The sequence below is a fragment of the Lepidochelys kempii genome, chromosome 2, assembly GCF_965140265.1.
Source record: "Lepidochelys kempii isolate rLepKem1 chromosome 2, rLepKem1.hap2, whole genome shotgun sequence".
NCBI lineage: Eukaryota > Metazoa > Chordata > Testudines > Cheloniidae > Lepidochelys > Lepidochelys kempii.
In genome coordinates this window covers 38,194,961-38,339,139 of record NC_133257.1, presented here as the reverse complement: position 1 = coordinate 38,339,139, position 144,179 = coordinate 38,194,961, and the positions used below count along the sequence as shown (strand labels likewise).

Genomic DNA, 144,179 nt, shown 5'->3' with positions numbered 1-144,179 from the left:
ACAAAATGAGTCTGGGAGCTTAAATTCATAACTTTGATAGACATTGAAAATCATGGACTTAATAAGGACACTGACTTTATGGCTTATTACAACAACTTGTAACCCACTAACCCCCCTTTTTCCCCTATGAGTACAGAGGTGTTAACGGTCCACTCTCCCCTGAATGTTCTCTTACAGTATTTATTAACTACTTATGCTACACAATCTGTTCTACTTGTATTGTGCTGTGACACTCTGGCCATGTCTACACTACCACGTATGTTGGCAAAACTTATGGTGCTGAGGGCTGTGAAAAAACACCCCCTGAGCAACATAAATTTTGCTGGCATAAGTGGTAGTGTGTACAGCGCTGTGCCGTCAACATAACTACTGCTGCTCATTGGGAGTGGTTTAATTATGTCAACAGAAGAGCTCTCTCCCATTGGCATAGAGCGGCTACACAAGAGATCTTACAGTGGCACAGCTGCTTTGTTACCACTGTGCTGCTGTAAAGTCTCTAGTGTAGACATAGCCTCCGAGTACCCTTCCAGATCTGAAGAGCTCTGTGCAGCTCAAAAGCTTGTCTCTTTTACCAAAAGAAGATGGTCCAGTAAAAGATATTACCTCACCCACCTTGTCTCTCTAATATCCTGGAACAACTCTGCAAACAAAGTGTTAATCAGAGCTTTTGCCACCTGGTAATGGCGTGTACCAGGCACTTGCAGCCCCCTGCCAGAGAACCTGCTGCCATGGTGCACCCCACTGTAAGAAGCAGTCCCTTAAAAAGAGAAGGGCAGCGAGTTTGGATCTCCAGGGGTTACCTAGAACCCCAGGGTTCTCAGGGTCAGCTGCTGGTAGAACTGGTGAGACTTGATCCACCAGCTGCTAGAAGGGCTGAGAGCTAACAGAGCCAGTCAGGGCCCAGCAGGCCAGATAAAAAGGGCTGGCTGCTTCTGTCAAATGGCAGTTCTGGGTGAAGCCAGGAGAGGGAAGGATGTATCCTCCCTCTGCCTTAGCCCAAGAAGCCATGCTTGGCCAGAGCCTACTCCTGACTGCACTTTGTGTTTAGGTCAGTGAGAGACTTTTGATTTAATTTGTGAAGTGTCAGGCCCAGGCAGGCAATCCTGAGTTAGATATTAATTGGACACTGAGAAGTAGGCAAGTGCACTTCACAATACACCCACACGCTCAGGTGAGCCAGTGATACACCCTTTTACCTTGAGCTATTTAGTCATCTCAGAGGGCTGCGCTAATAAAATCTGCTGCCAGAAGCCCTGGCTGCTCTTCCTTGCCTTTCTAGTGGGAAGAAGCATGTTCTAGCTATTATTCTAACCCTGATGTTCTAACTTCCTGGTGTTCCCCTAGAAGTGGATGCATGATTTATAACTTCAGTTTCATTTAAAATCTATTTAGAGTTACTTTTTTTTAAAAATAGTAAATGTACATCATCACAGTTAAGTGTATATGAATGAATGTGTTTAGAATACATAGCGTCCAAGGCTGACTCCAGTGACAGCAGAACTCGGCCCAGAGTCAAGCATCATATTGTAATGAACAAATTCATTTGTGTTTCTAGCACTACCTTTTGCAGGATGGAATGAGAGCTGCTCAACTGTGTCTCATAGACCCTAAACTACCAACAGCTAATGGAGAGTGCAAAGTGCAAGGCCTGAACTTTTGTAGCAGTAGGATCTGAGTTCTATATCCACTCATGTGGCACAGTTCTCTGCCACTGTAGTGCGCAGCACAATGACTATTTGAAGGCCTAGGTGCCAAAAATTTGTTGCAGTAAATATAGAGCAGAATGAAAAGGATACATTTTGGATCTCCTGAGCTACTTCGATTTACACTAGCTGTGAATCTAACTTGACAGATCTAACAGACTGCTGTATGAAAAATATTCAGTCACTGGATTCCAGGTATAAGGCCAGATCTACACTACTGACCTGTATAACTACATTGCTATGGGGTTTGAAAAATCACTCCCTGAGCAAAGTAGTTACACTGACCTAACCCCCTGTGTAAACAGCAGTATGTCAGTAGGAGAGCTTCTCCTGTCGACATCACTACCGCCTTTTGGGGAGGCGGATTAATTACGTTGACGGGAGAAGCTCATCTTCACTAAAGCGCTACTGTCAAGGTTCCTTCCCCACTCTGAACTCTAGGGTACAGATGTGGGGACCTGCATGAAAACCTCCTAGGCTTACTTTTACCAGCTTAGGTTAAAACTTCCCCAAGGTACAAAATTATTTTACCCTTGGATTTCCACTGCCACCACCAAACTTTATCTGGGTTTACTGGGAAACGTGGTTTGGACAAGTCTTTCCCCCCAAAATCCTCCCAACCCTTGCACCCCACTTCCTGGGGAAGGTTTGGTAACAATCCTCACCAATTTGCATAGGTGACCACAGACCCAAACCCTTGGATCTTAGAACAATGAAAAAGCATTCAGTTTTCTTACAAGAAGACTTTTAATAGAAGTAAAGGAATCACCTCTGTAAAATCAGGATGGTAGATACCTTACAGGGTAATTAGATTCAAAACATAGGTTTCAGAGTAACAGCCGTGTTAGTCTGTATTCTCAAAAAGAAAAGGTGTACTTGTGGCACCTTAGAGACTAACCAATTTATTTGAGCATGAGCTTTCGTGAGCTACAGCTCACTTCATCGGATCACTTCATCGGACATTTGTAAATTAATTATAACCAATCTGAAAATATTTTTGAACTTCTAGCACTTGAAGGAAGTTTTTTTAATTGGAAATTACTCTGAGTGCCGTAAAACCACCCTTTAAATAATGAAGTGTTCTTCTCTTCTTGTGGAATGAAAAAAAAAATCTGATTCACATCCTACCAGCTGTAAAAGTATTCTGGCATTGGATCCCTCTCCATTTGGTTTCAGCCAATAGCTGGACAGTTCCCTGGGGTAGAGAGGTGAACTTGCTCTTAAACTTCCTTCTTGCTTCATTCAGCTTTAAAAAGAGTGCACTTGTAAGGGAACATGAGCCTCAAGAGGGTGTCTTAGCAGGACATTTTGAATGTTTGAGGTTCAAGTGGGTTAGTAAGTTGTGCAGTCATTGGTCCTAAGATTTGATTTTTATAAGTATCAGGGGGTAGCCATGTTAGTCTGTATTCACAAAAACAACAAGGAGTCCAGTGGCACCTTAAAGACTAACAGATTTATTTGAGCATCAACTTTCGTGGGTAAAAACTTCACTTCTTCAGATTTTTATAAGAACATTCAGAAGAAAAAGGGCTCTGGGTGGATGAGGAAATTGGTAGTAAGAAATGGAGACTTTAATCTCCACGTCACCAGTTTGAAATTAGCTTGAGTCAACAGAGATCAAACCAGATAATCATGTATTTACTGTTTTGTGGTCTATGGGTTATAAGTTGATGGTCTCTGCCAAGTTCCTAGTAGATTGGTGTCCACATGACAAGAATTGCCATGGCAAATGGCAATCTCAGCAGAGAGGCCAACGGGTGAATGGGTAAGGAGAATGAGTCTAGAGGTGGTCCACACAGAACAAGACTGTGACGAAATTTACACTGAGTTTGGGTCTATGCAAGTCTAAATAGAAGACTTCAGTCCCTCTTCATTTAAATAGAAGACTTCAGTCTCCGGTGTGGTCAGTCTGCTGTAGAATCATTCTCCAATATTAAATATGCAGAAAAAATACATTCTGAAGGAATTCACTCTCATTTAAAGCAGTACAAATAGTGAGTTCAAGGCAAGATTAATACAAATCAAAGACCAGATGGAATGTGGGGCCTTAAATACCAAAACTGGGGTTGAAAACTGCCCTCCCAAGAACAACCCAGGCACCCTCAGGGCCACAGTTCTCTTGTAGTCTATTGCGCTTTTGGAGGAAGATTGTATGTTAACTTTCCTCCTGGACTTGTCACAGCCATTGTGGAATATGTGCTGTAGCATGTCAAGTGATTCCTCAGGCTGCCTATGAGTCTTCTATCCTGTATCCTTAGCATAAGAATAACTATGAGATCACTGGCTATTAAATACTTGACATGATGTCCCAAGGGATCCCCATTATACCATAAGTACTGTGGTAATATTGTCAGTTCCCTTGGTAAGGCCGACAAAAGAGTTGAAATATTCTTTGAAGCATTTAGGTGTGGGGGGAGGTTTCACTTTGTTCATGTCTGTGGAGAAGTGCTCCAAAACTCAACCCTCCTTCTTAAACAGTTCCTTTCATAAAAACAATGTTTAATGCTTAGGTAGATCCTACATTTTCCCCAGAAGCCATCCAACAGGCTAGCTCCCTCTCCTGGGTACAGAAAGCTGGATGCTGTGCGTTCTGACACTCTGTGGATGGGATGGGGAAGGGAGGGAGGGAGGGAGGTCTAGAATAGAGAATATGTGCAGAGCAGAGGGAGGAAGTTATTAGAGGACTTGAAGAGGATAAGTTGGCCTTTGCATTTTGATGTTCTAGAATGTGTGGTATAAACTTGTGATGATTCTCATAATTTGATTTTAGATCTTCATTTTTTAAGGGTTTAGACCAGGGAGCTCAAACTCAAATCGCCACAAGGGCCACATGCGGACTAGTGCGTTGGCCCGAGGGCCACATCACTGAAACCTTTTCATACAACGATACAAAAGTATAGTCAAAATGAAAAAAATGAAGAGTAATACAGTATGCTATTAAAAGTCAATGTATTAACTTTTTAAAAACTGTAATGCGAACAGGGGGTTTAATAAAATATAAACACTCAGTAATGCACCTCACTCAAATGACAAAACATGCATTTACTTTTAGAATTACTTCAGTTAAAGCCTCCCCCACCCCCCCCGGCCCTACCCCCGTCCCCACTACACCCGCTCTCTACACAAACATCCCACACACAGATGGAATACAAGCTGTCAGGAACAGTATCCCTGGTGATGCCACAGCACAACTGGTTGCTGAGCTCTGTGACTTTATCCTCACGCACAATTATTTCAAATTTAGTGACAATATATACCTCCAGACCAGTGGCACTGCTATGGGCACCCGCATGGCCCCACAATATGCCAACATTTTTATGGCTGACCTGGAACAACGCTTCCTCAGCTCGCGTCCACTCACGCCCCTTCTCTACCTACGTTACATTTATGACATCTTCATCATCTGGACCCATGGGAAGGAAACCCTGGAAGAATTCCACCACAATTTCAATAGCTTCCACCCCACCATCATCCTCAGCCTGGACCAATCTACATGGGAGGTTCACTTCCTAGACACCATGGTGCACATAAGTGACGGTCACGTTAACACCACCCTATGCTGAAAACCCACCGACCGCTATGCCTTCCTTCATGCCTCCAGCTTCCATCCAGGACACACCACACGATCCATTGTCTACAGCCAAGCGCTGAGGTACAACCGCATTTGCTCAAACCCCTCAGACAGAGACCAAAACCTACAAGATCTTCACCAAGCATTCTCAAAACTACGATACCCACACGAGGAAATAAGGAAACAGATCAACAGAGCCAGAGGTGTACCCAGAAGCCTCCTGCTGAAAGACAAGCCCAAGAAAGAAACCAGCAGAACTCCACTGCCATCACATACTCAGCTAAAACCTCTCCAACACATCATCAGTGATCTACAACCCATCTTGGACAATGATCCCTCACTTTCACAGGCCTTGGGAGGCAGGCCAGTCCTTGCCCACAGACAACCCACCAACCTGAAGCATATTCTCACCAGCAACTACACACCGCACCATAGTAACTCTAACTCAGGAACCAATCCATGCAACAAACCTCGATGCCAGCTCTGCCCACATATCTACACCAGCAACACCAGCACAGGACCTAACCAGATCAGCCACACCATCACCGGTTCATTCACCTGCACGTCCACCAATGTAGTATACACCATCATGTGCCAGCAATGCCCCTCTGCTATGTACATCGGCCAAACTGGACAGTCCCTACGTAAAAGGATAAATGGGCACAAATCAGATATTAGGAATGGCAATATACAAACACCTGTAGGAGAACACTTCAACCTGCCTGGACACACACACGCAGATTTAAAGGTAGCCATCCTGCAGCAAAAAAACTTCAGGACCAGACTTCAAAGAGAAACTGCTGAGCTTCAGTTCATTTGCAAATTAGAAACCATCAGCTCAAGATTAAACAAAGACTGTGACTGGCTAGCCAGCTACAAAAGCAGTTTCTCCTCCCTTGGTGTTCACACCTCAACTGCTAGAAGAGGGCCTCATCCTCCCTAATTGAACTAACCTCGTTATCCCTAGCCTGATTCTTGCTTGCATATTTATACCTGCCTCTGGAAATTTCCACGACATGCATCCGACGAAGTGAGTATTCACCCACGGAAGCTTACGCTCCAATATGTCTGTTAGTCTATAAGGTGCCACAGGACTCTTTGCCACTATTACTCCCATTGATTCAGGAGGTATGAAAGTCTGAGAGTGCCAAAGAAATGGGGAGAGGGGAGCAAATCCTTCAGTGGAAACCCCTGGGACTAGCCGTTTTAAGAGGGAGCTCAGACCATGTTTGCACTGGCGTAGTTTGAAATATGTTTCTGCTCCAGGGCTTTGTTTGAATTAAGTAATTGAGGAAGTTGAATAAAAGCAGCCACTAGGACAAGAGTTGGGTTGTATAAGCACCTAGCTGGTGTGTGCTGTGTTTGTTTTGCTGTGTGGACTCCTGCATACTCACAGTTCCAATCTATTCCAAGGAGACTGTGCTGGACAAATTCTAAATACATGTTATAATCAAACAAGTTCTCCATAACCTAAGTTTCCTCCATTGCAAAACATTTCTTAGGAAGAGGTTATTACTTTATATAGATTGTCTCTCAACCTGAGAGAGCAGCTATTCAATTGCAGTGATTCTTCAGTGCATGCTTTAAATTAAAGGCCAGAGACAGAGAAAAATATGTTCAGATCGAAAAGCCAAGGTCTACCGTTCACAGACAACTTGTCATTGATAACTGAGTTGTAGTCTAAGAGCAAACCATTTGCCTTGTTCCAGTCAGTCTTGGTTTGAGCCAAGAAGTACTGCATGCCAGTACCTAATCACTGACAGTAACTTACCATTTTTCTTCTTCAGAACAGACAACATTATTGTACTTTAAACTACCTGGCAAAGGGCTTCCTCTTTGTTCTGCTAGGCTGCTACTAATATACAATTAGGTCTGTGTGCAAACCACCTTATTTTTTGGATTTAAATATCTGACAGCTGCAGAAGTTTCAGTAGATTTATACAGTATTACATACACATTATTACATTGAAATAACATTGTTAAGGTTGCAAAGTTAAGTACTCAAAAGTTAGGAAACTGCAGAATTAAAGTTAGCTATTCCCAGGAAATAATAATCCACACAACAGCAACTTTTTGGAACTCTTGAGTTACTAGCTCATTATGACAGCATAGGGGTTGCAAGACAGTGGTGCATTTAACATTTAAGAAAGGTTTCTTGAATTCATAAACTTTGGAAAACTGGAGAACAGATAGCCAAAATGCAAATTGCCGGCATGAAATGACATAACATTCCCCTTGATGACTGTAAAGGTCAAGGATTTGATAATGGATCTCATATCTCAGGAAAATTAAAAGGCTTTCAGGCCTGCATTATGTCCAAAAATCATCTTGCTGTGTAGTCTCTGTTCGCTTCCCATTCATTTAATCTTATATGAGTTGTTGCTGCTGCTGCATGTATGGAAACAGTAACATTTTTTGTCTCCGTGTAGGTATTTTTCATGTTTTTCAGGGCCAGTCTTGTTTGGTGGAAGATTGTATCAACTAAGCTACACTGGTCCCTCCATTCTCAATCAGACACATGATGGAGTGCATGTGCTGACGCTGTTCATCCAATGGCAAAGCATCTCCCAGGTATTCTGGAGACGCTGGAATGTGCTCCTCAATTAAATTTGACACACAAAGCTAGATTAGAAGTGGAAACACTGAAACAGACTTCAGCTCATTTTCATGCCTTTTGTTGGCTGGCTTCTGGTATAAAGTTCTTTGAAGTATTGATGAGATAAACAAGATTTTACAAGCCTGAGGAATCTCTCTTGATTCAGTCAGCTCTTCATCGCAGTTATTATTGAAGAATTAAAGCAACTTTGAGATCAGTGGCCCAAAGTTCTATTGGAAACACGCCTTGTGGCAGAAGCTATGGGAATTTTCTCACAGTTACTGCAGAAAAGAGGTTGGAAATGGAAAAGATTTCATCAGACACCTGAATAATCATGTTCTATCACTCTGAAGATGAAACAGTCTCTTTATTCAGAAGAAATGTGTTCTATGCAACTTTGGACAATGTTATCTATGAGTTGGAGCACTAATTCTGAACACCCAATGAGATTAGTTTTACATTCCAGTCAGTCCTAAAATCTCACATTGGAGCCTAAGGAACTGGAAGAGGAATCCAAATGTCTCGTTCTCAAGTATCCTATGGATCTTTTGGAAATCTTACATCTGAAAAAATATTTCAAGTCTGCTTTTGGAAAAGAACTTGAACTCCCACCACTTACCTAACTTAATGAGATTTACAACAAATAACTACAGCTAATTTTTAGTTAAGTGTGCATAGTCCTATGGGAAAAAAATTGTTTTTTTGCACATTGCCTGTGACTGTGGCAGAAGTTGAAAAAAATTGCAATGAGCTGGCACTCATCAAAAACTGCAGGTGATCTCTTATCATGCAGGAACACTTAGGTCATCTTGCTATTGTTTTGTCTATTGAATGTGAACTCACAAGAAAAATTTACTTTAGTGAGGTCATTCATGATTTTGCAACGAAAAAGCTCAGGCCTTATCACTTTACAACTTTATTTTTCTATCTATGCCATTTCAGAAACAACATATACATTTTTCTTTGATTAATTAGTGTGTCTCTGTGGGATGGGATGGGGGCCCATGTTATGAGATTGCCCCAGGCCCAGTGAAATGTTGATTGGGGTCTGGGCTAGTGCACGCTTAGTGTGAATGAAATCTTTGTGGAATTTAGCTGCTAAAATCTAAGAATTCTTTACTGAGCATGTGCAAACTGTGATGTTTCAAAGGCTTATAACTTAGTCAAATTTGGGCAGATTTTTACAGGGATGGCTAAAAACACATCCCTGACACCAAGGCCATGCTGTGCTAAATTTCAGTTCTCTATCTCGAAGCATAAGAGTGCTAGTCCTGTTCTAAAAAGGTCAGAATTTTTTCACATGAACAAAAACATGTATTTTCCCCTAGCCTCATTCTCAGAAATGGTTGAACTATTTAGGCTGAAATATTCCAGAATAATTCAGCTTGAGGCAGACACTCGGCGTGGAAATTTCAGTCCAAACAGTTACAATTTGGCAAAGTTAAAAGTAACTGAAATCCACATCTTATAATGGGAAATGTTGAGCAATTTAAGGATGTCTCTTTCCCCTGTATCTGCTCCTTCTCTCTAAGAGGAGCAAGTTCCCTAGTTTAAACTAATCCCTGTGCATTGAATTCTGAAGGTTTGGCATGCTGGCTTTTTCCCTCCAGCCTTTCAAATTCTTCTTGATTTCGCACATCTTGACTCCTCTCTTGAAATGTTTAGAAACTCTGTTAGACAGTTACGGCTTAGATGCTGTTAAGGTGTGAAGCAGCATCAGTGTTGGTGAGCAAATCAGATTGAAGGATTAAATTCCTTAATGTTCATGTTCACAAAAAAGTGTTTAAGAAAATTAATGAACATGCAAAGCTCTATCACAGGGACACTGCTGGTGTTTTCTGTAACACCTTTAACACCAGCTTCACTTCTCTTCAGAAGGTAATGAGTCTGCTCTCCCTAATAGTGTGAAAATTGTACATCTACCCTGGAATAAAAGACCCACTGGCTCAGATGACTTGGGTTCATGGGGCTTAGGATTTAGGGTTAAAAATTGCGGTGTAGATGTTTGGGCTCAGTTCATGGGGGTCCCAGAGCTCAGGCTCCAGCCTAAGCCTGAATATCTATGCAGCAATTTTACATCCTGGGCCCTGCGAGCCCGAGTCAGCTGACCCGGGTCTGCTGTGGGTGTTTAAGTGTTGTGTAGATGTACCCTTAAAGAGCATATTATTCAATGCTAAGCAAGGTCCAAATTCTCCACTCAGATCTCCATCCACATTAATGGTAGATGATCACATGGTCTCCGATCCAACTCTCCGTGAAGTCTGTGGGTCTCTTTCCACTAACTTTAATGGGAGGTGGATCAGACTCATGTAAAGAGAGAAAAACACCTAAGCTAAGTACTGCTGTGCAGAGGGGACAGGAGAATTTTGCTCTTGGTTTTGGTGCTATGCATTTCTGCTTCTGGAGACATTTCTTTACTCAATAAATCAGTGGGGTGTTTTGGTTCCCCCCCGCCCTTTAAGTGAAAAAGGTTGCACTGGATGTAACGAAGAGAAGAATTTGGCCCTATAGGTGGACCAATCACAATATTCCTTTTTCCATACAGGCGCTTAACACAAACTGTTATTTCTTTTAAACAACAGCACATCAACAATTATTCCTTTTCCCAACCTATCCCAACCACTCATTCCTTCTCTGACCATTATTATTATTAAATGTTTATATTGTGGTAGCGCTCAGAGGCCCCAAACAGAACTGGGGTTCCATACATGTTCCACAAGTACAGAATGAGAGAGCCCCTCCCCAAAAGAGCTAGCTATGCCCTGAATATCTCCGTAGTGTAATAGTCAAGAAAAAGATGGCAGCGCAGCACTTCCAAACATTTATTTTTATGTTGTGGTTTGTTCCAGGATGTAACAGGAATGCTCTCTCTTACTTTGTCCTATACTTACAATAAACAGTTCTTGAGAATGATTAAACACCTCCTCTTCACTTCAGCTGTTAATCATTCTCACCAGACATGTATTGCTTCAAATGCAATAGAGATTATCCCTTGATTAAGATATTAAACTGCAGTGTACCATCAACTTTTAAAGGCTGGGAGCATTGCTGGCTCCTACAAGGACAAGGCAAATGCTTTCATGTTGTACCTGATTATGTGGATTTTTTCTTCAAACAATGACAGACAACTAGTATGCTACAGAGATCCTTTGTGGTAGAGAGTGATGTTAGTTGATAAAAATATTATTTATATTCAAAATAAGAAAGTCTGGTATTAAATGACTGGGTGAAATAAGCCTTATCTCCATGGAGTTGGATCATGGATGAATTTGGCCCATCACATATGGATAATACAAGAATAATTAGCATGTTTCATCCATGTCTCCCAGGGCTTTACAAAGATGGGAATCACTCTCTGTGCTTTACTGATGGGAAAATGGAGACCTGAAGAGGTGAAGTGACCTGCCCAAGGTAATTCTACAACAGTTCAGTTGTCAAGAATGAAACAGGAAAATCTAAACACCCAAACACAAGTGCCTTTTCCCAAATGTAAAAATCTTCTTTGAAAAACCATAAAACTTGCTGCTCATGGAACTGCAGGTAGCATTCAGATGGTAGCATGGTGCTGTACAGAGTATGGAAATATCAAATGTCTTCAAAACATATGTACAATTATTAATTATCTACATAGTTGATAAGAAACCAGTTTTGTCAGACCCTCTCACTGGAACAAAAGGGTGTGGGATATTGAAGCTGGGGATTCTGAAGGTCTGTTTGGTAGAAGACTATCGTTAGGCGTTGACAGTAGTGCTATTTACCATTGACAAGGTGATTTTCCTTTCAAGTCAGGTTCCTCTTTCAAAACATGTTGTTTGGTGCCATGTGTGCCACTGGTGAGCAAATTCTAAAGAAAATTCTTAAGCTCCATTCTTCGAGCAGTCAGCTCAGCCGACGGACAGCCAGTAAGTGCTGCTATTAGACAGACAAGGAGGAAACGGGCACAACTCCACTCAGACAATCTCTACACTGAGATTCCCCACCACTTTTGCCATCTTTTTCTAGCACCCCGACATTTTATGTGTATCTAATTTACCATTTGTTAGGCTCTCTGATCAATAATCAAACATTCTTGTCACCTGACAAATGGAAAGGGGAAGAAAAAGGGCCAAATGCTCCTTGCAGTCTTTTCCTTGGCTTGTCTTCTCTGATACTATTTATTTTGCTTCTTCGCCTTGCAAATAGCTAAAGTCTTCAAGCCAGGGCTAAGCCCAGTCCTTTTGTGCCCTGCAGTCATTGCTGTATCTTTAAGAGAAAACTGATTCTCTGGAATGCTGTGCGTGCACATACCTATCTGAGCTCTACAGCCCACACCTGCCTAACAGGTAAACCAGATCCTCCGTGCTGGGCCTCAGCAGCAACATTCCAACTAGGCAAGCTATTACTCTCTAATTGTTACCTGTCAAACAGGTAAACTAAGCTCTTGGGCCAGGTCCAAACAAGCATATATTCCCACGAAATCCTAAACCTGCAAACCTTTGACCTTTTCACAGTCCCGCAGATGATTTTAACCAGGACTGACTTAAAATACGATTATATCTTTGTCTGGCAGCAAGAGAGTAGCATTTGCAGTCATTTTTACTGTGACAAAGCTTTCCTGTACATGTTAATACCTGCACTAGTGCCCAGGATTACCACAACATGGCAGAGGAACAATCAGCCCAATAAACACAATAATAACCAATGGCTCTGAAACCACCAGCAATAAGATGTTGATACCAAAACTGGTTCGATGACTTTTTGGTACTAATATATAAAGTTTCCTGAGCCTGAAACAAGTTAGTATTCAAAGCAGCCCAGAGCCATTTTGAAGGGCTGGAACTGGCACTTCCTGATCATTTGTTCCAGTTCAGACTTGCTCTGCAGAGCGTAACAGGATCATCTTGCTTGCAACGAGAGGGTCTCCAAACACAGACTACTGCAATACCCGGTTTCAGAGTAACAGCCGTGTTAGTCTGTATTCGCAAAAAGAAAAGGAGTACTTGTGGCACCTTAGAGACTAACCAATTTATTAGAGCATAAGCTTTCGTGAGCTACAGCTCACTTCCTCAGATGCATATCGTGGAAACTGCAGCAGGCTTTTGTTGTCCAGCTTGTCCATATCAGTTATCACCATTGCTCCCCTCTACGTTTTATGAAAAGGCAAGAAAGTGCCAGCTAGGGGAAATGGCTCAGGCCCAATTACATCAGCAAACAAGGCTGAGTTTTTTTGTGTAATTACACTAGAAAGCCATTTTAATTGGCTCTTCTGTAAATGTACATGCAAAGGAAGTCTGCTGCCACTGTAACATCCTTAAAATCTCACAGGCTTCCACAGTGAAAGATGCTATCACAAGGGGAAAAAATAGCTGTTACTTTATTGAGATTTTATAAATTGTACCAAATATTTAACACACAAAACAGAAATGACAAGTACCAGCAAAATAACAAGGAGGAGTGTGACTATTTGGAGAGACTCTTGCCTTTTTAAGGGTGTATCTTCCTCACAACCTGGACCTTGATGGCAGAGGAGCTGTTGTAAGGGCTCTGTAGGATGCAGCAAAGGGCAAGAATTTAGACTCATGGTAGTAAATAACTTTATGAGACTGTGGCCTCTTCTTAAGGGAAGCTGTTAATCCAGCGGGCCCAGGCTGGCTGTTGGGAGTTCAGGACCAGTCCAGTCCTGGCTACACCAGAGGATGTGCAAACAAGTCTAAGTTTTAGCCTTAGAAACCAACAACGAACATCTGAGTAATTCTTGAAAACACGTCTTTTAAAACCAAGGCTTGGTCTACACTACCAACTTATATTGCAGCTTTCAGAGTAGCAGCATGTTAGTCTGTATCTGCAAAAAGAACAGGAGTACTTGTGGCACCTTAGAGACTAACCAATTTATTTGAGCATAAGCTTTCGTGAGCTAAAGCCCAACTACATCGTTATACTGACCTAACCTCCAGCGTAGACAGCTCTGTGTCGATGGGAGAGCTTCTCCCATCCACATAACTATCGCTTCTCATGAAGGTGGATTAACTACCAACAGGAAAAACTCTTCTGTTGGTGTAGGGAGGGGTCTCAAACTCCCGGCCCATGGGCCATCTGCGGCCCGAGAACCTCCCCACTGAGGCCCGCAGAGGAGAGATGGGAGGAGAGACGCAGGCAGACCCGCTGCAGCAATGTCCGCTGTAGGCACAGCCTCCCGTAGCTCCCATTGGCTAGGGGTGAGGGACAGAGATATCATCAGTTTCAGAGTAGCAGCTGTGTTAGTCTGTGTCCGCAAAAAGAACAAGAGTATCTGTGGCACCTTAGAGACTAACAAATTTATTTAAGCATAAGCTTTCGTGGGCTACAGCTCACTTCATCGGATGTATAGAATGGAACGTATATTAAGAAGATATATATACATACAGAGAAGGTGGAAGTTGCCATACAAACTGTACGAGGCTAATTAATTAAGATGAGCTATTATCAGCAACTTCCACCTTCTCCCTATGTGTATATATAATCTTCTTACTATACGTTCCATTCTCTGCATCCAATATAGTGAGCGGTAGCCCACGAAAGCTTATGCGCTAAGAAATGTGTTAGTCTCTAAGGTGCCACAAGTCCTCCTGTTCTTTTTTACAGATATCATCATTGGTTGCCAGGCAGAGGCAGCCATAGAGGCAGCATCACTTTTTCCCCCACAATGAATACAAGTCAAAATACCGAACACAACTATCTGATGCCCACCTTGCTGCAATCCTGCAGGTTTCCACTGCTCAGTCACACAGTCCAAACATCAACAAACTGACAGAACTGAAGCGTTGCCAGGTGGCTGGCCAACACTAAAAACTCTCTGGCAGGCGAAGAATTGTATAAAGTTGTATGACAGTTTTATTATTTCTAAGAAATTCAAATAAAAAAAACAATATAAATGTTTTTCTTTTCTCAACACCATCTTCAGTGACATTATTGGCCTGCTGGGAGGATTTGAGGACTGGCACTGGCCCTAAGGTAAATTGAGTTTGAGATCCTGGTGTAGGGAGTGAGTGTTTTCACTTCGCATGACAGTGGCACAGCTGCACCCCTGCAGCACTATAAGGGTAGACAAACTTTAAGGAAACATGCAGGTAAAAATCTTTTAAGATGGACTGAAGGCTGTTAATGTCTCAACTAGCTGGGGTCACACACTTTGATTCATTTATAGGCTGGGCTCATTGAATGCACTGCGGGCACCTTGCATTTTCCCCCACGACCTCTCTCCCTGAGTGCCATCCCCTCTATTTCAGGGGCTCTGTGGGTTCTCCTTCCCCCCACCATTCTCATTTCTTTTCTGTTTTGGAGGGAGAAGTATTTCAGGGTGTCAGGATTTTAACCAACATTGGGAGGCACAGCAGAGCCATGATGGGGGGGGGGGGCGGGGAGGGTGTGGTATTGTTATGCTGAAAGGTGCTAATGGCTGCCATCAGCAGTTCTTTGATCTATAGACAATTACCAAGGTGCTTGAGGCTGATGGCTGTGCTAAGCAGATGCCCGGGGCTCTCTGTGTCAGTTTCCCTCTTGTGTTTTTTTTCCACTTGTCACCATAATCAATACAGTTCTGCAAAAAGAACAGGAGTACTTGTGGCACCTTAGAGACTAACACATTTATTTGAGCATATGCTTTCGTGGGCTACAGCCCACTTCATCGCATGCATAGAATGGAACATAGAGTAAGAAGATGTATATATACATACAGAGAACATGAAAAGGTGGAGGAATTAATTAGCATCTTACTCCACCTTTTCATGTTCTCTGTATATATATATATATCTTCTTACTATATGTTCCACTCTATGCATCTGATGAAGTGGGCTGTAGCCCATGAAAGCTTATGCTCAAATAAATTTGTTAGTCTCTAAGGTGCCACAAGTACTCCTGTTCTTTTTGAGGATACAGACTAACACAGCTGCTACTCTGAAATACAGTTCTGGACACCCATGCCTACATAGAACATTCTCTGAAATCTTGGAATTGATCAGATGAAATGTTCAGAAGTTATCGTATTGCAGACAGACAAATGCCATTGAGTTGAGTGTCAGACCTCATTTTTGCTTGGCTAGTTACTAAAGAAAGGTAACCCTAAAAGAACATTGTAGTTTAAATAAATAAAATACTGGCAAGGAAATGGATGCAAAGTTAAGGTTAGAATTCCTAAAAATGTAGGAAAGTATGGAAACAGTGTGTAAGTACCCAAATAACATTCACTCTGACGCCAGGCCCTCCTGCCCAAGAGCATGAGGTAGCTAGAGCTGGCTCCAATTTTCTGAATTTTGATTGTGTGTGTGGTTGGCATGTGTGTGGCTGTTTTGGAGATTTTTGCTCCATACCAGAAACTGATCTGCAGAGCCCCAAACCCTGCCTCTGCTTGGCAAAGGGGCAGCAGAACCCTTTCTCAGCACATAAAGTTCATAGCTCTTATAAAATTCCATACAAAAGCTATTCAAACACAGGGAGGTACCTTAACAAGCTCCATTCAACTGAATGTTCCTTTTTGCCTTTCCCACTTCGTAATCCGCATACTTGGTCATTAAATAGGTGTCTTAGTATCTGCCTCCAGTTCTCTGTCAGGCTCCTAATCCCACAGTTCGCAGTGTTTCATCCCAATTCACCAGGGAAGACATTGTTGTCAAGACTTGGTCAATTTAGTTATTATCTGTTTATTCAGATTCCTTTACTGATGTCCAATAACACAGTGTCTGAGCAACTTTGTTGTATCTAAGGCCAATAGCAATATTTCAGATCAATATTTCTATTTAGCATAAAATGCAAGACATTTCCAAAAGGAGTTTAATGCAGAACATGCAAAAGATGCCAATTTCAAACAACCATTCTATGAAAATTGACACATTCATTATTAGTACATGCCTCATTTACTGCATAATGGTCATTTTTAAAGTATTCTCAACAATAGCTTTAAACATCTTTTTTGGTCAATCTAATACTGAAAAGCTGAGGAATAAAAGACTATACTATATCAGACCTCACAAAAGCAATCTAATGGTAGAGAATGAAAGATGCTCGTTGAATCAAATACTGTGAGACAATATCTCTTCCGTAACACTATTTTTCATCTTATATAGGGTCCTGGCTATTGTCAGATTATCCACTGTTTTTTTGTTTGGTTGCACACACCGAGGGCTCCTTGCGTTGTTGGCTTTTTAAGCATGAGCACTCTAACATTTTAGTCCTGCTGTGCTGATGTAGCACTTTTTTACCAATAGAGATTTAGTCACATAAATCTTGCACAGGGCTAGAGACCTTTAAGTATGGTTTATTTTTTTGTACTAGCAAACTTTGGTATGCTGTCTTGATGTGCAAAGATGTGAGAACACAGGGTTCTGTGCATTGAAATGTATATATATGTATGTATATAAATATACATACACACACACACACAGAGACAGGACACCAAGCTGTGAGTTTCTCTGGCGGTGAGCAACCTCAATTTATAGAGCTTCTGACAGCAGCTCTACAGGATCAGGTTGCTCTTCCTTGCACAGTGATTAAAGAGGAGTTTTATGTGGGCAGTTGGGAGCACACACCTATTGCTTTCCCAAATTTATGTTCCCAGCATAATGGTTCCTAAGGGTGATCGAAAAATCTTGATTCAACAGATCTAGCTAATGGTAGATGTTTTCATTACATAAATGAACTGAAACCTGTTTCTTAAAAATTTACAGGTGCTATGAGAATTAAATTACTGATGCAATTTCTCAAATAAGAGAAATAATCTTAAAACCAAACAAACCTTTAGTTCTTAATTGCTACTGGGTTAGAAAAATAAATACACTAGTACGGCCACATCCCTGCATTGAAGGGCATTACTCATGTTTATGAAAGTAATGTGGTTTAACTTGAACTTCAGAAAACGACCTAAATCAACCAGCTGATGATTTGGACAAATGAAACCCAGTCAAAATTTCATCTGACGGCTGTTGCTTAATAATTATGTGTCATAATAATCATGAAATCACTTAAGCATAGAGGCAGATACAGGCTTAAAAGGGAGTTCAGTACTTCTAATACAACATTGAAAGGTTTTCAACCAAATTCAGCCCCTCTGTAAGGAGGCATAACTGTTGACTTCAGCAGAGTTGTGGCAAGACTATATCTTCCCTCTCTCCATTTGTTTATGTATTTATCTTTCAATCAATGATTAATACTAAAAAGATGCTTTTGGCAGTGGGTTAGCGTCTCCCCATGTGACTGCTGCTGCCTCAGTCTCCTTCATCAGTATGTTAATATAGCCCTCTAACTGAGCCCAGAAGGGGTAGGGTTTTCGTTTAACAGTTCTGAAACAACCTGGAAGTTTCTAGGCCAGCCCGTGTTTTAGATGTGGTGTAGCAAATACGGAAAACTTCTCAAAGTGCCAACTCTTGACTTTTTAAAACCAGACCTTTTCCAACTACTCTCTCTCTCTCTGAATGTGTATATGTACATATACACATTCAGAGAGAGAGAGAGAGACTACAACAGAGACTACATATATATATATACTACTATATATAATTGTTACTATAAGTTGCATGTACATAGTCTCTGTTGTCACGGCACCATACCAGCCACTTCAGGCAGCTTGGTTTAAGGTATTGTTTTTAACCTAAGAAATCCCATGCAATATTTCCGCAGTAAAGATTAATGGAGGCCCTTGAGCTGGAGCCCCATTATCTTAACCTGGAGAGGGCTGATGTTCTCCAGGAAGGAGCTTTGACTTTGTATCTAGCTTTGCTTTTTGTCTGTAAGCTTGGATTTGTTTGATGGGCCTTTTGGAAAGCCCACCATTTTCCTCAGGCATCCAAGGAGGATTTGGGTCAATGGGCAAGAACTATGGAGGAAGCAGGTTGATCTAATGGTTGCATTATTTTGATCATTGGGAAGGCTGACTCTATTACTGCAGGACTCACAGGCCTCCCTTGCTGATTGTGAATTTTGCACTGAATATTGTGCTTACTTGTGTGATGTGCCTAGAGCATTAGGGCTTGTCTACACAGCACGGCAAAGCACTCTAAAGCAGTGTGATTTGTAGAGCACTAATGCATAGCATCCTAACTGCTCTGCATAGACACTGCTGGCATGCGCTAAAGGTACCTAGTTCACATTCATGTTCAGCACTACATTAACATGAACTAGGAATCTTTTAGAGCACACCAGAAGGGTCTAATTAATTCTGTGTCCCCCGACATCAATTCTGCCCTGCCTGTCCCCTTAACCCCTGCATCTGCTCCTCCTGCAGCTCCTGGGAGTCTTCACCCACACCCAGGCCTAGATGAGCAGCTGCAGTGGGGTCCTCATATCCAGCTTCCCATCTAAGTTCTTTCTGCTCCCTCCTCTGAAAACAGTGAGAGCTGTTCCTTCTCCCCCTCCCCTACCCAAAAAGTTCTCTCTGCTCCTGTCAGTGATTGAGTCTTAGGTGGCCTGACCTAGTGGTTGGAGAAAGAGTGCAACCTCCCACTTAAAGCTGGATTCAGGTGGGGCAGATCCAGGAGCGAAGCCAAGGATCAATGCCGTGTCAGAAACCAACGCCTAAGCCGAGGGGTTAATCAGAGCTGCAGACAGAAGGTGTAACTAGCAGAGGGTCGAAGCTGGGAGTCAGGAAGAAGCTGGGGGCTGGAGCAAGGCTAGAGATAGCAGAGGCAGGGACAGGATCAAGTGCAATTGTGCTCTAAGAATCCATTGAACAGCTACTAGACTGCTGCTGCTACTGAGCTTAAGTATCAGTTGGCTAACTCCTTCAACCAATCAGGAGGCACCGTCAATCAGAGAGCTGGTATTAGGGCTCATTAGGTTTCCAGGAGACTGGCTGTGCTGCAGGCTGGCCCCTCGCAGCTCCTGAGTGGGGGAAGGAGAACTCTGTCTGCCTCCTGCAGCAATCCTGATTGGCTGTTCTTTCCAAGGAGGCAGGCAAGTAAGGAAGGCAGCCAACCAAAGGGGGCATTCCTCCCAGGCAGGGTTGAAATTTGCAAGAGGGCTGGAGCTTCTTGGGTTGTGATCGGACTGACTCCAGTCCCAGACAAAACTGTGTTACTCACAAAAAATTTGCAAGAGTTGACAACACTGAGAAATTGATGTTTCACTTCCAAATATTTAGAATGCAGGGGATTTCCTCCCTGTGAATTAAAAAACTTCCAACATTAGTCAAATCAGGTGATTAAAATCCTTGCTGGTTTCATTTTAATGTAGTGGTTTTACATTTTTTATTTTTATTTTTTTATTTTTTTTTGGTCTTAACAAGGCAAAGGGATGGGGGAAAATTTGCAGTTATTCAGATTTAAAGAACAATCTTCCTGCACTGAAATAATAAAGCAAAAGGATTTTGCAAATGTTATCCAGAGTATTTCAGAAAAATAGCTTAGTGCCCAATGATGCACGGACTTACTACCTCAAGCAGTGACACTGGAGACCTAGTCAACTCCTGCAATGTTATCACAGGTTTCACAATAATTGGTGCTTTTCTTAAAGCCCAAGCTACTGGATTCATGTGACTTTTGAGAATCTCAGCCTTTTTTTTTTTTTTTCATTTTTGAAGTGTGATGAGCCATACAAGCCCCACGCTGGCAAGGAGGGGGTTAATGAGGGCCTGTGCAGTGCACCCAATCGGCCCTGCCCCGCTACACCTGTAGATGTCAGATGTGGAGAGAGGAGTTAAAAGGAGGAGACCAAGCTCAGTCTGGGGGCTGACCAGAAAGAAGAACAGAGCTCTTCAGCCAAGAGTCTAAGACAGCTGGCTGCGTGGATGAATTCGTGGATGGGATGACTCAGCCCAGAAAGGATGGCTAAATGAACAGGCTGCATGAAGGCAAGCCCTGAGTAGAAGGGTGCGGTTCTGCTGAAAGATGATTCTGGTTTTGAATTTGCAGCATCCCTTTATCTTCTGAGTTTGATACCTTGGAAGGGACGGATCTCAAGCATGCCTTAGCTGGAGGGCTGTAGCACCACTGTATTGGTCCCATGAGAAGGAGCAACCACTGTTGGAGACCCCATGTGCCTTCCTGGGCTGAGTGTCTTGTTGGGCCACAAGGGAGCACCATGGAGGCAGACCCTGTCACAGTAAATTTCTATATATAAGTGATTTTCTAGGGCAGCTTTAAAATGACACCTAAAGGCTCTGATACCAGAAGCCAAATAACTTTCCAATCATTTTTTTTTCAAATCTCATGATTTTGGGGGGAGGGCACGGCACTTGTTCATAATTTAACGTTTGAGTCTGGCGATATTTGGGCTGCTCACAGTAGCATGCCCATGTTCAGTAATGTTTGCAGGACTGGCTGTCATGCTTGTGTCACTCGGGTAGTACTCAGTGTTTTCTGTGCCCTGCACTCTTGAATCTAGCATATGTTTTGAGGCGCTTCCTGTCCATATTTTGCATGTGTTCTTCCTGTGCTATGAACTTGGTGCAGAAAAAATGGAAACAGGAATAACAAGACTTGTGCATTTGCAGAAAGACAGCTTACACTCGCTAATGTGACTTAGGACTCGACAAGCTGTTCATACTGGAGGGCCTTTAACGTGGTGTCTAATTATACTGCTTATTGTTCTGGGAGTTTGGTTCTGTAATGCTGTTTAAATAGTCACATACCCACTCTCGCTTTCTGTTGCCAAATATAATTATTGAATTGCTCCAAGCAATGGTAACAGTTGATCACATGGGACTGCTCTGATTATTTTCAGTTTGCCATAGGTGGGGATTGGGAGGAGTGCACTTCAACTGTCAGTCACTAATTAGCTACTAATCCCGTAGAGTGAAATTCCCACACATGGCAAAGGCATCATTTGGTGACTCTCCCAATTAGCATTATAATACTCCAAGCTTTTGAACAGTTTGTATATATTTATCTTTAAATTGCATAGGCTGCCATAGATTAAACCAATTTAATACTATACACAAGCCTATTGTCTGGCAGCTGTTAGCCTAAATCACCCTAGCCCTCCTCCTAGCTAATGGTTAGAAGCAAACTTATATTAAAGGGGTATAATTTGTGTTCTTGGTTTGAATTTGCTTATAATCTAGTGGTATTGCTATGAAACTGGAATTAAATTTACCATCAAAAGGGACAGTTTTTGCCCTTCCTCTCTAGGCATGCAGGACCTAATGGGCAGTGGAGTCAGTGAGGGTTCTGCTGTGAGGGTGAGCGTGCAACAGGAGGAAGGGAGGAAAGGAGAACCTGTGAGGAGTCCAGTCTCCATAGGAGCTGAATACATGGCAGAGGGGGTTGAGGCAGGGGCGAGAACGTGACCACTGGATAAGAGCCTACATGAATCTATGGGGCTGAAGTACCCTTCTGAAAAGGGTAGCTGGGAAGCCTTCCGCAGCCCTGAACATTCAGTTACCTTCCAGTGAGGCCAGATCTCACCTGCAGACTGACCTATGCACAGGGCCAGGTGTTTGACTCTATGGGTCTTGATCCATAGCCCATGGAAGTAAATGGAAAAATTCTCATTGACTACCATAGGCTTTGGATCAGGCCCTAAGAGCAAGTAGTTTAAAGAGAAGTAATCGCAAGCTCTTCAGAGGGCTGGGATAGTCTTTGTGTTTGTACAGCACCTGGCACAACAGAATGCTGACCTTGATTGGGGCACAACCACAGTACAAATGTTCAGTCTTCACGTCTCTAATTCCTAGGAAGACTGCAGGTAGTGGTTATGTCACTGTATCTAGTCTTTAGACAGTAAAAAGCATTTACTTATGTGTTCAGCAATGTGTAGGAGAGAGCAAAGGGAAATAGTCTGAAAGTGCCTCAAAGAATTCCCCCTGGTCTTGCTAGTTATGAGGCAGAACAAAGTAATGCATTGAATAAAAGAAGGCTACACCAGATTCATACATGGAAATTCCAAGAACTAGCCCCAACTGTGGTCTAAATCATGAATAGCTAGGTACAATGACGTTACTTATTTCAAACGTTCTCCCCTGAGCTAAAGGAGGTTGCAGATCCATCATGTGATATAGCCAATGAAGTAGAGGCCAACGTTTCAGAGGTGTCCAGATCTTTACCTATGAATCCCAGATTCACAAAGCAACCTTCCACTGTCCATCCCACACTGCTACCAGCATTAGCAATGCCGCCAGGCCAGAAGCCATGCTACCATTGGCTAATGACCCATGACTGATGGCACTTAACTGCTGTACCATCTATCCCTGTCTAAATTCATTTCCAATCTACACAACTCCTACAGAGCTTTGCCATTTTTGTTGCCAGCAAACTACAGTCAACAGAGGCCAACAGCTGCTAACTTCTGAACTCTGTAGCATCCTGTTAAAGGGAATCTTTGCTGCAATTTTGAGCAAAGGCTGCTCAAGCACTTTAAAGTATTGTCTTAAAGATCAGTTATCTCCATCATGCTTTAATTGCTTGTTTACAATTAAGTAATCTAAATGTGTGACATCCCAGCAGAGCAGCCTCTTCAGTTGGTCTTGTATACAATGAGAATTTTCAGAAATTCTCCTACCTTTGGTGTAGGACCCACGCTTGCTAAAGCTGGGAAGTTTTAGAACCTGAAGAAAATAACGTAGAGCAAGTCTAAGTATTTCTACCATCTAGCAGGGCTAGATGTTACAGTGGAATAACACCTGCATCCCCCTGACATGCTTTCACCAATGCTAGACCTTTAGGTGCTACCGCAGTATAAAAATAACTGTGGGATAACTTCTAACTTCATCAATGAAGATGCAATCCTACAGCGACCTAAAATGCCATGCTCTTCGATTGTCCTGAATATAATCTTCTAGACGTTGTGCTTTCTGCATGTATGTTCCTTACAGGTCAGTGAGAGTGGCCATACTTACCTGCTACTTAATTAATATTGAATTTTAGTCAAGTCTTGCCCTTGGATATACATGCTGACTTTAGCGGGTCCATCTGCACGAGAGAATTGCACTGAGCATGTGCACTTAGAACAGTGTTGGCAACGTTTGTGCTCTGTTACAACTTGTGTGAGTGGAACATGAAATGTCCAATAAGCAGGGGCTTTCAAAGGCTCTAGCAATGCCGAATTTCCCTTAAATAGATTGACTTGAAGTGAGCAGCGTGTCTCCAAGTGAAGAATTTGGCCCTATAAATCCTGTAATTAATTTGCTTTGTTGTACAACCTAGAAGACTTTTTTTCTGAACAAAAGACATCTTAGTTGTATTGTCAGATCTAGTTAGTGCTTGATGTTTGCCCTAGTTCAAGTCATCATGTTAAAGTTACAGGCACAGCACATCTGCATTATACATACCCTTAACAAAACTGGTTTAAAGTATGCACTGCAAATATCCGAAGGGACCTTATTTTGATTTCAGCTTAAAATGCTGAGTTTCAAGTGTAGTCACAAGTAATGGAATCGCATTCATATTGCAAGAATTCTTTGTTCTTCCGCAACCACTTCCACCATCATAGTCTAAGCAGCAAGGCCAAGCACGGGTTGAGAATGGTGCCTGAACTACTCTTCCACCCCTAGAGCGGGTCTCTCCAGGGCAAGGTTGAGGGCTGTTGCTGACCATGCTGCATCTGTATGCAATATCCAGCAAAACGTTTAAGAATGTGCACATGGGTAGAGTCAGTTACTCCAGTGGGACTACCTCAATGCTCTGCTGAAGTGGGGCAAGAGTGCTCAGCACCTTGCTGCATCAGGCACTATAAGAGGAAGATCTTGCCTATTGGGTCCATAAGCTTTTCATGGCGGCAACAGTCTGTTACTATGAGTGTGTACAGGGCCTGTGGGGTCTTGATAACACAAAATGTTTCTGGGTTGTGGTTAGAAGACCTGTCTGTCGATCTAACGTCCTTCATGAGCAGAGTTCATTACAAGAAATTATGTATCCATGTACACTAGTTCACAGGGGAACGGCACTGACAAAGCACTTGTTTTCACTGTCACACCCAAACTGCTCTTAACTACCTTTTAAAGACTTTAGCTCATATCTGCTTCCTTCCCCAGACCTGAAGAAGAGCTCTATGTAGCTTGAAAGCTTGCACTTTCCACCTACAGAAGTTGGTCCAATAAAATGTATTACCTCATCCATCTTGTCTCTCTCAGATACTGGAATCAACACGGCTACAACAACATTGCAACACCAAAAACAACTTAACTATGTTTTCAGTTTACAGGGCAGTGATTTGTCCCCAGAATGACAGCAGTGCTGGATTTGCATCCCCCTGTGGAGTGTTAGTATTAGTACGCCAAGTTAGTTTGTGGTAAAATAGAAACACACTCATTCCGTGCACCCTCAAGGCTATTGCTGAAGTGTGGGAGCAAGAGAAAGAAGTGGCAAAGAAACTGAAATGTAAATCTTACTGCTTTACACCTCACAACCATATGCATTACATAAACAAACAGCCATCTCCATCTACTTTGTTTTTCTAGCTGAACAAAGGCAGGCAAATCCTTAGAATATTTGTATATCTTGGAGCCATGTGAAACTAACTTTCTTCAGTAAAATGTACTTTCAACTCACTTGGTGAAAAGAAAATGCTTCCATGTAGGTGGAAAAGAGAAAAACAAACCAAGAAAAAGTAGAATGAAGCAGAAAGAAAAAATACAGGCAGAGTATATAAACTTGTTTATTCTGCGATGTTTGCTTTCCACTGGAATAAAGGAAGCAAAATCTCCAATACAATCCTCATTTGTTTACAAAGTGTGTTGAGGCATTACACAGTATGAAGAGTTTGCAGAGCTCAAACTGCTGAAAGCCTTGAGAAAACATAGATACCACATCTATCTCTTAAACACTGGAACCAAGGAAACAGATATAATGTCATTACACAGTGTATTCCATAGCTTCAAAGCAGGTAACAAAGGCTCTGGTACCCACTATTTACAAACTTTGTTAAAGAACAGTTAATAAACTTGTGCCAGTTCATGCAGCATAGGAACATAAAAAGCACAAGCTTCATGGGATGAAGTGAGCTGTAGCTCACGAAAGCTTATGCTCCAATAAATTTGTTAGTCTATAAGATGCCACAAGTCCTCCTGTTCTTTTTGCAGATACAGACTAACACGGCTGCTACTCTGAAACCTATAGGAACACAGGGGTTCAGCTAGATAAGCATCTGGTCTTACAAAAGGATAAATAAGGCACAAAGCTACTCCATGCTGCCTGTCCCGGTAGCAGCCTACTTTCAACACAACAGGCCTGATTCTTGGATCCGGACATGCTGTGATCATTGCAGGACCTAGGAGCTGGAGGAAGGTGGCAAAGTGGCTGTTAGGGAGCCATTTGGGAATCTAGTAGATTCTTCACTGCAAGCCAAGGGATAACTAAAATTACTTCCAGTGGGGGTCTAAATATGAGAAATAAAATCTCCTTGGGTGTGCTCTGTGTGTGTATCATATACACACCCACTATCACCTAGATTGTGAGGACAGTCGATTGAGCCTGTCGCTGCAGGGGATCCCGAGCTGGGGTCTTCCTGAATCACTGGGACTGAGTGCTCTTAAAGCTAATGAACATTTTAAAAAAAACAAACCTGGAACCAATAAGCAGCCCTGAGGAAGGCTGAAGGTTGTCTCAGCAAGCTCTGATGGTTCAGTGTACTTAGTCTGGCTTGTTGAGTAGATTTATTTCACTTTTAACCCAGGAAAAGTTGTTTATATGCTCTCTTCTTAGAAACTCCATTGTTTATTTCTATTCATTCAGACAGGGAAAGTGTAATATTATGCACATGTCAAACTGACATAAAAAAAAAATCTTACATAGAAACTCAGATGTGGGCTATTGACCTTGCTATAGGAGTAGGAGCCAGGGCCTCCAGAGTTCTCCTCTGGCTCTAACTCCCCTTAACAGTCAACAAGTCACTTAACTCTCCTGCCTCAGTTTCCCTGTAAGTAAAATAACAGTTACCTTCTTCACACAGCTGTTGTGAGGATTTACCAAGTAACATTGTAAAGTCCTCTGAAGATTATAAATGCACAGTCGGTATTATCCTGACATTCCTTGAAAGTTGCTTTTCTATTTATAAAAATGCCATTTCCTAATATTTCTTCTGTATTAACACTGAAATAGTCCCTGCCATCATCTAGATTAAAATATCATTGACAATTTTCAAGCATCATTTTCTATAATTTTCATAGTATTGATTTACATTGATAGTTGGGGCCAATTCCAGTGCAATTAAAGCTTTATTTGCTGATTTCAACTGTACTGAATGAAAAGCTTTTTTTCCTGAGACTCTTTGGATTGAGTGAAGTATGGTTCCTGAAGTGTGGAGAAGGTAAACGAGCTTTGTTTAGAATCCATCCTTTCTGTTAATCTACTGAATGAAAGATTGCAGAGTGCTGGGAAGTATTCTGAATAAAACACCTTGAACAGATATATCTATTACTTTTAGGACAATAAAGTAGTGCAAAAAGAGATCCTGAGAAAACACACAGAACAGTTTTTGAGTCATTTATAATTTCTAATGGATATTTTATATCTGTATTTTCTAAAACTCACAGCAGCTTTACAATTTTTGTAAACTGGCTGTGTTGGACCATATTAAAGAAGTTCTGTATTAAAATCACAAATGAGTTTGATTCCCCATAGTTTAAATTCCAGGGTATTACTAATTAAGAGATCTCTTGGTTTTTGGTACTGTTTCTCTGCCTCTATGTGTGAAACTTGCAAGCTGCTAATTGCGTTAGTACATTCTAAGACAGAGTCTGTTCTCAAAGCAATTCACACAGAGAGAGACTCCAAGCAATACTCTGTAACAATAGAAACAGCACCCAGAGACTCCCCGCCCCTTTGTTGTATTCATCTCGCTTTAACAATTGTGATTAAAATAGAGATAGAGGATGTATGTGGATGGATGCTTGGTGTGGATAATAACTGAATGATCAGGGAGGTGCCAGCCTAAGAATCCAGTGTCCATCGGCTGAAGAAGGCGTCAAATGGAAATAACCAGAGGACCCCCGAAGGGCAGACTGGAATCCACCCAACAGCCTCAAGAATGGGAGAACCAAAGAACAAGATAACATCTGGCAGCACAGAACCGTCAGGAATATGACATCTGCTGATTGATTCAGCAACAGCATGCAATTCCCATAGACTGGCATAGGAAGAAATTCCTATAAAAATGGACTCTGGAAAGTGAGAATTTTGGGGTCTGATTCTGCAAACCAACTTCCCGGAGCATCAGATGTGCCTCTGACAAGGACCTGCTCCCTCCTCATGTCCAGGCCACCTGGCCAGTGGATTGGCATGAGCAACTCTAAGGCTGGTAACTATAACAACCTTGCAGAACCTGTGTGTGTGTGTGTGTTTGTATGAATGAATGTGTGAATAAATATGAGATTGAATGGAATGTTATAGCTATAACTAACTGCTTCCTATGATTCTTTCTGTATTCACGATAAATGTGGTATTTTGCCTTTTCCTCTTTAATAAGATCCTGCTGGTTTTTATTTTATTAGTATAACAGCTGGAAATTCAGTCAGAGGTCCAATCCTGCACTGAGTGGTGTGCAAGCTCTGTGACAGTCCAGGGGTCCACCTGCACAGAGCTCACTTCAGGATTAGGGCATTAGGGTGCACGGTGACCTGGATTATGTTGAGTGTAGATCCAGGAAAAAACACTGCTTTCAATTGTACAACTGAAGGAATTCTTTGGCATAAAACAATAATTTTAATTTGGAAATTTTGGAAAAGGAGACTGAGGTTAAACTAATAATGGCAAATAAAAAAAAAACCTATGAATTTTTCCTGCCATTAACAAAAAACTGAGGTCCAAATTTTAGTGTCGCCTCCTTCTGAGGTTCGACAAAGGCTTGTCACACACTAGTTCAAATAATAGCATTTTATGTGTCTCCCCAAGACAGCAAAACATTAGATCTCAGAGGAAGTTACTCCACGAACTTGACGATTCTCCCCATAATGATTTAGAAAGATTCCCATGGATTTATATGGGAGCTGGATCAAGCCCTAAAACTGATGCCTTGATAGCATTTTCTCATTCACCTCCCACTCTTGCCCATTTATTCTTCAGATTGCACTCCCAACTGCTATATTTACTATACATTCCTGGAAACTAGGGACTAAATTGTTGGAAGTCAATTCCCAAGATTCCTTCCCCCCCCTGCCCCCCCCCCAAAAAAAACACCCAAAAGGACCCAAGAAGTAAATGATGTGTTGGGGAGGAGAGGGGGAAAAGAAAGTGCTATGTGTCTTGTTAAAAGAAAATCACCTGAGCTTGCTGGAACTCTCAGGGGGCAAACTGTGGGCCAGATCTTCAGCTAGTATAAACTGGCAGAGCTCCACTGAAGTCAGCTGGGGATCAGGTCCTACATATATTTAGAATAATATAAAGAAATTGAGCGAAACAATCAAATAACATTTCAGCAGGAAGATGATACATAAGATGACTACAAAGGAGAGCCTGTAGAAGGGATTAATATTAAGTGCTACATGTCACAAAATTAGTAGGTAAGCAACTTCTTGTGAGTGCACGCAGTCTGGATCAACAACTGACAATGATATACCAGTACACAAGTGAAAATAGAGGGCAATTCTTTCAAACTAAGGGCATGTCTACACATGTAGAGCACTGGGAGTTAAACCAACCCTTGAAGACCGCAGCAGGGAAAGCACTGCCGTGTGTTCACACCATCAGCTGCAAGCACAGTGATGTGGCCACATTTGTGGCACTTGCAGCAGCACTGGGAGCAGTGCATTATGGGCAGCTATCCCACAAAGCACCTCTTCCCATTCTGGTGCTGTGGCTTGTGGGAAGGAGGACTGGGGGCGTGGGGCATCCTGGGTTCTGTCCCAATGCCCTGTGATGCATCGCTTCGCATCCCAGCAATCCCTGTGCTTCCGTCCAAATTTGGTGCCATCTTTGAGCGTTTTTTTTATTGCACACTCTGTCATCCCTTTCGGTCTGCGGAAATGGATCTTGTGAGGAATATGCTGATGGGTCTTGCCAGCACGTCACAAATTGTAGTTGAGTTCCTCCTTAAGCTACAAAGTGACAGTGAAGAGTCCGACGATGATGTCGACTCACATAACGCATACGACATGAGATTGCTTGTGGCATTCACGGACATGCTGACCACAGTGGAACACTGCTTTTGGGCTCGGGAAACAAGCACTGAGTGGTGGGATCACATCCTCATGAAAGTCTGGGATGACGTGCAGTGGCTGCAGAACTTTTGGATGAGGAAAGCCACTTTTATGGGACTGTGTGCTGAACTCACCCCCACCTTGCGGCGCAAGGACATGAGATTGAGAGCTGCCCTGCCGGTGGAGAAGTGTTTGGCTATTGCAATCTGAAAGCTGGCAACTCCAGACAGCTACCAATCGGTCGCTAACCAGTTTGGAGTGGGAAAGTCAACCGCTGGAATCATGTTGATGCAAGTTTGCAGGGCCATTAATCACATCCTGCTCAGAAGAAACCGTAACTCTGGGTAATGTGCATGACATTGTGGCTGGCTTTGCACAAATGGGTTTCCCTAACTGCGGAGGGGTGATAGATGGGATGCATATTCCAATTCTGGCACCAGCCCACCTAGCCTCCGAGTACATAAATTGGAAGGAGTATTTCTCTATGGTTCTCCAGGTGCTTGTGGATCACCATAGGCATTTAGTGGACATTAACGCAGGCTGGTCTGGAAAGGTGCGTGACGCACGCATCTTTCAGAACACAGGCCCATTCAGGAAGCTGCAAGCTGGGACTTTCTTCCCAGACCAGAAGATCACTGGAGGGGAAGTCGAAATGCCCATTGTGATCCTTGGAGACCCCACCTATCCTTTAATGCCATGGCTCATGAAACCATACATAGGGAGCGTGGACAGTAGTTAAGGAGTGGTTCAACAACAGGCTGAGTCGGTGCAGAATGATTGTTGAGTGTGCTTTTGGCTGTTTAAAAGGCCGCTGGTGCTATCTGTATGGGAAGCTGGACCTGGCCGATGACAACGTCCCTACGGTTACAGCTGCGTGCTGTATCCTTCATAACATTTGTGAAGGGAAGGGTGAAAACTTCACTCAGGCATGGACCACGGTGGTTCAACACCTGGAGGCTGAATTTGAACAGCCAGAGACCAGGGCTATTAGAGGGGCCCAGCGTGGGGCTGTAAGGATTAGGGATGCCTTGAGGGAGCAATTCGATGCTGAAAGCCACAAGTAATGTTTGGTGCCCTGCACAGGAGTGAAGTGCAGTGGTTCCAATGCTAGAAGGCATCTGTGTTTGCTACGTATGATGCGCTGACTTGCAGTGCCTGTTGCTTTCCTGGGCTATGCTATCTTTTACTTAATGCAATAAAGAATGTTTGCAAAGCCAAAAAATTCATTTCTTGAAAAGAAACACAACTGCTGGGAAACAGAAAGGGCATGACACATCTGTGCTGTGTGGGAGGAGGGAAGGGGGAGGGGTGGGGAACGGGACAATCACAGATTTGCATATGTCCTGTCCTTCCTGTTTGGAGTGCCGTGCAATAAGTGCTGCACTTAAGGCTGGCTAAAGCGCATGGGTGATGGGGGCTGAGTGCAGTGTATAAGGATTGTAGTTTGCGGGGCTAGGTGGTGAAGCTACAGGTGTTGGAGGCAGCTGGTGGCGATAAGAAACCAGATGCTGGGGAAAGTGGGTTGGCAGTGACATGGGGGCACAAGGGAAAGAGTTTTGGGACAAGGGCTGCAGGGGTGGGTGGGCGTGGATCTGCTCCGTATGCAGTGCTATGAGCGCCTGCATTGAGTCTTGGCGCTCCATAATGCTTAGGAGCCACTCCGAGGTTTGTTGCCAGCGATCCACATTCTCCTGGCGGAGCCTCCTTTCAGTCTCCCGCCACTCCTGTCCTTTTGATTTTCAGTAAGAGACTGCTGTATGACTTCATGCAGAAGGTCCTCCTTGTTTCTTCATGGCCGCTTCCTGATTTTTGCAGCCTTTCGGCCGGTGATAACAAGGACAGCTGGGCTCTCAAGGTTGCATCTGTAAAGCCAAAATGCAACATTTAACAGAGGCAGCATTGTTAACATTAGACAGAGCAATGATTCGGCCGAACTTAAAGACAAGCACAGTGCAAATGATAGCAGAAAGTGCCTGTCCCAAAGCGCACATAACCCACAAGAGCACCAAAATGGTGAGTAACCACAGGGGCAAGGGGGACTGATTGTTGCAGGGCCGTACTGGGGTTCTGTGCTTTGGGGAGAGCCAACAGCTGCAGGGGGCCCCTATACTGAACACTCTCCCCACATTTTCCACAGGATGAGTTCGTGCTGGAAGATATCTCGCTGCTGAGGTGACATGGAAAGCAAGGGAGGGTTTTCTGCTACAATGCCCTGGCCTATATGCAGCTTGCCTATGTGGAGCAATGATCCCCCCACCCCTCATGGCACAGTGGCATGGACATGTTAGCCTTACTGGGCCAAGGAGCACAGTAGCACTGCCAAGGAACCTGAGCAAGCAGATTGCCCAGCTTCTGCATGAGACCTTTGATGAGATCACTGAGGCCAATTACTGTGATGTGAGAGAGCACATCAATGCCCTATTCCGCATCTAGGCATGCATGCAGCCCTGACCCTTCTTTCTGCAACCCTCCTCGCCCCAACAGCCAGCACTGAACATCTCCCTTCCCAAAATAAAAGCCGCATACTGGGCACCTCCTCTGCTGTTTGTTCTTCCACAAGCACCATCTGCTGCAACTGGCTACCTTCCTCCTGGCTTGAAAACAGCTCCTGGCTGCATCCATCTATGGATGTTGGGCCGTCTTCTGGCTCTGGGCGCCCCTCCTCCTCAGCACCCTCGTTTCTGCTTTGCTCCTCCTGCCTTGTTGCACTCTGGGCTGCCACGGCCTCTGAAGTTTCCACGGTGCTCTTTGGAGTGGAGGTGGGGTCGCCCCCAAGTATCTCGTCCAGCTCTTCGTAGAAACAGCAGGTCGTGGGCGCAGCACTGGAGCGGCGGTTTGCCTCCCGTGCCTTGTGGTAAGCGTTCCGCAGCTCCTTCACTTTAACCCTGCACTGCACTGCATCCTGGTTATGGCCCCTTTCCATCATGTCCCTTGATATCTGCCTGTAGGTATCGTAATTCCTACAGCTGGAATGCAACTTGGACTGGACAGCTTCCTTCCCCCAAACACTGATGAGGTCCAGCACCTTGCCATTGCTCCATACTGGGGGTCGCCTGGTGCGTGGAGGCATGGTCACCTGGAAAGATGCGCTAAGAGCACTCCACACCTTGTTGAGCAAACAGGAAGGGGAATTTCAAAATTCCCAGAGAATTTTAAGGGCGGATCTGACGGTTGGTCACCTGAGGACAGGGCAGCAGAGTTCAAAGTTATGACCAGAGTGGCTAGGACAGGCATTGTGGGACACTTCATGGAGGCCGATCAGAGCGCATTAACCGACCAGGGCGTCCACACAGGCACCGCAGCGCTCCAGCCAGGGCACGGCACACTCTATGCTTCTCGTGGAGGTGGATTACCAGGGGCGCTCCAGCCGCGGAGTCCAGGCGCTCTACGTGCCTTGCCAGTGTGGACACCTCAGGAGTTAGGGCACTCAGGGCTGATTTAACGCGCTCCAACTCACAAGTATAGCCAAGGCCAAAGAGAAGGGGTTGTCAATCATTTGCTGTCTCACTGAACTTCTTCATACCATTGTTTTGATATAAATATAAACCTTTAACACCCTTTATCTCACAGACTTCTTTTAGTAGTTTTCAAAAAACCATTTTAGGTACTTACCCCAATTAGTAACCCTAGTTAAACCTTATTTTCATTTCCTATATTCTCTGCCCAGTACTGGCAAGTCCAAACAATGCTAATATTAGCTGTAACAGAGAAAATAATGCAAACATGAGGTAAGGTCTCAGTTGAATTCTATGCTGGTTCTTTATAGGATAATGCCATAGTAAAACTAGTGGCTGCTGTGCAAACAAGCAAGCCACAGCAAAGTATGAAAAACAGTGGTTGACTGGAACAGTAAATAAAACTGTCGTTTTAATTGTTCTTGTAAGCTCCAAAGACAAGCCATAGATTTTAAAATGTATGCCACACGGCCATTGCATTTTAGCTCACTCACTGTTCATACCACAAGAGAGGAAGATTGCTCTGGTCAGAAGATACTGTTAGCTGATTTTGCAACGGACTCCATGACACATAAACAAATACAGGTTACGGAGGTTTTGTAGATCACGGCGAATGAGCAGCAGGTTAGACCAGACAGGACTTGTTTGACTTGCTCAACTAGAGCTTGACTCCAACACTTTAAGATTTATTTCAGTCTGCTAGATGTAGCAGAAAAACTCCATCCAAACAAAGAAATCCCCACCAAATATAGTCAGATGATTTCCAGGATCTATTTTCCTTCTCCCACACCTCCAGGCTGGGGAATAAGGATATCACTAGACATCTCCATTATCCACAAAACAAAAAGGGACACTGTCCTATAATGTTCTATTCTTGTCCCTAGTTTTGACGTTGGACCACTTTCTTTGAGATTGAAAGCTTATTCAGTCTCCAGGTTAGCTCATTCCAAGGGAATCTCCTGAGATCAGACTGCCAAAAACAGTTTTGTGTTGTGATCTGTGTTAGGACAACAAACTTCAGTTCAGATTACGAATTGGGTTTGACCCAGAATTGCGGATGTGATGAGGAAGTTTTTCTTATAAAGTCACCCAACCTTCTATGTCAACACTCCTACCTCATTACAGGTGGGATTTTCAAAAGTACTCATCAATGGTCTTACTCTGCTTTTATAGACTTCATTAGGAAAATGAAAAATCACATCCTAAATGTTATTGTACTGTTAAAAATAAAGGGAAAGAAAGGATTAGCCCCATATGGGAACCATCTATTTGCCTTACTCGTACAAATAGTCCTTTTTGGCCCAATAGTTTCTTTCAGGATAACTAAAACATAAGGATTTGAGATGAAATCCTTATCCTATTGAATTTAATGGGAGTGTTCACACTGACAGTAGAGCCGGCATTTCACCATTTATTTTTCCAAAAAAAAAAGCTACTGAAGAATTGTATCCTTCGGCCCTCAAGTGGTTTTAAGGTGGTACCATAATTCCTTATTAGAAATGAGCAAATAATTTGTAATGCATAATTTATTGAATGAATTGGCTTTTTTCTGTTCAAATTTTGATTTTCTTAGATTTGTTACACACAACTACTTGTAGAATCATTTTTATGAATAATTCTTGGTCTATAGATTGTTTGAGCAGTTTATTGCCAGCATTTGTTATTCAAAATTCAAGCTGTTACTTTGTTTTGACTGGACGTGTAGGTTGCAAGGTATTGTTTTTGTCCCCTAATAATTAGGCCCCGTCTATATTCAAAGCTCTACAGGTGTAGCTAAAATAATTTAAAAATCAATTTAGCTAAACCAATGCAAATTTTTAGTGGACACTCTTAAATCAATTTAAATCTGGCTTATATTGATTTGAGTTTAATTGGCTAGTAACTTTGACTATAGACTCAGGTTTGTGCAAATATTTATGTGCCTGATTCTGATATGCTGATTTTTACATGATTGAAATGCCATTTAATTAAAGAGAGCTGAGCCTTATTTAAACTGGGGTGAGAGGAGAATCAGGCCCCACAAGTTCAAAATTTTCTATATTTGAACATAATATTTACAGAAAAATCTACTGTTTCAGTGAATGTTCCTACCAGGGAATGACTTTATGAACTAAAAAGGCATGTAAGTGAGCTGAAAATGAAATACCAAGCTCTTAGGTGCCTTATGAATAGCTGTGAACTATCTTTTACTTGATTAATTAATTAATCCTACTGTGAAACAGGACAACTAAGTAAATATTATCCCATGTGAAAAGTATATCATATAATGGCCTAGCTTTATACACTATTTAGGATATAAAAGATTATTATTTATAAAGCACAGCAAGCTTTTGTCTCTAAGCTTTTCTAGCTCTTAGTTTTCCTAGGACTTCTGTGCTTGCAGACTATAGATGTGCCACACCATTTGCTACCACTAGCTCTTAAATTTTGATGGTGGGTGTCATCGTCTGGCATCATGTATCTGTCTTCACTATGAAATGTTTTCTACACTGACAAATCCACCAGTTTAAAATTCAGTTCATTCTAGCCTCATGAAGTATTTATTTTAAGCTTGATGAATTGAGTGTCTGTCTAATTCCTGATTCTGTGAAGTTACAGGGCAAATGTTGACGCTTCTCTGGAGAACTTCAAATGCCAGCAACACAACAAAACACAGAAACAGCCAACAGATGTTGGTGTGATACTGACAGGGATCAGGAATGGCAAGAATGAGGGGTAGGGGGTACAGGTTACTAGTTGACAGGGTTTGGTTGGGAAAAATCCTAAGGCATAGACATTAATTTTCCCTACCATGTACTTAATGCCAAATCCAAAGCTGGACAATGCTGTTTGAGCAGAAATCTCACAAGTGCCCTTTTATAGTCCTGATCAGGATTGTAAATCTTGTATGGGTAAAACTGGTACAATGCAATTATGTAATAGATACACTTGTCTCTAAGGTAGCTGTAGACTAGTTACATATTTCTGTCAACCATCCCTCTTTACGAGACAATAAACGTTCTTGTTTGTTGTTCTCAGCCATACCCCATTGGCCATCCAGGACTCTTTATATCCCTGAATTCAATAGCGTTGGCCTTTCCCCCTACTTGGCTACCATTTCAGCTGTCTGCGGGTGGGGGTGGGGCCGACTGTTAAACAGCCCTAAGGAAAAAGTTGCTTGGAGGGCAGGGAGCTCTGATGGGGCCTCGCTGGGGCCTGCGGGCTCTTGGACCATCGAGTCTCCCCGCAGCTCAGCTCAGCTCAGCTGCCTGCAGCCAGCTCCGGGCAGCTCTTTTCTCAGCTCTCCCCAGCCAGCCCCATGCTGCCCTGCTCCGCAGCGAGTTGCCTGGAGTTAAGCAGGGGCCTTACCTGAGCGCGCCTCTTCCAATGGCAGATCACCTGAGAGCCACCTCCATCCAATCAGCTCGCAGCTCGTCCCTCTGCCTTGTATCCTTGAGTGAAAGAATCCAGCTCCTCTCGAGAAAGTTACCTGTGGGCGCCTAGGTCTGCTGCTTTCCGCTCTGTGCCTCCCATTGCCCCAGCACCACGGGAGAGAGCCCAGCACCCAGCCTCTGCCCACATGTGAGGGGGGAGGGGGCTCTACCTGTCCTACCTCTGGGGCTGGCGGAGGGGGGGAGGGAGGAAAGCAGAATTACCAGTAGCTCTGGTTCTCCCGTCCCGGGCGCTCACACACACCTTCACCTGCACAGACTTGAAAGTCCAGTTTCACCAGAGAGACTGAGGCAGCAGGAAAAGGGGAGAGAGTTCATTGGATCAAACATGTCACAAGAGACGGACAAGTAAGTGATCACAGACATCCTGCTGCTCCTGCCGCTTTGGGCTGATCAGACCAACTGGTTTGTTGTGTTTTGTTGGTGGTGGCTCTGGACCTGCTGGGATTACGATTCTGCCTCGATAAAAGGCACTAGACTGAGGAGGCTGAATAAATCCCAGGGCTGCTGAGCACAAAGCTGCAGCTTAGCGTTTCTCCTCTCGCTCTTTTTTATTGGTATTCCCTTTTCGCTGCGCTTTCTTCCGTGTGGGGGACTCTTTCTTTTCGCCCTGGAGCAGAGAAGCTCCTTCCACTGGCCTCAGGCCCGGGCCGAAAAGTGGCTGTTGGCTTTTGTGTGAATGCAACAAAGAGCTTTTATATTGGATCACAAACGGCCATCTTCTTCCCCCTTCGCCTTCCACTGGTGCGTGTGGCCGAGAGCAGGAGCGGGGAGCTCTGCAATCTCTCCTGGGGAGTGTCTAGGGAGAGACCCCACTCCAGGTCCTGGCTGGGGACGTTGTGAGGAAGGGGGGTGTTCGAAAAGTGGCTTTTGTGGGATTTTGTTTCCTCCCAACGGGAGTCAGGGAGTCCAGGCACGGTCTTGTCGGCAAGGTCTTGTTTGACCGTTGTTCTCTGGGCTGCTTGTCACTTTTAATTACTACCTGCATAGATCTATTTTCAGTCTCTAGAACCTGAAATTGTTTTTAACCGGGACGTTTCTGCAACGCCTAGGCCTCTCGCACCAGCCTGCGTGCGATCCCAGGGGTTACAAAATAACTTTTACAGCCAATTGCCCCAAGAAGCGCCACAATTATTATTATTTTTAAACAGTGCGGAATTAAAACAAACCTGTCCACATGTATTTAACGCAAGGACCCCCCGGAGACAGGCACTTTAGCACGCCCTGGTTCTCGTTAAACGTGAAAACAAATCCCAAAGGACGAACTTTGAAAAAGTTTCATCGAACTTTTTACGCGTGAGTTTCGAAGGCCACGAGACGGCAAAGCTGCTTGTGTGCTGGGGGACTGGTGTGCCCACGGGCGTAGAGTACCTGCCTGGGCAGCAGCCTCCGCTCGCCCGAGCCCTGCCTCCCCCCAGTGTGCGGGGCAGGGGGTGGATCTCTCGGGGAGTTGTTTTTTCCCTCGGGATTAGATTACTCCTTTCAGCTGCGTGAAAGCCCGCTGGCTCTTTGTAGCTTTGTCTGGTGACTTCAGAGCAAGCAGCCGCCGGCCCTGCACAGCCCGCCGACGCAGGGAAAGGGGCCAGGCGACCGCAGGAGGCTGGGGCTGGGGAGCAGGAGTAGGAGTAGGAGCCGATTCTGCGCTGGCCAGAATGTGCCCTCTCCTTCCGGGCATGGGCAGGCGCAATGTGCGTCGCGCTGGGAAAGTCACGTCTCGCTGAAGTGGCGGGGCCCTTCCCCGGCTGGGTCAGGATTGGGGGCGGGTTTGGATCTGAATGGAGGAACCTGGAGGAGAGACTTTGGGGGTGGGGCGGGACACCAGAGCAGGGGTCCGGGGACCCAAAGGAGGGGAGGGCGCAGGGATGGAGGAACCTAGGGCATGAGGCGAGGAGCAGCTGGAAAGGGGTGGGAGGGGAGGGAAGGCTGGGGTAGGACTAGTGATCAGTGCGTGTGGGGGGGGGGGGCACCCAAGCTGTGCGGACGAAGGGAGGGAATGAGCCAGGAGGAGGGTGTGTGGCTGGAGCGATGCCATGCCAATGGGAGGGGTGTGGGGGGGTGTCAGGTATCGGGCCCCTGGGGGGCGGGGGTGGAACTTACAATGTGAGGACACCACGGGCAAGGCTTGTCCCTGTGGACAGAGGGAGGGACAGATCTAAGAGACGTTGAACTGGGAAAAATCCACAGGACTCGGCGGCGACAGGCTGCCTGACTGTGTGGGGTGGAAGAGGAGCTGATGAGGAGACTAGCTGGGCTGGTGGCTTAGACAGAGCGGGAGAAGAAGGGACGGTTTAGAGAGCAGAGGTGGCAAATTTAGTTTTGGCCGCTTCGATCATCACCTGGCAGGAGGATCCTGGAACGGTAGATGCTGAGGAGCCATTAGAGAAGGGGAGGGATTGTAGTCGGGATTTGGGAGTCACCAGAGCACAGATGGGAACTGAAGCCAAGGGAGCAGATGAGGTCAGCAGGGATAAGGTATAGAGAGAGGGACAAGGGCAGAGCCCTGAGCGATGCTGGTGTTGAGGGAGGAGCAGCTGAAAGAGAAATAATAGAGTTGGGGAGAGGGCGGGGGGACCAAATGACTACAGTGTTCCGAAAGGTCAGGAACAAGAGGGAGTGAATGACTCTGTTAAAAACAATGGGTATGTTAAGGAAGATGAGAAGGGAGAAGAGGCTGTTATGCTTGACAAAGAGAATGATCCTAGTGTTGTGATTTCATTGGAGTAGAGGGGCAGAGCCAGGTTTCAGTGGATCAAGGAGAAAATTGGAGTGAGGAAGTTAGTTGAGGTGAGGGAGGCAAAACCTCCGAACCTCCAAGGCAAAAAAAAGGAAGATGGTGGAGTAGGTGCAGAAGTATGCACTTGTCATTATTGTTGCCTGCTAACCATGTGGTGGGGAACACCAGAGGGCTAGAGAAGTTGCAGGGGGCATGTACAGTCTCAGACATCAACATCTGCCCTCTGCAAGTGTGCCTGTGAAAGATCCTGGGTGAAGGGAAAAGAGGGTTTGAAGAGGAAATAAAAGGTGGGAAAACATCTCTGGTCTTTGTAGACATAGGTGTGAATCAAGAAGGAAAAGTAAAGTTGTTTATCAAGGATGATTTATGAGGAGAGGCTGAGGGAACTGGGATTGTTTAGTCTGCAGAAGAGAATGAGGGGGGATTTGGTAGCTGCTTTCAACTACCTGAAAGGGGGTTCCAAAGAGGATGGCTCTAGACTGTTCTCAGTGGTAGCGGATGACAGAACGAGGAGTAATGGTCTCAAGTTGCAGTGGGGGAGGTTTAGGTTGGATATTAGGAAAAACTGTTTCACTAGGAGGGTGGTGAAGCACTGGAATGGGTTACCTAGGGAGGTGGTGGAATCTCCTTCCTTAGAGGTTTTTAAGCCCTGGCTTGACAAAGCCCTAACTGGGATGATTTAGTTGGGTTTGGTCCTGCTTTGAGCAGAGGGTTGGACTAGATGACCTCCTGAGGTCCCTTCCAACCCTGAGATTCTATGATTCTATGACACAGCTGAATAAAGAATTTTTTTTTGTGAAGGAAGTCTGTCAATTTTGTTTTAATATATTCAGTATATAATTTTATCTAATTAAAACCTAACCTGCGTTATCTCCATGTGGCATCACCCTTTACTTTATACATCTATATCTTATATCTATATCTCTCTATATATCTCCCAGGGGCAAAACAAGATAGAGCTGTTCATTATTATGATGTCAATTAATTCCTGTCAGTTTAAATTAAATTTTTATTGGTTTTGTAATATTAATATTTTGGGATAAAATACCTATGAAAAAAATGCACTATTCCTTCTTCTGTGTAGCAGGAGTGAGGACGGTTGGTGGAAGTTACATCCTAGTGAGGAAAATAGAAACGAGCATAAACTCTGGCAAATAAAGTGTAAAAATATAATTAGGAAGGCCAAAAAAGAATTTTAAGAACAGCTAACCCAAGATTCAAAAAGTAATAGTAACATTTTTTGGTAAGATTTCAGAGTAGCAGCTGTATTAGTCTGTATTCGCAAAAAGAAAAGGAGTACTTGTGGCACCTTAGAGACTAACCAATTTATTTGAGCATAAGTTTTCGTGAGCTACAGCCGAAGTGAGCTGTAGCTCACGAAAGCTTATGCTCAAATAAATTGGTTAGTCTCTAAGGTGCCACAAGTACTCCTTTTCTTTTTTTGTAAGTACATCAGAAGCAGGAAGCCTGCTAAACAACCATTGGGGCCCCTGGACGATCGAGATGCTAAAGGAGCACTCGAGGACGATAAGGCCATTGCGGAGAAACTAAATGAATTCTTTGCATCGGTCTTCACGGTTGAGGATGTGTGGGAGGTTTCCAAACCTGAGTCATTCTTTTTAAATGACAAATCTGAAGAACGGTCCCAGATTGAGGTATCATTAGAGGAGGTTTTGGAACAAATTGATAAACTAAACAATAATAAGTCACCAGGACCAGGTGGTATTCACCCAAGAGTTCTGAAGGAACTCAAATGTAAAATTGCAGGACTACTAACTGTAGTCTGTAACCTATCATTTAAATCAGCTTCTGTACCAAATGACTGGAGGATAGCTAATGTGATGCCAATTTTTAAAAAGGGCTCCAGAGGTGACCCCAGCATTTACAGTCCGGTAAGCCTGACTTCAGTACCGGACAAACTGGTTGAAACTATAGTCAAGAACAAAATTGTCTGACACATAAATGAACATAATTTGTTGGGGAATAGTTAACATGGTTTTTGTAAAGGGAAATTGTGCCTCACTAATCTACTAGAATTCGTTGAGGGGGTCAGCAAGCATGTGGACAAGAGGGATCCAGTGGATATAGTGTATTTAGATTTTCAGAAAGCCTTTGACAAGGTCCCTCACCAAAAGCTATTAAGAAAAGTATGCAGTCATGGGATAAGAGGGAAGGTTCTCTCATGGTAACTGGTTAAAAGATAGGAAACAAAGGATAGGAATAAATGGTTAGTTTTCAGAATGGAGAGAGGTTAATAGTGGTGTCCCACAGATGTCTATACTGGGCCCAGTCCTATTCAACATTCATAAATGATCTGGAAAAAGGGGTAAACAGTGAGGTGGCAAAATTTGCAAATGATACAAAACTACTCAAGATAGTTAAGTCCCAGGCAGACTGCAAAGAGCTACAAAAGGATCTCTCAAAACTGGGTTACTGGGCAACAAAATGGCAGATGAAATTCAGTGTTGATAAATGCAAAGTGATGCACATCGGAAAACATAATCCCAACTATACGTATAAAATGATGGGGTCCAAATTAGCTGTTACCATTCAAGAAAGAGATCTTGGAGTCATTGTGGATAGTTCTCTGAAAACACCCACTCAATGTGCAGCGGCAGTCAAAAAAGTGAACAGAATGTTGGTAATTATTAAGAAAGGGTTTGATAATAAGATAGAAAATATCATATTGCCTCTATATAAATCCATGGTATTCCCACATCTTGAATACTGTGTGCAGATGTGGTTGCCCCATCTCAAAAAAGATATACTGGAATTCGAAAAGGTTTAGAAAAGGGCAATAAAAATGAATAGGGGTATGGCGTGTTTGCCATATGAGGAGAGATTAATAAGAATGGAACTTTTCAGCTTGGAAAAAAGACGACTAAGCGGGGATCTGATAGAGATCTTTAAAATCACGACGGGGGTGGATAAAGTAAATAAGGAAGTGTTATTTACTCCGTCTCTTAACACAAGAACTAGGGGGTCACCAAATGAAATTAATAGGCAGCAGGTTTAAAACAAACAAAAGGAAATATTTTTTCGGACAATGCAATCAACCTGTGGAACTCTTTACCAGAGGATGTTGTGAAGGCCAGACTTCAAAAAAGGCCAGGGTTCAAAAAAGAACTAGATAAGTTCATGGAGCATAGGTCCATCAATTGTTGTTAAGCAGGATGGGCAATGGATGGTGTCCCTAGCCTCTGTTTGCCAGAAGCTGGGAACGGGCGACAGGGGACGGATCACTTGATGATTACCTGTTCTGTTCATTCCCTCTTGGGCACGTGGCATTGGCCACTGTCGGAAGACAGGATACTGGGCTAGATGGACCTTTGGTCTGACCCAGTATGGCCGTTCTTATGTGTAGGATTTGCATGGCCCATGCAGAGGGTCTACAGAATCTCTGCAGCACAGCGACTTGGGCACATCAGGCACCTCAGTGTTCAATTGAGTTTCATGGGAGAAGCGGATCCAGTGGATTCACAACTATTCTATATGGCTCCAGTAGCTACTCTCTCTTAAGGGAAGGTGTATACCAGCAGTCATGTGATAACAGTAAATAATCAGTCATTTGATTCTAACACTGAACAAGAAACATTTTTACAAGAAGAAAAAAACCCAGTATTATTCCTGAAAATTTTCTCTCTCTCTCTGCTTCATTGTACCCTTCTGTCTAGATCCTGTCCTACCGGGCTTCCTTCTGCATATTTAAAGAAACAGTACACATACTTTTACCAGCCAGAAGGGCCAACAGCAGTGGTTGCTGTGTGGCCTGGGGGGGATTTCTATTCCCCCAGCTGCCATGGAGCACCCCTTTGCACAGTGTCTTTATTTGCACTGTGCACAGATTCCAGGATTTTCCTCTACATTAATAAATTAAAACCTTTTAGTATTAATATTTTCTTGCTGCAGAATATATAATTTAATATATAATTCCTAGATCTTCAGACCAGTGATATTAAGTGCACTAGTGATATTGAATAATGCTGGCCTCAGTTTTCATGGGATTTAACTGGTTCATAGGGGCAGATTAATTGTTGCCCTATTACTCCATAGCCAGTGCAGCAGGGCTGTAGGCCAAATATAAGGCAGGCATGATGAATACCATTTGTGCAGTGTCCCCTTTGGCCAGACACACAGCCCCTGCTAGAAAGGGCCTGGGGCAAGTGGAGGCAGAGCTGGGTCCCCCTGGTGCCCTAGTTATAGCCTTCTGCCCCAAAGCCCATAAGGACTGTGGCACTAGACTGGGGCCTGATACAGCCCCAGCAGCCCTTGAACTGGGGAGACAAGCTGCCTCCCCTTTGTCTTTGTGCCAACCCTAGAGCTGGGCAGACTGATGGTGTATAGTTTAGTATTTCATGGTTTGGATGTCTGAAGCTTTCCTTGCACTCTTTACGGCTTAGCAGAAAGACCTTCTCATGTTCCTTCCTGAGTGACTGTATCTAAGGGTATTTTGTTTTATTTGTTCCCTTTGTCATAGTTAAGTTAGGAAGTTTAACAGTATGATTATCTCAGCCTTTATTTCTGATCTGTTGAATCTCTCTCCTGGCAAGTTGTAATCCTTTCCATATAAGGCCCAAGTCTTAAATTGGTCTCGAGCTGTTACAGTAGAATCTCAGAGTTACGAACACCTTGGGAATGGAGGTTTTGTTCGTAACTCTGAAATATTCGTAACTCTGAACAAAACATTATGGTTGTTCTTTCAGAAGTTTAGTACTAAACATTGGCTTAATACTCCTTTGAAACTTTACTATGCAGAAGAAAAATGCTGCTTTTAACCATATGAATTTAAAGGAAACAGGTGCAGAAACAGTTAGTTCCCTTACCTTGTCAAATCTTTTTTTTTAAACTTTCTCTTTATTTTTTTAGTAGTTTACTTTTAACACAATGCTGTACTGTATTTGCTTTTGTTTTGGTCTCTGCTGCTGCCTGATTGCGTAGTTCTGGTTCCAAATGAGGTGTGTGGTTGACCAGTCAGCTTGTAACTCTGGTGTTTGTAACCCTGAGGTTCTACTATATAAGATTACCTGTTACTCATCTATTAAATATTTATTTAGGCTATATTTTCAAAGGTATCCACTAGTTTTGAATGCCTCAAATGCCCCTGCGTAAGACATAGTTGGGCCTGATTTTCAAGTGGTGAGCATCCAGCAACTCCAAGAGAAGCCAATGAGAGGTGCAGGTGTTCAGTACCTGCATTTTTCAAAATGTTGCTCTTATCTATTTCAGTGTCCCTTGAAAAGTCTCTGACTTTGTGTCACGGAAGCAAGCAGATGAATGGTTGCTATTCTGAGGAATGTACAGAATTTTCAAACATAGATTTGCTTGCTAAGAATAAAGTTAGTTAACACAGACACATTATGATTAAGGTTGCTTGTCTGTCATGGAGGTCATGGAAGTCATGGAGTCCGTGATGTTCCGTGATCTCTGTGACTTCTGCAGCAGTTGGTGCTGGCTCAGGCAGCGTCTGGGCCAGCAGCAGCAGTTTGGGTCTGTGGGAGGGGGCTCAGGGTTAGGGCAGGGGTTGGGGTGCATGGAGGTGCTTACCTGGGGGATGGGAGAGGGCTCCCTGGCTCCCACTGGCATGTCCCTGCAGTTTCTAGGCAGAGGGGCCAGGGAGGGAGCCTGCCAGCTCTGCCAACCGTTCCCTCCCTCACTCCCAGCAGGGGTCCTGCTGTCCCCTCCCCCCTAGCACCAGTGCGGATCCTGGGCTGTGACCCACCACCAGACCCTCTCTCCCAGCACCAGCGGGGGTCCTGGACTGCCCACCACCTGTCCCCTTCCCAGCACCAGCGGGGGTGCTGGGCTGCACGCCATCACCCACCTCTCCCCCAGCACTAGTGGGGGTTCTAGGCCATCCCACATCACCTGCGGCTCCCCCGGACTGCCTCCCCTTCCCTGCCCCCCAAGCAACCATGGCCTTGGCCCAAGTTTTAGTTCGGGGTATATAGTAAAAGTCATGGACTGGTCACAGGCTGTGAATTTTTGTTTACTGCCTGTGACCTGTCTATCACTTTTACTAAAAATACCCATGACTAAAACGTAGCCTTAATTATAACCTAAGGCATATTTTATTGTTACACCTGTGCCCCTTCATAGGGCTGGAGATTGAGGGCCCCACCTAAAATGAAAGCTCAAATATGGAGGGAATACTTCTGAAAGCCAGTTGTTACTGCGGAAGAAAGAAGAAACCTTGATTGGAATGGTCACCTGCCCACTCTGCACTGGGGAAGGATTGTGGAGGCAGGCCGGTGGGGATGTGCTCTTACCCTGGCCACATTAAAAACCTCATCACCATTGCTATGGATGGAGTATCTGAATGTGAAATCACCTGAAACCAGTTGACACTAGATGTCTTTTGAAAAATATCAATTCAGTGCACTATTGGAGAGTCCTTTGCTTGTATCATGTTCTCCAGTAGTCATGGAGAAGATGGTCTGGGCTGTCTTATATTGCTCAAAATAAAACTTGCAAACATTCACCAAGATTCTGGGATTCACCACTGTATGAATCCGTTAGCTTACTAATGCCCCTCTGAAAAAGCAGTGCCTAATACGATTTGAGGGTAATGGTAGATGAAATCAGCTGAACATGAGCTCCCAGAGTGACACCCCAAAAGGGCTAATGCAATCCTTGGATGCATAAACAAGCAAATCTTGAATAGAAATAAAGACATTATTTTACCTCTGTATTCGGTACTGGTATGACCACTGCTGGAACACTGTGTCCAGTTCTGGTGTCCACAATTCAAGAAGGATGTTATAAATGGAGGGGTTCAGAGAAGAGCCATAACAATGATAAAGGGTTAGAAGTATTGTTGTAGTTGTGTTGGTCCCAGGATATTAGCAAGACAAGGTAGGCGAGGTCATATCTCTTATTGGACCAACTTCTGTTGGTGAGAGAGACAAAGAGCTCTGTGTAAGCTCGAAAGCTTCTCTCTCTCACCAACAGAAGTTGGTTCAATAAAAGATATTACCTCACCCACCTTGTCTCGCTAAAGGAATAGAAAACATGCCTTAAAGTGATAGACTCAAAGAGCTCAATCTATTTAGTTTAACATAGAGAAGGTTAAGCTGTGACTTGATTACAGTCTATAAGTACCTACATAGGAAACAACTCTTTGGTAATGGACTCTTCAGTATAACAGAGAAAGGTATAACAATCCAATGGCTGGAAATGGAAGTGAGACAAATTTAGAGTGGAAATAAGGTATAAATTTTTAACAGTGAGGGTAATTAAGCATTGGAACATTTACCAAAGGTTATGCTGGAATCTCCATCATTGGCAATTTTAAAATAAGCATTAGATATTTTTCTAAAAGATACTCCATAGGAATTATTGTGGGGACACGCTATGGTCTGTGCTACAAAGGAGGTTGGCTTCGATAATCACAGTGGTCCCTGCTGGCTTTGGAATCTATATGATAGGCTTCTAATCAATGACTGGAAGAGTAACAGCTAATCAGCAGAGAACAGCCAACAGCAATAACTAACTAGCTCTGATCTCCCAACAGATTCGGTACACAATCCTTCTTTTCTCTAACAATATCAAATATGTAAAGAGGAAGATAAATCTTCCTTCTGAAAGAGTGACTAATTAAACCATATTAAGAGTGTTTGAACTGTGGAGAAATCAAATATTGCTACATCCCTGTAATTTGTGAATATATTCCTAATAACTATTGCCTCAAATGAGAGACTCACTTACAGACTTGCTATTTTCCCTAGTAGTAGTAGAATGCAATTCTGTCCCTAGTAAAAGAATGTATCTATTTTATGTTTGAAATAAACTAAGATTTTATGATAATATGCCCCTTTTCCATTGTGAGAAGTCATGGCTCAAAAGAGGTTAGGACTATTGCATCTGTGCTTTCCATATGATTGTTTCATCTTCAGAATAGAAAGTCTCTTTAGTGATCTGCATTGCTGATGCTATAATTATTGCATTCCTATTAACTTCAGTGAGAGTGTTGAGTGAACCAGAGCTGTAGGAACAAGCCTTAAAATGCAGCAAGTCCAAGAAGCTTTGTCATTGCTACTTGGAGATTAAAGAAGTGCTGGGGGGCCACCTGCACAGAGAGGTCTGATAAACAATCTCATATGATATTTCCTGTTAAAAGAATCAAAATACAGAGACAGACCCGAATACAGGTCCTGATACAAAGCCCATTTATATAAAGGGAAATATTCCTGTTGATTTAATTAGGCCTTGAATCAAGACCACAGTGCAAATCCAGAAAGTCCTCCAGTTCTTTGAAGATATGCCACATAATCTTGTCCCACTTAATACAGTGAAACCTTCCTTCTGTAACTACCCAAAGGTCAACAAAAATTGGTTGCGTAATAGAAATTGTTTTTAACTAAGTCAAACAAAACTGTATTTGAAACCACAGAGATACTTTAAAGTCTTTGCTTAAGACAGGAAACTGATTATTAGAGGTGGACCTTAGTTCAGGTTTTACTATATATTTTTTATCCTTCCTTTCTGTGTCAAATACTTTTCTATAGCTGACGTTGACACATTTAATAACATATCCATGTTTGCAATATACTTTACTTTGCCTCAGAGATTAGTGTAGGCAATATAATTGCTTTTAGTCATTCAGCGTGTTTGATCTTGTTGAGATTTGTCATTATACTGAAAAAGAAAAAATTACCTAGAATTACAAAAGAGTCCCAAACTAGCACTCCTTAGCAGGCAAACTCCCATTACGTTCAATGGGAGTGTTGTTTGATTGAGGAAGAACTGCCGATTGGGCCAGAGGTCTGGTATCTTCTTACCTGTAGTTTCCAAGTAGTCTAAACACTTGTATTTTACTCTACTTTGAAGTTATTTGTGTGCATACATGTTTTCAGGGTTGGGGTGAAGTGTATTACAAGGACTTTATGTCTTCCTCTGAAGCTTTAGTATTTTCCATTACTAGAAACACATCCATCTGACTAGATAGACCTTTTTCTTATTTGAGAACGGAAATTCTTATGTTTCTTTATAACTTTGGACACTGCCATCTAATTGAAGCCCTGATTTTACTGACTATTAAACTGTAATTTCTGGGACAAGTTCTCTGGATTCTAACATATCTATTCAATAAATTAAAAAGTCACGATGAGACAGTGGTATATTTTATTCTTCACCTCCTGCCCACAAAAATATAGTGTGAGTCGAGTTTGGGCTGAGCTAGAATTCTCAATTCAAATCTCTTCAAGTTCTAGGAAGGTCAGGACAATGATCAGAACTTTGTGGCTTATGCTTATTTCTGTAATTGGCACAAACTAGAACTCCAGTTTCAAATACTCTCAAACTCGGAGCAAATTTAGATCTGGATCTTAAAGTTGTGAACTGGGCCTATCACAAAAGAGAATTTTTGTTGCTATTTACCCACACTCTCAAATTTGTTCAGAATGTGTCCGCCCTTTAACTACATGTCACTCAAGCAGGGCTTTGCTTGTACCTTAACTAAGGCCCCAGCCACAGACAAAGTTGTACCAGTTTTAACTAAATATGATTTTTATACCGATTTAATTAAACCCGTGCAATTTGTGTGTGTACCCTTGGTTTAAATCTAGTTTATATCAGCTTCACACATCTGTAAAATTTACAAGCACAAGCTAAACTGATCTAATCAGTTTTAAAGTGATGTAAGAGAATCCACACACAAAAATTGCACTGGTTTAACTAAACCAAATTAAATTAAACTGGCACAATGTCTGTGTTGAGACAAGCCCTCATTTTGTATCTTTTCACACTTCTATATAGTGGCATGTTGCCTGCAGCCTAGAAGTTTGGTGACTTATTTAACAGCTGCAACAAGCGGCCACATAGATCATATCCAGTTCTGAGCTTGTGTCTCAGTCTACTTGCATCATATTGTATCATTTGAATCAAATATTTATTTGAAATGCAGTTGTAAATGTGAAAGGTTTGTTGATCTACACATTTACTCATATCCATCTAGAAAGCAACTACACAACAGCACATAACAAGAATCAGCATATCAGAGAAACTCTCAAGAAGGGCAGTCTGTACTTGAAACTTGTTGCAGATTTTGTGTATCCGCACTAAGTGATCTTCATTAAGTGATCCGCAATAACTGTTGTGCAAGCGGTTTTTATACATCACACTGTTATCCTGAAGTTAATGTACTTTCACCTTGTGTCCTTGGGGACACACAGCACTGTTTTGTTTCTAAATAAACGCTCAGCATTCTGTTAGCCATCCCATGGTGCATTGCTCTGTAGCTGTGCTGTATGCATTCTGGGATTTTTCGCACTGTGCATTGTGGGGTATCTATTGGCAGGCAATGGAATTGTGGGGCTGACGGACAAACTAAATAATTACCATGATTCCTCATATTTCATCCCATCAGCCACCCGGCTTTTGCGGGCTAGCCAGCACCATTTTCAAAGCGCTGTCAGGCATCATAGAGGATACATATGAGAGCACTATATTCATCACCATCTAAATTCATCCAGTATTCTTTAGAACCAGGGCAACACAGGCCATGTTGAGGAGAATGACATTGAACAGACATTTCTCCTAGATGTCGTCCTGGGGTGGCTTTGCTTGACGTAGAGCTGCTTTTGGGAGCAGACAGATAGCACTTACTGGTGAGACAGGATAATGATGCAGACCTGGGATGACTAACAGCAGCGATATATCTTCGAGATATCAAAAGTTACTTTCCTAGAAATTTGTATAGAGCTGGAGCTGCAGAGGGAGAACACCGACACGAGAGCTTTTGTCAGAGTGGAGACGCGCATGGCCACTGCTGTCTGGAAGCTCACAACCATTGATTGCTACTGGTCAGTAGCTAAGCAGTTTGGTGTCATTAAATCAACTGTCTGGGCTATTGTCATGGAGATGTGTACGGTCTTGGGCATCAGTCTGGGCTATGCACAGGAGGTTATTGATGGGTTTGCATGGTTTGGGGTTCCCAAATTGTGCTGCGCACATTGATACGACCTGTGTGTTTATTCTTTGCCTCCTCACCTTCCAGCCTTGGAGTTAATCAACAGGAAGGGATATTTCTTGATGGATCCGCAAAGCCTAGTTGATCACTGTCAACAATTCACTAATATTGACATTGGGTGATCTGGAAAGGTCCATGATGCCGGGATCTTTAGAATCTCTGGAGTTTTTTCCTGCAATGAGAAATGGAGTTTTTGCTCCCATGGTGTCAATGGACATTGATGGTGTTTACAGTGTCACTGTAGCCATGTTGGTCCTGGGATATGAGAGCGACCAGGTAATATCTTTTATTGGACCAACTTCTGTTGGTGCCAGGGACAAGATTCCACCAGTCATTCTAGACACTCAGCTTTACCATATGCACCCCTGGCTTTTGAAGCCTTTTACTCTATACTTGGCTAGGAGAAAGAAACTGTTTAACTATACTGTGAGAGGGTGCACTCACTGCTGGTGGTGCCTCTTACTGGCCATCCTGGGGATTAGCTCTGCCAGGTGCTGTGCCCCCCTTCCAGTGGTGTCTTCACCCATCCTGTCTCATCCTGCAGTCCCTCTTGCTCCAGAAACTGCAGCCTCCCCTTTGTGACTCGGCCCTCCAATGAGGTCACTAGGTGGTTTCCCTTTTCTGGGGTAGGAAAGTCTCTTACAACAGGCTCAGGCAGTTTTCCTGTTCACTGCCCTGCCACTGCCACTTCCCTAATGGCTGGCTGGGGAACCCAGGCGCACCCTCTACTTTGGGTTCCGGCTCAGGGACCCTCTATTCAGCAGTCAAGGCCTGTTCCACCCCATACCTTGCTGCATTTCCCTGAGCCCTTTCCTAATCTTCTGGTTCTCCCCTCCTTCTCTGGATCTGTCAGCTTCACCAATTCCTCCTCCCAGGAAGCAAGTGCAGGCTACATGTCTCTGCAGCCTCCAAACACTCCTCCCTCCTTCCAAGGAGTGACTGCAGCCTTTCTCATCAACCCTCATCTGTTGCTAGCTTCCCTGCTTCATAAAGCCAGGACAGCTCCTCCTCCAGCTGGACTTCATCAGCAAATTAGGTCTTAGCACTCCCTGGCTCTTCTCCAGGTGTGGCCTATACAATAATTGGCCTAATTTACCCCATCAGGCCTTGTGTAGGGTGGACACTCCATCAGCTATACCTTGAGTGTTGCAGAATGACAACGGAGTGTGCATTTTGGAGATTGATAGATAGATAGATAGATAGATAGATAGAAGGGTTTGATGTCTAGGCTAGAGGCTGATGAGAAATAGCTGCTACTTATGACAGCTGCTTGCTGTGTTTTTGCGCAGCCTTTGTGAGAGCAAGGGAGAGAGCTTTGCAGATGGATGGGAGGAGGAGGTTGGCACACTTGGTGAACATTTTCAACAGCCGGAGAAGATGCCTCTGTGAAATGCTGCAGCTACTGAGGGGGCACAGTCCACGATGCATTATGTTCCTACTATGAGGGTAAGGGTCACTTGTGAACAATGTTTATGCGTTTGTATATCATATGCCTCTATATAAATCCATTGTACGCCCACATCTAGAGTGCTGTGTGCAGATCTGGTTGCCCCATATCAAAAAGAATATACTGGAATTGGAAAAGGTTCAGAAAAGGGCAACAAAAAAAAAAAAGGGCAACGTATTAGGGATACGGAACAGCTTCCATATGAGGGGAGATTAATATAACTGGGACTTTTCATCTTGAAAAAGAGACAACTAAGGGGGGTATGATAGAGATCTATAAAATCATGACTGGTGTGGAGAAAGTAAATAAGGAACTAGGGGTCACCAAATGAAATTAATAGGCAACAGATTTAAAACAAACAAAAGGAAGTATTTCTTCACACAACATACAGTCAACGTATGGAACTCTGGCAGAAGATTTTGTGAAAGCCAAGTCTATAACAGGGTTCAAAAAGAACTAGATAAGTTCCTGGAGGATAGGTCCATGCATGGCTATTAGCCAGGATGGACAGGGATGGTGTCCCTCTCCTCTGTTTGCCAGAAGCTGGGAATGAGCGATGGTATGGATCACTTGATGATTGCCTGTTCTGTTCATTCCCTCTGAAGCACCTAACATTGGCCACTGTTGGAAGACAGGATACCGGGCTAGATTGATCTTTGGTCTGACCCAATATGGCCTTTTTTATGTATACAACTTAAATCAGGATCACTGTGCTCGTATTAATGTGTATGTTCAGTGCTGCTAGCTTTTGACATTCTGCATATAGGGATTCTAGTATACTGTATGTGGGAATTTTTAACATAGAGTATGGATGGATTTTATCATAGTGCATGTGAAAGTGGGCATTCTTATGAATTAAGTCAGTGGCTATATGCATTTTCATGAATTGTTCTAGATGCAAAACCATGCAAAGACATTTTCAATAATTTTTATAATAAATAACAAAATACACCAATTTGAAAGTTGTGATCAGTAAAAAAGTATTCAAGCTTCATAAGATTGTGTAAATTGAAAAACACTTAAAAAACCTTTAAGTTATAAAGTATAGTGTGCAAATAAGTTTGTGCTTTCAAAGTCATAAATGTATATACATAGGGCGCTCAGTACTGCTCTCTGCATCTTGGAATATGGGATGATGGTAGAAGGAAATCTCCCTGTGGCTCACGGACCATGATTTTCTTTGTCTTGTGCCACAGACTGCCTAGAAAAAGACCTCTTTCCTGGCATTGTTGCAGTGAATGGTGTGTCGCAAAATGTGGAGGTTTCAGAGGTAGAAGGCTGCATAGGTACATAGGCTATGGCTTAGGCAGGGGTGAAAGTAAGTCTAGGGACTTACAGGTACGGAGCTGGGCTGGGGCCAACTCTGGCCCCCGGAAGGGGCGGGGCCTAGGGCGGAAGGGGGCTGGTCTGGGGGGGGTCAGAGCCAGCCCCGGCCCACCCTGTACCGGCAAGTGCCTCCTTCCCCCTCCCCAGGATAACAGCGGCAGGCAGGGGCTCTGGCAACAGTTTGAAGGGTCCTGGGTGGTAGCGGCGTCCAGAGCCCTGGGCCCTTTAAATTGTCACCGTAGCCCATCGTAGCTCTGGGGAAGTGGCAGCAGGGCTCCGGGGATGATTTAAAGGACCCAGGACTCGGCCGCTGCTACCGCCTCGGGCCCTTTAAATCTCCACCCCAGCCCCGCCACCACTACACCAGGGCTCCACCAGCGGGGCTCTGGCAGCAATTTAAAGGGCCGGGGGCTCCAGCTGCTGCTGGGAGCCGCAGGCCCTTTAAATTGCACCGGGGAAGCTGATCCACCCCAGTATGTGCACCGGCTCTTGCCGGTACGCCATACCGGGGCGTACCGGCTTACTTTCACCTCTGGGCTTAGGCCTTGACCCGAGAGCCACTAAGCTCTACAGGACAGTTGTTTGCCTTTCCATCATCTGCAGCAGCTGTGTATATATGGACCTAGCCATGTCCCTTTCCTTTTCTTTCTCCTTTTCTGTCATGCTGCAGGAATCCTTCCCTCCACTCCTCTGTCATGTATCCCTCTCTTGGGATGTTCTTTGAACATGTCATGCCATGTCATCTCTTGAGCTCCTCTTCCTCCTATGCAGGTTGTACAGATGTTCACTCAGTGTTAGCACCCTATCCCTGCTCATTATAAGGTGTCTGCTGCTATGGCAAGACAAAAAAAAAAGAGAAACAGGACAACTAGTTACTGTTCAAATTGAAGTCTTCATGCCAACAGTAACCAAATGTTGCTTTTTCCTTGATTTTGGAATTCTATTCCTGAATCTCTTCCCAGTCTTGGGTGAGCTTGGAGATGGTAGGATGTCTTCACAATCTTCTCTGTTTTTATAGGACACCTTCGCCTATGATATGAGGGGGATGGTTTGTTTAGCCAACTTGGGGAAAGGGGTAATAAATACATGGTGGGCTGTGGGTGTTGGCGTGGGGGCCATCTAAAGATGGTGCAGAAGAGGCAGGGGAGTAATTAAACAAGCACCTCTGCAGGCTGTCCTTACTCTGGGGGATGTTACTTTGAGGCATGTCACCAAAAGGCAGAGAAGGATTCTGTTCAAAAAGGCCATGGGCAAAGCAGAAACAATATGCTGTGCTGCTGTTTATCAGGGTGGTGCCCACAGAACCGGGGTACAACTAATAAGGAGCCACAAACTGTGGGCAGTGAGAGAAGAGCTGCATTGCTGTGCAATCTTCTTGCCAAAGCAGAACACTCTCTTTGGCTTAGGTTCTGTTTTTAAAACACCCATGACTCAGCACAAAGTGCCCTGTAAAATAAATAGAATGCTGCAGTAGTCCAAAGGGAGCTGAAATCCTTATAGTGCCTTACAATAAGGTTATTTTTGGATATATTTATGTCCCATTACTTTTCTGATTTACCTCAGAATACTGCACGTTGGCTAAAAGCTGAGGGCATTAACGAAACTGTGAGCAAGATACATGATTCCAGTGTTTTTCTTCTCTGTGTCTGCCACTATAATAAAAATGCCTTTACTTTACACCATCTTCTTTTTAACCCATGTGGTGCTGCCATCTTGGCTGGGGGTGGGGGAAGAAAGACCAGGCAGGAGAGAGAGCAATAGAGCAATAGTGTGGAGGTTGAGGGGGTGGACAGGACACAGCAAGCTTAAGGCTTGTTGTGTTTTTTGTTTTGTTTTTATTTTTTAATTGATGCAAAGGACACACCAGTTTGTACACTCTCTCTAGTGTGGCCGCCATTTTGAGCAACAGATGCATGGGGCTAGGATAGACCAACGGAGTGACACTTGGATGGTCCGTGGAACTAAGCTGTTTGATATATCATAGAATAATAACTGGAAATTGTTCTCTCCACAGATTGGGGCTCTGCCCATGATCCACATGGTTTCTCCAGATGTGATTCAGGCAGTTCCTGGGTCTCCAGGACTGTGTCTGCTTCTTAGTTCACTGGCCCAGTGAGATCAGGGATTTCATTGTCATTCTCCTCCTGGTCTTCATCATGGTTGACGGTTGCAGGGGTGTCATTGGTGGTGTCCACAAAATGCAGTGGCTGAGTTGTGGGAACTCTCATAAATATACAGTCCAACTCATCAGAGAAACTGCAGACTCTGTGAGCTCTCCCAGAGGTCCTGTTATTGTCCTGCATGCTCTTAACCTAGCCAGAATTCCTTGTTGTGGCACTGCTTAGGTCCCGATTGTACCCTTTTCCTTCATTTGTTTGGACAGCCATATGTGCATTGTGGTGGCTAGATTTCAGAAGGCAATGAAGTCCAGGCCCTCAGCATGAGGCCACACTGAAGCAAAAGGCATGACTCTTTAACAATCGGGAGTATAACACAGGTATGTGAATGCCCCACAAGCTGGATTCACAAAGGTCAGAACTTGGCTGTGTGCTAGCATTTAAACAAGGAGGTGACATCTGGTCGGGATGACCATGGAGTAGTAAAGGACACACAGGTAGACAGATGGGCTAACCCAGGTGCCCAGCAAAGCAATGTGGGATACCAGTTGGAGGACTTGGTAGATGAGCAACAGCTGCTTAGGGATGGGGATTCAGCCACACCTACTTTGTTGTGGGTAAATTCATCCCACATCTCAGTAAGTCTGCTTCCAAAGCAGGCTTAATAGCACACATTAAAACAACAGATGATTCGCAAGAACAAAATAATCTTGTTTGTGGATGCAAGGCACTTTAATGCGACATAACTCCAACTAACCTGCTATACATTTCAGATGTAGACAAGCCCTAAGCAAAGGCATTAACTTCATTAGTCATAAAAATCAAGCATGAGGCTGCCAAAACCCATAGCCAGGAAACATAGGCAATGTTAAGAGGCCCAACAACTTGCCAACCAAAGCCCCACTGAATAAATCAAACCCCACTCAGACCACACAATAGATCCAAGGGGTAAGAAAGTTTAAGAAGACATACAATGATGGAGAATCACATGAAGTTGTGCCTCTCTCTCTCTGGTACAGACAGAATAGGTGGTTGCCTGGAGCAACAAAATGTCCACTAACTATTTGCGTCTGTGTGTGTCTCCAATCTGGAGGAGTTGGACATTGGCTGTTTGCCTAGAGCAGCAGAAACCCTCGAGCTAGCCCCACTCAAAGGCCTGGTGGTTAGCCACTTGGTGTAGCTTCTTGGTGTAGAGGAAACACATTAATGAAAATGGTGACTTAGAATTATAGAATCATAGAATATTAGGGTTGGAAGGGACCTCAGGAGGTCATCTAGTCCAACCCCCTGCTCAAAGCAGGACCAATCCCCAACTAAATTATCCCAGCCAGGGCTTTGTCAAGCATGACCTTAAAAATATCTAAGGAAGGAGATTCCACCACCTCCCTAGGTAACACATTCCAGTGTTTCACCACCCTCCTAGTGAAAAAGTTTTTCCTAATATCCAACCTAAACCTCCCCCACTGCAACTTGAGACCATTACTCCTTGTCCTGTCCTCTTCTACCACTGAGAACAGTCTAGATCCATCCTCTTTGGAACCCCCTTTCAGGTAGTTGAAAGCAGCTATCAAATCCCCCCTCATTCTTCTCTTCCGCAGACTAAACAATCCCAGTTCCCTCAGCCTCTCCTCATAAGTCATGTGTTCCAGTCCCCTAATCATTTTTGTTGCCCTCCGCTGGACGTTTTCCAATTTTTCCACAATCTTCTTGTAGTGTGGGGCCCAAAACTGGGCCTTGCTCCGGTACAGCTGTCATGGAGCAGACTGCAGGGCCCTGGAGCAAGATGCACCAAGATGCATCAGTCCTGGTTTACACCTGTTCACTTGGCCTAAGTTAAAAGGAGTAGGTAGCAGTGCACCATGTACTGATGTAGCTGTACCAGTGGCAAAAACAAGAACAAGGAAAAGGAACTTAACTCTGTTCTGGTGTACAGCCAAAAGTGAAAACAAAGGAACTGTACATAGACTGTGCACATAGAGAGTGTGCATCACAACACTTTCTTCCTGGTCATTTCAATCAGTTATTTAGTCCCCCCTGATTATAGCCTTTTCTGCTCTGCCAGTGCAACCAGTGGCCAGAGAACACCTGTTGGCAACCTTTTCTTCTTTACCAACATACCCAACCACCTCAGACCAGTGTTCTGCTCCCCCTCAAAGGAGACCAGAAGAGCATATTCACAGCTCTGCCAACTGGAAGGAAAATGTACTAGAGACAAGTCATAAACAACATCATGTCAAATGGGCTTGAGGAGAGGCAAGTCATGCCAGGAATTGGGGAAGGAGCCTGCAAAAGTGCCTAGCATGACCCACGTGCAGAAAGAATTTAGCCTAGAGGGATAGAGGAAATTGTGAAATCCTGTCTATTAGGGAAGGAATGGTTTGTACCTGGGAGGGCCAGATGAACTGTTTAGTTCTTGTAATGTTTCAGAAACCAGATCCTAGGAATGAGGGAACTTTATCTGAAGCATGTTGGATGTGTGCATTTCTTGGAGAGTCAGAGGGCAAAGTGTGGCCTGGACAACCCAATGATGGGACAGATTAGAGTGAACCCTCCACATTTGCCCCAATCTCTTCAACCTGTGCCTAGCTTTTGGTGCTTAACAGGGGAATTATGTTATTGTGACATGAAGTTTCTATGGACATTCTGAATCTCATGGTATTTGTGAACTCCAAGTGGGCCCAATGCGGGTGGCCATGCTCTGGGGAGTAGTTTACAGGAAATCAAATATGGGAGCGGGAGAGAGACAGACACATGGATGGGAAGGGGATGCTATTGCTATTAATAATGCCTTGTGCCACTCCAGATGCCTAATACTAGGATTGCCAATTTTGGATGGATGTCTCCCTGGAGGTTTCATCACATGACATAATCTTTAATTAAATATTAATCTTTAATTCATGGAGACTCCAGAACAATCCTAGAAGTGTGGCAATCATACTTACTATCTCAAAATGAGTTATTTAGGGGGAGGTGCTAGTTCAGTTTAATTTAAACCTATTCCAAGTTTACTTAAGCTAAACTGGCAAAACCCACCGTTGACCTTTACAATAAGAGTTTTCACATAGGGGTTTGCAGCAGTGTAAGTTTATTGGTTCAAATTCATACCTTTGGTTGTAGTTGTGCAACTTTCCTGTGTACACAAGGCCTCAGACTAGGCTTATACAATCATGGAGCCAATTTGCTACAGTGTGTAAACATTTTGTTGTACTAAACCTGGCCAATGAGTAATGTGACAGTTTTGCTGTTCTTCATAAGCTTGTATCCCTTCCTTCCACCTCACTCCCATCCTTCCTCCGCATCAAAAAATTGGTGAGTTCTGTGCAGTGCTGACAGGCGATGTAAGCAATGCAGTGTCTACACAGACACTGTGTTGCCCTAACTACACTGACCTAAGCACTATGCCTCTTGTGGAGGTGGAGTTATTAGGTCGGTGTAGTGGGGGACTTACATCAGCAGCAGCAACCCTGTAGTCTAGACACTTACAGAGTTAGGTCAATGTAACCTTATGTCGACCTAACTCTATAGTGTAGACTAGGGCTAATACCGCATTCTGCCCATGGCTAGCTCCTCTGACAACAATCAATTGGTTGAAATGATTTCACAGTGCTTAACTTGTGATAATTAGGTCTCAGCATTAACCCCCCTGTGAGCTGACTGCAGGGCTCAGGGTAGGGAAGATGTTTTTATTTCTGTTAGTGTTACTGTTTCAGTTTGTTTTCAAGCTCCATAAAATGACAGTGCTTTTGTTTACATGCTGCAGGCCATCTCTATAACCAGAGGAGACGGGCATTTTATTTTTAAATATGAAAGCATAGATCTAGAGAAAATGTGTTCAATTCCATCTGAAGGAAGACCGTAAATCCTAGTCTTCTGATCTCCACTGCCATGAATTTTTACCTCCCCAGGCTATTTAATTATTGACAGGCAATTCAATTACACTTGTCACCTTAGTGTCTGAGTACCCTCCAAAATGATATCACTTATAGAACTCTCCTTTTTTACCCCTTTAAGATGGGTCCTCTCTAGGACTGAGTGCTTAGAGGCTGATTCCTTCTGGTTTGGGTGTCTTAACATTTCTCCAGACAAGCGTGTTACAATTTCAAACAGGTTTCAGAGTAGTAGCCGTGTTAGTCTGTATTCGCAAAATTTAAAATTTAAAACAGGTGATTCTTGCGATAAGCCTGTAGCACTCACACTATGAAGTCAGTTATGATTGTCAAATGCAAGCGCTCCAAGGGACAGAAGAGTAAATGTTTGTAGTTTTTGATTATGAGCTAAGATCACTGCAGAGGAGAATGTATGTGGTGTTGATGCTGCTCACAATGGGCAGTTGCCCATGTCATAAAACCATCATGTGTTTAGTTAAAGGAGAGCTTTGTTCAGGAAAGAAGAATCTGAAGGGAATAATTACCTCTTAGCTGGAGAGAAGTGGCTCTTCCAGGGCGGGAACAAGGTTTCAATCACCTCTTAAGCACAAAGAAGGAGGTTATTGCAAACCTGAGTTGCGGGTCACTAACAATACAAAGCTGAAAAGGAAAACAGGCCTTGCAGTTCCTTACATCTATCTCTTGTATTATAAATAAATGCTTTATTTTCCCTCACTGTAGCTGTAGTACCCAATTATACATATGGAAATGAGAGGGGGAAGCCCTAAAATAGTGCAAAAGGCCAGATGATGGTGGAAAGGCAGTTCAAAAAGGAAAGGAGGATCTTAAAGTCAAGATTTTTTAACCAGAAGGAAAAAATAATCGGAGATCATTATTTTGGTTATTTGTGTAATGAAGTTATGAAATGCTCTCTCTTGCAGCTCATAAAATTTTGATCCATGTACTGGCTGATTATTTTGTTTTTCGTTAAACAAAGTAACATGCAAACAGGGCTGTGTTCTGGAGAGACGATAATCTCTACCCCCCAAAATCCTTAATTATTCAACAAGAAAATGCACTTTACAAAGCCCGTTCAACCATCAGTAGCGTTCAATGTGAAGTTTGTGCTTATCAGTAAATTCACAGTAGGATTCACTGTAACTGTAAAATTGTGGTTCAGGGCATGTCCCAGGGGAGTAAAGGGAAGGGAAGCACTTATTTTGATTTTGAATTCAGTTTGACCTTTATTGTCTCCTATTTCTCAATTCAAATATAGGACTAGATTGCACAGTGTTTGTGTTAACAGAAGTCCCACTAAGGGCTTGTCTACACTACTCAGCTTTTAGTGACAGCCTTGTCGCTAAAAGTCAGCGTGTGTGAATGCTCTCTATCGGTATTTTGTCGGCACTTTTGCAGACAAAATACTTCCAGCCCCGCGAGCTGCAGTAGCTTTGTCAGTAGGAGAGCGCTCCTGCCGACAAAGCTGCATTCACACCGCCACTTGCGTTGGCAAAACTTTTGTCTTTCACGGGGGGGGGGGGGGCTTTTTATAAATACCCGTGAAAGACAAAAGTTTTGTCGACAACGTCACAGTGTAGACATACCCTAACTTCAATTAAAGTTTTTCCTGCTTAAGAACTGTAGGATTAGGCCAATGGTAATTAGAGGAGAACCAACACATCTAAAATGAGCAGTTTTACATAAATGTAAAAGATTGTAAGGAATTTTTTAAAAAAAACTTCATAAGGCAGGCTAGTCATGTAAATAGGCTGGCAAATGAAGAGAGCACATTCAATTCTAAGTCATTTTTATCCAATTTGATTCTTCCTCGGAGAGCTGATACATTTTTTTAAAAGGAAATGTTTAAAAAAGATTTAATCAGGTGCATAGTTTGAACAATCAAACTGACTCAGTGCTTCCAATGAACAATGGGATTATCCGCCTTTCAATCCAGATAAAACACTTCCCCCCTGGGTTACTTCTGATTTTTGTGTAGTTATTATACTTTGCATTTATATAGCTGTATATCTGTTGGATCACAAAGCAGATTATAAAGGTGGTCATTGTTATTTCCATTTCCAGTAACTGAGGCTTTGTCTTCAATGGAGATTTCAGCTCTTGGTAGTCAGCCATCAGTGTAGTTGCATCAATGCAAACCCATGATGTCTGTGGGCAAACCCACTATAATGCCATGATTCACACAGGTTCCCAGTTTCAAGAAAGGGCAAACTACACTTGTGCAAATCATAGCTTATAGTGGTTTCGCCTGTCTATGGCAAGGGTTTACAGCTGTACTGGAGGCTGAAGTCCCCTGCATATACAATGCCTGAGGCTCAGAGAGGTTAAACGATTTGCCCACAGTAGGTCAGTGGCAAGTGTGGGAATAGAATCCAGGTCTCCTAACTTCCACCCCATTGGACAAGAGATGCCCCAATTATTGAAAGGCAATCTGAAATCACTGTCAAATTACCTTCCAAATAAGCAAGAAGGGAGAAAAATAGTTCTGCTATAAAACAGGCATATTTCTTAAATGGAACAATATTACCTGTTGTTTTACAACAATTTGAAAATTATTTTAACAGATACACCAATATACATTGTACAGAGTGAGGAAAACAATGCACACAAATCATCGGGCTGCAGATGCACACCAGTTTAGTCTTCTGGATGCATAGATACATATCGTTAAGGTCTGAGGATATCTATCTAGTATTGATGCATGTTTTAACAGCAAGTTTGGGACCCCAATCTTGGCTTGACACTGTTAGATCAATTTTACTCCATTTTGTCTTATTTTTACTCATCCTCTCTTGAAAAGATTATGCAATAGAAAATTGTAAGGTGATTTGTGGATCTGAAAGGAAAAATCTCTGGTGAATTACCATTGCGTGCCTTGTGTTTTTACAGTAACAAACGCCTTGTGGCCTTAGTACCAAATGAGACACCATTCAATACCAGACGAGCCTACACAAGTGAAGATGAAGCCTGGAAGTCGTACCTGGAAAATCCCCTAACAGCAGCTACCAAGGCTATGATGAGCATAAATGGAGATGAGGACAGTGCTGCTGCTCTTGGCCTATTGTATGATTATTACAAAGTAGGTAACTTGATTGATATATCGTCCAACCCTTCTAATTAGCAGGGATCTGTTTTTAAGGCATACCAAGAGAGAGAATTATGCTGCAGAACAATTTCCAAATAAGTTTCTTCCCACTGGACACTAGCATTAAACTCCCTCTCCATTTCAAGAAGACAACTTAAAGGCCTTTTGATTTAGCTATGACTGGGGATTAAAGCTAAAATTACAAACCTTAAAAGAACCCAGCACCCACTGTTTTGTTCAGTACAGTATTCTTGCTTTTCTTCATTTCTAAAAGCCTCTGATGAATATAATTAAGATTTCTTTTGGTTTATAAACCTGGAGTATTCTTTAAAAAGCAGAGACCATGCTCATCTGGAGGTTTTTCTGTGGTATCACGACTCATTTTGGGTAAATTGAAACTTTTTATTTTTGCCCACTCTTTAACTGGCTTTTCTCTCTTAATGGCAGTTCCATTTGTTATTGTTGTTGTTATTGATTTGTATTAAAGTAGTGCCCAGAGGCCCCACTGGGCTCCGACCCCATTGTGCTAGGCACTGTGCAGACACAGAATAAGAGTCAGTACCTGCCCCAAGGAGCTTACAGTCTAAATAGACAATGAGAGAGACAAAGGGTAGAAGAAAGGAAGTAGTATTACGCTGTTTACAGATAGGGAACTGAGGCGCAGAAAGATAAAGGGATTTAATCAAACTCACATAGGAAGCCTGTGACAAAGTCATGATTTGAAAACTGACACCCAGAGCAGTAGCTTAACCACGAAACCATCTTTGTTCTCATATCTCCGATAATGTCTAAGTATGGCTGTTGCTAAGACTCTGGCCCTGATTACTGGCTCTGACTGAAGTCAAAGCAAAACCACAGAGTGCTTCTTACCAATTTTGCCATGCAGTACCTGTGTGAGAAATACCATTTTAACCCCTGCAGCGATCCTGCTCTAAAGCATGAGACTCAATGCTGATTCCCGTTTGTGTAATCTGAAGTTCTTGTTGTTTCACTTAAATTGTCTTGGTCCCAATGTCTCTGATGTCTTGGATGACATTTTTTTTTACATTACTTTTACAATGAATGTACATTTTCACAACCAAGCCATGTTTCATTGGGGTTTCTTTTTCATGTTTTGTTTTTAACTAACCAAACAATATTCACCTCAACAATTTAAAATCTCTTGAAAGTATAAAATAAATTATCTAAATTGATCAGAGGGGTAGCCGTGTTAGTCTGTATCCACAAAAACAACAAGGAGTCTGGTGGCACCTTAAAGACTAACAGATTTATTTGGGCATAAGCTTTCGTGCGTAAAAACCCACTTCTTCATATGCATGGAGTGAAATTGCAGGCATATATATAATGGCACATAAAGAGAAGGGAGTTACTTTACAAGTGGAGAACCAGTGATGACAAGACCAATTCAGTCAGGGTGGATGTGGTCCACTTCCAATAATTGATGAGGAAGTGTCAATGCCGAGAGAGGAAAAATTGCTTTTGTAGTGAGCCAGCCACTCCCAGTCCCTGTTCAAGCCCAAATTAATGGTGTTAAGTTTGCAAATGAATTGTAGCTCTGCAGTTTCTCTTTGAAGTCTGTTTTTGAAGTTTTTTTGTTGTAGTATGGCTACTTTTAAGTCTGTTATTGAATGTCCAGGGAGATTGAAGTGTTCTCCTACTGGCTTTTGTATGTTACCATTCCTGATGTCTGATTTGGGTCCATTTATTCTTTTACGTAGAGATTGTTCGGTTTGGCCAATGTACATGGCAGAGGGGCATTGCTGGCACATGATGGCATATATCACATTAGTAGATGTGCAGGTGAATGGCCCCTGATGGTGTGGCTGATGTGGTTGGGTCCTATGATGGTGTCGCTAGAGTAGATATGGGGACAGAGTAGGCAATGGAGTTTGTTGCCATTTACAATGCACACTTTACTTCTCTACAGAGGAGAAAGGACAGTAAACTATCTAAACTCCTACATGCCACAAGGGGCTACAACAGTGATACCCTTAACTCACCCAAAAATATTGTTAATCTATCACACACTTAGCCCAGCAGAAGAGTCTGTGTCCTGTCCCGTCCCGCCCCCCCGCCCCGGCCTGAACATGATAGAGTTCTGTGGTGATCTGGAAGCCTACTTTTGCCATCTCCGACTCAAAGAATATTTTCAACACACCACTAAACAGTGCACTGATCCACAGGAATCCTCCTACCCACTGGACACTAGCATTAAACTCCCTCTCCATTTCAAGAAGACAACAAGAAGAAGAATTCCACGTGGACTCCTCCTGACGGTCGAAATGACAGACTGGACTTCTTCATAAAGTGCTTCCACAGACATGCACAGGCTAAAATTGAGAACAAACAGCATCACTTGCCCCATAACCTCAGCCATACAGAATGCAATGCCATCCACAGCCTCAGAAACAACTCTGACATTATAATCAAAGGTGCTGACAAAGGAGGTGCTGTAGTCATCATGAACAGGTCGGATTATGAACAGGAGGCTGCCAGGCAACTCTCCAACACCACATTCTACAGGCCACTATCCTCCAATCCCGCTGAAGAGTACCAAAAGAAACTACATGAGCTGCTCAAGAAACTCCCTGCTACAACATGGGAACAAATCTACACAGACACACCCCTAGAGCCCTGACCAGGGGTATTTGATCTGCTAGCCAAGATCCATAAATCTGGAAATCCTGGATGCCTCATCATCTCAGGCATTGGCACTCTTATAGCAGGATTATCTGGCTATTTGGACTCTCTCCTCAGACCCTACGCTACCAGCATTCCTAGCTATCTTTGAGACACCACCGATTTCCTGAGGAAACTACAATGCATTGGTGATCTTCCTGAAAACACCATCCTGGCCACCATGGATGTAGAAGCTCTTTACACCAATATTCCACAAAAGGATGGACTACAAGCTGTCAAGAACAATATCCCTGATGAGATCTTGGCATACCCACAAGGGGCCATGCTTTGTCCAGGCTGAGCTTTGTAACTTTGTCCTCACCCACAACCATTTCATATTTGTGGACAACTTATACCTTCAAGTCAGAGGCACTGCTACGCATGGCCCCACAGGTACCCGCATGACCCCACAGTTTGCCAACATTTTTATGGCTGACTTAGAACAATGCTTCCTCAGCTCTCGTCTCCTAGCCTAGCGTCCCTCCTCTATTTGTGCTACATTGATGACATCTTCATCATATGACCCATGGGAAGGAGGCCCTTGAAGAATTCTACCTGGATTTTAACAATTTCCACACCATCATCAACCTCAGCCTGGACCAGTCCACACAAGAGATCCACTTGCTGGACAGTATAGTGCAAATAAGCGATGGTCACATAAACACCACCCTATACCAGAAACCTACCACTATTCTTACCTACATACCTCCAGGACACATCACACAATCCATTGTCTACAGCCAAGGCCTAAGATACAACCACATTTGCTCCAATCCCTCAGACAGAGACAAACACCCACAAGATCTTTATCAAGCATTCTTAAAACTACAATACCCACCTGGGGAAGTGAGTAAACAGATTGACTGAGCGAGATGCGTGCCCAGAAGTCACCTACTGCAGGACAGGCCCAACAAGGAAAATAACAGAACACCACTGGCCATCATGTACAGCCCCCAGCTAAAACCTCTCCAGCACATCATCAACGATCTACAACCTATCCTGGAATACAATCCCCCACTCTCACAGACCTTGGGAGGCAGGCCAGTCCTCTCTTACAGACAGCCCCCGAACCTGAAGCAAATAGTCACCAACAACTACACACCACACCACAGAAACACTAATCCAGGAACCAATCCCTGTAACAAGCCCCATTGCCTACTCTGTCCCCATATCTACTCTAGCGACACCATCATAGGACCCAACCACATCAGCCACACCATCAGGGGCCATTCACCTGCACATCTACTAATGTGATATATGCCATCATGTGCCAGCAATGCCCCTCTGCCATGTACATTGGCCAAACCGAACAATCTCTACGTAAAAGAATAAATGGACCCAAATCAGACATCAGGAATGGTAACATACAAAAGCCAGTAGGAGAACACTTCAATCTCCCTGGACATTCAATAACAGACTTAAAAGTAGCCATACTACAACAAAAAAACTTCAAAAACAGACTTCAAAGAGAAACTGCAGAGCTACAATTCATTTGCAAACTTAACACCATTAATTTGGGCTTGAACAGGGACTGGGAGTGGCTGGCTCATTACAAAAGCAATTTTCCTCTGTTGGTATTGACACCGCCTTATCAATTATTGGGAGTGGACCACATCCACCCTGACTGAATTGGTCTTGTCATCACTGGTTCTCCACTTGTAAAGTAACTCCCTTCTCTTTATGTGCCATTATATATATGCCTGCAATTTCACTCCATGCATATGAAGAAGTGGGTTTTTACGCACGAAAGCTTATGTCCAAATAAATCTGTTAGTCTTTAAGGTGCCACTGGACTCCTCATTGTTTTTATCTAAATTAAGGGTGTCATGTAGGCAGTGGACTCAAGCCAACCTCCGAGATACATCAAACAGGCCTGTCAACCAACAGAGCACTTTAGTACAAATATGACACCACCAACTACTTTGGTGAGAGGTTTTTTGCAGGAGTGGGTGGGTGAGATTCTGTGGCCTGCATTGTGCAGGAGGTCAGACTAGATGATCCTAATGGTCCCTTCTGACCTTGGTATCTATGAATCTATGAATCTATAAGTGAAGATCAGACGCCAGTCCTCCGTGTCTCTGTTGTTGTCTTAGAAAGATACTTTATGTTAATTTTGACTACTGGAGGACAGGTGCTTATTGGTTTTTCTCTAAGCCTGAATGTCTCCTGATTTTTCTTTGGTGTTTTAAAGGCAGTAAACACAATTTTGATTTGGTTTCAAGTCTGTCCTTGCTCAGTTGTCATGGTGGTCCAATGCCATGATGAACTGGAAATAGCTTCCTTCTGCTGTAAGAAATAGCTCAGAAGTGCTGGTTCCAAAAACTGCTAATTCAGCCGGAGAAAAGAGGCCTTGAAGAACTTGGGGCCTTGAAATTTTATTAAAAGCCTGAAGAGCTATCTGGGATAATGAAAACATGAGGACTGTCTGAGGAAGGTAGGAAGGCCCACACACTCTCAGAATTCAAAGAGCAGAGCCAAGAAAGTCTAACTGTAAAGTAAAAAAGGGTTTGTTTTTTTCACATTCTTTGGGATGTGTTAAGAAAGCCTTTTGTTCTCATTGTTTCTACATTAGAAATGTAGATATTGTCTACCTTGTTTTTCCTGGAAGACTCTATGGAAACCTACTTGATTTATGATGTCATAGAAATCATGCAAGTGAAACTTTATTAAGTGAAATAGGAAAGGTTTTTTATTTAGACAGTTTAAAATTCTTTGGGTCTCATTCCTGTGCTTGAGTCAGGGAAGGCTGGGGTGGGGCCAAGGTGGCTTTAAATTACCTTGAGTGTCACATAATCTGGATCCATAGAGAGGCCTGCTTTGACTTTCATTCTGCTTCTCATGGTGCTCTATAAACTTAGGGAAGCAGAGAATAGCTGTAGTTCAGTGTTCTCTGGTGATGCCCCAACATGTCGCCACCGTTACCCTAGATGTGGAACCAGGGCTGGTACACAGCCCTGGCACCATCTCTAGACCAGCCAGGGATGCTCTTTCAGCAGAGGATATTCTCAGGGGACTGTTTTCTCCCACATTAAGGCCCCTTTATGCTGCCAGCCTAGTGTAAAAGGGCCTTGGGATAACTGAGAATTAGGCCCTTTGTATTTTTTAACACCATTTAATTCAAAAGGGTGAAGAGAATGCCTCTTAGTTAAAGATGCAGCACCTCCATGCACTCCAATTAAGGTAAGTGAGATAGTTCCTGATCCACACCTCTCAATAATTCAAGGAGTTCTGTAAAAACAGAACCGAAGTGCTGGTCTACACACAAATTTGCCTGGATTGAATCGAATTGGTTTTCGGAAACTAATTTACTGTGGTGCAAGTCAATGGCTGTGTCTATATTACAAAGACCACACCGTCATAACTACGTCGGTGTAGCTGTGCCAGCATATCCCAATAGTGCAGTCACAACCTACACCAACCTAAGGGTTTTTCCGTGAGCATAGGAACACCACCTCCCCAGACAAAGTTAGCTATGTCGGAGGAAGCATTCTTCCATCAACATAGCTGCAACTACACTGCGGGGTAAGTGGACACAGGGTAAGTCGACTACATTACAAGCGCTACAGTGGCACAACTATAGTGCTATAGCTACACCGCTATAGCGTAGACACTTGCTACAGTGATGGAAGGGTTTTTTCCATCCGCGTAATAAATCCATCCCCTGGAAGGGTGGTAGCTAGGTCGATGGAAGAATTCTTCTGTTGACCAGTGGTGATGACACTGGGGCTTAGGTTGGCTTACCTGCATCTTACAGGGGTATGAATTCTTCACACCCCTGCATGCTGTAGCTAGGTCAGCCTAAGTTTTAGGTATAGTCCATGGCATAGCTACATTAGTTAGATGTGTGTTTTTTTCACACCCTTGACTGATATAGCTATGTCAGCCTAACTTTTAAGTGTAGACCAAGTCAATGTGTGAAGACTTTTAGTTTGGAATAAAAGTAATTATAGGCTTGACTACACGATGGGGCAATGCATACTACAGGGATGTGACTTCTAAAGCGAACTAACATGTTGCACGTTAATTGGTCCATATAGACCTTGCTGGTGTGCTAAAGGTTCCCAAGTGTACAATTAATGCATAGCATATTAGTGTGCTTCAGAAATTACACCTCTGTAGTGCGCATTGCTACACCATGTAGACAAGCCCGCAGTTTGGTTTGGCTAAAGCTAGTCTTTTACTCATCTGAGCTAAATTGACTTCAATCATTTTATTCTTAACTAAGACTATCTACATACCAATGTGTGCCAAAATAGCTAAATTGGTTTTAATTCACTCCTTTTATTATTTTTGTGCAAACTGTATTTATACCAACCTGGAACTTGATACTCCTGGTACACCGGGCCATCGCTAGAACATGCGTCTATATAACGCGAATAGGGATATAATGCGGTCGCGGCCATGGATCCCAAATTTAAGCACTGTACAGTACAATTTTTTTGAGTATAGATGCAATAAATCGACTGCTGAGCACTCTCCTGTCGACTCTAGTACTCCACCAGAACGAGAAGCGCAAGCGCAGTCAATGAGGGAGCATCAACTATTCACGTAGCTGAAGTTGCGTATCTTAGATCGACCCTATGCGGTGGTGTAGAAAAGGCCGTTCTTTTGCTACACAACTGTCCAGCGCATCCTCCGGCCAAAAGACTCAGAACCCGTGACAGTAAAATACGGGTTGAATACTTACCTAAAAACATGACTTCCAAAATCCAGCTGCTTGATCAAGATGTTATCGCCATTTTTAGCAGCACTATCGACGGGACTTGGTATGACAAATGATAGAAAGCGAATTGTCTGTCACCGATTTTCTGAAGAAGTTGACTATAAAAGACTTCTTTTACATTGGCGGCGATTCCTGGAATTTATTATGCGCTGAAACGATAAGCCGCTAGTGGATGGTGGGATGCGAGAGTCGTTTGGCCACCCGCTCCTGGAAGAAAATGAAGAAAGCAGATCACAGTGTGACGAGGAATTCGACTTAGAGGGATTTACAGAGGAGGAAGTTGAAAGAACAGACATGGAGTTGATGCAGGAGCTGTGCCAGCAACTGTCCAGGCTCAGGGTAAATGTTCTGCCACAAAATATCGAATCCTGGATAAGAGGCGATGATGAAGCAGAAGAATTTTGTCCCGTTGCTGAAAGTCTAATGGATGACCAAATTCTTCAGGCAGTACAACCAAACAACATTCCAGAAGCTGAAGAATTGCCCTTCGCCGTAGAAAAAGAAGAGGAAGATGAAGTGGACGTCGTTCTCTGCGACCGTAGCCGGCTTAGAGACTGCTTTGAGAGGGTTTGAGACGCAAGACGTTGAGCCTATAAAAATTATGCAGCTCCGTAGTCTTTTGCTGTTTGCTAAGCGGAAGTGGCACAGCAGCAAGAAGCAAAAGCCACTCACCGACTTTTTAAAGAAAAAACGAGACTAGTTTATTGTAATGTCGACTTTAAATTTCCAATAAAGCAATACTTTTTTTTCTCGTTTATTGTTTCCTTCAAGTGGGAGTTTATTTTCTAAGGTTTTCTATACTTTATGGATGTGACATTTACTGTATACAGTAATTTCATTTTAACGCGGTCCCCGCTATCACGCGGTACTTGGCATGGGTCCCAAATCCCGTGTTCTAGCGAGGGTCCGGTGTATTTCAAAGGTAAAAAGCAAGCAGAATAAAACCTTATTTTGGGGAAAGAAAACTAAAAACCTTTTCAGGCCTTCTTTACACATCCAAGAACCAAAGGAGAGAATAATTCCTGTATTTTTTCCCACCTGGGGGAGGGTAGGGGAGGGGAGTCATCTTTAAGGTTACTGTCAGTATAATAGAAAAAAGTAAGCCCTGACATCCATGAGTTTGACATCCTTGGTCTAAATAAACCTTACCTTTTGTTAGACTATATTAATCTGAAGTTGCAAATACAAACTGTTACACTTGCCTGACCAATGCCTGGTGCTTTTCTCAGGTTCCCAGAGATAAAAGGCTGTTGTCTGTTAACAAAGTGAATGACAATCAAGAAGACCAAGATAAAAGGTATTGTATCATTTAAAATAATATATTAATACACTGCAAGTAAAAGAAACTTTGATCAGATGTGAATCAAAAGAATTGTTATGGCCTCTGACTTCCTTCTGCAAGATAAAAGAACAAAGTCTAGTGTGGGAAGCAACCATTACACAGCTGTACCTATTAAAAAAATTAAATGGAATTTTAAAAAAATGTGATTTGCAAAGTAATAAAGAATCCCAGTGAAGTTGTCATGTTATTTGAAAAAGTAAACCAGAAAAAAATATTGACATTAGAAATACTGCTTTTTTGGGGTAACAAAAGCTATGTAGTTTGGCTTCAGTAAACTGGTTTAGGTAGTTATACTTAGCCTAATCTCATCTCTGTCAGGGAGCAAATAACTTTACATAACACCTTCTTCATTAAAACTACTTTCTGTCAAACATTTTCTTCCCCTCACACCTTTCAGATTACAGCTTTTGCTGTGTCTGGAGTCAAAGCTGCTAAAGGGTCCTGTGTGGCAGGTTAAGAAGAAAACAACTGACTTTATTGAGACTCACAAGCAGGAGAGAGTGAGGCTATGTCTTCCCTGCAAAAAATAGGTATGTTTGTACATCGAGTTAGCTATTTCAATGTAAAATCCTAGTGGAGAGAAGGCACAGGTAACTTTTACCTTAGTTAGTCAAGATCATAGCTATGCCCCAAAGTGGAGTTTGTCTCAGCTAGTTACATAGAGATAAAAACTAACAGTACCTTGTCTCCACTATGATTTACATAAAACTAGGTATCTTGATGCACAAAAAGCTCCTTTTTGACAGTGAAGACATAACCTGAAACTTCTTCAGTCTGCATCTAGAGAGAGAATTCCCCTTCCATCTGGCTCTAGAGAAATTCCACAGCAGGATTGGCAAAACGTCCATCCAACAGAAAGCCAAGATGGCAGTCATTTTCTCATCAGAGCAACTCTCATTAGTTATTGAAAATGAGAACAAAACACGAAGCAGCTGTTGGAAGCTGAAAGCTTTATGAATTAACCATTTCATGTGTGTGACAACTGCACATTATATGGATTTTTAAGGGCACTTTCATTAGAGATAGGGTGGTGCTGCTGAAAGCTACAGTGCACCTGCAACAATTACTGTCCTGCTCTGTTAGGATGGGATTCCTGGAAGTACTTCTTCAGGAATTACATCAGTAAACATGGTCACATCCCGTGGCTATCTGAAAGGGCAGATAGCAAAATATTAATCTCATTATTGACAATTCACTCTCTCTATTCCACATGAAAATTTTTCTACTGTCAGTAATATATATTATTTCTTATAAAACCCTTGATGTTTATTTTGGCCAACAGGCTTTTGTATTGATCTATTAACTATGTATCCAAATAGTAGCCTAAGGAGAATGAAAACTAGGTCACACAGGATTTGTCATACTAGATGAGACCACTCATTCACTGATGTTTCAGAAGAAAGTAACCTTTCCTGGTCCTCAATACATGAAGAAAGTTTTGCATTGCGGGTGTATTTTCTTCCTGACTTCTGTAGCAATCAGCCCACTCCCTAAATGAGGAAATTTGATGCCAGTTTCTATTAGGACAATTCACAGGTTTTTGTTTGTTTCACAGAAATTGTCTTGGTACTAATGAAGCTCAGAGTAATTTGAGTGGAGGAGAGAACAGAGTTCAAGTCTTGAAGACAGTACCAGTTAATCTCTCCTTAAACCAAGAACATCTGGAGTCTTCCAAAAGGGAGTACAGCACAAATGTATCTGGGAGCCCAACACCAATCTCGGTGACTGGAGTTACCGTGGTAAAGGCAGAAGAGTTCACACCAGTTTTTATGGCCCCGCAAGTGCATTATGTTAGGGGCGAAAACGAGGAGCACAGGGGGGTTATCTTCGAACAGACTCAGTATGAAGTGCCCAACATTGCCCCCCATACAAACTATCTCAAAGATGACCAGCGTAGTACTCCTGATAGTACTTACAGCGACACTTTCAAAGATGGGGGAACAGAAGTAAGTTTTTCATTTATGAACTAGTATCTTGGAACTCATTAAAAAGAATCATACAGTGTGACTTTGTGTTGGACAGCACTGAGCACAGTGGGGACTTGTCCTTGACTGGTGTTCGTAGTTACTACTACAATATTAATAATAATAATTATTATTATTATTAATAATTTATAAATAACACAAGCAGCATATTTTAGCTCTCTGCACAACAGAGGAGCAGGTGAATGACCGTGACCATCTTTAGTGAACTCAGCTGCTCCTCACAGTGCTCTTCTCTGCCTTCTGACAGCATAGGGGAACACCATCTTCCTAGATGGTAGTTTGGCTTCGTACCTATTGGAAACAATGAGAGGTGATGGGTATTTTTATAGAGGGCATCTTGTGGCCTCAGTCCCATTGAGAATAAAGTGGGTAGGGGTGGCTTATTTTGAAAGAGGGCAAGTTAACTATTAGCAGGCTGTAGCTTCAGTCCTATTCGCAACAATAGGAGATGGTAGCCATTTTGAAAGTGGATAATTGTTCATGAGCATCTCTTAAGGGGAAGAGTTTATCCACCAACTTCTGTTGATGAATACATTTTTTAGTTGTGAAAAGTAATGGCAAAAAATTACCATTAATCCTAAATAGTTCATTTCAAAAGCTATCTATTGCACCAGATCTGCTCATCAAGAAGGGCAAGAGGGGGAAATGGGTGGCATTAGGAGGGTGAAAGGAAATGTAGAGGTCAAAAGGTAGGGGGAAGATGGGGTATGTGGGTGGGTGTTTGTACAGAGGAATGTTGAGAACAGGAGGGAGGGAAGAACTGATGTGTGCTCTGGCTGCTATGCACTTCTCTGGCAATGCTAAGCAGCTGTAAATTCAGTTTAATTGGCCAGTATGCTCTGGTTGCTTTGTGCTGCTCTAGAGTGCCTGATCCTAGAGGTTAAAATTTTAAAAATAATTTAAGGTTGATACTACATATCTTCAAATCACATAGTAACATTCACCTTTGGTTTCCTGATTCCTGTTAATGTATGAAATTATTAATAATTAAAAAAAACCAAGGAAACTCCCAGACAAAAACTACATTAAGATGGAGTTAAGGTTGAGAGTATGTATGACTCATTTAGGAAAAAAAGATTACAGGGATGTAATTATCTCCAAAACAAGTATTCAAACCCAGGAAATGCAGAATTAAACTTAAAAGAAATACAAATATGTTAAGGTATGGAAATGCATATTTAGGACACCTATACAACCTGAATTCTCTCTGTGGTGACATAATGAGGAAATCTATTGTGCTTTTAAAAATCAGTTTAAACTAAACTGGGAGCACAAGCACTATTATGAATTAATTATAATTATATGGCTTCAACCCTTATGCTAGAAACTGGTAAATACCCTCTTGTAGGAGCTGAGGAGTAGTGTGCACATAGGCTTTCCCCTGGGTAGTTCATAGCACTGATCGCATCATCCCAGTACATGCTGTTGGAATGCAGCTGAACTTTCACAGAACAGTGAATCCATCCTATGAAGTGCTGTCAAACGGACAAAATTAACAAACTGGAAAACAAGAGCGAAAACATATATTTGCTAATACCTCAGTGACATCAGTAATATTTTGTCACATTTTTTTAAAAATATACTCTGTCATTTATATTACCAATTGAAAGTTAGGCATTATGCACTGTCTACTGTAACTTACAAACACGGCTCAAGCCTACCAACGTTCCAGCACATAAGCAACTTCACACATGTAAATATTCTCGGTACATTCAATAAAATTATTCATATGAGTCATGACCCTTGTTTTTGAAAATGTGTGCAGGATGGGCCCAGTCCAGCTCTCTTATTCATGTGAACAATCTCTTTTAAATCAATGTGAATATTCATGTGAGTAAGAGCTATGTGTGTGAATGAGTTTGAGGGCCTTGGACCAATTGTCTCAAGTGTGAAGTGTAAGTTTGTAAAAAGTCATTTTTCCACCAACAAGATTGCCTCCCCACATTTCATTGCCCTATAGCTCATCCATTTGTTATAAAAGTGCAAGTGCAGATACCTTTTAGAAAAATCATCTTGATGTATATTCTTTTTATCAGCCAAGGCAGAATGCAAGAGAATTATGTATAACATTCCATATAAATTACAGTACTATGATCATGATTTTTCATAATATTATAAAAGTGGTAATTTCTTCTATCTGATTGTTGCCTGATTTTAATATGGATTTAAATAATGGATCAGATTTTAAATTGTGTCTCAGCTGGATTAAATAAACTAGTTTAGTTACATACTAATTAATAGAAACTAGTTGTATTTATCTCACAAAAACAAGGATTAATCTTTTAAAATTGCTTATTCTACGGAGACATTCTTTGCATCACTATACCAAGCCATACTGAAAATATCACGTAAAATGATATAAAAATCAGACCAGTCAACTGCAAAGCTACAACCACTGCTGTGCTATGGTAAAAACACTCTGTAATAAACTGACATCTCTTAAACAGGTTTCAAGTCTTTTTATTGCAGAGCATTTTTATCATGGCACATCAATATGTAATTAACCGTGAGTGATGACAAAATAGTATAGTAATAATTAATAATCCATGAGATTATACCTAATGATCCATCAGAGAGGTTTTAGAAACAGTGTATTATGGCCACAAAAGGTAAACTGAAAAAGCAAGGATCTCATAGAATAGATAAGGATCTCTTATCATTTTCCTCTGCTCCATAATGTAGTGTATGGTTCTTTCTTCAATTTATGCAGTGGACATAGTTTTCATAATTCAGCCTCTTGATGCAATATATTTCACATTTTTCATCTATACCTTTTTATAGATCTGTTTTCATTTTGTCAAATGAATCTATTATTCTAATATGATCCTGTGTTACATGCAGAATACTTCCTGAGCCTGTGTCCCCACACCCATCCAAATGAGATGATACAATAATACAAATTTTTATGAGCCTCAGTGTGTGGGTTGTGGAGGACAATTAGAAATAGATTCACATAAACCCTCTTTAAAAATATAGGCACCGTAAAAGCTTTCATTTAATTTTCAGCTTAGGACATGCTTGCAATTGTGAGTCATGCATGTTATTACAGGTTTCTTCTAAACATCTGATAATGTAAGGGCAAGCAGAACACAAAAATACCTGCCACTTTACTGATATTGTTATAATGAACTAGGTAGACTGACAAAATCCAAACACTTATCCAAATAATTTCTCTGTGTCAACTCTAGAAGTGAAACCGCATAGGGACTACTCAGGCTAATAGGTATTTTGAGTCTGAACTACCTTATAGTTTATTATAAGGGTTCCCTAACTAGAAAAGTTTTAATATGATCTTGTCAGTAATTGTAAATTTCTTTGTATCCAATAATTCCTTATCTATTGTTTGTTTGTTTTTTATTTGTATAACTTTTAGAAGTACCGCAGTGCATCAGTAGGGGCTGAGGAATACATTTACGAACAAACAGCAAGGTAAGTTACTCAAAGACAAATGGGAATAGATGGAGCTGGATTGGCCTCATATTAAAATATAGTATGGAGAACCCCACTTTGCCACCACTAGGGATGTACTGCTGGTCCCCTCCATTGCTCTGCACATTGGCTTTAAAATCTGACTAGTGTGTGTGTCTTCACTGAGGGCAGGTCTACACTTACTGTGGATCAATGCTGTGGTGATCAATCCACCGGGGGTCGATTTAGCAGGTCTAACGAAGACCTGCTAAATCGACCGCCAGTTGCTCTCCCGTTGACGCTGGTACTCCATCAGAACAAGAAGCATAAGGTAAGTTGACAGGAGAGTTTAGACACTGCACAGTGTAGACACTGCAATAAATTGACCTAAGCTATGTCAATTCCAGCTATGTTATTCACGTAGTTGGAGTTGCATAAGTTAGGTCGACATAACCCCGTAGTGTAGACCTGCCCTGAGTGTCAGGGCCTGATTCTCTTCCTACTTGCACAAGCTTAAATCAAAAATAACTTTGCTTAAGTCAATGGTGCTGTACAAATGTAAAACTGGTGTGAGAGGAGAACCAGGCTCTTGGTACCCCAAATACAGAGCACAGATTGCCAGCCTGCTCCTGGAAAATCTTCACTGCCTTCCAGGACGGGAGGATGCAGAGCACACATGTCTGAGGTTGTTAAATCAGCTCCCCCAATTTTATGAAATTCCCATTTTGTTTTGTTTTGTAACAATTGGTTGTGGTGATCTTTGTCACTATATATTGTGGTACGTTTCTGTGTATTTTGTATTATTTAATCTGGTGGTGTCTGTCACCACCCAGCTAAGTACTGCAAAATAAAACTAAAGTTTTGGAGAAATAACCAGTCATTGCTGTTAGCTACTAAATGCAGCAAAATGCATGCATATAAATGGACAAGAGCTAGATTAGTCATTGACTCATATTAGCTCTGATCCAGGAAAACACTTAAGCATGTACTTAACTTTAAGCACATGAGTAGTTCAATTTATATCAGTCAGACTATTCATGTGCAAAGTTAGACATATGCTTAAGATTTTTCCTGGATTGGGGCCCTCATGCCTGGGGCTTTTTTTTATGGTGTAGCTTTCTTAAGGCCCAGTCCCTTTCTGATGAAGTCAATGACAAAACCCCCATTATCCTCAATGGATCAGGACTGGGTCTTTAGACAGGAGTATATCTGCAGCATCAATGCAGCATAGTTTCCATTTCCTGTGTTGGGTATTTTTGAAACATAATCCAGGAGTGTTTGTATTGTCAGCATTTCTACTAAGGTGAAAACCTTTAGCATAAGAGCCAAGGACAACTTCACGTGATAATTTACCATTCAGAAAGGAAATGCCTCCTCTCTGTGAATTATATAGCATTCTACTAAGTGTTCCATACCCTGTATATATAGAAATGAATGCTTCATATGAATAACATGAACATAACTTAGGGCCTGGTCCAAGACCCACTGCAGTGGATTGAAAGATTCACATTGATTTCAAAGGGCTTTTAGATCAGGCAGTTGATGAGATTCGAAACAGGCTTAGAAAGTTTTCTGAATAATAACTGCAGTTACATTTGCTAGGGTAAAAATGACAAGTGATAGCAATGCTCATGCTTTAGGGCATAAACTGATTGCCAATTGGGAATTTGGAAGAAATTTCCACTGTGGTATAGTACAGGTATTACACAATTGGCCACATGCAGTATGTCTGGGATTTGGGTTTTTTTTTTAACACCTTCTGAAACATCCAGAGTAGGAAACTGTCAAACACAGGAGAACAAACTAAGGCACACGGACTATTAGTCAGTTGTACTGTGGTACTTTCTTGGTCTGATTTTGATTCACACTAAAATCCATTTTAGATTCCTTTATACACTGACTGATGTAAAGGAGCCTTAATGTCAATGAGAATCTGGCCTTCTGTGTTTAAAATACCCTTTTATCATAAACAAAATGTATACTGTACATACAGTAGTCTTTTCAAAACAATGCAAAATTTAGCACAAAAAAACAAACTTTTTTTTTTAAACATTAAAACAGAATAAATTTTAGAGTAGAGTAACGTAATTAGGAACACCTTTAAAATTTAGCCTTCATTTCAAATTATAAAAATTACTACTAAACTATATTGAAACTAAACAGTTTCTGAACGTTCTTGCATCTGATGGAGGAAAGATGCAATGGAGGGTTTGGGGTTTTTTTCCATCTCTTTGGGTAAGATTTGAAAAAAAATTCTTGTTATTACTGAATTTTGGTTGTTTTTTTATTTGGTGGCTAAAAATAAGATAAACAGTGTTTTGGTCTTTGCCTTATTTCCTTTTCATATTGTCAGAGGCAATGGTATGACATCAGAGTTAATTTCTTTTAGACTAGAAATTCAAGGACACCATAACCTTTTGGTTTAGCATGTTCTTGCTTTTGGCCCTGATTCAGTAGTGCTTAAATGCTTTGTTGAATTCAGACCTTTGAGAAGGTATTATTTTCTTCAACTTGTGGCAATATCCTGTAAATGACTCTTTCCATCATGGTGTCTGTAAAAGTATTTTGAAGGGAAACATTTATTCAGCAAGTTTTACTATAGTGTGATGGGGATGAATATACTGAATTGTCGTAATGCAGCGTGGTAGGTTGCCAATAGACAGTGTTCTGTGAAGAGTGTATGTAGGGAAGGAGTCTATAGGACAGAGATTTTCAAACTTTTTCATAGTGTGCACCACAGATAAAGGTGCAGTTTCTCATATGGAACATCTCCCCTTCCAAAATCCTAATTCCCATACGATGACATCACTAATGTCTTGTCTTTTATTTTTTCTAATTGTATTATTCATCAATTGCACGACCAGAGAAATCTAGGTATTCTGCACCGTCGGGTTCATTTCTAAAGATACCCTTAAAAATTAGATTCTAATTTGTCTTTAAAAAAATTAACCCAACTCTGCTATTCCCCTTTCCCATCTCCTCGAACAGTAGTCAGGAGTCTTGTTCCTCCCACACACCATCGCAGCAGCTTCTGTGTTCCTCTCATTGGACTCTTCTTCCTGTGCCAGCTGCAGGTTCAAATGTTCATAGAGGCAGCTTAGCTCCCCTTACTAGCGGTGAACCAATCTCTATTCCACCTATTAGTCAGCACCCTCATCACTGGGGTGTATATAGAGGCCCATAGTTGACCATAGTTATGTACAGAGAAACTAAAGAGACAGTCTCTGCCCAAAGAGGCTTATAATCTAGCTAGTCTATTCTTAATGAATTCCAGATTTGATGGATTTAAAGGAAGAGCATTTTAGTTATTGAATCACCTGTCTCTGTTTTTACGTATTTTGACCTTTTCCCATCATTATTGCTATTTAGTTTCCTATTAGTTTTATGCCAATACCATCTGTACGCTTGTGAAATGTATAAATAAATAAGGACAAAAAGAAAAGGAAAAGTCATGGAGATTGTTTGATCTCTCTCTCTCTCTCTCTTTCTCTCTCACAGCAGCACTTTTCAGTATACTCTAGAAGCTACCAAATCTCTGCGTCAAAAGCAAGGGGAAGGACCAATGACCTATTTGAACAAAGGACAGTTTTATGCCATTACTCTGAGCGAGACGGGTGACAACAAGTGTTTCCGACATCCCATCAGCAAAGTCAGGGTATGGCAGCCTTTGCTATACAGAACAGAACTCTGCCGTAACGTTCAGGGGTTGCTCTTGGTTTGTTTTATTTTTCTTGTGGGAACAGCAGAAACACTTGGCTACAACACCAACAGAAATATGGGGAAAAGTTATCAGCTATGGATATGTGCTGTATATTTTTTAGTCCTTTTTCAGTCCCATCTCATGAGCTGCCCAGTTGAGTATATAACTGTCTAAGGCCATGATTCAGCAAGACACTTTCAGCACGAGTACTCCCATTGACTTCAGTGGAACCATTCATGGGCCTGATTCAGCAAAGCACTTATTCCTCTGCTTAACTTTAAGCACATGCTTAAATTGCACTGACATCCAATGTTAAGCACCGGCTTGAGTCCTCGTGGCCCAAACCTGTGAGGTGCTGAGTGAGCTCTCCCAGCTCCCACTCAAGTCATGGGAAGTTGAGGGCATTAGCAGCTGGCAGTATTGGGCCATTAATTTACTAATGATCTGTTTTAAAAATCAAATCAAGCGTGGTTTATGCATGTGAGCTGTTTTATATTCAAGAAGAACGCAACCTTTATGGAGATTCCCACCTTGGAAATCAGATTTACAGCTTCATCTCAGTTCTCAGCTTCTGAAGCAGAGCTGTGACAATCAAACTGTGGTGAACACACTGGGCTCACCCAGTTATCTTTCAGATTAATTGGTGATCACCCATTAGACTTGAAATGAAAAATGAGCCTCAAAGCTGCTGCCCTGAGAATGGCACTGTCCCCTGAAGCTCAAAGTGCAGCAAGTAGGTGAAGCAGATGAAATACTACCAGGCTGAGAACGCTGCGGCTACTGTAGTCCAATCTCATTCGCAACATGGTTTTCTTGCTGTGTGTCAGAGACACAGTGGGGGATTAAAGCAAGATGAAATAAATCTGTTTATTGAGGCTCTTAGATGATTAGATCTCTTAAAGGGGTTACCAGATTTATGACATAACCCCTTCTGAGACAGTTTGGGGACAACCCTCAAACCCTGCTAGAAGGGAGAAAATATGAATATAATCCTAGAACAAATGCCTGCTGCAAAGTCAATTGCAGTTAGCAAGAGGCTATTCAGCAATGTCATTGCACTAGATCAGGTCCAAGGGAACACCATAAATTGTGCTCTTTATCTCACACTTGTTTTGGGAGACTTTACATTCAGAGACAGCCATTTTTTTAAACAGTTTGGTGATTCAAGGTGGGAGGCTATTTATGGGGAATTTGTGTGGAGATTGGGAAAACCTTCTTCAGCTAAGAACAAAAGGAACACATTGAAGGGGCTATTTTTTGTTTTCTATAATTTCAGGTTACTTTAGCATGCAGCGTTTGTGATGCAGACAGAATTTTTATTAAATGTGCTTAAATCGGCAAGTTTTTTCCTGAGCTTTTATAACTACAGAGTTAAGATGTAGAGTGAATTTACAATTTGTTTTGGTTTGGTTTTTGGTATCACCTAATTAGAGCAAAATGAATCCAGAACTTGAAATGTAAATTCAAATGAGGCTCAGTAAAAAACCCATATAGCATTGTGGTAAAAATGAAAATATATGCAAGACTTCTGACATAGATGGGTCCTTGGGACTAAGGCAGTGGTCCCCAAACTTTGGAGCGTGACCCTCCCTGGGGTGTGTGTGGAGGAACGTTCAAGGGCAGAGAGGGAAGGCTACCCAGCCCCACTGCGCCCCCAGCTCTGCTCCGGCCCAGCCCAGTCCCCTGGCCACAGCGCCTGCCTCGACTCCAGGCCCACCCCCAGCTGCGCCCCAACCTCGGACCCCTTGCCTCTTTCCAGGCCTTCACCTCTCCTCCCTCCCCGGGGAGCCATGGCTCCGCTCTCAGCCCTAGCTTCTGAGGAGAGGCATGGCCAGGGGTAAGAGCGGGTGCTACTCTGAAAAGTTTGGGGACCACTGGACTAAGAAATATATAAAGTGGTATATCCACAAATGCAGACAAAGAACACTATTTTTTAATGACTGCTGCTCATCACATATGAAAACACCTGTTTGAAAGTAGCTCAAACATTAAACATTACAGGCTGTAGTTTGTCTGAATTGTTGACTGTTGCAGGCACTAAAATACTGCTTTTTTGTTAGGGTGTATTTTCAGCTGTGTTAAATCAATTTGTGGCTATATATTTTTTTAAACAACAAGAAAATTCACAATGATATTTCCTGCTGCACTTCTGATTTTCCTGCGGTGCTGTCCCCAATCCTGCCCCCCACCTCACCCCACCCCTCCACACTTAGTTGATTGCAGCATTATAGGAACTTTTTGTGTACATTTCTTTTACCCAGAAGAGCTGCTATCATACCGAGCATATCATTCCTACTTTTATATAATCTTCTAAAGGCCCAATGAGTCCAAATGACTTATTCCAAGTATCTCAGTCAGGATTAGAATCTGGGATGCTTTTGCTTTTGAGATCACCACTTTTAGCAGTATGAAACACAGCCCTCTTACATTTAAATACTCAGTCACATTTTATTCAAACTCCACAAAAACCATCATCATTGTCCCTGCTTTATTTTTAAATTACCTTTCTATTGCACACAAATATTAAATGCATCACACATGTAGGGCGAGAATACAAAACACTGAATGGTATTCCCTTCAAGGGCAGATTTTCTAGTGGCAATGGAGGCAGGTGGACGTTTCTAGTACTTAGGCATCTCAGAATTAATTAAACGCGAGGTACTGCCAGTAATATAGTCTCCACTCCCCTTTTCTGTAGAGTGTGGTCATGGTTGTATTCAGTGAAGATAAAAACCGAGAGGAACAGCTGAAGTATTGGAAATACTGGCATTCTCGGCAGCACACAGCTAAACAGAGGGTCCTTGACATTGGTAAGTGAGTAGTTTTAAGAATTTATATTCTCCTCCATACTCCATATTGAAATGTAGAGAAACACAGCTTGCTATTATGTGAGGGAATAGAACATTCAAAGAGGGAAATATCGACTCTGTAAAAGGTAAATGCAATTTATATGTGAACAGCATTGCAAATACTGTACAAAATTACCACAGGTGGTAGAACTTTTTAACACCCGGACTACCTAGTGATTACAGGTCAAAGCTTTGTGACAACTGTTAGCAATTGCTCAGCCCTATTGAGAATTGGGCTAAGGGGAAGAGGATGCAACAAAAGAACCAGTGAAAGAGCTGTGCTGTCATGTGGGACTCAGAGAATATCATGCCCACAACTCCTCCATTGATGGGAAACCTATGCCCCATGCACTCCAACTCCTCTAAATGGGGAAAACTCTTCTCAACAGAAAGGATGATACTTTGGGAACTTTTCAAACCTAAACTTGTGGAATGTCCCAAGCAGTTTTTTTTTATTTGAATGTCTAAGCTGTCCCTCTGTTTCTAGATAGCTCTCTTTTAGGGCTTGTCTATGGGGAAAGTTATACTGGTATAAGATAAGGCTGAATTTAAACCACTCTAGTTATATGGGTATAACCTCCTGTGTGGACAGTCTTATTCCAGTATAAGAATGTCTTTTCCTGATTTAATTTACATTTCCTTGTAAACTGTTTAAACTACGCCAAAAAAAAAAAAAAAGCCACACTTATTCTGGAATAGGAATGCCCCCTTGAGGAGTTCTACCAGTATAACTACAGTGGTTTAACTATACAAGTATAATTATACTGGTGTCACTGGTGAAACTTTCCCATATAGACAAATGCCTAAGCTTAAGTATGTGCCTAAGTGCTTTGTTGAAAAAGGATAGGGTTACTCACATGCTTAAAGTTAAGCATGTGCTTAAGTCCTATTGAAGTCACTGGGACTTGAGCACATGCTTAGATGCTTTGCTGAATCAGGGCATCTGTTTTGTTAATCTTTAATTAGAACACTAATGAGGACTCATAATTAGCCTGTAAAGATTGGCTCTTAAAAGCTTTCTCCTATTTATTTCTTGACATTGATTTTGAAAATAAGTAGCTTTATCAGTTATTTTTATAATGTCTACACTGCGGTCAACAGCTGAATGTTCAATGTATTAAATAACAGTGATTGGTGGGCAGGGGTGTTGTTTTAGTTGGAAGAAATTCCAGAAATTGTCAGTAATCATCTAATAGTGTCCAACCTCATGGAATCATGTTTGGTCCTGGGAAAATAAGGCTTCTAATAATAGTACAGCTGAATGCTGTCTCTGAGAAATTCACTATTTGGTTTCAAGGGAATGAATCAATATTCCAGTTTATTTGCTGGCCTTGTTTTCTTGAGTGGTATTCTTACAAGGTTGGACTTACCCCCAAATTGTGCCTCCTCTCTGTATTTCTCAGGTGTTTTCATTTAGCAGCAGGTTAAGGCAAGCAGCCATACTGTGACTAAATGTGAAAAAATTCCATGTTTCTAATACGCCTCCACTGATACTGTCTAAGGCAAGGTTCTTTATTTTTTTTAAAAAAGCAGGTTCATTGACCAAGGCATGATCTTTCACCCAACACTGTTATAGACTCTTTCCGAAGCCTGATTCTTTAAAGATAGTGAACTGGTGGACTGCTACATCCACACAGGGCCCCATCAAAATCAAATAATGAGTCTCTGTGCAGACACAGCAGTCCATTTGCCCCCTGTCTGTTGTAGGATTAGGGCCCAAGATGCTACAACATCATGTCCATTCAGCACTTCCCATACTATGCCCTAGAAAATGTGAAAAAGGGAAACATACAGAAACTCCATTCCTAAATCTAAATTGATCCTGCTACGAAGACGTCCATTACTATAAAACATTCCTGCTATTAGAAAGCAGTGCTGCAAAACAATATACATGTGCAAATATCCATTCTTGGTGTCTGCTCAGGAGCTCAGAGTCTGCATGAGTGACTGCCAGTGAGCGCACAGCACTCCCCATCACCCTTTGTTTTCTGCTTTTAACTGTTTACTCCCAGTTTTTGGTGAGACAAAGCTGTTTGAATCCTGATGAGTTATCTTGATAAGCTTATTTATTACTCATCCCACCAGAGGCATTTATGAGATTCTCTGAGAGCCTGCAACTGCCCTCCCCATGTGCTTGGGAAGATCTCATCACTGGCAGAGCTTCCACCTGCTGCCTTCCACCTTCCACCTAAAGTCCAAATCTGTGGGAGTGTCTTGACTTCAATAGCTCTCCCCACTCCCCGCCCCCCCATGTGCAGTTTACATACCCAGTAATCTGCAGCAGATTCTGGCCTACGGAGTTTGCTAGACCAAAGCAGGCAGAGTTTACCTTGTTTTGACTGCCTGAGGGAACCAAACGATTGAGTGCAGGGAGGGATGGGAAGGAATGAGAAAAGCAGGATTTGGAGATGGCAGAGAAAATAGCACTGGTAAAAACAAAGGAGTAATCAAAGATCACCTGTACTGGGAGCAGTCCCTAGGCTCTCAGCCCAGACAGAGAACATCAGGTTTGCCTGTCCACTTTCCGATGCTGCCAGCCTCTACTGGGGCCAGGTCTACACCACAGAATTAGGTCAACGTAAAGCAGTTTTTGTTGACCTACTCTGTAAGCGTACACACTACAGTGTTCCTCCTGCTGCTGTAACTCACCCGGTACGCTGGTTAACATAAACACCTTGGCAAGAGGCGTAAGACTTAATTCGATGTGGTTCATAGTTTGTAGTTACTTGCATTGCTGAGCATGTCCGTTTCACTGCTGGTAGGGTCCCTGTTTTGAAACTGAGCCCCCAGGGCAGGAGAAGTGTTCCAGCTGTGAGCCTTGCAATGCTGACAGCTGGAGCCTTGCAGCCTGTGGTGAGAACCTGGGCTGTGGGCTCTGTGCATGGCTCAGAGATGGAGTCTCCCTGCCCGGCACTGAGAGCCCAGGCTCTCAGCTCCCCCAGAGCTCCCACCCGGGAGCCCGACTGCCAGGCGCCAGCTCCCCACACTGCCCTTCATAAATCAGTGGAAGGGCTCCTCGTGAGGATGTGTGCCACAGGCAGAGGAAGGGCAGTGTGGACATGAAAAATGGAGTAATTACTGCAGTGTAATTGTGTAGCACAGACAAGGTCTCAGACTAGGATTGTTTAGTAACCCACCTATTTGGTGAGAACTACTAAGGTGCTGTTACTGAGTTCCTTCCTACCAACCTGGCCCTAGTGATTCCAGTTGAAAACTGTCCATCCGTCGAGGAAGATTAATTAAAAATTCCCTTTCAGCTCCCAGGCCAAATTAATCTGTCTGTGTAGTTGTCATAGGAAATACACTAACAGAGCAAATGTAGAGAGAAGTTATATCATGTCACAAGTATTATTTAAAGCTGTATATTTTGGCACTAGTACATACATGCTGCAGTACCAATGTTCATACCTTTGCACCTTTGATGACATGGGGTGAAATTCCTACTGACTTCAATGGACCAGGATTTCACAATGGTTTAATTGATACATTTTAGGCCCCTTGCCCAAACAAGTAAATCTACAGTGTGTGTTCAATATACCGGAGTACAGCAAAATGAATGCTGTGCATAAGCAGTGTGTTATATATGCTAAAATTAATGTATTTTATATTTGTATTAATTTGAAGAGAAATAGGCCGGCACTGACGTCCAGGCACTCCTATCTGTAGTTTTTATTTAGACTGTAATTGTAAACTTGAATGAAACCTGGAATAACTAGGTTTAATGGTACAATGTTCAATGTCAAACACGAGAACTATTTAATATGGATCTAAATTTGCCAAAACATTTCTCAGGAATAAGCTCTTGCACTGTAGGCACTCCTGTATGATATTTCAGTTAAGTGCAATTGAAATAAGCTCTTTGGTGGTTACCATTGCCAAATAAAATGTTTACAAAACAGATTTTCCTTTAATCACAAATTAAGATGTTGGACATTGGGCTTCCAAACTGCTGGTGTCACAAATGATGCTGCCACTTTGGAACAAGATGATTGTCCAGTATAGTTCATACATGAGCTTTCAAACACTGTGCTCCTCAAAACTGTTGCACTTTTCTTTTTCATGGGACAATAATAACTCGGTGCTTAGTCTATGCTACATCTATTCCACACACTGGGCCAAGTTGTGACAGAGACAGAAGACATTATGCAACATCGTGTCTAAATTTTCATGAAATTGTATTTGCATGTAGATCTAGATGTTAACTAATGAACACACTGATCTTTGTAGTGCTTATTATTTATAGTCAGTTTATTATTCCTCATGCTTCTGTTTCTGTTGCATCTAGAGTACAATATCAGGGCCTTCTTAAAGATAATTCAATAGTTACCAGCTTCCTCTTGGAGTGGAAGAATTTTCATTCTCAAGAGTGCTAACATAACAATAAACTAGCTTAGTGTTTGTGATCATGTCTCCTGCTCGTGACTGGTCCAAGACACTCCTTTCTGGTCTGTTCTCATGCTAACTGGCTGGGTCATTTCTATATTCCAGCTTGTAAGCACTTTGAGGCAGGATATTGTCTAGCTATCTTTCCTGAGGCACCTACAACACCTTTAGGCATGGTACAAGTAATGCATATTGCACATACTTCATATTAAAAATACAGGATAGTTTATGAAGGATTAAGAAATGATTAATTTATGTTGTAGTAAATTGCCATAGATTGGTATAACCATCTATAGCACCTTGTACTGATGTGCTTATAGCTAATGCTAAGTTTTTGTCACGAATATTTTTAGTAAAAGTCACCTACAGGTCACGGGCAATAATGAAAAATTCAGGGAAGCCCGTGACCTGTCCCTGACTTTTACTAAAAATACCCATGACAAAAGGGGGAGCCTGGGCAGCTGCGGGAGGAGAGGGTTAGGAACTCCAGGGTCCCCCTGCTGGAGCTGGGAGCTCCTGGGGTCCCCCTTGCTGCCTGCAGCAGCTGGGAGCTCCGGGGGTTCCTCTCGTTGGTCCCGGTGCATGGGAGCAGTGGGGATTCCCCCTGCCGCTGGGTTCCCCCTGCCTCCCGAGGTGGCCATGAGCAGCTGGGATTCCTTGCCGCTGGGTCACCCCTGCTGCCCGCAGTGGCAGGGCATAGCACGGGACCCCCCTGCCACCTGCGGAGGCAGGGAGTGGCCAAGCCCCCCCCGCCGCCCATGGTGGCCAGGAGCTGCGGGGGAAGGGGACTGGGGACCCTGCAGCTCCCAGCCAGCACTGGCTAAAGTCACAGAGGTCTTTGGAAGTCCCAGTGATCTCCGTGACTAAATCGCAGCCTTACTTATAACTCTCTATATCACATATTATTCATGCCTGTTACATGCTTATAACCTCTATTAATCATTCACTATAAACTATTTGTTATAAATTATTCATTAATATATCCTTAATATAAAGCATGGCCTACAGAACAACAATGATGCTCAGAGCTAAAGGAGTAATTCCTTTAGCTCAGAGAATAGGGCAGGGGTCAGCAACCTATGGCACGCGTGCCAAAGACGGCATGCGAGCCGATTTTTAATGGCACGCTGCTGCCTGCCGGGTCCCAGCCACCGGCCCCACTCAGCCCGCTGCAGAATCCAGGCCGGGACCCCGGCAGGCAGCAGCAAGCCATTAAAAATCCTGCCCGCCCTGGCCCGCTCTTCTCCGCTCCCCCGTGGGGGCAGGGTGAAGAAGCTTGGTCCTGCCAGCTGCTGCAGGGCAGGCAAGCTCCCCCCTCCCCCACCTCTTCCCACAGCGTGCTGGATTCTTGCCCTTCCTCCTCTCCTTCCCTACCGCCCATCAGCTGATGGCCCTTGCGAGGGAGGGGGAGAAGCCTAGCCAGAGCAGCGCTGGGGAGGAGGCAGGGAAGGGGGCGTTGAATCAGGGCATATCCCCTCCAGCTCCCTGCTGTGAGCCACTCTGAGCAGGGGGCTGGGAGCACCCCCACGATCCTAGCCCACACCCCCAGCCATCTGCCCTGACCCCTACACCCCCACACACACTCCCAGCCCCCTGCCCTGACCCCTGCACCACCCTCACACACTCCCAACCCTCTGTCCTGACTCCTGCACCCCCCTCACATGCCCCCAGGCCTGACTCCAGCCCCCCCACATGCCCATCCCCCCACCCCATGCCCTGACTCCTGCACCCCCCCCCATCCGATGTCCTGACTCTTGCACCTCCCATATTCCCACCGCCACCCTGAGCACCAAACGGGAGCTCCTGCACACACACCCCCACATTCCCACCTGCACCTCTTGCACCAAATGGGAGCTGCCAAGGTAAGCACTCCACACCCAAACCTCCTGCCCCAACCCTGACCCCCTCCCTCATTCTAGCTCTTGGCCAGGCCCTACATCCCATTCCCCAGCCTGCCCCTTCTCCCCCAGCCCTGTGCTCAGTGCACTTCCACCCTCAGCTCAGTGCAGAGAGAGAGGAAGTGAATGGGCTAGAACCAGGGAGAAGGTAGGTACCCACTCTGTGTGGGCAGGGCCGAGATCCCAGACCGGCAGCGGGCTGAGCTGCTCAGCCCGCTGCCGGTCTGGGGTCCCAGCCGCCGGCCCCGCTCAGCCCGCTGCCGGTCTGCGGTTCTGGCTGCTGGCCCCTTGCCAGCCGGAGTCCCAGCCGCCGGCCCCGCTCAGCCTGCTGCTGGCCTGGATGAACGGAACCCCAGGCTGGCAGCGGGCTGAGCTGGCCGGCAGCATAAGATCAGCATTTTAATTTAATTTTAAATGAAGCTTCTTAAACATTTTGAAAACCTTGTTTACTTTACATACGACAATAGTTTTGTTATATAATATATAGACTTATAGAGCGAGACCTTCTAAAAAATGTTAAAATGTATTACTGGCACGCGAAACCTTAAAGTAAAGTGAATAAATGAAGACTCGGCCCACCACTTCTGAAAGGTTGCCGACCCCTGTAATAGAGGCTGGTGCTGAAGGTTCCAGCTGTGATACCTCCTAGCTGCAGTGGTGTCCATGTGTCTGTGCCAATATTCCATCACGTTACTTCTTTTTAGATGCTCCTGTCATCAGCTTCTGTGCATTGTTCTGCTTCTTTGAATTAGAGATGGGCTTGAGCTGCAAACTGCAGATGTGGAGCCAAATTCAGGAGAGTCCAGATCCGGGGGTTTGGCTTGGGCTCATCTCTACTGTGAAGTTTGCAGAAAAACATCATCTACTGATCATGTGAATGAACTAAGGTTCCATGGTAGGTTGAGGTCTCAGTCTCAGTGTCCAGGTTTGCTTCAGTATTGAGAGCATGGAGTGAAGCCAGAGCACAGCTGTTCACAGGTGAACAGCTTGTGACTCCCTTTTTGTCTTCCATTAAAAGAAGATATGTGTGTTAGCAGTAAATCAAATGCTGAAATGATGCAAATTTGTATTGACAACCCCTGGAACTTGCAAGAAGTCAGTTTTCCCACTCCTCAGTTATGCACCTCAAGGCTGGAGAGACCAAACAGAGGCAGAGGGAGTCTGAAGAAAACACTCCGGACACTTTGCCGAACTGAAGACTCCTTTTCCCCCCTCGCTGCTGAAAAGATGAGCCTCCTGAAGGATAACTGTAAGCACGGCCTCATCTTCGGCAGTGCAGTGTGTCACACTTGCTGATTTCCTGTGGGTCTCCCTGTTGAACAGCTAACAGTGGGAGGGAGCCTTAGCTGATATTGGGACTAGCTGTGGGAGGAAGAATCAGTTGATAGTTGGATGATGTCTATATTCAGGAGTCCAAATATTTAGATGACATTCAGACACATAACCAGCCTCCAAATACAAATAGCTTCTGATAGCCTCAGTATCCTTTCTCTGCCTTCCCCTATGGCGTAGGGCTGTCCCTGAAGAACACTTCTCTCTCTGATATAAGGTTGTCTTCTTGGGGCAAGGGGGAAGCTGGGTAGCCTGCTCCAGCTCACTCCAGATACACAGGGATGGCTAACTTGGTACACTTTGATTTAGTGCTCCAGCTAGGGTGGAAGAGGTGGTTAAGGTGCTAGGTGGGCACTTTTGAGGCCTTTGTTCTATTCTCTGTTCCACCACAGACTTGTGACCTTGGCCAAATCACTTAACTCTCTGAGCCTCATCGGTAAAATGCAGCTAAGAGCACTTCCCTACTACACAAGGTGTTGGGAGGATAAGTATGCTAAAGATTGTGAGATATTTAGATTCTTCAGCAATGGGAGCCCAGTATAAATACCCTAGAGTTCTATTTCCCCATCCAAAGTCCCTAAGCATATACTTAACTCTAAGTATAAACTTAAGTCCCAATTACTTTAATGGGACAAGCACATGCTTAAACTTAAGCAGTTGCTTAAGTACTGTTCTAAATAAGAAAGAATTTAAGGGCTTAAGCCCTTAATTAGCAGGGAGCAAAGGAGCTTTGCAAAATCAAGGCTAAATGTAGGTATGGATTTTTGCAGAAAAGGAGGTAGGCACTTCCACCTCACCTCTTTCCTTCCGTAGGAGGACTGGGAAATATTTCATGACCTTTTAACACTTACATGCTCCCACAGTGCACTGACTTTCTCTTCAGAAACAATGGAGCATAGAAGCAGATTACATTACAACATCATTTGGCCAGTATTGATACCATAATATGACCAACAGTGGTACAGTTTTACCTATATTTTATCTAATATTGGTATCATTTGGATGCTTAAAACAAAAACAGTTACCCATAGCATATAACCCAGGCAAGCTTGTACCCAAGTAATGAATTTATAGTGTTTTAATAGACTGCAAATTTCAATATTGGTTTCATATAGAATTTCCCAAACAAAATGGAAATAATTCTTGCAGAGCCATTTTCTTGCATATCAAAGAACCCCAGTTTTCTATTTCTGTTAAAGCAGTAGCAGCTTGAGAGGAGAAAGTATAATGATGGCAACTTTCCAATATCCAGGGAAATGATTTCTAAATGACAGTTTATCGTTAGTTAACATTTATACTAAGGTAACACCTAGAGGCCTCAACCAGATTGATGCTTAAAACAGCTACAGTAAGTCAATTTCAAAAACAGAAATGCTGACTTATCTGCTCTGGCTTCTTTAGTTATCTTTGAGCTGGAGGGAATGATGTGCAGCTCTGCTTTTAAATGGCATGTCACACATTTCCTGAGATTTGTGTATGGCAATTAAGGAAATGGGGGTGTGTTTTGGGGGAAGAGAGATACTGGTGGGATGGTGGGTACTTATTGTCTTTTACATGAAGAAAACATATGTCTTTACAAGAAATCTTGTTCACCCTTTTCCAAGATACACCTACATAGCATGCTCATGTGCAGCAATCATTTGCACAAGGCATTTTTGGGTGAATCATAAATCGAAGGGGTGGGTGGAAAGGTGGGTGCATGTGCATATTAAACTACATATGTATATCTCCTAATTCTTCTTGCTTACACTCTCCTTATAAACAGGAAAACCAATGTGTTCATTTAGAAAGATGACCTGTGTTCACAGTGGGGATAAAAAAGCCCAGAGACCATCTCTGTACACATTCACTGTGTCCCATTGCTTGGCTTCACTGAAAGTTTCATGCCATGGTTCATGTGGTCTGAACGTTCTGGATTGTTTGATCCAAACTGTTTCAAGCATTTCAGGCATGTTGTTTCACTAGACCAGACAGCATCCCTGTTCTTCAAAGCAGAGAAATTTATATGAATTACACGTCTCTCCCTCATCACACCCACAACACTGGCACTTTTGAAATTTGAAATTATTGTTGCTTCTTAATTATTTTTTTTGAAAACCTAGATAATGTTCATTTTTCTTAAAGGAATAACAAGGTTGAGAAAAAGAATATCAAATTCAGATAGGGCCATCACTTACAGAATGTAAAACATTCTCTTTATGCAACTGAGTACAAAGCTATGAATCAACATACTTCTGAAGCGCAGATGCAGGTAAAAGTTAAGATAAAAGTTATTACATTGAGTAATCTCAGCCCTCTGGTACTGAGTCCAATTATAGCTCTCAAGGGATTCTCAGGCAGCATATGCTCCATGGAGGATCAACACACATTTTCTCTTTGACGAATATGAAAGCTTTTAATATGTGATTAGATATGGAGCAGAAATATTAAAGGAGACTGGCAAAGGAGAAAAATGGGCTATTGTCCGTTTTTGCTTCTCTGTGATGTATAAAGAAAAGCTGAAATCTCCCATATTCCTGCTTCCTTCTCCCACAATTTTTTTCCTGCTGTTTTTTACATTAGAAATTCAGGTCTCACTTACATTGGGTTTTTCCCTTTTAATACTGTTTGGATGACCAGAGTATTGATAAGGTTATGACATCATAGGTCCTAAGGAAGAAAAAACCAATTAATTGAGAGGGGATATGTTTGGTTACTTTTGTTTTTGTTTGTTCTTAAACACTCATGGGTTTTGTTTGTTTGTTTTTGTTAATGCCAATTAAATTTTTGGAAGAAAAGATCCCTTTGTTAAAAATCCAATGCCCTGCACCTTCGGTTATCAGAAAGCAGAGAGAGTTTGTAACCACTGCACTGGGGACACCCCTGGAAACATTCCTGTTATATCTAACATAAAAACAAGCAGGATTTTTTGTTTGGCAGTTGGTGGTGAATGATTTGTTTATTTATTTAAATTGCAAAAGAGACAAAACTTTCTGGTCAAATTGGAAAGAAGCTATTTATAATATCTATCTTCCTTTTCTTTGATGATCACCTGAGCTTGCTTGTTTGTTAAAGTGATCATGTCTTTAAATGTATTCAGACACTGCGAGAAACTTGGTGCCAGGAAAGCTTGTTTGTTAAGAGGAATTATCATCCTTTGGTCAACGAATAGTAAAAATGAAATTATGCAGCCTGTGGTGGTCTAATAGTTGGATCCCAATAAACCATACATTCGTGCTGTAGGCCTGGATTTAGAAATGGGTTCATCCTTTTTATTCTACAGAAAAGTAAAAGCTGGATCCGCTGTAGAGCAGGCCTTGCTTCTGCTTTCAATGAATCTATCAGAGCTTTTTTAAAAAAAAATCATGTAAAGTAGCATCTGGCATTAAGGGCTCAAGGAGACCAGTGGCAAACTCTTGTTGATTTCACTGGAAGCAAAAGTGGACCCCAAGGGCTTAATTCAAAGCCCACTGAAGCCAGCAGAAAGACTGCCACTGACTTTAGTGGGCTTTGGATCAGGCCCTCAATGACTAGAAATAGACAAAAATCTTTCTCCGTCTTCAAATTCCTCCCTAAATCCCAGTTACTACTTCAGAGATTCTTTCCTGCTCAAGGCCTTATCTGGAGAGAATCTGAGTGGTCCCAAGAGGTGCTGAGCATCCTTAACTCCCATTGACTCAAAGGGAATGGGAGGGGACCATTTGCAGAACTGGGGCCCTTGGAATCGGCATCATCTTGGCTGGGTAACCTGTAAATGCTCAAGCTGACTTTAGCAGGGCTCCATGCAGGTACAGCCGTCCGCCTGTATGCTACACAACAACCGATTTATTGAAGTCTTGTGGTATCTAAACTACAGTAGTGGCTTGATTCTGCTTACACTGAAGTTCCTGACTCCACTCCCTTTTCCTTAGAGGAGTGGAAGATCAGATCCTAGTTTTTCTCACATCTCCACTATAAACTTGGGCAGGCCAGTGTTCCTAGTTACAAAAACCGATAGACATTTTTTGTTTGTTTGCATATTTAAAATGTAATTGTCTTTTTAACCAACAATTTAAAACCATTTTCCATTCCTCCTCTGAGGATTTCTGATCTAAATAAATTATAGCTTTAGAGAGTTTAAGCCCAGATGGATCATTAGATCATCCAATCTGACCTCCTGTAAATCACTGGCCATTCAGTTTCACCCAATTATCCCTACATTGAGCCCAACCACTTGTGTTTGACTAAAGCCAACTTGTGTTTATCTAAAGCATATATTCCAAAATAGTTTGATAATGAAAGAATATGTGTTTCTTTAAGAAATAAGCTTCTTCATTATAGCCTAAATAGTGCATTGTTACTTATTCCAAAGAATCACTGCTAAACTTCCCCATGGTATAGGAGGAAGGGTTTGGAGGAAGAGAAACCACAGAGAGGTTGCATTGCAAACTATAAATGAGAAGAGTCACACTGCCTCCTTCCTCCCCCCCCCCCCCCGCCCCCGATAAAGGCATTCTACTGTGTATCTTACTTCCCCATTGAGCTCTTTCTTCCTAGATAGTCGGAGTATTCTACACCACTGGAGTTGAGATGTGAGTTCTCTGGACACATGACTTTTCCTGCACTTTGAAAGAAAAGTTCCTTTGCAAAGTCCGCAGTGCAGGAGGGTGGAGAAAGGAGAGAACACTACTTCCCGCCCCCTTCCTCCCCCCCCCCAATGCTGGCAGATCAATGCCAGAATAATACTTGCATCGCATGTTGCAAGCCTTCCTCAAACTTCGTTGCAAGGCTCATTGGTCTCCTCAGCTCCATGCATTTCCATAAACGATTAAATGTTCCTTTTAATGTTCCCATTAACTTGTTTAACTTCCCAGTGTCAGCCTTTCCTTCCTACTGCCAAGTTAACAAGCACACTCATTCCCTATACAGAAACACCGGTTCCACGTTAGCAGTAAAACCTCCAGTAAAAATACAGCTAGCCCAGTGTAATAAAGAGTACGGCTCCAGGAAGATTTATTACTCTGAACAGCTGAAAGCTTACATCTTTGTAAATCACATTTTTAATAATGAAACATGAGCAGCACCATAGCTTTTCCTGACCCCCTAGGCATAGCTGCATGAAAAGGCAAAGGACAACCTTGCAGAAGAATCTGTGAACTATGAAGATAAATGATAGAACCCTGTTCTTAAAGTCATTTTTATTGGTTGTATCTTACAGCTGATTACAAGGAGAGCTTTAACACCATCGGGAATATTGAAGAAATTGCATACAATGCTGTGTCCTTTACTTGGGATGTCAATGATGAAGCCAAGGTGAGTTGCAGCACAGAGTGGATGTATTGTTATTATGCTATTTATAAATATAACCTTCCACCCCATTCACCATTAACAAGCATATGAAAGACAGAAGTGAGCAAGTTCCACATCCTCAAAGCCAGCGCAGTGAAAGCTTGGTCACTCACTGACTGATGGCGTGATGGTGGAATCTCTACAAGGCCAGGTGATGTGTGAGAGTAGGAGCCCATCAAGAGGAGACTCCTGGAGGAATGTTTCAAACATAGCCAGGTCCCTGTCTACTAAAGTGAGGTGCAAAAAAGTGACTGTAAAAATGGCATAGTGTGGGTCTATATTTATTGACTTTCAATAATTTCCATATAAAATATGCTCAGTTTTACACATAATAAGAGGGTGATTTTTTCTAACTGCCAGATCTGCCAACCCAAGCTGAGATCTGAGACTCAAGCTGGGGTCTTCCCTTCTCATGCATCATCACCAGTAAGAAAGATTCTGCAAGCCAAATTATGCCCTCCAGGGTCTGCGTGCCATAGTTTTCAATGGGGTTGTAGATGGACATGAGTATAGTATACCTCTTCTGCCTCGTAAGTGGTGTCATCATAAGGCTTAATTAATCTTTGTTAAGCTCTTTATATTTCTGTGGAATCCATCATCCAAGACTGTCAAAATATTTATTGTTATAATTCAGACACTTTTAGGAACTTGGTACAGTACTACAATTTAAGGGAAAAGATGAATGTGTTTCACAGGGGTAATTCGCTGTAGTATGCCCCTTGTGGTCTCTCATGGCTCTGCAGGTGCATTGCATTCAAAGCTCACTTGGGTTTTTCAATCAGTTACCAAGACTATGGTTCAAAACATGTACCCCCTTGGTGGGGTCTGATTGGTTAAGTCTTTCTCCAAAGTGTAACTCAGTTTGTTAGGTGCCCCAGTTCACGCCCCACTTTGGATCTACATGAGAGTCCTGATCAGGAGGCCTCCCCAGTCCCCTTCCTGAAGCTTGGACTGTACTTCAAATGGTCACTGTTTCTTAGGCCAGGAGTCCCCAGCTCTCTTCCCTGGAGCTGGGTTGTACCTTAGGCTAGCTGTAGGGCCTTAGCCAGCTTCTCCCTCAGCTGGCTCCTTTTCCTTAATTAGTCCTCAAGCTCAGAGGGTTCAGCAGGCAGCCTTCTCCTGCTGATGTCTGCCCTGCTATGAGGGAGGAGGCAGGCGGCATTATGCCAGTTACCTTCTCCCAACTCATCCCCAGTTGGGTTGGGTGAGGGGGGAGCTTTGCCCAGCCCAGTCTACAAGGTTCCTGGGCCCTTACAGAACAGTAATGGATTTTTCTCCCAAACACTGCTTATTCCTGGGACTGCTTCTTTTCCACCAGTACCTCTTATTTCCTGCCTTTGCATACATCAGAACCTCCCAAAATCTTAAAGGGTCTTGCCATGTGATGGGAGGGTCTGGACCTCTGGGCCCCACTACCCTGTCACATACTGATACAACATGCAATCATATGGCCATGTAAAACTGAGGAAAATTGCTTTAGAACCAGTGAAGGTGACCCAGCATGAGTGCAGGAATCTGACCAGCCATCAGGAGTGACTATGAATGAATGTGAGAAGGGCAAGTGATATTTTTTTCCTGAGTTTCCTGTTTCAAAGAAGGTGGATTTTGCTATTGAGAACAAAAGCTACGGCTACAGCTGGTGAACATTTTTCATTTACAACTTTTCTGTGGTGGGGGAGGAGGGAAGGGAAACAAAAAATAGACTATTTTCTTCAACTGATCAGAAATGAATTTTTCCTAAATGTTGTTGTGTAGGAATATTCTAATTCTTTTTGTTTTCATTCTGCTTCAAAACCGAAAAACATTCAAAATTGTGGATTTTTGTGCAAAATGAAAAATCTGGTTCCTGCACAGCTCTCTTAGATGAGAGCATTCCTGCCTGCAGGAATAGATGTAAATTCTGACTAACATAATTTATTCATGGAGATACAGTTAATCAGAGATTGAACTGAGTGCATATTCATGTCGAGATTATATGGCTACCTAAATCAGTATGAGTTTATCTAAACTTTCACCTATTAATGCTTAGCTGGATTTCAACTGGCAATTTCTGGGCTTTTCCAATTTTGTATTGGCATGCAGGTCATTACATTAAGCTGTACAGATGCAATGATATGTGTGAGAAATGAAAAGCTGTAGGTAATGCTAAAAACAAGCTTGTATTCTCTAAGCTTTTGTCAGCAAGCAAAATGTGCAGTGTAAAAAAGCTTTTTAGAGATCTAGAAATGATAATAAATATTGAACACTGTCAATGCTCAATAGATTATGGGCCCAGCTTCATTTTAAATACAAACCACACTGTACTAATGTAGCACAAAGGGGCTGACAAACCCAGAAGGGCAGATACACTCCCAGCCTAGGTCCCCTCTCCATCCTACAGCAGCGTTCTACTCATAGCAGACTGCACTCAGAACTAAGCAGCAGCCTCAGCCTCCGTTCCCCCAGCTGTTTGTGGATTTAACTGGGAACACTGAGATTATTTTAAAAGAGATTTTTATATTTAATCCATTGTAGAAGAAAAAAATACAGTCAACACATCTTTAAAACAAAGGTGTTGAAAAGCTCCTGAGTTCCTTCAGACCCTGGGCCTTGTTAAACGGTATAATTGTACTCGGCCTAGTTGCCATGAAAAATTCCTCTGGGACTTCCAACCCAGCCTGCCCTCGCCTCATGCCCAGGAAAAGTAGGTGAATCCAGCAGGGTGTCCAAGAAAATCCAAGGTGGGAAGGGAGAGCCAGAGCTGCATGGACCCCTCATAGAGGGCCTCTCTCTTGCTGGCACCCTTGTGTATATGGTAGGAGCATGATAATGGTAAGGACACTGGCATGGGGAAGTTGCTGTCCAAAGTAAGTGGTGGGGCTGGCAATTAGATATCCCCCTGCCCGGCAAAAATATTTGACACCCCATCAAACACCCTTCCAAAATCATTTTTGCCCCGCCCCCCTTGCAAATAAAGATCAACTAATCAACTTGGGGCTCTTCCTACAATGAAGGCTAGAATCTGCCTCCTTCCGCTCCTGCTCCCTCCATTGTGGAGAGAAGGGAAAAAAGAAAGGCAGCTGCCACAAGGACTCTTTGTTTAATGAAGGAGAGGGGATTAAAGACCTGGGTGTCATAGGCCGTACTTATAGGATAGGGGACTCTATACTGGGAAGCAGTGGCTCTGAAAACGATTTAGGGGTCATGGTGAATAATCAGCTGAACATGATCTCCCAGTATGATGTGGCCAAAAGGACTAACATGATCCTTTGGTGCATAAACAGAGAACTTAAGGAGTAGAGAGATTGTTTTACCTCTGTATTTGGCAGTGGTGTGACTGCTGCAAGAACACTGTGTCTAGACTGGGTGCCCACAATTCAAGAAGGATGTTGATAAACTGGAGAGGGTTCAGAGAAGAGCTACAAGAATGATTAAAGGATGGAAAAGATGCCTTGAAGTGATAGACTCGAGGAACTCCATCTGCTTAGGTTAACAAAGAGGTTGAGGGGTTACTTGATTATTGTGCGTGAGTACCTACACAGGGAACAAACAGGTAAAACATGAGCCAATGGCTTGAAGTTGAAGCTAGACAAATTCAGACTGGAAATAAAGCATACATTTTTAATAGTAAGAGTAATTAACAATTGGAACAACTTACCAAGAGTTGTGGCACATTCTCCATCACTGACAACTTTTCAGTCAAGGTATGCCTTAGGAATTATTTTGGCCTGTATTAAATAGGAGGTTAGATAAGATGATCATAATGGTGCCCTCTGCCTTTGGAATCCATGAAATTTATTATTTTATAAAAACTCATTATTTGAAATCCAATCTCATGATTTCTGGGTGCCTGGCTCCTGAATTTTAGCTACTTGGCGTTGGCAATTCTGTAACCAGCCACAACTGATACTGTCAAACCACACTGTCAAACCCTGGCCAGCACACCAGGGGCTTTAGAGAGGTACGCCTCTGCCATTCCATGTGAGATAGGAGCAGAATGGCCAAGGGAGCTTTCTCCCACTCTGCCACTCCAGTCACTCCCTCTCCATAATGTTAAGAAGGCAACTCTCTCTTGCATCACTGGGAATTTAAAATAATAGGAGCTAATGAGTCTTTTTAGGACAAAATAGTGCTGCCATGCTGCTATGCATGACGTCTGGAGAACCTGTTTCCTGCAGCAGTTGCTCATGGAAATGCATGGCAGCCTGTGCTTAGTCATTGACATGATCATCAAATATTTGACTCAAAGTGGACTTGAAATCTATGTGTATTGACAAGAATGAGATGGTTAGTGATAAATGTGGGAGATGCAGTTAGCGGGTTATATGATAACACGATAGGTACAACTTGCTGCGAATTACTACCATACACTGAAACGTATTGGCCAGCACACACACACAATGAGCTCGGGATGTGATTCCCTTGCTTGTGTACACATGCTCGGTCTGGGTTTTAAGCGAGCTAGTGTGAATATAAACAGCAGTGCCGCTGTGGTACCACTGGTAGCAGGAGGGCAGGCACAGCTGAGCTGTGCCAAGTACAAACCCACCTGAAACCAGTGGGTATGTACTCAGCCGGGCTCAGACATGCCCTATCTCCAGAGTTAGATTTTTCCTTTCTCCGTTATTGCCTGCTCCATCTGGTGGGCAGCTGATTTAGGGCCAGATCCTCCCCTCCCCCTCCATATTCCAGCTGAGTGGAACAATTTGAGGAGAAAGATGCTACTCAGCCTGAGTAAGGGAGTCAAAATCTGGCCATCAGCAAGGGAAGGCTGTCCAGAACTTTCACACAGAATATCAGTTTGGCCTTATGTAAAGGGAACAAACACACACAAAGAATTCAAGCAGAGACCTCTTTTATCTCCTCAGTTATAAGAGAATTACAGCTTCAATAAAGCCAGCACATCTTGCTTTAATCCTTGATTTTCGCACTGTTCCTTAGTGTAGCTTGAAAGAGGAAGAGGAATCGTTCTCCATGAACCCGATACATAGCACACTGAATTCAATGTGCGTCTGTCCACCCACTTTAGTGGGCTTTGGATCTGGCTCCCTGGCAGAAGAATCATTTTCTTTTGCCAATTAAGGTCCTTCAGGACTTGATCCTACTGCCACTGAAGTCAACAGCAACAGTCTTACTCAGTTGAGTGAGAGCAGGAGTAGGCCCTCAGTCGCACACACTTCCTCCTCCTTCTGAATGCTGACTTTTCTTACTGATTTAGGCTAACTCCATGGGATTTATTGGCTAGATCTGGGGCCCAGAGGGGATCAGAAGAAGAGATTTCCAGTTATGTTAAGCCTCATCTCCAGCTTCCTCAGAAGAAAGACACTGTAGGTATTAAGGGAATGTCACCAGAATGGGAAAAAAGATTTTATCTGGCAAGTAACCCATCTCACTTTCATTCCCCACTTGGTCTTTATGCACAGAATATCTATATTTAAGAGCAAGGTGATGAGCTGGTTTCTCACCTAGTTTAACATGAAGGCAGCCTTTAATGTTGGTAAAGGAAGATGAAAAACAAATAACTAAGCGTGGAATGGCTATGTGAGTATAAAAAGCTAATATTTCTGCAGTGTCTGTCCTGCTGTATTATAGATGTGCTGAAGTCACCGCTGGTTGGATAACAAAGATCTAGTGGAACTTTGGCGACAACATAACTCTTTCTTTTCTTGGTAACAGTTACATTTTCAGTTTGACTCATGATAAAATTTGAACTTTCAGAGAAAGTAATTAAAAACCAGACCAGAGACCACACTAGCTTCATGGAAACATTTCCCCCTAAGCTGCACAAACTCTTAAGATGTAGCTGAAAATAAATTGGTGCCTTGAGCATGATTAATAGAAAACGAATTTAAACAGTTAGGACTGAGCTACATCTGGGCTTTCTCCATGATGAAAAAAACATGCATACAGGCAATTTACGTCCCGTGATTATTTTATATGAAGGTCAAGGCACCAATTCAGTGCACAGTTCATGAAGAAAAATATCACTTTAATGCAGATGCAAAGCAGCATGTAGATTGGGTTGAGGTGGTTGCATTGTGGTGACCTATGCATTTCTGTATAGTCAATATAGATAATGTGTTTTGTTTATCTTGTGAGCAGTGTAGGTTTTATGATGGCCTTACCTATTCATAGCCTTGCTAAAGCTATATCAAATTCCATTTCACTGGGGAAGGAAGACATTAATTATTAATTATTGTTATTATTTTTTGTATTACTGTAGCACCTAGGAGCCCCAGGCCTGGACCAGGCCCCCATTGTGATAGGGGCTGCACAAACACAGAACACAAAGAAGTCCCTTCCCCAAAGATTAGTCTTTTTCAAACTTTTTTTTTTTAATTTTTAAAGTTGGAAGGAATAGACATTTTGTATTTGAGGACTGGTACCAGAACTTCTGTGGGTATTAGGCTTGGAGCCAGGTTTAATAAATCATCCCTCTGTATATGTATAAAGAGGATAATAAAACAGCTTGTGGTAGCAAGCAAGGTTGAAATTTCTTTGTATACAAATGGTTCAGTAAATATGCAGATGGGATTAAGGGCAAATGGCATTTTTATGTAGCTACTGGGGTGTGGTGTGGGTTAAGGAAGCTTCAAAAGAGAAATGTAAACATTCTCTGGAGACATTGGTATTGAACTAAATCAAAGGCCTTACCTTTGTATAGGATTTATAAGGTAATGCATGGCAAGAGAAACTATAAAGCTGCATTTATGGTATATAAAAGCGATGATGGGATTGATTTTTCTTTTTCCAGTGAACAGACATGTAGTTTAACTCTTTGGTGTCACAGTATGGAATGTGGTGTTTCAAAAGCTGAAGACGGATCAGTCCTCTAAAGAACGGAGCTCTGGGGATAGACTACGTATATTGGCAGTGATATATAGGGAAATGGTTGCTCAGGGTTTAATTTTTTGCTGTAAAAAACTGCTATTAGTTCTTTTTAAAATGATGAAAACAAGAAATGCAAACAATAATAAAAGGTTTATATGTTACAGATTTAATGACTAAAGACCTTTACAGTGTATAAAACAGGAGATTGAGGTAGGAGTCATGTTGGCTGGATTAAATGATAAAGGGAAAATTAATCCCTGAACCTTCCATTCTCTCCTGGCAGGTAGCTGTGTTTTTTTTGTTTTTTTTTTTTTGTCTTGTACAGCACTAATTACCCTGCCTTTGTTATCAAACGATAAGTAATCCTGATAATTGCTGCACAAGAGAGGAACTCCTCCCTGAAAAGAGGCAGAGATTTTGGCTATAGGTTTCCCATATGAAACAATATAGGCTGGTCTCAGTTTCTTATTTGTTTAGGCCAGTTCTGTCAGCTTCTCATGCATCAAACATTTCTCCAGTTTAATTTTTCATTGTCAAAGTGCAGTAGCTCAGGTGAGCAAATGGATGAAATACCACGATTGTCTTATTGCTCAAACATGTTCCTCACATCCAGCGGAACCCCAGCTAAAGTTCTCTCCGCACCAAAGATACAACCAAGGCTCCTTCCTGGTTGGAGAACTTAGTTAAGGTCCTGTCTACCCTACATATTGGAGTCGTATTTGTGAATGAATTGGGGGTCAAGTGCCTGTAGTCAGAATCCCAAATACAGTTGTATATGGAATATTAGACAGGACCTTCGGAAAAACAGCAGTACTGTTATTATAGCTTTTTCCAAGTCTATGTTGTCCAGCCATATGACTCCACCATGGAGGAGGCCAGGGCAAGAAGGCTCTGGGACCAAAGAGTATCTTTGAATGTGACACTCTTGTTTTTCCTGACTCCCGACTCTCAGTGTGTGAGGAAGAATGGGCCTGGGAGCCTGGTATGATTTATTTTGCACCCTTTCATGGCTAGTTGCAAAGTGTGTTCTGCTACCTCAGGAGAACACAGGGGATATACAGGGAAATGTGGACCCCACTTGAAGGGGCAATTGAAATCACTGTTGGTCAGAACAGCCCACATTCCTTAGTCATTGCCTCAGGAAGTGGGGAGATGAGCATTGGGTCAATATTAGGAAGGGGAAGGAGAATCTTCAGTAGGTTAGTTGGGTTCCTTTCACTGCAGAGAGATGCCACAATAACTATTATGGCCAGAGCTAAATTCTTCTAGAGGGGAAAGGAGAGTAACAATGTAGGAAGTCAGAGGAAGCTATAAGGGAGAAGGATGGTGCTGTAGAGGATTACAGGCTGGGTGATCCAACAGAAGAGGTTCAGCATGTTCTTTTTCCATGTTGTTGCTTTTCACCTCATACCAAATTCCAAACGTGTCTTCCTCTGTTCCCAGGAACAGCATATATGGGATGTGTATAATGCATTTTAAGAAGGGATCAAAGCTGGAAGCTGAATTCATAGTTATCAATAGGACAAGTGGAAAGACTGGAGTATGGTTCAGCTTTTATGATTTCGTAGAACATATATAACAGAAAAGGCATCTGCTTTAGAATAATTTGTATGCCAAGAGCAATTCTACTGTCTGGAGCAAAATAGTCCATGTTTCAAATTCTAGTCCTGCTGCTTGTGGTAGTTTGATTTTTTGTTGTGCTCTCTGCTGCCTGCCTACCTACCAATCTATTTCTAAAGCATCAGTCACCATGGTATCTAAGTGCCATCCTGTCTAGGACCAATCAGTGGAGTCAAAAACTCTGTAAAAATTGAAAATGTGCTGATAAATAATTTAAGGACCCCCCTGAGCATTCAAATAATTAATGACTGGTCAGACAAGTTTTCCAGAGGCAAACCCCAAGGGAGCACCTTGTCATCTTCAGTGATGTGAAATAAAATAATAAAATAAATTCCAAGAAGCTGTATAGTCTTCCCACCCTACCATGTTGTAAATTGCTTTTCCAGATCAAAAGCCTGCTTTAAAGGGAAGCTAATAGAAAAGTGTTCTGAGACACAAACTCTTCTGAAAATCAATGATCTGTGTTAATTCTAATCAACCTATCTATCCTCATGGTTCAAATGAGACAACATTAAGCACAGTATGCCAGTCCTCACCTTCATATGTGTGCCATGAATATACAACCATTGACCATTGGAGTGATGAAATATCACTATGCAAGATTAAGATATTGAATTTTATTGTGTCCATCTATTATTTTCATTAAATGATATCTGTCTCTGTAACAGGGATCTTTGTAATGTTACAGAAAAATGAAAGACCGTTGCAACTGCTAGCCTATCTTCTGTGACTTACTATTTCTCCTACCTCCAGAAATGTAGGCCAGAGAGAATACACAGTGAAGGAATTGGATAAGATGGGGGCAGTGCTTTATGGCTTATGTGAGCACACTGTGTGCTTCAGAGTGCCTCAATGAGCAACCTGTTGAGCAAACATGAAGTGCAAATGTGGCGTGGGTTTCCCCTCACATTTTTAATGTTGCGTTCGGTTCCTTCCGGTGCAAAAATATAGACTAAAATGTAGCAGGACCAGATTCTCACCTCTTAAGGCCCTTCACCATGCTCTAGCAATGTAAAGCAATGTTTACGTTCTCTATAAGGCACTGTCAGAACAGTGTAACAGAGACTTAAGGTAAATGAGCGTAAGGCCCCCTGTGTTTCCAAGAAATTTGCACCCATGTCCACCCCTAACCTAGGGAACTGGATAGGCTGGGCTCTAAACTGAAGCAGAATAGCACTATCTGTTTCAAAATCAGTTTCAGGTAGGGCCCTTCCCTGATGCCTTCCCCTCATTTCAGTTAAAGTTCAACTACTTGATTTGTAAATGCAGCAGTGTGATACAATCAAGTGCAGAAATGCTGCTGTGCCATTAGCTCAGTCAGGCAAACAAGCTTTGCCAACTCCATCATAAACTACCTTGCGGTAATATTAACTCCTGCAGTTAAAGTGCCCCTCCCCTAAAAGCGACACCAGCTCTGTTCTTTTCTCTGGATGCAAGCTAGCACAGAGATATGAGGGGCTGGACTTTATGAGAATGTTCCCTGTTAAACAAAATTCTTTCCTTTTGTGGGTGGGGAGAGGCCTCTGCAATTCCGTGACGTCTCTAATTCTTATACCATCCTGTGGATTCCCACCGCCTACAAGTCTCTCCTCTGCACCCTCAAAGTCCCACGGCAACAGCTTGTGTCCCTGCAGATGAGCAGGACTTTGGGCTCTCTATGGAGACCATCAAAGCTCTTCCTCTAGGAGTCAGTAAATTTTACTCCAGAAGGTTTCATTGCCATAACTTAGGTAATTTGTTTTGGCTGTTTTTCTTTGTATCCTCTTAGTATAAAGTGCTTAATTTTCGTCTATAGGAAAGAGATCAATCTAATCAAGTTAAAACATAATCAGCACAAACGAATAAATGATGCACAGGTACTTCAATGGGAAATAACTAAAAGCAACTGGATTTTTTAGTATCACATTTTTCATCTTTAAAATCCCATGGGGGGTATTCTGGATTGGGAGAAATCAGTATTTCAGAGCAAAACTAATAATTTATTATTTGTATTGTGATAGCACTTAGGAATGCCAGTCCTGCACCAGGACCGCACTCTGCTAGTTGCTATCCAAACACAGAACAAAAAAATGGTTCCTCCCCAAAGATCTTACAATCTAAGTATAAGGCAAGAGATAGCAGGTGGATACAGGCAGACAGACCAGGGGAATACAAGGACAGAAGACAATATTCATCAGCATACCAGCTGCCTAACTGTTCTCAAGTTTTATATAAACTTCATGGCAAAGAAGAGAGCTAAGAAAGGATCGGAAGAAGGAGAATGAGGCAGCTTCACAGATGTTTATGAGGAGTTTGTCCCAAGTGTTTGGGGCAGCAAGATTTTTTTGTTTTTAAATTAACAATGTGTGGGGATAGGCCATGAAAGTAAAGACAAGTAGCTTATGTGTGATCAGCAAGATTTCAACGCAGCCTGGGTCTGAGAGGTCTGAGTCGAAGATGACACCCAGGTTATGGGCCTGAGTGACAGGGAGCATGTTGGTCATGTCCACACGATGGAGAGGGCTTGGGGAAAACACTGCGGGCTCTCTTTTGGCCATGTTGAGAATGAATTGATGGCTGGACATCCACAAGGAGATGTCAGCGAGATGGGCCAAGATTTTAGTTCAGAATGAAAGAGACAGATGCAGAGTAGAGAGGTAGATTGGCAGCACTGAGATAGTAGTTGACTTTAATAACAGTATCTTTTTTGGATATATGGTTTGTGTTGGTTTGGTTTTTAAATGAAATGACCTTTGCTTTAATCTTTGCCAGACATCTCCATAGGTCCCAAGTGTCCTATGTTTAGTAGCAATTTCAGAATAACAGTTTGCACAGCATTTTAATGTAACTTCTGATCTCCATCTCTCTGCTTCAGATTTTCATCACGGTGAATTGCCTGAGCACGGATTTCTCCTCTCAAAAAGGAGTGAAAGGGCTTCCTTTGATGATTCAGATAGACACATACAGCTACAATAATCGCAGCAATAAACCCATCCACCGGGCCTACTGCCAGATCAAGGTCTTCTGTGACAAAGTGAGTGAAGATGACATTGTGAAAGATGGAGGGAGCCCATATCCAAGGTCTCCTTTTTCTCTTTTAGGTGCTTGCTATCACCAATATTTGGAGTGGCTTCTCCCCTCTCCTCGTATGGGTTGGGGCCTGGGTTCTTTTATTTTTTCTTGGTGCATGGAGCCTCCACACAAAGTGACTCCTCACTGTGCCCTATACACAGGGCTGCAGTCCCTTGAAAAATCAATGATAACCCTACAAGCTGGAAAGGAGTGTAAATCCCAGGACACAGGGGACAATAAGGTAAATAATAGCAGCGCAGAAACACCCCTTCAAAAATAACAGTGTAACAAAGGGAGGGGGAACTTTACTGGGAACAGGAACATAGGATCTGGGAAAGGAAGGGATTAAGGTTAACTAATAAACATTTCTAAATAAACCATTTTCTGCCTCCTTATACTCACAAACTCCTCCGACCACACCTCATCCCCTGACACCTTAGCGGGGTTAGCCAAGGCTGCATGTGCCGAGATGGAGAGCTGCAGTGCAGTGACATTAACCAGCTTAACCAGAAGTCACCTTACTTTTACTTCACCCCTTGTTGGGCAGGGCCCCCTCCTGATTCCAGCCAGGCTTGCTGGTTTCCTGGTCTGAAATTCTCCTAGGGTCTTGGCTGGCTGTCGGTAGCTGTCGCTCTGTCTGGATGTTTTTCGCAATAGTGCTGCTGCTGCTTGATCCAGGCAGCTAAAGTCTCAGAGCATGCAAATGCCCTTCCAGGGAAGGGAGAATTCAGCAGGAACTCCCTGAGCTGCACTTTCTCTCTCCCAGCTCCAAAACTCAACAGAAACCCCAAAACCACCTTTCTTTGTCAGTCTGTCCCTTACCCGGTTTTGAGGCCTGGGACGTGCAGGAGCTCAAACTGGATGATCACAGTGGGTCCTTCTGGCCTTAATGTCTCTGAGTCTATCCACAGTGGATCAGCTTCAACAGGAGAGACAGAGGGAGACCCATATCAGAAGTTCCTATAACTCAGTAGTTAGTGCACTCTCCTGAGCGGTGGGAGACCCTTATTCAAATCCTTTCTCCACCTCTGGCAGAGTGGGGCAATTAAACCTGATCTCTCACATCCAAGGTGAGTGCTCTAACCACTGAGCTAAAAGTTATCAGATGGGCACCTTCTCCAGCCAGATTTTGAATGGGCCCTGATCTGGTGGGTGTGCTCAGAGGCAGGGGTGTGCACAGGAATTTAAAATTTTACCCCTTTGGGAGGGGCACGTTCTGTGCCCCCACCAAGGCCCAGGGTTGGAGGAGCTGTCAGCTCTCACCGTGGCCCCCGGGGCTGGAGGAGCTCATTCTCCCCAGCCCCTGCTGGGGCCAGAAGGAGCTCACTATCCTCCCTCCACTGCAACCCCAGGGCTGGGAGGAGCTCGCTCCTTCCCCACATTGTGGCCCTGTGGCTGGAGGAGTTCTGTGTCCCTGACAATTACCTGCTTGCCCCCACTTGTGCACACCCCTGCTCAGAGGCTGCCTACTGGAGCAGGCCCTGCACGCGACTTAGGCTGGTGAACACCTATCTTCCCCTCATTCATGAATTGCTCTGGGGTTGAGGCAGGAGACTGGCATCTGGACACTTAGAGGGAGGCAGCAGTGCACGTGCAAAGAGGCAGAAACTTAGGTTCCGAGGGAACTTTTACCCTGAAAACTTAGGTGCCAAGTGAGTCTAGGTATTTACAGGGTTCAGCTGGAGTTTTGTGGATTATAGTGGAGCCTCAAACTGGAATTTAGGCACCTGAACAAATCTGAGATGTGGGCACCTAAGTCTGGCAGTTGAGTGCCTAAGTGCCTTTGTGGATCCTGCCCTAAGTGACTTAGGCACCTAAGTACCATTGAAAGTCAAGGGGTCTCAGGAAGCTAAATCATTTAGGTGCTTTTGAAAATGTTACTCAGAATTCTGATTCCCATTTTACAGACGGGGGCAGAAAGTTAGAGGCACGCCAAGCCACAGGGAGTCAGTGTTAAAGTAAGTGTAAGATCTCAAGCGCTCCAGGCTTCTAGATCTTTCCTCAGATCACGATAGCACTCCCTCTCCTTTTATCCACTATCTCCCTCACAGATTCCCCCCTCCTTCTAGCACCCTCTTGGCAACAAAATCTTTGAAGGCTAATCAGGCAGTTTTATGAGTGGAGAAAAAATGTTGAAAGTAATGAATGTAAATGTATGCGCTGAAGTCATCTTAAGGCCTAAGTGCTATATTTTTAATTGTAACTTTGAATGTCAAATATTTACAGAGATTTAAAGCTACAGCTGGCTGTTAAAAGCTCAGTAAATATAAAAGGAATGAGTGTTTTTCATCTACCCATTTTTAAAAAGCAATTAGAAAAATATGAACTATTAAAAAAATTAAAAAAGGAAGAAAGACATCTAGAGCACAACCTCAGCAAGGGTGACCTGCAGATTTGAATTATAAATGTTCATTACTTTGACTATCTATCCACCTAATTGATACTTCACATTTCCAGGCTAGGAAGCAGGAAATGAATGCTGAGACATTTAATCAAAACCATCTTAAAGTAGGAGAAAACATCACGAGGGTAGTTAAAATGTTACACACATCAAAACTATGTTAAAGATGTGGGCTGGAGAGCTCAGGGGGATTGGGAACAGGATATAAAACCTTTTAACTGTAGGTTGTCCTAAAGGCTGATAATGACTGAGATTCATCCCTCTCTGAAGGATGTTTAGCAGCCTATGTGAAATGATTTGATGTGGTCTCAGTCCAGTTCTTAATGTGCAAGAGTTCACTTCACTAAACTCAACATCACCATTGGTGCTCACTGGCACTTTGTGTAGAGATTGGGTCCTGATTCTCCGCTCCGTTACGCAGGTATAAATCAAGATTAACTCCACTATGGTCAGTTTGAGTTACACTGATGTAAAATGCTTGAAAGTGAAAGGAGAATCAGGTCCCAAGTATTGGTTGGGCAAGGAGATTCAATTACCCTCTGTGCTCTCTCCTATACATACATGTGTAGTCTCATATTCACCTGGTTACCTCCTTCAGCATCAATCTCCTTATGAGATTTGATGGACAGGCCTGGCTTCTTTTGGTTCCCACCTCCCACTCAGCAGAGTGTAACTTCTTTATTTTCTTCCCATATGAATTTAGTTGGCAGTGCCTACACCCACCTTGCTTCTTTCTGGCAGGTCACCAGGTCAGCTTGGGAGAAAAATTCTAAGCACTGGGAAATCCCCACTTATTTGCCAGATAGTTGGAGACGCCCAAGAAATAACAAACACATTATATATATATTCAACAGAGTAATGTGGGAAGAAAATATAACATAACAGGGTAAAACATTACTCTTAGGGTCACAGCTGCCCACACTGATAATACCCAGGAATTTTCCCAGTCCCGTGACCTGATAGAGCAAAAGTCAAATTTAGTGTCCCATTGGTATGTGTACGTCGTAAGGGCCCTTGATGACCTGTGACAATGATATCTTCTGTAGTCCCAAAGCAACTTGGCTGATTGGGTTCAGTACAGCCCACAAAATTCACACATGAGATAAGGTGGTAAGTCCCTCAACAGGTTTAATAGGCAGCAGGAAATAAAATCCCCCAAGCCTTACCCCTCAGCTGGAGGACACAGTTCAGGGAATAGGGGGTTCCCCAAACAATTTCCCGGACTAGCTAACTAAAAGATGGTGCACTCACAACTCCACGAATGAACTTTGGACTCCTCAGCAACTGCAGAGAAGCTGATGATCACTGCTCTCAGGAACCCTCTTCCTGCAGGAATGAGGCTGATTCTGTTCCCGAGATTTCCCCTCACCACTAAAGGATGCAAGGCTCAAGGTGCAAATTATAATAACTCAAACTCTAATCTCCTGCCCTAGCGCTCAGATACACTCACAGTAGGCAGGCAGGCAGGCACGAGCAGCACTTGCCACGTGGCAGCTGTGTTTATCTCGGAGCTGGAGGGCCAACCCAGTCTGGCTGAGTAGGGCGGTTTCCCAACAGAAATCAGAATTCCATACACTGGGAGTTACCTTGAAGAGGGAAAGGGCCAGGCTTATGGCTATTGCTTCCAGGTACCCAGAAGCCAGTTCTCAGGGGAACCCTGCATGCAGGCCTGGGACTCAGGAGCTCACCCCACAGCCAGTCCTTCCCTTTCAGTGGCTGGCTCCAGATTCCTCCAAAAATGGCTTCTCCCCACTCACAACTCTCCTAGGGGCAAGTATCTCACTTCCTGTTGGTCAGGCTACCTCTTCTTCGAGGGCATTTACTTGTCAATCATTTGACTGTACTCCCCCCTCCCTGCTTTCTCTCAGGCACTGCTCCTCCTTTGAACAGGTGCACAGGTGACCATCCAGGCACCCTTCTACCACCCCCCACTTCCCCGAGCCAACAGGGACCCCTATTGCTCAAAATAGTCTCTTTCCCTCTTGGTTGCTCAGCAGACTCTGAGTCTGCCCTTGGCTCCCCTTCCAAGCAGGGATAGCGCCTCCCCGTGAGTGACAAGCACACAGATCCAGGAACCAAGTAAGCTCCTTGGGGGTTGGAAGATCCTTGGAAGCCAGACCTTCCTGAGGATGTAAACTGACTGTTTCAGAGTGACGGCAGACCAAAGTACTCAGTGGGGATTGCAGCAGCAGCCAATGCCCTTTGCATCCTGCTGAGGCAATCAGAGAAATTCAGGCAGCAAAAAGGAAGAAGAGCCAGATATGAGCTGATCAGAACAGCAAAATAGACAAGAGGTACTGTATTTTTACTACCAACAGTCTAACTAGAGCTTCTCTGGCTGGGTTTCTCTTACAATTCGGTTATGTGCCACCTAATGACACAGAAAGGAAAGGAAGAAAAGGAAATTTCTTTGTGCCTTTTGTTGCTCCTTTCCAGGATTAACAAAAAAATTACCATGAAAATAGTTTTTAAAAAGATAAACACACAACCCCTGAAGTATTTGCAAAACAAGCATTGCAGCATCATGCTGGGGAGCACATAGCCAGAAAATGAAAGTGACTAGAAAGTGATTGGGTTATTTTCGTTGCCCAAATAGGGGGAATTGCAAAGTGAAATTCTCCTTCCAGCATAAACAGTGAGACGCAAATACACTTTAATCATTTACGGCAGTGGTGGACAACCTGCGGCCCACAGGCTGCACGCGGCCCATCAGGGTAATCCACTGGCGGGCCGCGTGACAGCGTTTACATTGACCATCCGCAGGCACGGCTGCCCACAGCTCTCAGTGGCCGCAGTTTGCTGTTCCTGGCCAATGGGAGCTGCGGGAAACGTCAGGCCACAGGGACGTGCTGGCCGCCGCTTCTCGTAGCTCCCACTGGCCAGAAATGACAAACAGCGGCCATTGGGAGTTGTAGGCAGCCAGGCCTGTGGTTGGTCCATGTAAACACTGTGTCGCGGCCCAACAGCCGATTACCCTGACAGGCTGCGTGCGGCCTGCAGGTTGTCCACCACTGATCTATGGTGTTGTTTGTAAAATAGGGAAGAAAACATTTAAAATGCTTTGTTTTTTACCTGCCAGTGTTGTTGTAAATAGCTGTCTGTGGTTACCATGCCTCTTCAGAGCCCGTGGAAGTCTAATATATTGACTAAGCATGTGTCTACACTACAAAATCACAGCTGTGGCTCTGCAGTTTTGCTGCTGTAGTGTGGACACTTCCTACGTTACAGCAGGGTTTTTTCCATCAATGTAGGTAATTAATCTCTCCAAGAGGCCATAGCTAGATCAACAGAAGGAGTCTTCTGTCAACCTAGCCACATCTACACCGGGGGTTAGGTTGACCAAATAATAGCCATAGGGTGTGGATTTTTTCACAGCCCTGAGCGATGTAGCTAGCTAGGTTGACCTAAGTTTTTAGGTGTAGACCAGGCCTTAGTCAAATCACAGATAAATGTGGCTAATTTTGAAGGCAAACTTCTAATTGAATGAATACAGTATAACTGAAACTCAGTATCAAAGTACTATAAGAAGAATCCTCAAATAAATAAAATTATATCCAAGAGTACATTTTATGTACAGCAATATTATTTACCAAGTATTGCATTTCTTTTGCATATCAGTTATGTAGGATCTGATCTAGCTTGTGCTTTACTTGAAGCATAACAGTAAAATGGTAAACATGGCAAAGGCATAACTGGTGATCCCTACATATTCTCCAGTGCTTTGTCCCTGGTGTTGTCTACCAAGTACTCTTCAAACAACCTGTATGGAGTTTCATTTTCCTACATGTTAATCCTGCTACCCTTAATGCTCCTTTACCGTATGCAGAACATTCATGCCTTCTTATCATAAAATGATGTAATTTTTAGGCCTTAATAAAATTACATAGGTTGTCAGGGAAACTTGCCACCAAGTCTATTTATATTCATGAATTGCAATGTGCTTTTACCACGTAGAATGGTAGAATTAGGGCTCCAGAAAGGTTTGATTCTTTATGTTACAGTTCTGTTAAAATAGTTGAAGAAGCATTTGACTCAGGGTACTTTGTTCACAGTACAATACTATGCTTTCCATAGGCATCAACTCCGTGGGTGCTCTGGGGCTGGAGCAGCCATGGGAAAAAATAGTGGGTGCTCAGAACCCACCAGCTACCCGCCGATCAGCTGTTTGGTGGGTCCTGCCATTCAATTCCTCCTCCTCCCTCCACCACCGATAAGCTGTTCAGTGGGGGCAGGAAGAGGCGGAGCAAGGGCAGGGTGCACTTGTGGGAGGTGCGGGAGCAGGGGCAGGAAGAGGCAGAGTGAGGGTGGGGCCGTGGGGGAAGGACTCTGGGTGGAGCGGGGATGGAGTACCCCTGGGGAAAGCTGAAAGTCAGTGCCTGTGATGTTTTCTTCCAAAGTCAAGAGGCCTAACCCCATATTCCTTACACTGATTGCTGTTCCTATTCTTCCCCTGCTCTCTACTTTGACACCAGCGCTATGGGTGGAAATGGATTTCCCTTTGTACATTATTACAGTACATCAACCTTCAGTGCTAAGTAGAGGAAATGTGGTTTCTGTGGGCTTGATCCTGCAATGCACTGAACATTCTGGCCCTGGTCCAGCAAAGCACTTAGCCACATGCTTAACTTTGAACATGGGAGTATTGCCCAGTAGGTTACAATTTTAATTACTTTGCTGGATTGGGGCAGAGTGCTCAGCACCTTGCAGAATAGAACCTTTTATGAATTTCAGATTTTGGGGGACAGACATACATTTCAGATAATCTGAAATTCACATACAGGGATTTGCCTGTATTATTAATAACTAGGGGCCTACCAAGTCACGGTCCATTTTGTTAAATTTTACAGTCGGAGGATTTTTAAAATAATAAATTTCATGAGTTCAGCTGTTTAAATCTGAAATTTCACGGTGCTGTAATTGTCGGGGTCCTGACCCAAAAAGGAGTTGTGTGGGTGGGTGGGTGGGTGGGGGGTTTGCAAGGTTATTGTAGGGGGTATTTCGGTCCTGCGGCACTTACATCTACGCTGCTGCTGGCGGCGGTGCTGCCGCCAGAGCTGGGCAGCTGGAGGGCGGCGGCTGCTGGCCGGGAGCCCAGCTCTGAAGGCAGAGCCGCTGCCAGCAGCCGCACAGAAGTCAGGGTGGCCTGGGATGGTCTTGCCACCCTCACTTCTGCGCTGCTGCTGGTGGGGTGCTTCCTTCACAGCTGGGGGCTTGGCAAACAGCCACCACTCTCTGGATGCCTAGCTCTGAAGGCAGCGCAGAAGGAAGGGTGGCAATACCGCAACCCCCTAAAATAACCAACCATTCCCCTTCGGGTCGGGGCCCCCAGTTTGAGAAACGCTGGTCTCCCGCATGAAATCTGTATAGTATAGGGTAAAAGCCAGATTTCATGGCAGGAAACCAGATTTTACGATCCATGACACATTTTTCAAGCCACAAATTTGGTAGGGCCCTATCAATAAATAACAGAAGAAGTAATGAGCATGTTGCTGCCATACAAAACTATGTTACTGTGCTTGTCTGGGTGAATCCATTCAGAGAAAAAGGCCAACAGCATTAATGTTACTAAGAAATAAAGGTATATGGGCCAAAAGCTCCAAAATCACATATGGATCCAAACTTCCACCAAATGGAGGAGTTTTGGAACAGACGTTATGCTTCAGGACCATTTTTCCAAAGAAGGGAGGGAGCCATGGTGGAAATAATTCAGCCTATGTTGTTGCTTTTTGGAATTATGACTGTTCATCCAGCTAGCAGTAGAGGGAGAAAATAAATCTAGTAAGGGATGCACATTCATTTATATGATTTGTCTGGCTATAGCCTGGTTTTTAGCCCAACATTTCTGTGCTGAGGACTGTTTCCACTACAGGGAAGCATTCAGTTAATATTAAAGGTCTGGTTTATCACATATCAATATTAGAAGATTCAGCCACAGAAATCCACCATCAGGAACTGTATGCTCTGCTAAAACTCCAGCCTGGCTCATTGTCTCAGCATCTAAAGCAAAGACAAGCGGAACAGGTCTGATTCACCACTGCTTTGCACTTTGTTTCATCAATGCCACTTCTGCTAAGCGAGTGCAGAATGCTAACAAATCAGAATAGTAGTTAGTTTTTACATTCATTTTGCATGCATGTAAGTGACAATGCAAGGTGCAAAGCAATGGAGAATTGTACCCAATGATGTGCTGTTAAATAGCTGATTCATTTCAGTGGTAGGCAAAGTTACTCTAGTTGGCTCAATCCTGCAAGGTGCTAAGTTCCTAGGCCCTATCCAATGCTCACTGAAATCAATGGGAATCTTGCAATTTCTTTTTGTGAATGTTGGCTCAAACCTTACTGCGAAGTGTTGAGTGCCCTGAACTTCTAATGAAGTCAATGTATTTGTAAAGCACATTTGGCACCATCTAGATGAATGGCACCAAATCAATGCAAGCTATATAGAAGAGAGGCCTTTTCGGAAACTGTCTCCGTCCTTGAAAGTTTGGATGTCTTATCTTGACACCAGTAACATTTGGCTTAAAAGGCAAAGCCTTCCCAGGCTCTGACCTTTCAGAAAATATTAAAGGAAAGCACTACAATGTATGTTGCTTGTAGTGTGAGAAATATCAATTAGGACAATGGGGGGAAAACCACCTCTTTTACAAATAATTGGTTCAAATTTGACAAGGGGACAAAGTATATTGAGAAAATGTTTACATGCTGATTTAAAAGAGCCAGTGTTGAGTTTTAGCCTGCTGATGTAGTAAGGACAGAATTTGAAGGTGCACGGCCAGATTCCAATGAAATCACTGGTTACTCTGGATTTATACCTGTTATATCTGAGATCAGAATCTGCTGTGCCATTTTCAGTCGGATTGTAACATTACGGTGGAACTGAGCTATACATTTGTTTTAGCCCCCTACTTTATATTTTGAACATTTTCCCATCTTTGTTTAACCATTTGTCCATTCACTAATAGTACCAGTGGAACTGTGAGGAAGGAGCCATTTGAGTGCCAGTGAGCACTCTATGGCTCCTCCATAGGTCTTCCACTTGCAGTGAGTATGGAAAAATCTATTTCAACAGTCAACTGAGTGGAAAACATAGGGGCCATTTTGAGTCTATATAGGCGAATTGCTGTGCTCTCTGCTACCACTCATTTTCAGTGTGCTTACATGGCCAATTTTTAAAGGAAAGTGGTGCTGTTAAAGAAAGCGGGTCAACAGACAGACATGGTAAGAGCTATGAAGCTTTTCAGCAGCAGCATGGAGACTGTATTTCAGTTCGTTAATGCACCCGTTGTACTTGTGCAGCTTTGTGCTGTTAATGACAGCATAAAAAGAGGTTGCAATATTGAATCAATTACCTTCCAGAGCAAGTAAGCTAAATGCCAACTTCTCCTCTGCTCTTAGTTACAACTGTAAACACAGAGGAACTCTTATTGAATCCATTGGAATTGCTTTGAACTAGCTCAGAGCATGGGGCTTGTGTATGGCACTTGATAGCAGTAGCAGAGACGACACTCACAGAAAAATACCTTTTTCTCCTTTAATGAGAAAAACTGCATTGATGCACAAAGTACACGCCCCTTTCTCATTAAAGAGACAGAAGTCTTTTTAATACAATATCACCTATTGGCATGTTTGTAAAGGTAATGGGTAGCTCCGTCCAAGTCAAGGAGAGCTTTGTTGTTGTCAATTGGAGCTGGATCAGGACTTAAATCTGGGTCAGAGGTTCCATGATAAATGTTAATTTTCAGGGATAAATAACTTGATTTTTTTTCTTCTCAAAATGAACATTTTCCATTTTCACTTTCTGGGTTGGCTCTTGGTCCCATTGCAGTCATCAGAAGTGCCATTCATGGATCATGTCCAGGGTTCTAAGAAGGTTAATGGCATATTGGGCTGCATTAGTAGGAGCATTGCCAGCAGACTGAGGGAAGTGATCATTCCCCTCTATTCTGCCCTGGTGAGGCCACATGTGGAGTATTGCATCCAGTTTTGAGGCCCCCACTACAGAAAAGATGTGGACAAATTGGAGAGAGTCCAGTGGAGGCCAACAAAAATGATTAGGGGGCTGGGGCACATGATTTATGAGGAGAGGCTGAGGAAACTGGGCTTATTTAGTCTGCAGAAGAGAAGAGTGAGGGGGGATTTGATAGCAGCCTTCAACTACCTGAAGAGGGGTTACAAAGAGGATGGAGCTTGGCTGTTCTCAGTGGTGGCAGATGACAGAACAAGATGCAATGGTCTCAAATTGCAGTGGGGAAGGTCTAGGTTGGATATTAGGAAAAAATATTTCACTAGGAGGATGGTGACGCACTGGAATGGGTTACCTAGAGTGGTGGTGGAATCTCCATCCTTAGAAATTTTTAAGGCCTGGCTTGACAAAGCCCTGGCTGGGATGATTTAGTTGGGTTTGGTCCTGCTTTGAGCAGGGGGTTGGACTAGATGACCTCCTGAGGTCTCTTCCAACCCTAATCTTCTATGATTTTATGTTTCTCAGCCTCCAGAATCATTTCATTCTCTCTTACTTTCTTTTGTAGGCTGATGCATTTAATTCTGAATAAGTACATGTGAATTTTACTGGCTCCAAGTGAACATCTCCCACTTTGATTAAAATAAAAAAGAGAAACTTCTATTTTTACTGTGAAAAAACTGGGGTATTTAATATCGAATGACAACTGTCTTAGAGCATATGGATTTTTACTTTGCTTAACAATCTGTCTGTACTTCTATTTATACAATCAATCTGAATAGCTTCAAAGGAGATTTTGCTGCTTGTTATGTCAATAACAAGGTTTATTTTATAAACTCCTTAGGAATGTATTTATATAACAGCCCATTGACTGCAAAGGAGCTGTTAGGACCTATTAGGTCAACACTATGCATCTTCAAAGTCTGTGTGTACTTCTCCATGTCTTTAAAAGTCTAATCATATCTGTTTACGTGCTTGAAGGCTGTGGCCTGTACACTCCTATAGGGACTAGATTCGTTTTCCCCACCATTGCTAATAATAATAATACCTAACTCTTATATAGCACTTTTCATCAGTCCTTCTTAAAGCGCTTTACAAAGCTAGCAGCAGTAGAGCTGCTGTACTAATGCAAATCTAGGGGATCCTAAGGGAAAGCTCACTGTAGACAAGGTTTAAAGGAATGCCAGTCCTGCAGGGTTCTCAGTTTAGTGCATAATGGAATGAAGCATCTAGGCTCTGTGAAATGATGCCGAGTTGGCCATTGTATTGAGTTTTCACTTGCCTGGGTTTATTTCACATTAACTTGATTCTCTCTTTTTCTGTTTAAGCCTTTCTAACGCACCCATGACCACGGTGTCTGTGCATCACGTGCAGTAGTTTTATTAGCTGATCCCTGTCGGGTAATATCTGTATTTTTGGTCTCAGGGAGCAGAAAGGAAAATCCGTGATGAAGAGAGGAAGCAGAACAGGAAGAAAGGGAAAGGCCAACCATCACAAGCCTCATGCAATAACTGTGAGTAAGGAAAGGCCAGTCCAGATAGCTCTAAGTCATGCTCATTATGCCTTTTATCATAATAACACTGCTTTGTGATCCTTATTAGCAGCCGAAGGGAAATTGTCTGCTCTCCCTCTGCAAAAAAAGAGTGACATCACCTACTTCAAAACAATGACTGACCTGGATTCCCAGCCAGTTCTCTTCATACCAGATATTCACTTTGGAAACCTACAAAGGACAGGACAGGTAGGAAACAGCAATGAGAAGTACAGGTGTCTGATAGTTATCCAGCTACATATGCTGTAAGACATACTTCATAGACTCAAAGCAGGGGTTTGGTGACAGGGTTTTTTGGTTTTGTTTTTATTTTAATTTAATGTTGCTCTTGAGTAGCCCTGTGGTACAGGTACACCAGGGAGACCTCAGAAGAGAGGGGAAACATTGTTCATAGTTCTACAGGGGAAGGAAGGAGTTAATTTAATATTTCTAGATTTTTTGAAGGGAGCGAATAGGAACTTCAGAATAGGAAGTTGGCATGGGACTGAGAGAAATAATTGTTTCTTGTCTGTGCTGATTGACTTTAGAGAGACTAGGTGGGTAATATCTTTTATTGGACCAACTTCTTCTGGTGAAAGAGACAAGCTTTTGAGCTTACACAGAGCTCTTCTTCGGGTCTAGGAAAGGTACTCAAGTGTCCCAGCTAAATCCAAGGTGAAACAGATTGTTCAACATAAGTAGTTAACACATATTGTGAGAGACTTTAAGAGATAATGTGCCCCCTTGTGGTAGAAGAGACAACCACTCCCAGGATGATTTAAAACAATGACCAATATGATCAAACGTTAACTTCATGTCAGTCTGTCAGGTTTTTGCTGTCTTTAAAAGTAGTCACAAGGAACAAACTCCCCTAATGTCATTATATATGATGCCTGTCACCTTCACATCTGTATTTACTTAGAAGAGTCTTGCACACATATAGGTAGAGATAATGAAACTCTGGAGATCAAGGGTAATGCTCACAATCATTACTTCTATTGTTCACAAGCATGATTTACCTTCTTTAAAGACCTGTGAATTAAATACCACAGAGTCTTTGCTGGCTTGAGATGTTAGAGCCACTCCTTTAGCTCCTTGGGAGAGCTGCAAACCTGAATTCTAGCTCATCCTTTTTCCTAAACATAGCATATTCCTAAACATGAATATTTTAACTGTGTACTGCTTAGTGGATGGAGTGAAAGCTTAGTAATAGGGACTGCCAAATCTGTGTCTAGGTATGTGCACATCTCACTAGAAATGTAAAAGAAACGAAGACTAAAGTGACATTGAGTATGAGTTTATCATTAATTTTTAAAGCAGCCAGCATTGCAGAAGAGATTATGAAACGCACATAGACCTTAGGCATCATGATCACAGCTGCCACTAAAATTATTCACCAGGAATGGAAAGACTCCCACTTATATGTCAGCACTGGGTACCTCCTATTCTTGTGACTTTCAAATGTGAAAGTGTATTTGCGTCAAAATGTAAATAGAATTATTCCTTACTACATGGAATGTAAATAATTTTCCAAATTAAAATGGAATATATCATATTCTTTCTGACTGCATGCTCATAGATAATATTTATCCCTATTTGATACTGCTGTATACTAGGGTTTTCTGGGCATCCTAATGTTTTTATCCTTAGCTATTTTTTGTGTTTTGTATTTTACAAAACCTCCTATTTCTTGGTTCCAAAATGTTTTATTAGAACAATATTTTGGAGTTATATAACACCTTTCATCTGATGATCTTATACTACTTTACAGATATTAATGGATTTAGCCTCCCCACACTTCTCTGAGGTAGGGTCAGTATAATCCGCCCTATGGTACAGCCACAGGGGGTTAAAAATCCACTCCTGCAAGATGGCAAGTGCCCTCATCTCCCACTGAAAGTTTCAGTCGGAGTTGAGTGCAATCAGCACCTTGCACATTCAGACCATAGGAGACATGTCCAAGCTCAGTCAGGAAGTCTGTGGCAGAACCGAGACTAGAACAGCGGTTTTTAGTTCTGTGCTTTAGTTCCTAGTTTTCAATGTTAGTAGAAAAAGCGAGCATTCTTACCTACCAGTAAACATTCTTACCTATCTACTTACTTATCTGCTTTGCAGGGGGGTTGTGAGGACTATGATTGATCTAGTGTTTTATACAGCACCTGAAACATGGAGAATGCTATGAAAATACTGAGCATGATTTGTATCTCTGCTACAGACTGTCCAGGACCCTGGCTGGTTTAAAATGGTGCCACTGAATTCAAGCTGTGCTAATTTACAGGAGCTGAATATCTGGCCCTGTGTATAGGTGCATCATGCTAGAAACAGATGTGTACCACATATACTAATACTATTTGCATATCCATTAGTGCCTTTGATTTTTTTATCAGTTTTTATATTTTAATTAGCTTCCTTGACATCTATTTTATATATAAAGCTTGTGATAGCTGTGTTGTAAATCACATTGGGGTTATTTAGGCAAGTAGTAATCTGATTTTCAGGATTGTTATACTTTTCTAATGATTGAAAGAATGATGTAAACCGGACTGGAGAAGATTCTTGTCAAAATGCATTGAGGTACCTCCATTGTGGCATACACAATAGTAGTTGTTCTAATCCACATTTTCTTCAGGTCACAATTAAAACCATAGACAATTGTTTTATACAAGGGGGGGGGGGGAATTAACAGATGCAAAATTCATACTGTGTCTCCTCTCCTTTTTTGAGCTCTTCCATACAGCAGATATCCATGCTGTAGCAATAAACTTGTTCCTTTTCCACCCCTACAGGTTTGCTATAACATAGATGATGAGAGAGAAGGGTAAGATATTTATTGCTTTGCAATAAAGTTTTGCAGCCAGTAGTCCAAACCCTTGCGAATCAGGCACACAACCACAGAGTCAAATAAACGTGAACCTTTTTTTCCTTCCTGTTCTCTGTTCATAACTTGCGGAGTTGAGAAGGCAAAGTTTTTTTTATTTTGACTACTGTTTTCCTCCACGTGGGCTGGCTTCTTTTTATATCTGTTTATTTTTACAGTCCATAATAAAATAGTGCATTAAGCAGGAAGCGTCAACACACAGTCAATACAATGTATTGGATCATAACATAAAATAATAACTTTACATTTATATTAGTACCTTACACCTTAAGGAACCCCAAACCACTTTAAAATTTTTCCATGTAGCAATTGCTTATAGCCCCATTGAAAAGCAGGAAGCTCTTGGGTGGAACACAGAAGCTGCTTAACAGTGCAGAGCAACATGTGACACAGCTGTGTAGGGGAAGAAGTGGATCCATGTCCACTACAAACGCAGAAGGGTTTTAAGTCAGCTGGATCTAGTTAGGTCCGCATGTTGGGGCCAGCTCCCCTACTCTTGCAAACAAAACGGAATTTTTCATGGTACCAAGTGGCCCACTCTCAATTTTGACTTACCCTGAAGATTGTAGCTCCTCTATCATAGTGCCCCCTAGCAGCATGCAGAGGCATTAGCTCAGTGTGAACGTAGAGGAAGAATGCCCCCTACGGAACCGCCACAATCGCTTCCTGCAGCCCCTTTGGCTTCTCTGGTGGTCTCCCAACCAGGTACTGACTGTTTGAGCCTGTTTAAATATGGGGAGATCACAGTCAGAAGTTTAAAGGTTGCAGACTGCAATCACAACCCCTTTCCATTTTACAAGTTATGAATTCTCTGCATTAACTTCATGTTCCTCCTTCTTTTCTGTTTTCTTTACAAATGAGCATGGTGTTGCCTTTTAAACAAGTGTAAAGAACAGGAGTTTGGAATACTATTGAGCAAGGCTCAGCCATATACATTACAGGGTATTATTGGCCAAGAGAAGCAAAATCCTACATTCAAATTGATGGCATTTCTCTTTCTCTGTCTGTCTGTCTGTTTGGATATAGTGCTTCCAATAACACATTCAACAGATCAAAAAATTGGTGGATGGCAGCCATTAAAAGCTTCCAGCATAACAATACCCCAGTCTCATCTCTGCCTGTCTTCCCAACAGAGTTTCACATGTTGATGATTTATCTCCCAAACACAAGAAAAGGAATAAAATGCAGGGTGAGGGAGGGGAGATGGGGGGCATACAGAATCCCAGGTGGGGAGAATGGAGAAGCTGGTATGGGGAAGGGGGGAATGAAGGAGAACACAGAGACCTGGCATGGGAGTAAGGGGGGATGTGGTGCATAGAATCCCTGGAGAGGGAAATGAGGGGATAGTGAGGTACATACCCTGGCATGGTGGAAGGGGAGGGGTGTTTCAGAGCGTCCTTGAAATAGAGGAAGGTGGGAGAGTGACTGTATAGTGACATCAGCAGCTAGGTCTTTCTTTTTTCATGCTCCTTCCTCATATGTTTAAACAGATATTGGCCGTTGTAATTTGTATTTAATATTGGGAAACATTTACCTAGCATAGTCATTCTGGGCAATTCAAGAGGCTTGGATAGTTCAGAGAAGAATCAGGATCTAAATCCTTGCAATTCTTGCTCTACCATTCCTTGAGAAGCTAGTGGGAGTTTTGCTTGATTATGAAGTGAGATGTAAACTGTCACTGTTGTCTCCTCTCTTGTTGGGAGGACAGTATTATGACAAAATAGCTGTGTTCTTATTTTCTAGTAGCAGCATCCTGGTTAAAAGGATGTTCCGGCCTGTGGAGGAGGAGTTTGGCCCATTGCCTTTGAAACAAATGAAAGAAGAAGGACTGAAAAGAGGTAATAATTAATTACCAGGAAAATAAATTCACTGGGCTGCATTCTTCACTCATGCAGTCTAGGGTGAACCAGAAATTACTCAAATGAAAATCAGTGGAGTTACAATGGTATAAAAATAGAGTAAGTGACGGGAGAATCAGGCCCACTGTCACCACACCAACTGTTATACCAGGAGACGTCCTAGAACATGCTAAGTGTAATTAATAGGTACTAGTTTGCATGCCATCTTGAGAAGGGGTACACAAATGTGATTGTATAAAATATAAACTGTCCAGAACGTTTCCCAACCCTTGAAACAGACTTTGAGGTTCAAAAAAGTTCCCCTGACAAATCCTTCACTATTTATTTTTTATTTGTATTCGTCATGGCACTTTCTTGTTCTGGCTAGGACTGTGATACAAAGGACACAATACACTGGGTCAGATACAGAGATCCAAGCTCCTGCTGACTTTATTGGGAGATAGCCTGAGTAAAAACTTTGTAAGGATTAAGGATTTAGTCCAATAAGAGAGCTGCTTTCACGAGACTTTCAGTCAAATATTGCTGAAGACTCTAGAGGTTTGAATAGTTCAGATCAGTCAAACCTGCCAATGTGTTGAGATTGTGAGTGTGTGTGTGTCTATCCTTGACAATATTAAGACAACAAAACACAGAGTTGTGCTACACATCGGTGTCCTTTCACCTTTTCAGGAATGTCTCTCCATGTGCTTAGATCTGTGGTTTTTCTTTGTTGGCCGTGGTGGTGATGTACATGAATCTGTGAAGGGTATCATATGTACCAGGTGGATACTGTTGTCTGCTTAGAATTAATGAGCAGAAAGATTTTTAAAAATCAAAATGAAAATGTGAGATAAGCCCCAAGCAAAGACCCAGATCTGACCAAACTAAAGCCTTGGTCAGTTCAGATTTGGGGGTGTTGGCACCACCCATTCAAAGCAGAGGGGCTAGCTGCCAGGGCTGGGTGTGAAACCCTTTTCTTCCTATCCACTGGGCCTAACAAAGAATTCCCATCTAACAGCATGGTGAACTGACATGAGAGAGATACTTTCTTTGATTCCTTCAGTAGAGTGATTAATTTATAATATGGTTCAGGAAGATCACACAGGCATGCACATAGGAGCCATTGTTGTAAAGATCAAAGACACCTGTGTAATTCAGTTCTTGTTCTGTGATTTGTTGTTTTAACGTTATTCAGGATTCACAGCTATGTCAGGGTGAAGAATTCAAAACAAAAAACATTTTAATAGTGACAAAATTTGAACAAATTAAAGCCAGCAGCCTTCAGCTGCCCTATTTTCACTCTCTTTCATGCCGTGCTACCCAGAGGGTTTTTTTTTGCTGGTCCCAAGCCAGGCCTCTTCCAGCTTGCCTTCCTGTCCTGGCAGACTTTCTGCAACCTGTCTCAGATTTTCTACCCAGAAAAGTGCCTTGTCTTTCTAGCTTATGTGTCTCAACAAAATCACTATAAATTACTAGAAAATAGTTTGGGTTTGTAGGGTCATGTGAGCTGTTCACATGGAACACAAAACCCACCCTAAAGTATTGTCTACACTGAGAATTTGCACTGATGTAGCTGCACTGGTACAAACCCCAAGTGTAGACATGGAAATTCATGATAATACATACCAGTGGAATTCACCCCCTTCTTGAAGCTGGGGTCAGATCCACCAGCGCAAAGCATATCTTTACTTGTGTAAACCACTTCTCCCTCTTTTTTGTTACATAAATCACAACTTTCTCCATTGTCAATTATCCATAACCCACAACACAACACATTGCACTTATTTGTCACACCTTGGTTATTTATATCATACCTTGGTATGTTTGAAAGCTGAGAGGCATGAGGCTAAAAGTTTCAAAGTGTGTGCCCAAAGTTAGGCTTCCAAATTCCTTTTTTAATTCTTATGTGGCATCTCCATTACTGGAGGTTTGCCACCATGTTAGCCCATTCTCTACAGCCCTCTGCTAATCTCTTTGTGGATGATCAGTCCTTTTGATCCACACAGGGTACCACATCATCCATCCAAGATCTTCTTTGCCTGCCTCATGTTCTCCTGCCATCTACTTTCCCTTCCTGCTCCCACAAACATGCATCACCTGCTGAATCCCTTAAAATGCATCCTGCAAATTGAATCTTTCTTTTCATAAGGTCCCAGTATTTGCTGAGTTCCAGTCATCTCCATTAGTTTTTAATTGATTATGCAACATATCCATTATATTTTCAGAATTTTTGTATAACATCATAATTCAAATTCATATTTAGATAGCTAAATTAGTGGCCTGATTTTTCAAAAGTGCTGAACATCCGAGCAGCTTTGGTTGAGTTCAGGGGAGCTGCTGGGTGCTCAGCATTTTTGAAAATTGGGCTGTTTATTTAGGCACCTAAGTATAAATTTAGGAGTCTGCCCTTAGGGACCATATTTGAAACTCTTGGTCTTAGAGCATTAAGTAACACAGTGCAGTCCAGAGCTGGGAAGACAGTAGGTACTGAATATTTAGAGCCGGGGACAGATAGTTTTAGAGGTTACAGTTTTTCTGATTTGCCCCTACACACAGCTCACTGTCTAGTATTATATGTAGCTTGTCTCTAACACTGTGATTTATTCTTTGTAAGAGAGATTGGCTAGATGACATGGAAATAGTGACAGTATGGTGGACACTTAATCAGATGGGATAAGAGATGTTTGAATCACATAACCGAGTGAATCAATGACAGAATTCCATTCACGCCACTAAAACACCATATATTTACAACTCCGTGTTCTGTGTATGCATAGCAGTGATTCAGGATCCCCATTATCCCTGTAATGGATCTTTCGTTCAACATAATGTTCTCTGACATTCTCAGTACAGCAAAGATTTTTAACTTTAACTACCGTAACGTTAGCATTTGATTGAGTGATTTCCCCCCTTTCAGATGTAAGCTGAAGGTTACCTGGGAACTGTTTTGAGTCACCAAAAGGCCATTCTTGAATAAGCAAACAGTGTTACTACATACCATCAGATAGATGAGGCTCCCTACATTTCACTATTACATGGATTTTTAAGGCATGTACCTATCCTTGGGTGCACGTTATGTGGTTCTATAGTAGGGTCCTTAACATTGCTAAATACGAGGAGCAAAAACATCATGATCCCCTGAAGCCCACAGTTTTAAGGCCGAGAATGGACAGTGATCTTCACAGCTAAGTATGAGCTCATTTCAGTCATCTGAAAGCCTGGGCAAAGAAGTTGCAATTCCTTCTAATGTGTCCATGTTCACACTTAAACATATTTCCAGTGGGAATTAAAGCCAGTGGCACTGGCTTGCTATGGCAAATACCCTTCTGCCTCTGTCTTAGAGTTGAGGTAATTCTATTGTAAAATTAATATAATCTGGTGGAAAATACCCTCCAGACTCTAAGGGTTAAAAACTAGTCTCCCTTTTTTGCATTTCCAATTTGTAGGTACAAATAATGGCTGGTGCAGTTTGTTACATGGACCTCTAAATATCTGATAAAATATGTATATGTGCATGTAATATACATTAATTAATATTGAATTACCTGGTTGTTTGAAATAAACTGTCCTGTTAGAAACAAAATTATCAATATCTTACACTTCTGTCTAAAAAAGTTTAACCTAACACCTAAGATTCAGATAAGTAAAAGAGATTAGACTAATAAATGCATTTTTCTAATTTTCAGTTTGTTTACTTTGTACCTGTGTCAGCACTTTGTGTAGAGTCTGTTTCACTGTTTCCCCTGAATATCCAGCCAATCGGTTTCCCTTTTATCTGTGTGGGTGTTTAGCACAGCAAGAGGGAAGAGAAAAAACATCTAGATCAGACAGGAAACTATGATTGAAAACCCGCAAAAATTGGCGGGGTTCTGAGGAGGAGATTTTCAAAGGCACAAAGGGCAGGTGAAAATCAATGGGAAGTAAGTGCCTACCTGCCATTTGTGCCTTTGAATAACTCCCCTATAGTGCCTGAAATTACTTTTAACTCATTCTGTGAAATTGACTAGATCTCATTTTGAGGGTGCACATTTAAGACTGCCAAAATGGTAACATCAAAGAATGTTACTTTTTTTTAACTTACTTTTTTCTCAGGGTATTGGCTTAAGGGAAAGTTAATTTACGAAGTAGACTTGCCTTTTCTGAATTCCTTTCCCTAGCCTTTTGGCTAAAGGTTAGAGAGGTGCAAATCTTATAAATAGGTTGCAGAGAGAACTGGTTATAATTTCAGTTGTTTGATCCCACAATTCAGCCCAGGGACTGAAAATCTACAAAGCAATAGCTCAAATGCTCTTCAGCTGGGACTTCCCATATTTCAATAAAACTATTAACTAATCTTAAATTCACAAAAAACATGGATTCCTCAAAAATTTAATGTAATTTGTTTAATTTTCTTTGTGTGCCAATATGCCTCCTGCAAGTTTACATAAGTGTTTACAGGAGATGGTGTTACTTTTTAACAACATCTGGCTTTCATTATTTGTGTTGATTGTCATTGATTCAGGATTAATATTTGGCTTCCTATTTAATAAGACGTATTTCATCTGTTCAGTTGTCTGTGCCTGCTCCAAATTTGATTCTTGCTCTTTCAGTGCTTCTGTATGTGAGGAAAGAGGCGGATGAAGTGTATGATGCTTTGATGCTAAAGTCACCTACAGTAAAGGGGCTAATGGAAGCGGTAAGTATTTCACATCCCTACCTCATTAATCTTCCACTCAAAGAAAATCTTGAGATTCTCAAAGTATTACTTAGACAGAACACATAGTGCACATACAAAGCCATCCTCATACATATTTAACTGCTCCATAAAGGCTTTCTGGAGCATGTCTCCTTATCTGAAATTCAGGACTGTCAGCAGGTCAATGAGATAAGACTAATTCGTACAGCTGATTTATGGGTCTTGAGTCTTGAGAAACTGAGGTAATTAACAAATGCCTGAAGAAGAAAATAGGGTCAGACTATGTGTTCCGACATGCCTCCCTATGCAAGAGCTTTTTAAACTTTTGCCTGTAGCAACTGCGTGTGTGTCCACTGCTAACGCTTTTTAACCTTAGGATACTGACTGTGAATATACCTTTTCCTAGGTCTTTTGTGGGATTGCTCTGCTAGGGGTGAAAGGATTGGTAATGGTTACTTGGCAAGAACCAGTCCTTTCCTCTCCTCGATACCTTCTGCCAGCAACTCCCTATCTTTTCCAGCCTTCCAAAGTGAAGTCTTCTCTTTGTGAACTGCCTGTGCCAGCTCTGTTTCTTCTCTGATTTGGCTTTGCTGCTACTTGCAATCCAGTGATCCCTGATCAGCAGTGGACACCTCCAAATTTAATCCTAGTTTGATAACCTGGCACCAGTTGTGGTCACGTTGTGAGGTCTGGTGAGGTGCAGGAAAGACCCCAGAGTGGAGAGGGGGTTGGGAAATGTCAGATTACCAGTGAGCTGTGCGTGGGATGGCTGGGTGAGGCAGGGAGGGTAGAATTTAGTTAAGAAGAGAAATGGGAAGGGGAGAGGAGCACCAACTTAGAGCTTGTTTCCAGGTCCTCAGCTATGAGCACTAAAAAATGTACACTGGGACTGTCAGGGTTAATGTTGGGCTTGTTCTTGTTTACAGCCCAACAGCAGAGACCTAGAACAAAATGTGCTGGGTGACAGTCCCCTGTAGCATGCCAGTAGCAGGGGAGAACAGACGGCTGGCTAATGAAGTAGTTCTAAGGGCCCTGAAGAGTTTGCTGTCTAATTAATAATGTTATAACAGGATTTGATCTTGTTGTAGCTGGGCTCTAGGTGTGTTATAATCATGCTACAGCCCTTCATTCTGACAGTAAATTTAGACCTAAACGTCCTCTTCATCTCTGTGCCTATTCACTCGGCAATGTGCATTAGGGAAGATAGCAGAAGTAGCTCAGAGGCAGAAATATTCCCTGTTTCTTGTCCATGGGCATGGCTGTGGGTTAGTAATACATTTTTAGCACTGATGGAATCTAGTCTGGGAGTGAAATGTTCATTTTAGTTTCAGTGATCTTGAACACATTCGGAAAACAGACATTCTTGTTGGTAGGCAGAATGGTGGTATGATGGGGAAATCCATACCAAACGCTGTTTATTTGCATGCACCATGTATTCTTCCCACAGTCTTTCCAGCAGTTCCTTTTATGAGAAGGTCATTTGGATTTTTACACAATCTAAACTCAGTAATAAGATTTGAAAGAATAAGGCTCAAACCCATGAATAATGAAGGGCTCCCTGAGTGATCCTAATTCAAACTCCGCTTTTGTGTTTACAAGATATACATTTTTCTTGTTTATCACACTTCCTGGTCTTTGGCGTTCTCCACATTTTCCATGACACTTGACAGCATTTTCTCAGACTTAGGGTTTATTTTATTCTTCTCCTTCCTAACACTTTCCAAAAGAACAGTCAGTTTCCTACTCAGATTACTCTTTTCTGGGGAATAGCTACTGGTCTCAGGTTTCAGAGGTAGGCGGACTCAAAGACATGATGCAAATATTCATCCCTTCTATGCTTGCCTTTTACTTGAGGCACTTGTGGTCAGCAGAAAACAGTTACATGTATCCGTAGTGTCTAGAAAAAAAGATCAGCAATCACAAAACACTGCGTTCCTGCTGATTGCTGACTGTCAGGGGTCTAATTCTGCTTTTGCTTGAGTTGATTTTAAATCAATGTAATTCTGTTGATTTCAATAGAGTACTTCCAGAACTATACTACGTAGGACCAGAAGGGGCCATTTGCTTTATTCTAGCTGCAGAGGGGAAAAATCAGGCCTCTCCCAAGCAGTGAATATCTCATGGTTACTAAAAAGTAACAAATAAATCCTGTGGAGTCTGTTTAGACAAAAATTGGAATATAATGGGTCAGATGTATCGTCTGAGTGCAAAAAGAAAAGGAGTACTTGTGGCACCTTAGAGACTAACCAATTTATTTGAGCATAAAGCTGTAGCTCACGAAAGCTTATGCTCAAATAAATTGGTTAGTCTCTAAGGTGCCACAAGTACTCCTTTTCTTTTTGCGAATACAGACTAACACGGCTGTTACTCTGAAACCCATCTGAGTGCAAATTCCCCATGGGATCAGTTCTGCTGCAGAGAGAGGACAGTAATTTTAACTCCCAGCCAGAGAGGAATCAGTACACCTCCCAGCCAGCCGGCTCCTGCACTGGCCTGCATGCTTTGTGGGCTGTGCTGGTAATCTCCAAGACCTCAGTGGAGCAAGAATTGCAGGTTGCTTGTGCCACTGTATCCCTGCTACCTGCTGCTACAGGCTGGCTTTCCCCTGCTGTCTACCTGCAGCCCAGGGAGTCAACAGAGTCCAGTTAGTTTTAGTGAAATTCTCCCCTCCCTGTGAACTCCAGACCAAAGAAGTGTTTTGCAGGAAACTGAACAGGACAAGGGTGGGCAAACTTTTTGGCCCAAGGACCAAAAGAATGGGTATGGAAATTTTATGGCAGGCCATGAATGCTCACAAAATTGGGGGTTGGGGTGCAGGAGGGGGTGAGGGCTCTAGCTGGGGGTGCGGGCTCCGGGGTGGGGCCAGAAATGAGGAGTACACGGTGTGGGAGGGGGCTCTGGGCTGGGGCTGGAGCACGGGGTTGGGGTGTATGGGGGTGCAGGCTCTGGGCTGGGGCTGGGGAAGAGGGGTTTGGGGTGCAGGAGGGTGCTCCGGATTGTGACTGAGGGGTTTGGAGGGCAGGAGGGGGATCAGGGCTGGGGCAGGGGGTTTAGGCATGGGGGGTGGTCAGGGGTGCAGGCTCCAGGAGTTGCTTACCTCATGCAGCTCCCAGAAACAGCAGCATGTTCCCCCTTCAGCTCCAACGTGGAGGCGCAGCCCCGGCCAGGCAGTTCTGCATGCTGCCCCATCTGCAGGCGCCGCCTCTTCAGCTCCCAACAGCTCCGCAGTTCCCAATAACCAAAACCTCTAAACTAACATCATCCTCAGGGCTTCTCCCTTTGTCCCATGTCTTACGTCAATTTACATTCAGACAGCAAACTCCTCTGAACAGGGACCCTGTCTTTCTTTATGTAAACACAGAGGGTGATATTTGTGCTTAACAAATTAGTAAGAGAAAGAAAGATGTTTAAAGAATAATATAGTCACTTATTCAAAAGACTATAAAGTGCCAGTGACATCAAAGTACCACATCCACATGCTCAATTGCTGCCTGTGAACTATCCAGACATACCACTTATAGTACCTCTTAAAATAAGATCTTGGAATCTAGCCAGCTTCCACTTTGGATTCCACCATATCCATTGATCTTCTCCAAAGATGGCTTAAAACCATTACAGTGAATCATGGCAATCCCATGGCTGTGGTGCATCAGGGGAGATGTAGTCTGTCCAGGGAACCCAGCCTGTAGAAGAGAATAGGAGCATGAGGCATCCAAACTACAACTCCCATGAGGCAATGTGGTCACTCAGGAAGATGTGGTTTAATGTCAAACAGAGTCCAAACAAAACAGTTTTATTTGGGAAAGCTGAAACATTTTGTTTCGGTTAAAAATCTCAAAACAAAAATGTTTCAGCATTACCAAAAGGAAAGTTTCAGTTTTCAGTGGCAATCATTTGGCTGAATGTTTTCTGTTTTCAGTCAAACACTGAAAACTTTTTGTTTTTTGGGTGTTTGGGTTTTTTTTGACAAAAGTTGAAATTTTCCATGGAAAGAATACAGAAATTGCAGAAAATTTTGTTTAATCAAAAATCCAATTTTCTATGAAAAAATGGGTTTGATGGAAAATTTTTGACTGCCCTACACAACGTGCTTCAGCTCTGTGCTATTCCACACCAGACAGCACATGGCCCTCCAACATGACCTCTAACGTGGGGTGGGACAGGCATGGGTCGCATTTTGCCAGGCTTGACACAAAGGGCTGGAGCAGTTAGTCAAGGATTTGGTCTTTAGTCTCTTTTTCTATTATAGCTGTTTTTCCAGTGTTCATCTCAACATAAAACCATCCTTACTGGTCACATGACAGGGATATTTTTTAGCTGTTTGGGAGTCTTGTTCATTGTTTTAGTAAAGAAAGGATAGCTCTCACTGTTAAGGATGGTTCAAAAGTTAGCATTTGCTGTTAAATTTCAAATACTGAAGTTACTTCACTCAGGGCTTGTCCACATGGTGTGTTAGTCCACACTAGAGGGATGTAAATTCTAGTGCACACTAGCGTGTTGTACACCAGCTGGCAAAGTGGACCCTGCTAGTGCACACTAAAAGTTTCCAAGTGCGCATTAACCTAGTCCCATTTCAAACCGTACTACATTAGCTGGCATTAAGAAACTTTCCGTGTGCGTCAGCAGGGTCCATGTGAGCCAGTTAGTGCGCAACATGCTAGTGCACACGAGAATTTACACACCTCTCGTGTGGACTAACATGCTACATGGACAAGTTATCTATGGCAATTGGCAAATATTTTAAGGGTGACCACTTGATCTAGGAGCAATGAGATGAAATTCAGGAAGGGAATATGAAAGCTGAATGTTAAGAAAATGTTCCTAACAGAGAGGTCTATTCTAATGTATTATAATCTCCCTGAGGAAAGGGTAGAAGTCCTATTATTTGGGTTATTTATAATGAGACTGGTGATAGCTCCGGAGAATACTCTGTATACCAGCCTGCTTTGGAAGGATCCCCACTCCCAACTATCCTGCTTTGGAAGAGGGTGTTAAATGAGATGCCCTGACAGTACATCTCTAAATTCTCTGATTCTATAACAGGACTCGAGGATTCTAGCACGTTTGCTGTGGCTGCTCATTTTCAGAACCTTCTGAATCAGTGGCTTTCCCATAACCCCACTCTGATCCCTGCCTCCATAGTTTACTATTCTAAGTAGTTGGCAGAAACTTTAGTGGTTCCTGAGAAATGTGCTTAACTCAATCAACTTCAGGTATTTCCCAAAGCCCAGTAATCCGGACATGTTATATAAATCCTGCACCTGCCCTAGGGTTTGGCAAACAAGGCATTCCCCAAAGTATCTCCTAATAATATACTTAGAATGGGACATCCCAAACCAATTCTAAAAACATGCGGTATGTGTGTCTTAGGTCTACTGAGGTTTCCCAGGAAAGCTTTGCCTTGGTATGTGCAGTATGCTATTCATTAACTGCTGTCAAATGGCCTTGGGACAGGGAGATTTTCTTTTATATGTTTGCCTGACGTTTTTGATAAACATTGCCATGGGACAGAGATACAAATTCATGTAGCTGTGCTAATAGCCTGTTAAAATATTGACGATTAAGTCATCATTAGGCTTCAGAGTCAGCTCCCCAGTGAGGTAAAAGGGGCAGTCCGTATCTATCACAAAGCTATTGTTTGAGCCTGTCTGCAGACACTGCTGCACCACTTTACGTTTGAGTAACATGTTCAAGGATTTATTGACAACCAACAGGGAAAGAGCCTTAATGCTTCTTTTCAAATGAAAGTGTAGACTTGGGAACACATGAGAGCTGCAGCCACCAGTTCACTTACCTGATATTATCTGACCCCTGGTCACTACTTAACAAGGATTGTGGATTCTGTGTTTGTACAGTGCCTAGCAAAATGGGTCCATGACTCCAGCTCCTAGGCGCAATGGTAATACAGAGAATTAATAATAAGGGAGAAGTAAAAGGAGGAAATGGGAATATCTCTGAGAATTTAATGCCTGGAAATGGCAGCTACTCTTACTGATGTTCTAGCCTCTTCCTGAGTTACAGTGACAGAGCAATTTGCCTTGATTGCACTTTTAAACCGTCCCCCCTTTTAGCAATCAGACTTAGACACTTTCTATCACTTCTGTTTTCCACTTCAGCTAAATTACTTTTAGAGCGTCACCTTTTAGTCATAATCTGCTGTCTCTCTTTCTTCCCTCCTCTCTCAGACAGTATGCACACATGTAGGTATGTTCCCCTCTTGACACATGTAACCCCCTGCCTCTTTGGATGAGAATAAAAAGCAGTTAAAGAGCTTTCCTGAGTAGCAATACTGACTGAGATTAGTTTGATAAGGGCACTGTCTAAGACTCCAATACTGCAACGTGAGCTACATGCCTGCAGCAGCCCACCTGCTTAGATCACAGTGCAGGATTGGAGTCTAACTTTACAAGCAGTTACATGCTGTTAACTATGGATTCTGTATAGGCACAAACCTCATCTGTCAAGCCTTATTCATGTTAGCAGAGTGTTAACTGGTTTTTAATGCAAATCAATTTAGAACATCTTCACCATCCTTCTGTGAACAATGGGCCTGACCCCGCAAGTTGCTGTGTGGCCCTGGGAGATACTAAGAACCCCCACTCCCATGGAAACCAGTGGGAATTGAGAGTGCTCAGAATTTTGCATGATCTTATCAGCGTTACCCATGTCCTTTCTCTCTTCCATCCCTCCTCATGTTTGATAAACCCACCTGTTATATTTTGTTTACATTAGATTGTGAGCTCTTTGGGACAGAGACTGTGCTTTACTACATGGCTGTAAAGTGCCTAACACAATGGGTCCTTGATCCTCATGGAGGCCTCTTGGCGTTATTTTAATACAAATGATAATATGGGACCAGGCCTAGCATTAGCACATCCAGCCATTTCCAGAGGCAATGAACCATGTCAGAGCCATGACTGAGAGCACCAGCCTGACAAAGCGCAACCCTAAAAAAATTGACAGTTTACAAATTTCACATGGAAACCACACTGCCAAAATGTAAACTGCCTCACATTCCTTATGGGGTGTTAAACCAGAAGTGTGGATGGCACCTGCATCTCTTATCAAATCTCCCTGATCTAGTCTTGCGGTTCCTACCAGGCCCATTGTCAGAGCGACCAGACACACCCATTTGCAGTGCCTAACACATTGTATTGGTCCTGCAAAATCTAGGAATTATGCTCTATATTCTTGAGCGCCATCTGTTAGTGCCTTATCTATTAGCTTCTATACAACACCCATCATGTCCAAGCACTTCTCAGATAAATTAGATCAGTCTTTCAATTTCCCTAAAGACTTCCTCGAGGCTCTGGTCATGACCACTTCTTGATGTTAGGAAGCCATGTTTTGATTTTTGTAGTAGCATTTTCCTTTGCTCCTTTTGCCTGTGGTGCTGGAGTACTGGGTATTTGTTGCTCTTCAGTCTCCATTTCACAACAATTATTCTCTTTTACCTTTAGAAAACATTCCATTTTCTCAAAGTCATGCTGAACACACCCACACCCACTCACAACACACAAACACCTACCTAGGGCTAGTGGCTGATGTCTGACAGTCTTTACTCGAAAACAATTTTTAATTGTGCATTTCACTTCTCTAATGCAGTGGACAATGAACTGTTTAGTAGCAACATAATTTAATTTCACCTGGGAGAGGGCAAATAGTTTGCTTGGATGCTTGCAGCGTCCTCTTGCCTGGAACAGTCTGTGACAGAGAAACTACCTTTGACATAATTGTTTTCCCTTTTTGGAACAATCTGCTTTTGCCTTTCCTTTAAAGGAAAAAAGTGTCACAGAGCTCCTCCCCAAAGAACAAAGTAATAATTCTGAAATGAAATTGGTATGAGATTGATGAATACTGGAATTATTATCTCCGTAAACATTAAATGGGGTTATCGTGGCATGGGTTATGCTGTTATAATGAGCATCAAAGGATTTACCAGTGAACTGCCACGTCCTGCAAAGGGCTGCCTAAAGCATTACAATAGAGTGGATTTGTCCTTGGTAATTTCAGTTAGCTAAGATGTCATCCTTCAAAAGTTCTCTTGTACGTTCTGGTTCACCCATGGACACATCTCAAGAAATGTTTTTGAAAGCCCTCTAGTTTAATGATATTTTCTTATGTGCCTCAGGGAGTCAGACTATAGCTGGCTGGAAAATTCCAACCAAAAATGAAATGTTGATGAAAAATGAAAATGTGCACACATTTTTTTCATTGGTCAACCAGTTCTAACCCAGGTTGTGGATGATCCAGTGACAGCCCATCTTTCATTCCGTGGTTAGGGTGTCCCTGCAGACTTGTGCTCCAGGAATGGATGCCAGGCACATGAGCCCCCTGCACAGAAAACCAGCACTGTCAGCAGAATGAGAAACTGCATTTGATTATATGGAAGGTATATTAATGGCCTTGCTAAATGCACAAATGTGACCAGGGACAAGAAATGTTAACTGCTGGAGCAGAGTACTAGGAAAAACTCTCAAACTGTACTCAAAGGTGGTTATACTTACCATGTTTTTGGTGCTGGACTGATGAGTGTTTTTATAAAAATCTAGTTATTTAGGATTATCCCTCTCCAGAGCACAATAGTCTTCAATTAGGCCACATTGTCCATGAAAGTAGGCTGATGGTGACCCTTTTAACATGGGAAAAAATATATATATATATATATATATAATTTGCTAAAAGAGTCTCCATGAGTTGGTGCTTCAATATCTTATCCTAAAGGTACAGAATGTTTTTCCTGTTCCTCATTTGTCTTTAATTCTTGTGTTGTTGTTGTTGTTTAATGATTTCAGATATCTGAGAAATATGGGCTTCCAGTAGAAAAGATTGCAAAACTTTACAAGAAAAGCAAAAAGGGGTAAGAAAAAGTAAAACCTTAATCATGATGATTTTTTGGTACAGTAGTGCCCAGAGACTGCAGCTAAGATCATGGCTCCATTGTGCTCTGTGCTGTACAAATACCTAATAGGAAGTAAGTCCCTAACCCAAATAGATGACAAAGAGTGAAAGATATGGAAAAAGTTGATCTCTAGTCTGTGTCTGGAGCACGTAGTTTCAGTATTTATGGACTGAATGAGGTATCAATCCCATAATGGGGTGAGAACAGAGTCCTGTGCAGACCATATATGTAATCTTTATGATTTACTGGCCTATTGGTTCTCCAGCCTTTAACTAGTGGCTGCATTCAGAATTGACTTGGCAGGATGTAGAGTTTTCTGGAATAGTCTATGGCCCCAGAGCTGAAAGTTTGACAGGGAGCTGGTAGTTGAGGGAAGGGCAGAACTATGTTCAATATTAGAACGTTAGCTGAGTAAATGTAGACTTTTTACAATGACCCAAATGTGCCAATAGTTTAAAAACAACCAATCTCCAACCCCCCCAAGCCTTAATGTCCTGACTTCCAATGTTTACTTTGAAATAACGACAACATTCTAGTAATGTCATTTTAAAGCCTATTTACAGCCTTAATTCTACCTGAACAAAGTGTTTTGTGGGGGAATTTCCATGGCTTCTAAAGAAATTCTAGTTTGCTTTTTAAGTCAGCTTCTTTCTAACACCATATTCAGCTGTTACATTTCTTAGAAGAAGCTATTTTTGTCGAAAAGAATGAGGAAACATGTTATATTCTCACATGCAAGCTGACCTTTACGCCAGCCCACCCCATATGGTGTAGCTCAGGCTTCACACCCAGCTACAAATCATTTCCGAAAAAATCATTGACTCACACAGAAGTAACCCTCCGTGTGTGTATACAGCAGGCTGGGAGTAGCAAGATGCATCTGGGCAGCCCAACACCTCTGCAGGCAACTATGAGCTCCCGGGGCAGGGAGAGTGGGGGAGCGTCATTAGAGTTGCACGATGCAGAAGCTTTGGCTGTAGCTCTACTTCTAGGCAATTTATAAACTCCACAGATGTCCTGCCCCTGGCAGCTCTCTTTTGTCCTGCAGAGATTATAAGCACCGCAAGAGTCCCAGCTCCGGCAGCTTCCTCTAGCCCAGAGGCTATAAGTGAAGAAAATAAAGCAAACAAACTACCTCCATTCTCCCACCCCCATTGAGATTTCACAATGCATGGCCAGGCGGAGGGAGAGGGAGGGGGATATTCCGTTCTCTTTAGGCAGGGGAAGAGATTTCACCAGTGGGTCTCTGAAAGAGATCTCTGTATGTCCCTTATAGCCTCCTGCCCCAGTTTGGGGTCAGTCAGGATTAGGAAGTGAGTACACCTAGCCAGGCAGCTTTGCTTTGGGCAAGTGTGCATGATCTTCCCTTTGATTAGCCATGTATGTAAGAATACTGATTTCTTCATTTTCACCAGTATCTTGGTAAACATGGATGATAACATCATTGAGCACTACTCCAACGAGGACACTTTCATCCTGAACATGGAGAGCACAGTAGAAGGCTTCAAGATCACGCTGACTGAGATCTAGCCCAGCTCAGGGCCCTTTCCTGAGGAACCACAGAATTTCATCCTTGTTGTGAAGAAGAACGCTCCCCAGGAACCTTGCAGACTTGTCAACGCTGATCAGAGAAGCTGTTACAAAAATGCATTGAAAAATATCACCCACTCTGTTATTCAACACTAAAAACAAACCCAACAAACAGTGACTTGAGTCTGTCAAGCATGAGGCCATGCATGTTCACTTGAACCCTTATTTATTGCTCCCCCCTCTTCAATGTACAAGCGATTACCAGAGCAGTCACACCCAGCTCATGTGAAATAGCACCTTTTGAACCCAGATGTTAAAACAGCACAAGTGCCTCCTAAATTAGGGAAAGGAATTGTATTGGTCCAACTTGGGAAATCTGGTTGAAATTGCTTTAACAATAGCCCCCTCCACAATCAATTGCCAGAAAATCTGATGCTACTAATTTGTGCAGTGCTAAAGGAGGGGAAAGTGACCAACTGAATTCACCTACTCAAAATGATGCCTATTGCTCTGTAGCGCATAGTCTTGCCAAATACCTCTGGTTGTTCTCTGCGTGTAGCAATGAGGACGTGTAAGTAAGGCATTCATCTATATTGTAATTTGTAAGTAAGCTGGAAAAAATACCATTTTAACCTTGTATATAATGTTTATAATATGCAATAATATATTTTAACCTACTGTACATGGGCGTGTTTACTGCCACTATGTTTTTTTGTGTTTGGATTAAGGGTGAACTGAGTTTCTCCTCTCTGTGAGGTTTAGATTTCTGCAAACTGCTGAGGGGTGAGGCTGTGCTGGGAAGCTAATATTCACATCTGATTCATGGGTTTGGTTCAGTATTTATACTGGAATATTTACAAGTATCAGGCCAAATTCCTCCCTGGTGTAACTCCATTAACTTCAAAGGGCTAATTTTGGGGATGAATTTGGTCCATTGCCTCTAAAAATTGAATGCACTGCAATTGTTTGGTGGTTCTATTGGTGTGTCTCTATTTTTTTCTCCAAAATCCTTTCCTTTCTGTCTCAATGCTGGTCCATTTCAGGCATGTTATTGCAATGGCCAATTACAGAAATGTTTGCCCAGGTTAATAGGCCTGATTCTCTATTGCTTTGCACCTCATATTGTCATTTCCATCTGTGCAAAGATGGGTGTAAAATGCCAGCAGTCTGATTTGGTGATAAATTGTTTTAACACTTGCTTTGTACAGATGTAAGCTCCCAACCCTTCACACATGCGTAACTGTACTCATGTATGTAGTCCTAATGAAATCAATACTTTGCAATAGTAGTTCAGCATGTACGTAATCATTTGCAGGACTGGAACCCAGGCAAGATTCAGGGGAGAATCAAACCCAACGTATCCAGAATCTGCTTTTTGCTGTATTTCTGTTTGCATTGTAGATCTTCTATTTCCCCTCCCCATCTGCAGCTCTCTCTCCATTAAGTAGTGCTGAATGATGTGTCATGGCCTTTTCATACTACACACAGTCCTACATGGCTGCTTTTCTAACCTACCTGTGATGAGGTATAAGAGTGGACATTCTGAGGAATAGGAATCTTGCGGTTGAATTTGGCTTTTGTTTGGAGCAAGGATCTACCCTGACTTGGACCAGATCTTGTTTCTGACTCTTCATAAAAAGAAGTGAATTCTGGCAGGTTAGATTCAGGCGTGGGTACGATGCACAGTCCGACTGAGTTATGGGATTTGTTCTTGTATTTTTCTTTTTTAAATAGAAGAAATGTTTGGAATTCTAAGACATCTCAACAGGGTCTTTCAGTCAGTCACAAGGGTCCAGTGGGGCTACTCGTGCTTAAAGTTAAGCCTGTGGGTAAATGTAAACAAACACATAAGCCCTTTGATATCAGGCAAGCTCTTTTATCTATTTTAACCATCTGTGGCTTTTGATACTAGACTGTTTAGCAATACACATGATTGGCAGGTGTCGATGGGGATTCTGGATTCACCACATAGTTGCCATTGCTAAAGAAAGGCTCAGCAAAGCCTGCACATGTAGCAGCAGTGCTTGGGTTAATAGCGGACTTAGCATTCCCTCCCCCAGGAATGTGTTTATTCCTTCTCGCCTGCATAACTGATATGATGTGAATGTCCTGTGGGTTGCAGTGTGTCCCACTGTCCTGGAGCACTGCTGCTTGCTAGCTTAGGATGGGTGAGAACTGCAAGGTTTTGGGAAATGGGAACAGGGGTGAGACAAAACATCTTTCTGATCCCAGGCTCAGGAGCTGCAGCTTGTGCACAATCTGCAAAAGGGAAGGTGCGTCCAAGATTAACTGAAAAGATTTTGTAAAATACACTTTCAAATAAAGTGCTTAAGATCCCATGACAGTGACAGAACATCCAAATCCTTCTGGCTTTACTCACACAGGTAGCCTTACTGAAGCTAAAAGCCTCTTTGGAAGCTAAAAGCCTCTTTGGCAAGCAGGATTTGGCCCGATATAGAGATGGGTTTAACAATGACTAATATAGCTATATTAAGCAAATCTGCTAGTCATGTCTTCTTTAGAGTTATTGATCTGAAGTTTAGGGGGCTCCAGTGGGTGGCATCCCAAGCACCTAGAGCCTTACAGAGAACACAGCTCACTGCCCTGCTTTAGGTTTTAGTGACAGCATGAGCTGTGGAAGGAGAAACACAGGACCCTGAACTCTGGTCTTGACAGGTTAAAAGCGTGCTGGCTCACCTTTAAGGGTTGTTGGTCAAAAGGAGGAGTTCAAGTCACAGAAAGGCCCAGTGCCAGTAACTCACGCTGCTAGAACAATGGGAGAGCTCCTCTGTCCAGTCTAAATATCCATTATACATTGGTTCAAAGGCTTCAGCTGGCCCAGAAAAATACCATGCATTTATTTACATTCATATTGGTTAAAACATGTATGTCACTTATCCTTCATCAAATCTTATGATGAATAATGTAGCTTACATTTAAAATGTGCTTCTAGTTTAAATGGGAGTGAGATTTGGCAATGGGGCACCAGCGGACAAAAATGCCTGTGTTAGCTCGCTGGTCTTTTGTTTGGTTTTGTTTTTGGTTTTTTTTTGGGGGGGGGGCACTTTGTGGCTATTGGTTTAAAAGAACAAAAATCTCCTCCTGCAAGTGAGGAGTCCTGACGATGAACTAGTGGAGTCTGAAAGGCGGCTGGTTCATGGAGCTCTTTACATTAAGGGAAACTTAGTGTTTACAGATGTGCCACTAGTTTTTTAACATTACAACAGGACTGTACATAGAAGCTGTCCCACAAAAGACCAAAGCTATAATGCAACAAGTAGTAATTCCTGAGCTGTCAGTGGATTGAATGCCTTATTATGAAAGCCAAACTATGCAATGCAACTCTAAAGTCTGCTGCTGCTCCAACATATTTCAGCGGCTTAAGCCCAAAGCAAATGCATTGAATCATAACCCCTGTTTTGAAGGCTACATTTTTTTGTTGGTGGGTGGTGGGGAAAGGGCACCCCCCTCCTCCCACCCTGCCCAAGATTAGCGATAACTACAATTTGGTGGGTTTTTTTGCCACTGAAGGGCACACACTCAGAAAAAAATGGACTTTTCTTCCTTGGGTGTATCTCCTGCTCTCTCTTCTCTTGCACAATGTGTTGATCAAGCAACTACAGATGATATTGTTCCAGACACTGTTCCTGTTTATTTTCCTGTATTTAAAGCTATGGATTGTTTAAAAGTTGCAGATTGAATGGAACTGATGGCTTCAGTGCTATCAATAAAAACGAAGCTGCACCACTGTTCTGAATGCAGCGTGCAGTGTGACGTGGAACTGGAAACGAATGCTCTTCCTGAGACTTTTAAAGTGTAAAGTATGTCAAATGTTTATTCCCTTCCCCACTTCCTTTAAATTGTGATAAGATGCAAACAGGTGTGTTTGTGCCAAATTTTGTGACAGCCCCTCTCTCTGGCAAGCAAGGAAGCTTTATGTATAAACAGTGTGCGTTTATATTAAGGTAATAGCTCATGTAACTTAATAGTGTTGTAAATGGGAGAGGGGATTGATAAACTATAAATACAGGTATTTTATTTTTTTGTACATTTTTCAGAAGGAAAATAATAAATATTCATATGTAAGAGAGATTGGTGTCCAATAGGTTCATTGGTGTATAGTGCATTATTAGGTACTGTTTTTCCATTTCCTCTTTCTGTCTCTAAGAAACTTTCCAAAAAAGTAGAAGTAGCAATTATTATGAAGGAATCAAGAGGGGCTGGTGAAAATACATATTACTCAAGCTGTGGAGTCAATACTCGTGTATTTACAAGTAGGGACTGGAAGTCACAATATCAGCCTTAATCCATGGGCAGTAAAGCACAGTATTACACTGGTGTAGTGTTTGATTCATGCACTGAGGCCCCCATGAGTTTCATAAAACAAAGGCAGCAAAAGTTGGCTAATTGCATGGGGCACTGCCCCAAGCTCCATAGCAAACATTTTCAAAGCTAATTGGCATGCTGGATATGCTAAGCAGGTGATGCCAACGCCCATTAACCCTCTTCCCCTTGCACTTACCTTCCTCCTGGCCAGGTGGGAAGAAGGATTCTGACTAGGAAGGGACTGGGCAAGCCTGGGTGCCAGGAGCTGTAGCGAAGTGGGATACTGAGAGGAACCCACCCCCAGAAACTGCAGGCAGAGCCTGTGCCTACCTGATGTGGGCTCACGCATCGCATGGCCAGTGCATAATGGTGGCTGAGGGAGACTAAGCCTCCCCAAACCTCATGCCAGTGTGGGGGTGGGGAGGGAGGCAGTGGCAGATGAATGCATGAGCCCTGGGACCTGTGCCCAGGGGCCATGGCCAATTTGGGATCCTGGAAAAATTTCCCCACCGCTGCCCTGGGACTGGAGGCGTGCTCATGTTATGCTGTGGCCCTGAGCTTTTCCGGTCTTGGGGCCACAGCGGGGGAGGTCCGAAAGGAGCAAGCGGGGGGAGGTGCAACAGGAGCAGGGTTGTGGGACAAGGGATGGAATGGGGTGGGGGGTCTGGGCTCAGAACTCCTGCCAGGCCTGAGAGGTCTGCTGCAGGCTCAGTCAGGGCTGACCG

At 42.8% G+C, this 144,179-nt stretch overlaps 1 protein-coding gene across 4 annotated transcripts; it reads left to right on the top strand.

Annotated features, from left to right (window-relative positions):
- The first annotated feature begins 36,987 nt into the window (after positions 1 to 36,987).
- On the top strand, positions 36,988 to 140,066 carry GRHL2 (grainyhead like transcription factor 2). Of its 4 annotated transcripts, none has more exons than XM_073330421.1 (16): positions 36,988 to 37,116; positions 62,132 to 62,321; positions 70,959 to 71,026; positions 72,627 to 73,017; positions 76,430 to 76,485; positions 79,963 to 80,119; positions 82,863 to 82,974; positions 95,803 to 95,897; positions 107,218 to 107,376; positions 119,200 to 119,287; positions 119,379 to 119,515; positions 122,092 to 122,123; positions 123,927 to 124,021; positions 128,611 to 128,696; positions 137,492 to 137,556; positions 139,014 to 140,066. In XM_073330421.1, the coding sequence occupies exons 1-16, from the start codon at positions 37,097 to 37,099 to the stop codon at positions 139,126 to 139,128; spliced, it is 1,866 nt and encodes a 621-aa protein (XP_073186522.1). In that variant the 5' UTR covers positions 36,988 to 37,096; the 3' UTR covers positions 139,129 to 140,066. The 4 variants fall into 4 exon arrangements, with proteins under 4 accessions (XP_073186522.1, XP_073186521.1, XP_073186520.1 ...); XM_073330420.1 differs by having other exon boundaries at positions 119,376 to 119,515; positions 123,930 to 124,021; XM_073330419.1 differs by having other exon boundaries at positions 119,376 to 119,515.
- Positions 140,067 to 144,179: the final 4,113 nt, after the last annotated feature.

Bases quoted from the DNA above. Each gene is read 5' to 3' on its own strand.
- GRHL2 (XM_073330419.1), top strand. From the start codon at position 37,097: ATGTCACAAGAGACGGACAA. The intron at 62,322-70,958 runs GTAGGTAACTTG...TGCTTTTCTCAG, and splicing joins TATTGTATGATTATTACAAA to GTTCCCAGAGATAAAAGGCT. The intron at 119,516-122,091 runs GTAGGAAACAGC...CCACCCCTACAG, and splicing joins ACCTACAAAGGACAGGACAG to GTTTGCTATAACATAGATGA.